The sequence below is a fragment of the Anabrus simplex genome, chromosome 5 (genome assembly GCF_040414725.1).
Source record: "Anabrus simplex isolate iqAnaSimp1 chromosome 5, ASM4041472v1, whole genome shotgun sequence".
Taxonomy (NCBI): domain Eukaryota; kingdom Metazoa; phylum Arthropoda; class Insecta; order Orthoptera; family Tettigoniidae; genus Anabrus; species Anabrus simplex.
Genome location: NC_090269.1, coordinates 329,637,209 through 329,781,387, shown reverse-complemented (window position 1 = coordinate 329,781,387; position 144,179 = coordinate 329,637,209). Strand labels below are relative to the sequence as shown.

At 42.0% G+C, this 144,179-nt stretch overlaps 1 protein-coding gene across 1 annotated transcript; it reads right to left on the bottom strand.

Annotated features, from left to right (window-relative positions):
* Nucleotides 1–69,668: 69,668 nt before the first annotated feature.
* eve (even skipped) lies at nt 69,669–140,866 on the bottom strand. The gene is made up of 3 exons (XM_068227824.1): nt 140,626–140,866; nt 82,609–82,784; nt 69,669–70,409 (listed from the first exon to the last, which is right to left on the bottom strand). Exons 1-3 carry the CDS (start codon nt 140,864–140,866, stop codon nt 69,669–69,671), a joined length of 1,158 nt encoding a protein of 385 aa, XP_068083925.1.
* Between the last annotated feature and the right edge of the window lie 3,313 nt (nt 140,867–144,179).

The window sequence follows — 144,179 nt, the reverse complement described above, 5'->3', positions numbered from 1 at the left end:
ATATTGGAAATTTGGAAATTCTGCATTTAAAACGGAAATTATGAAAATTAACATTCATTGAATAAAATACACAATCGTCGAACCCTGGACCCACACTTACTTCTTACCTGCTTACCTGCTTACTTACACATACGTTATTTGAAGGGCGCCAGCTACCACTCAGTGCAGCAATGATAGAATGAGAATCTTGACTATCTCTAGGGTGTGGGGTAATGAGCTTACTTTTGACAACATACCATATAAGTTCTGGGAAAAGGAGATTGGCGTTCGGTTTCCCCATTAAATTTGAGGTTATCTAATTCTGTCATTGAAATAATACTATGAATTCATTTGATAGAACAAAATATATTCTTTAAATAATATGTAAAAAATAGTGAGTTTTGTTGCGATAAAACAGATGAGAATATGAAATTATGACATTGCAACTGAAAGAATCTAGGCATGAATTTGAATTCTTCTTGACCGGACATTTAACAATTTATACAAAATATATCCCTCACTGTTTCACTTGACTGTACCTTCAACACTTTGAGTGTAATTACGACGTATTTCTTAAATCTGGTGTTTACTGTAGATGTGTCACGCCTAATTTGGTGATGTATCCATGTGACTGCTTCTTCTCCATATCATATGATTTATTGGTAAATCTGTATGGTATTCAACTACGTGACCGACCAACTTTGGCCTCACTCTCTCAATGACCAAAGACTAACGCCTCACTCAGTCTTCTCCATCTCGTTCCCTTAATGACCAACTGTGGCCTCTGCTTCTAGTAGAATAATGACTGTCCACTTATCCATTTGACTTCTTCACTGTTCAGCTTCCGTTTAACTAATGACTGACGCTACAATATGCAGCCACCTTTTATATACGTTGCATGGCACACCTACGTATTCTCCAGAAGTAACCATGACCTACTCCCACATACGCGACAAGTATTACTTGTAATGGTGAAATCCCCTGGGGCTCCCTAAGAAACTCAAAGGAACTGAGCTCAGTGCTAAGTGAGCACGATGACGTAGCCATGACGTGGCGATGACTTGACAGAAATGTCAGCAGTATTGCACAATATAGCAATGTCACACTCAACATCTGATATATACAACAATTCTCACTGTACATGTCTTGAATGTTATTCTACACATACGTATATATGCATACATTTAACTACAATTATGCAAGCGACAAGCGTTGCAGAATTGAATTGAATAATAATGATAATTACAATAATAGTAATAATATCACAGATAAAATAATAATAATAATACTGACATAATAATAATAGTAATAATAATAATAATACAGATAAAATAATAAAATAATAAAAATACAGATATCATCTTGTAACGGGATTTGAACCGTTACAGTATTTATCAGAGTCTGTCCCGTGGTCTAGCGGTAGCGTGCCTGCCTCTTACCCGAACGTCCTGGGTTCGATTCCCGGCCAGGACAGGGATTTTTACATGAATCTGAGGGCTGGCTCGAGTTTCACTCAGCTTACGTGATTACAATGAGGAGCTATATGCCGGTGAGTAGCGGCCCCGGTCTAGAAAGCCAAGAATAACGGCCGAGAAGATTCGTCGTGCCGACCACACGACACCACATGAGCAGCGGTCTCTCGCTTCGGGGCTGTTGCGCCTTTGAGTTTTGGTTTGGTTCATTTATTTGTTAGGATGTATCTATCTGGCTGAGTATCTCATTCTCTTTAACAATAATGCCTACCGTATAGAGAAGATGAAGGGTCATAAAAGAGCAAGAAACGAACATCGCCATTGAAAGGGGGAAAGAAATGACCTCAGGGATGTACACTAGAAACATGAAGGGGAGGAGCCTGACCATGACCACCGATATTTCAAGTAGCAATGCCAAGCTATCTATAGTGGGGACCACATCAAACTTCTTAACGGATTAAAGACAAATCATGACTTGCTAGATCACCACATTTGTCGCCGGCTAAAATTGTCTGGTATTTGATCAAACGACTAATGCAACATTAACACCGATTACCAGTGAATGTTGATGAATTTTGGAAAGTGATAAATGATACGAGAATGCTATTTCTCAGGACATGTTGTGCCGTTTCCATGTGGAACGAGGGCGACAGCACGAGTGCCGACGTAAAATTCAAGACCCGGAAACATGGCGCTAGAACAGTCAGGACCTGCATTCATCTATGTACGTCGCGAAAGCAAGAAAGTGGACGTGAAGACAGAGACTTTATAGGCCTACTCATTTTTGAACGCGAGGATGTATAAATTTGTGTATATAAGGGTAATGTTAAGGTGTATGTGTATTATAAAGTGTATTATACAAGACGAAACCAAAGGGAATGTAAATAGAGTAATGTCATATAAAGTAAGACATCGATAGTTTATAAATGTGACGGTGGCGATACCTATGTATCGATAGGTAATGGTATGCTCTTTGAGATGAAATAGTACATCTAAAGCCGGCTTTACATTTACGAGTAACTCTTATACGAGTAGGCTACTCGGACTGACTCGGATAAGAAATCGTAAATGTAAACGATGACTCGTACGTACTCGTAGCTCGTATACGAATAGCAATCAAAGTAGAGAGGCTTCCGACTTGCATCCGAGTTAGACTGTTTTAAAAATGGCGGAGACTAAATACTGCAGGATGTCTCGTGAAAATCTGGAGGAGTTCATTCATTTATACTACAGAGCGGAGTGCCTGTGGAATGTTAAGTGTTCTCAATATCGGGACATCAATGCGAGAAATAAGGCCTATGAAGTTAAACATAACTACGGATCTAGTTAAAAAGAAAATCAACAACTTTTGGAATGAACAAGGAAATAGTTGAGGCTGATATACGCGTCAAGAATTCTAATGATTTGAAGCTATCTCCAGTAGCTAAAAATCTGAGTCACTGGCAGTTGCAGCTGAGAATTGATACAACTTCTCATCTGAGTGTTTTCTTTGGGGATATGAGGGGCAACCTAGAAAAAATGAATTACTAATAATATGCCAGTATTTAGCATATCGGTACCGGTATTATAAAAGTCATTTCGTCCACTTACCATGAGGTACAACATTTCAAATGTACTAAAATCCATCCTTAAGAAGTCTCTATAACCATCTCCTCCCTCGTTTAATAAATCAACTAGTAAATGTTCCTGTATTCCAAAAACAGGTCTTTTCTTCAAGGATTCTTTAACCCAAAAGCTCCTGACTTTTTTCGCTTCATTCTGTTGTCTTGTTTAAAAACACAACAGCAAGATACCAGCCATAGCAAGATGTTTTCGTCTGCTTGGAGCCATATTGGAAACTGTACTCCTATACGAGTAAGCACCATAAACGTAAACGCGTTTCCTACTCGTATATGAGCGCTCGTATACGAGTTACTCGTAAATGTAAAGCCGGCTTAAGGTAATATACTTGTGTTCTATGTCTTTGTTATAATGAGAAAGGCGGAATACAGATCATTGTCATTGTTGTTGGCTTGTGGTTGACTTGTTGTCGGCGTATGTGAAGCTTAGATTGGTCGCTGTTAAATCAAGCAGATTTTAAGAGTATATTGGTGGAAACTGAGTGTATACAGTCATAGGCTTAAAAGGAGTCATGATACGCAACGGATGTTTTAAATCTGTGTTATTACTGGCAAATAGTGATAAAATATTAGTAGTTGTACAAAGCCAAGCCAGCATATGAAATTAACGGCGCAATTGAGAAGTTAATGTCGGTATCTTGTGAATAATTACTTACATCAAGGAGTAGCCTATATGTATTGTTGAATATAATAATGATTGTGTGTAAACTTGGTGAACTAATACTAGATTGTTTTAGGTGTGAGCTACGTGCGAATAATAAGATGGTTTGGAAAATGAATCCAGCTAATAATAATATGGAGAGCTAAAATGTGAAGGCGGGCTCCAGCCGAGACAATGGCGTGGTTACAAGGAGGATTTCCTAGACCATGCGCTGCCCAATACCCTGGTCTGCAAGTAAGTAAACATCCTAACATTCATAATGCTTTTTCATGGTAGATTTGTTGCATTTCTTAGCAGTAATGATGTAATATAGTAGTGTTAAGTCATGTCCTGGGGTAGTTCGCTGAAACGTGAGAATAAGTACACAATAAGCGATTGATATACTGAATTATTTGGCATATAGCGATTTATATACGCGTTTGGCGATATGATATTATAAATTTTCATAGTATTATGTGCGTGCGTGATTGATTATTGAAGGGAGTCGACTTCGGCGTTGTTTATATTAATACTTATCGTAACTGATGTGTGATTTACAAGCTTGTGCGGGCATATGTGACAAAGTTGGTATATAACCTAGGCATATCTATGTTGTGAAGTAAATGCTAGCTATGCACAGGTAATGGTTATGTGATTGCGTATAATAGGTGAGTGAACTTCGTGAATTCAATGGCGAATTATCTGTCGAGTATTAAGCACAGCATGTTGATTATCATTATTATGAGCAAGAGATGACGGCATACCGTGGTATTAAAAGAAGACTTTATGCAGGTAAGTAATACTATAGTGTGAAGCTACGAGTGATAATTATAAAATGAGACAACATTATATGAATAGATAAGTAATTATGTTTATGCCAAGCGAATATTAAGTGCCTGTGATGTTGATAGTTATTGTGGTCGATAGGAAGTCAGTGCTGTCTGATACTATGATATGCTAACGAAGCTTGTGGTGAGCTCATGTGTACTTAAATGGTTCTATATTGTAATGCGCTGTGTACTGAAAGTAATGGAATTCGTGTGAGATGTGTTGGTCATTCACTAGGTAATCCGCCACGAAGCATGTACCATTCAGGTGTGTTGTGTTTATTTTGAAGTCAAGTGGTATTAATGGATATGTATGTCACACATGTAAGTGTATATTGGAGTTATGATGGTGATGATTACTAACTGTGATCTGATTTGTTTAACACGACGTCACGATTACCGCATTCGAGATTCACGTTTCGTTCGTTATGCTGTTCGGCCGGTTCTGTAGCGATATGCTTGCGCCACACACATGACTACGAGGATGTGCACCATGATATCTGGTTTAGGTTAAGAGTAGTACTTCATGGACATAATAGTTAATTAATACGTAGTGTAGATATCATGTGATACTTTGATTTGATATTTGAATGTGAATATGTCCTGTTGAGAATATGTGTTGTCATTTCATCATCCATATCATCCATTATTGGCTAGGGTAGACTGATCCTCGAAGGTATGTGTGAGGGTAGTTGTGCAGTTATTGTTGCGTTGATGCGAGCGTCTTCAGGACAACGTAATTTACTTAGGATGTAGTAGTGATTATTTAATTTCAATTTATTTCAATCGATTCATGAAAAAGCATTATTGACTGGATCCAACCGACGAAAATTAATGTAAAAACTTCTCAAAATGTACGCCACGCATGGTATCAGATATGACGCAAAGGTATCAATGACAATGCAATTAGGCAAAGAGCTTTATAATATAGGTTGCTTCATTCAGGTAGAACATGCATAACGAGATCTCATAATGGTTGTCAATATTAAGGTTAATATTAATTAATTGTTACTGTGAACTGGTGTTCGTATTCACAACTAACTTTTGGGGGTTGAAAATGTGTAAACCCATATCACTGCATTACGTTGAGTTAGCGATAGATAAATGATTGGTTATGATGGCAATAATTACATGTGTTTGGAAGATTAAATGCACGCTTTGGTTTCATCTTAACTTAGATAGGGACATTTCATTGAATACATCAGATCCAATCCAGAATATTTCCATTCTTTCATTATTGATTAGTTGTAAGCAACCTTACTCATGAATTAATTCCAGCCTCATGATCACAATAGATTGTAAGACAATTCCAGCGTTAGAAACACGGTTAACTTCGCTGAAAGCATCACATGGATCATGATAGCAGGGAGTATAGATAGGATATTGACGGTTTTGAAACCATATTGCACAAGCATGTCACGTAATCGAACGGATGCTCCACAGTTAAGAGTTGAAAGCTTGGTCGCCCAATAGGATTCCCGACTTGACCTCTCGTAAACGACGCACTTCACCACCATTCAGGGACAGGAATGCGAACTACCCCAAATTAAGCACCAATTCAAACATACTAGGTAGCTGTGGCGTTGCGACTCTCTGAAATAGCCCCCACAGCGAGAAGAACCCGTTAAGACCCTGAGTGTGGAGGACTACGTGCGTGGGGTTGGTGCAATGTCAAGAACTATTTCCCGATTCCATCGTCAGGTAAGTACAGTAGGTTGTAAAAATCAAGGATGTGAACATAGCAGTTAATTATTTGTCCTGTACGTCTTTTAAGTATGATAGTGAAATGTTAATAATTTATTCTGTATTCCATCATCATCGTCATGAAAAAGTGTATTGAATCTTGTAATTGGTTTGTCCCTACGATAAGTGAATCTACATTGAGTTGTCCTTTTTAGTCTCTCAATAGTTCTTCTGGCTGGCAACAGTGAAGGGCGTTTTCAAAAGAGTAGTTCTAGGCTTTCCACGAGAGAGTTATCCTGGTATTTTACTCTTTAAACACATCAATCATTAGTCCACCATGCCCAGTCAAGACGATCTCCTCCTCTGTTTCTGGTTAGTCAGCTGTCGTTCCTCAGTAACTCAGCGTCTGAGCCCTGACGCTGCCCAGCGCCGACCACCAGCTACTCTCTGTCACTGCGGCCGTCGTCATGTAAGAGCGCATGCGCTGGATTGCTGACATTGCCGTTTTAGCCAACATTACAAACCATTTGAGTGATTTAAATGTTTCCTTGCAAGGCAAAAATGTGTTGATTGGGACAGATTTCACACTTCTTAGAAGGAGTTTTCACTGTTCTGAAGACAATTACAGGAGAAAGATTTTTAAGAATTCCCCACTTTGAAATCATGTGAGTTGTCCGAATTAACACTGATAATTACTGTAGTAAGGATTTAAAGGAGAGGACATATAAGTCTCTAGTAAGACCCCAACTAGAATATGGTTCCAGTGTATGGGACCCTCACCAGGATTACTTGATTCGAGAACTGGAAACAAATCCAAAGAACAGCAGCTCGATTTGTTCTGGGTGATTTCCGGTAAAAGAGTAGCGTTGCGAAAATGTTGCAAACATTGGACTGGGAGGACTTGGGAGTAAGGAGACGATCTGCTAGACTAAATGGTATGTTCCGAGCTGTCAGTGGCATGGAATGACATTTGTAGACGAATAAGTATGAGTCGTGTTTTCAAAAGTAGTAAAGGTCCCAATATGAAGATAAAATTGGAATTCAAGAGGACAAATTGGGGCAAATATTCGTTTATAGGAAGAGGAGTTAGGGATTGGATTAATTTACCGAAGAAGATGTACAATACATTTCCAAATTCTTTGCAATTATTTAAGAAATGACTAGATAAAAACAGGTAGGGCATCTGCCACCTGGTCGACTCCCCTAAATGCAGATAATTAGTGATTGATTGATTGATTGATTGATTGATTGATTGATTGATTGATTGATTGATTGATTGATTGATTGATTGATTGATTGATTGATTGATTGATTGATTGATTGATTGATTGATTGATTGATTGATTCCCTTAAACGAGTAAACAAATAATTTGGCAATGGTTTAGAAATATAGATTAATTGTCGACTGAATTAAACATTTCTATGACGCCCTTTGCTGTAAATTTTGAGCAGGCTCCAATCAAATCTCAAAGAAAACGGATAAGGCTTCAGTGTAACACACTTTTGAAAGATAGGTATTACAATATTCCAGACGACCTCCTAGCATTTTATAAGAAATTTGGAACAGAAAGAGTTTCCACGTATCCACGCACTGGAATAGAAATTATTTTTATGTTAAGCTCTACATAACTTTGAACACACATTCTCAGTCATGAAAATGTACAAGAGTAAAACGAGGTCATTTTTGTCTGATGATTCGTTAGAAGCGGGGTTACGTGGTCAAGCAATTTTCCTTGCGTCACTTTGTGAAATCAAACAAATGTTAATTGTCGTCTTAAATGCAGGGAAAAGCAGTACTTAATTCTCCAATCCTTTCTATGTCTCATAAAATGTGCCGTCCACACACGTCACTACCCGCACTCGCTCTCAGCACAGAGAGAGCCCGGAGCTGTCCTCTTGAACAACCTCATATACGAGGGCTGTGAATAAAGTAATGGCAATATTGACAGAACGCAATATGTAATGAGCTAACAAGTACATAGTGTTTCTTCACTGTAGTCATCCGCAAAGTCTATTGCCTTTTGCCAAATGTCGGGAAGCCGTTCTTTGTTGATGACAGTGACGAAGTGCCCCACTGCGCGGAGTACAGTTGCCACGTCAGGAAATCGGTGGCCTCAGAGGGGTTCCTTCAACTTCGGAAACAGGTTGAAGTTACAAGGACTCATGTCTGGTGAGTACGGAGGGTGTTCCAAGACCACCAAATGCCACCGTTACAATGTTTGCGACATGACAACGTGTGTTACCATGCAAAACGATAGAGCGATCGTCTCGCAAAAAACGTGGACGTTTGCACTGAACAGCCGGACGCTGATGTTGCTCCAGAAGTCGGCAATAGTAGTCACTGTTGACGGTTTGCCTCTCAGACACAGCATGCGTAAAATAACACCCTCGTAGTCGTATGCCATAATCACCATAAGTTTCACCCGACTGGGTTCCTGTCGAAATTTCTGTGGCCTTGGCGAACCTGGGTGACGCCATTTATTAGATTGACGCTGTAATTCAGGCTCGCAGGCTCGTGCTCACGTCTCCCCAATGGAGATAACAGGGCGCAGAAATGCGTTTCCTTTGGTGCGGTACTCGTATCTGTCCAGGTGGATGCCAGCCAGTGAATACCGGTGCCATTTCTGTACATCAGTGAGTTGGTGTAACCCACGGGACGCAATTTTCCTCCCGTTAAGACATTCTGTCAGTATGTGCCACACCGTTGACTGAGATCAATCTTTACAGATAATTCCCGGACAGTCCATCGATGGTCTACGGAAACAAGACCACTCATGATGTCAATCTGTTCTTGAGGAATGGACCGCCGACCTGTGCGATGCAAATCCTCAGTCTCATTCCGACCCGCACGAAACGTCTTGCCCACCGTGCAACCGTCCTATACGGTAATGCATTCTCTCCACAGGCTTCACGTAATGCTCGATAACATTCTCATGCATTTTTGCCAAGGGAAACCTCGATTTTAATCCACGAACGCTGATCACCTTTTGAAAACATGCTTTAGAGCGGTGAAATCGACACTCTTCACTTCAACGCCACACAGCAACAACACTCCCAACTGGGTGCGCGTCAAATGCACACTACACATCGATAGCAGTGCCACCTGACAACTACCATATCCTGTTTGCGCATGCCCGATCGCGTCACCACTGCTTTATTAACATCCCTCGTAGACCATCTCCGAGTGGCGCCAGTTCCATATCTGCTATTTGTTTTACGTCGCACCGACACACAAATGTCTTATGGCGACGATGAAACAGGAAAGGGCTAGGAGTGGGAAGGAAGCGTTCGTGGCCTTAATTAACGCACAGCCCCATAATTTGCTTGGTGTAGAAATGGGAAACCACGGAAAACCATCTTCAGGGCTGCCGACAGTGCGGTTCGAACCCACTATCTCCCGAATACTGGATAATGGCCGCACTTAAGCGACTGCAGCTATCGAGCTCGGTCATAACAGTTTGTAACCAACATGTATGTATGTATGTATGTATGTATGTATGTATGTATGTATGTATGTATGTATGTATGTATGTATGTATGTATGCATGCCTATGGTTTTAGTGTGTATGAGTTCACTTAACGAACGTGTGACAGTTTTACTCTTCAGTCTGGTAGGCCCAAGAAACAAACAGTAAGTTAATTGCACTCGCAATATGATACATAGACTATAGAATTAGAGGCTAAGGTGTTAAAATCCCAGTAGTGTTCCAAAGTTCCAACATTTAAGAATCATATAAAACAGATAACCTTCATCAATAGATGTGAGTACTAGAGTAGACTGTCCCTTGCACTGTGAGGACTCAGCAACTTCTGATTGTCACCTCTACGTTTCTTCCTTTCTATTTCCCTCTGAAATTCGCAGCAGTTCCCCACTTACTCGAAGTAGTTATTAGAATAGTATCTTATTAGACGTTCCGAGGCACAGAGATTTTTTTTTTTTTTTTTTTTTTTTGCTAGTTGCTTTACGTCGCACCGACACAGATAGGTCTTGTGGCGACGATGGGCCAGGGAAGGGCTAGGAGTGGGAAGGAAGCGACCGTGGCCTTAATTAAGGTACAGCCCCAGCATTTGCCTGGTGTGAAAATGGGAAACCACGGAAAACCATTTTCAGGACTGCCGACAGTGGGGTTCGAACCTACTATTTCCCGAATACTGGATACTGGCCGCACCTAAGCGACTGCAGCTATCGAGCTCGGTAGAGAAGATTCAAGCAGGGGTTTAAGCATATTTAAAGGTTTAGAAGACAAGGCTCGCAGGCATTACATAGACTAGGCTACATTAGGCTGAAACTATGGCGACCTTAGGCACCAGAATTAATACAGTAATTGGCGGGTGAGTAGCTTAAATGGCAGAATGCTACCTTCCTGAGCTGAAGTTGTCAAGTTCGACCCCAAGTCAGACCGAAATTATTTGAAAATGCTCGTCAGCCTCGTCTCGGTAGATTTAGCGGCGCCTTAAGGAGCTTCTTAAGGTCAAAATTCCGATACTTCGGCGTCGGCGAAAACCGTTAAATTAATTAATATCATAAAATCAATAGCATTATCAGCCATTATATTAGGATTGAAACGTAACCTATGTTACAATATTACACATCATGAGTGAATATCCAACGCATCGTTCATCATTACAACATGGTTGAGCCGGGAACTTTAAGAAGGGACAGAAGAAATGAAACAGTAAATACAATTAAGAATGATATTTGTGGAAATGAGTGTCGTAAAGCCTACTGCACGGAACATTTTATCGAGGTCGTATTACTCCTACCGTTGTTAGATGTCTACTTTACCAACCCCTGATTTAAACTTTGTGTCCCTCCCTCTCTTTCTCTGTTGAAAATGGCTGCCACATGAGATTGCGGGCAATCTTTCTGAGCGTATACAGTTTCCAGGGGGCTCTGACATTGCCAGTATTATCAGCGCCATAACAAGATGACTCTCTCCGCTTTCCAAAACCGTGGTGTGGGCATTATATCCTCTGCCCGATTTTATAGCTTAAATCTCTCTCTCTCTCTCTCATGCGCCCCCTTCCCCAGTACCCAGGCTGTCATTCTCTGCCTCCCGTTTCCATTAAATGGACGTTATGAAATGAATTGCCCGCAATAAATTCCGGGCAACCTTCTCTTCTCTCCCCAACTACCAACAAGCTACATTATATATCTCTCCATCTCACTCACACATCCACGTTATAACGTTAATCTTTCTCTCTTCTTCTTCTGTGTTCCATCTCTGTCGCTCTTTTAAATCATGGCGGCATGCGCGTTTCGTTACGCTTTTGTTATCATGTCCTTTCCTCCCTCCACTAACCAGTCGCATCCGAGCGCCTCCGCCTCCCAGGCCTTCGCGATTCGCTACTGTTTTCTAATATAATGGAGCGTGCATTCGCACAAGTTCGCTTGTGTTTATTTTTTTGTTTTCGTATTCAGATTCATAGATACTCTTTATATTTCTTTTTCATCTGACGCAACTTAAATCATGGTCGTCCTTCTGAATAACAACGTACGTATATGCAGTAAGGTAGTACGCCATCCATGCCGAACAAGCGGAGATATTATTCCGTAAACTTTGATTTGTACTGAGGTGCCGAAGAACAATTTATCTTCCTTTGAACTTTCAAGCTAAACTGAGCCAGAAAAGATGTATTTACCAGTTCTGTGTGATACACGTGGAAGCGTGTAAATAGTCATACAGTACTTTGAAGCTTCGTTCATTATTCATTTAGTAATTATTTTGGTATATTCCACTGTGAAATCATAAATGGAAATACGCTATTTTATCTTGAAGAGGAGGCCCAGTAGGAATTACTGAGCTCAATATGAATAGAATATAGCTGCACATGAAGCAATTTAAAGCACACTGGTGTGTATGATTTCAAGTAACTTATTTCTGTTTATAGTGCAATTAACTTCAAGAACTGCCCAGGCGTAGTAAACGTGGACTCACTTCATGTGGAGGAAAGTGGGTTGGATTCTCTGTCAGAAAATTCAGAAATGGGATTTCCATTTCTGGAGGGGCGCATGGTCCCAAGGTTCACTCAGCCTGCACCAAAAATGAGTACCTGATTAATATCTGGAGACAAAGGTAACCGGGTGTAAAGCCAATCACTGTACCCCACTTACAGGTAAGGTTACGGATAGAGGATGCCTTTCCCTTGTACTCCTCTAGAGCCTTCAATCAATCAAGTTATCAGTCACTTCTGATCTGCATTTAGGGCAATCGCCCAGGTGGCAAGTAGTATAATACAGGGATTCGGCGGCCTCCTCCTCCTCCGGCTCTCGGGAGAGGCCTCCTCCTCCTCCTCAGCCAGTGGCCTCCCAGTGGCCACCTCCTCCTCCTCCTCAGCCAGTGGCCTCCCAGTGGCCTCCTCCACCTCAGCCAGAGGCCTCTTCCAGTGCTGCCAACTTAACCTAACTAGCGCGAGATAAACAAAGCCACGTGCTTTTTGACAGACAACAACGCACCGCTAACCTCAGTACTGCCATCTTGACGGGCCTAAACCTCAGTAGTGCCAACTTAACCTCACAAGCGCGAGGTAAACAAAGCCACGTGCTTTTTGACAGCCACGTGCTTTTTGACAGATTTGTAAACAAAGCCACGTGCTTTTTGACAGCTGTCATCGACAACAACGCATCGCAAACCTCAGTACTACCATCTTGACGGGCCTAAACCCCAGTAGTGCCAACTTAACCTAACTAGCATGAGGTAAACAAAGCCACGTGTTTTTTGACAGCCACGTGCTTTTGACAGATTTGTAAACAAAGCCACGTGCTTTTTGACAGACAACAACGCATCGCAAACCTCAGTACTGCCATCTTGACGGGAATAAACCTTAGTGGTACCAACTTAACCTAACTAGCGAGAGGTAAACAAAGCCACGTGCTTTTTGACAGCCACGTGCTTTTTGACAGCTGCCATCCGCCATCTTTGAGCACCGTGCTGCCCTCTTTCGTCACCTGTCATCGGCAGTGCTGCCATCTTGACGGGTCTAAACCTTAGTGCTACCAACTTAACCTAACTAGCGCGAGGTAAACAAAGCCACGTGTTTTTTGACAGCCGTCATCCGCCATCTTTAATCCATAGAGCACAGTGCTGCCCTCTTTAGCTACTTACCTTTGAAATGTGGTGGCGGATAATTTGAAAAATGCTTTTTTGACAGCAGCCATATTGCATCGCAAACCTCAGTGCTGCCCTCTTTAGCTAGATACCTGTGGTAGCAGACAATTCCACGTGACAGCAGCCATCTTTGAGCACCGTGCTGCCCTCTATGTGGTGGCGGTAAATTCCACGTGCTCTTGTTTGGAAACAAACTCACGTGCTTTTTTGACAGCTACCATCCACCATCTTTAATCAACAGAGCACAGTGCTGTACTCTTTAGCTAGATACCTTTGAAATGTGGTGGCGGCAATTTGAAAAATTCTATGTGCTCTTGTTGGGAAACAAAGCTACGTGCTTTTTTTTGACAGCTGTCATCCGCCATCTTTAATCAATAGAGCACTGTGCTGCGGGCAATTTCGTTAGCTGTCATCCGCCATCTTTAATCCAGAGAGAACAGTGCTGCACTCTATGTGGTGGCAGCAAATTGAAAAATTCCACGTGCTCTTGTTTGAAAACATACTCACGTGCTTTTTTGACAGCTGTCATCCGCCATCTTTAATCCAGAGAGAACAGTGCTGCACTCTATGTGGTGGCGGTAAATTCCATGTGCTTTACAAACCTATGTGCTTTTCTGACAGCTGTCATCCGCCATCTTTAATCTAGAGAGAACAGTGCTGCCCTCTATGTGGTGGCGGCAAATTGAAAAATTCCACGTGCTCTTGTTTGAAAACATACTCACGTGCTTTTTTTTGACAGCTGTCATCCGCCATCTTTAATCCGGAGAGAACAGTGCTGCCCTCTATGTGGTGACGGCAAATTCCACGTGGAAACAAAGCTATGCGCTTTTTTTTGTCAGCTGTCATCCGCCATCTTTAATCACCGTGCTGCCCTGTGACGGCAAATTCCACGTAGAGACAAAGCCATGTGCTTTTTTGACAGCTGTCATCCGCCATCTTTAATCACCGTGCTACACTCTATGTGGTGGCGACAAATTCTAAATCCTTTACAAACCCATGTGCTTTTCTGACAGAGCTGTCATCCACCATCTTTAATCACCGTGCTGCCCCGGTGACGGCAAATTCCACGTGCTCTTGTTTAGAAACAAAGCTTTTAATCCAGAGAGAACAGTGCTGCCCCGGTGGCGGTAAATTCCACGTGCTCTTGTTAGTTCGTGATTTAAAATCTAAGCTAGCTGTAAATCCCCGATTCTCGACAGATTCTTAATCCGAGTTGTCAGGAAGGGCAACCAAGAGCTTAGATACTGCTAGTTTTGCATCAGGGAGGGCGACTAGTCTTAAAAACAAATTCTTGCGATTTAAAATCTTAGTCAGGAAGGGCATCCGGCCGTAAAACAATAGTTCGTGATTTAAAATCTAAGAAGTGGATCTAGCTGTAAATCCCCGATTCTCGACAGATTCTTAATCCGAGTTGTCAGGAAGGGCAACCGGTCGTAAAACTATGAGGTTAGATACTGCTAGTTTTGCATCAGGAAGGACAACTCAACACATTCATGTGATTTAAACACATTTTTATCCCCAAGAGAATCGAACCCGAGACTACCGGGTGAGAGGCATGCATACTGTAGGCTATAGATTTGTCCTACAGTCCTCGAAGTATCGGCACAGTCATTCTGAGCGAGTTGTGTGGAATGCATGTGTTAGCTGAAATTGTATACGTATCTTCCGGCTCGACCTTGAACGAAGACACTGATAAGCGGCTTGTAACTCGCGAACGTCTTCTTATGTGAGTACCATTCAAGCTCTTAAAACACAGTACTAATTAAGGTTGTAAAATATTCTGAAATAGTCCACCTCTGTAGTGCAGTAGTTAGCTGCTACCCTCGGAGGTCCGAGTTCGATTCCTGGCTCTGCCACGGAATGTGTAGCATTTAGCCTATGTAAGTTCCTAACGTAAACTATCATGATTGTAAGGAGAGGTTAAAACACACACACAGTGCCTACTCCTATCGAAAGAACCTGCACGGTACCGGCATGTAGGCTTCTCCTGGTGAAGGAGCTTGCACATGGTTTAACGCCTCCTATCAACAGCCCTTACTTAATGCTGGCTTTTTTGCACACCCCGCCTCACATCATACGACCGGCTGCCCTTCCTGACTAGGATTTTAAATCGCAGTATACGTGATAAATTTGTTGTAGCGGGTTTTATAACTAGATATCCCGGTACCGATACATAGCCTACTCCACTGAAGAAGCCTGCACAAGGCTTATTGCCTCCATCCGACAAATGAATCAGCATCAACACTCTTGTACTCAAAAAAAATCATTTTCGAAGGAGTCTGCACAAGGTTTAACGTCCCCATCAACAGCCCTTACTTATTGCTAGCTTTTTTGCACACCCCGCCTCACACCATACGACCGGCTGCCCTTCCTGACTAGGATTTTAAATCGCAGTATACGTGATAAATTTGTTGTAGCGGGTTTTATAACTAGATATCCCGGTACCGATACATAGCCTACTCCCGACTAGAAGAAGCCTGCACAAGGCTTATTGCCTCCATCCGACAAATGAATCACTGTCAAGTCTTGTACTCAAAAAATCATTTTCGAAGGAGTCGGCACAAGGTTTAACGTCCCCATCAACAGCCCTTACTTATTGCTAGCTTTTTTGCACACCCCGCCTCACACCATACGACCGGCTGCCCTTCCTGACTAGGATTTTAAATCGCAGTATACGCGATAAATTTGTTGTAGCGGGTTTTATAACTAGATATCCCAGTACCGACACATAGCCTACTCCTGACTAGAAGAAGCCTGCACAAGGCTTATTGCCTCCATCCGACAAATGAATCACCGTCAAGTCATGTACTCAAAAATCATTTTCGAAGGAGTCTGCACAAGGTTTAACGTCCCCATCAACAGCCCTTACTTATTGCTAGCTTTTACACACACCCCGCCTCACACCATAGTTTTATACGACCGGTTGCCCTTCCTGACTAGGATTTTAAATCGATATCCCGACATAGCCTACTCCTACCGAAGAAGTCAGCTTAACACCTCCATCCAACAAATGAATCACCCTCAAACACTCTTCAATCATTCTCGCTACTTCGGAAGATAGCGGGTTCGAACTGGAAGCCGTAAATGTTAGGCGAGGGACCTGCGTGATCGTCATTGCATGATCTAGCCGGATGCCCTTCCCGACGGTATAAGTTGCCAGGATTTGAATCGCGTACCCTGACTAGAAGAAGCCTGCACATAGCTTAACGCCTCCATCCGACGAATGAATCACCCTCAACACTCTCCAATCATTCTCACTACTTCGGGGGATAGCGGGTTCGAACTAGAAGCCGTAAATGCTAGGCGAGGGGGGCCTGCGCGATCGTCATTACATGATCTAGCTTTAGCTCAATACCTACAGGTAAGGAATACCGCGGATGTACCCTCGAGAAGTCGAGGATCACACGCTAACTTTCCAAGGATCGAACTCTTAAATTCTGACACCTCGGTATCAACAGGAGGTTTGAATACGTCAGCCTGCAGGTAGGAGCTCTTGTTTGCATTCGTTCCGACTGTACCGCAGTTGTCAGCTCAGCGATTATCATATCCGCTTGGTAACAAGCAGAATATTTAGCCGCAGCAGTCTGCGCGAAGTGCTCACAGTTCTCTGTATGCGTTTATCACGTACACATCTCCCGTCTGCAGTGAATATTATTCTTCAGCCTTTATCTTAAGGTAAGGTAGAACTGTTAATTACCTTTTTTTTTTATTTGCAAAGCAACTTCTACGCTAGACATCTACATTCATATATGTTTGTTCTTTTTTTTAGGTACCATTCGAAAGTACGCAACAATTTTATTCATCCCAGTAACAGCCTGCAGCACGTGCATTTTTTTTTTAAAGGTATGTTTTCGAACTTTGAGTTGTAAAGATAATTAGGTTAGATGATGTACCCTACACTACATTCATATATGTTTCTTCTTTTTTTAGGTACGACCAGAATATTATCATTCGAGTTTCAGGCTTGAACGCACGCATTTTATACATCCGAGTAACAGTTTGCAGCGCGAAGATTTTAAGGTATGTCTGACCTCTATTCGTTGAAACTTGGTTTCTTCTAAAACATCGTAACTTTAGTCTATTGATAAATAGTTGTTCTCTTTAATCCTCACGCTATAGACGAGGTGCGTACATAGCTATGTCTGCCCTCAACAGGCTGAAACTTGGTTTCTTCCGTAACTTTAAGCTAATCATAAATAGTTGTTCTCTTTAATCAACATACTATAGACGTGGTATAATTTCAAACACGTACACATAGCTATGTCTACCCTCAACGGGCTGAAACTTGGTTTCTTCCGAACATCGTAACTTTAGTCTATTGATAAATAGTTGTTCTCTTTAATCTACATACTATAGACGAGGTGCGTACATAGCTATGTCCGTCCTCAACAGGCTTAAACTTGGTTTCTTCCGAACAACGTAACTTCAGTCTATTGATAAATAGTTGTTCTCTTTAATCCTCACGCTATAGACGTGGTATAATTTCAAACACGCACACATAGCTATGTCTGACCTCAACGGGTTGAAACTTGGTTTCTTCCGAACATCGTAACTTTAGTCTATTGACAAATAGTTATTTTCTTTAATCTGCATGTCATAGAAGAGGTTAATCTTATAATTTCAAACACGCACGCATAGCTATGTCTGACCTCAGCAGGCTGAAACTTGGTTTCTTCCGAACATCGTAACTTTAAGCTAATCATAAATAGTTGTTCTCTTTAATCAACATACTATAGACGTGGTATAATTTCAAACACGTACACATAGCTATGTCTGCCCTCAACGGGCTGAAACTTGGTTTCTTCCGAACATCGTAACTTTAGTCTATTGATAAATAGTTGTTATCTTTAATCTACATACTATAGACGAGGTGCGTACATAGCTATGTCCGTCCTCAACAGGCTTAAACTTGGTTTCTTCCGAACATCGTAACTTTAGTCTATTGATAAATAGTTGTTCTCTTTAATCCTCACGCTATAGACGTGGTATAATTTCAAACACGCACACATAGCTATGTCTGACCTCAACGGGTTGAAACTTGGTTTCTTCCGAACATCGTAACTTTAGTCTATTGACAAATAGTTATTTTCTTTAATCTGCATGTCATAGAAGAGGTTAATCTTATAATTTCAAACACGCACGCATAGCTATGTCTGACCTCAGCAGGCTGAAACTTGGTTTCTTCCGAACATCGTAACTTTAAGCTAATCATAAATAGTTGTTCTCTTTAATCAACATACTATAGACGTGGTATAATTTCAAACACGTACACATAGCTATGTCTGCCCTCAACGGGCTGAAACTTGGTTTCTTCCGAACATCGTAACTTTAGTCTATTGATAAATAGTTGTTCTCTTTAATCTACATACTATAGACGAGGTGCGTACATAGCTATATCCGTCCTCAACAGGCTTAAACTTGGTTTCTTCCGAACATCGTAACTTTAGTCTATTGATAAATAGTTGTTCTCTTTAATCTACATACTATAGACGTAGTATAATTTCAAACACGCACACATAGCTATGTCTGCCCTCAACAGGTTGAAAGTTGGTTTCTTCCGAACATCGTAACTTTAAGCTAATCATAAATAGTTGTTCTCTTTAATCAACATACTATAGACGTGGTATAATTTCAAACACGCACACGTAGCTATGTCTGTCCTCAACAGGTTGAAACTTGGTTTCTTCCGAACATCGTAACTTTAGTCGTTCTCTTCAATCCTCATGCTATAGGCCTAACTCACAGCCATGTCCAACCTCTATAGGTTGAACATCGCAACTTTAGGCTAATCTCTATTGGTTGTTCTCTTTTCAGAACTTGTTGCATACGCTGTTCACCTAAACACTTTATTCGAAGAAAGAGAAGACACTATGTTCCCATGCGAGCTGTGTAAGGCAATGTTCACAAGACGTGACAACCTTGCACGCCATGTAAAAACAAAACATCATCAGCTATCTGCTTGCGACTATAACCCAACTATGTTCCCCTGCGAACAGTGTAAGGCAACGTTCGTAAGACAGGATAACCTCGCACGTCATATAAAAGCAAAACACCCTAGCATAACATCTGCTTTGTGTGATGTTTGCGGGCTGTACTTCGCTAATGTAGAGCAATACCAGGCTCACTTAGCAGAGGTACATCAAATATCTACTTGCCCTCAGGTAGTAGTAGGGAAAAAGCGTGCAGCTACTGATGTAGCTGTAGAAAGTACTAGTAGTAAAAAACCTAGGAAAAATGAACTTCAAACTATTCACTGCGAGCACTGTAACACTGATGTACCATCTTCGCATTTTCAGGGGCACTTACGGAGTAATGCGCATAAAAATAATGCGTGTAGAAGTGGTAGTAACGCAAACATCGAGGAAATTAATACAGCATTTAAAAGTAGGATTGCTAGTTACCGAATTCGCACCAGTCAAAAGTTTCAGAGCACTTCAAACTTTTTAAATTGCGTTCAACCGGATGTACAACAGCTTCTTGCTAAATCTTTGTCCAATCATAGTTTATTTAAAGTTAATTTTGAACTTTTCGCCTTGTACATTAAAAGCACGGATGAATCCGAAATAACGGACATTAAATCATTTAATACGAAGAATTTTGTCATAAGTGAGTCGACTAATTTTGGTGATGTACTTAGGGATGTCTCTAACATTATTTCAACTAAGAGCGAGGAATTTCAGGAAAAGGAATCAGGGTGGGCTTTAGTTGAGATAATGTATCTAGAAGTTAACATCAATAAGTACAATCCCATGCGAGGTTCATCGTACATCGAGCTGCCGGCATGGATTCAGCGAAAAGAAGCTGTTGTAAACATCCAAAACAATGACGAAGCATGTTTCGCATGGGCGGTGATGTCGGCTTTAAATCCTGCGAAATCAGACGTAGCTAAGAGAACATCATCCTATCTACACTATTCAACGCAGCTAAATTTCGATAGTATAGAATTTCCCGTACAGTTAAAGGATATTAAGCGCTTTGAGGAACTAAATAACATTAGTATCAATGTGTATGGTGTAGAGAAAAAGTCCGTAGTAGGTCCTCTGTATTATACATGTCATAAGAAGAGTACTCACGTTAATTTACTCTATATTGAAAACAGTGAGAATAGCCACTTTTGCTGGATTAAAAATCTGAGTAGACTTGTTGGCAGTCAGTTATCCAAAGAAAGGTGTAAAAAGTGGCTATGTGATGGATGCTTGCAGTATTTTAGAACTGAAGATCAGTTAACGAAGCATTCCAAGAATGACTGCAATCATGTACGTACAGAGATACCTACTACAGGTAATAATGTTTTAAAATTTACAAATTTTCACAAGCAGATGTGGGTACCGTTCGTGATTTATGCAGACTTTGAAGCCATCCTCACGCCATGCAACACATGCTCACCTAATCCTGACAACTCTTTCACTAATACTACGCACATGCATGTCCCGTATAGCTTCGCGTATTACATCAAGTGTAGTTACGATAGTACGCTTAACAAGTTAGAGCTGTATCGAGGACATGATGCTGCTAAAGTATTTTTAGAAAGACTTGAAAGTGATGCAGTTCGTCTCGGTCGTATTCTGAATAGTAATATTCCTATGAAGCCACTCACCGACATTCAGTTAAATGATCATGAACGTGCTACAAAGTGTAGCATTTGTGATGGGGAATTTTCCGAAAATGACCCTAAAGTTTTTGATCATGATCATTTAACTGGTTTCTACAGATGTGCCGCTCATTATAGCTGTAATCTTAAGTATAGAGTTCCTAAATTTATCCCTGTAATTTTTCATAACTTATCTGGTTACGACTCTCATTTCATCATTTCACAATTTGGAGCTTCGGATGAAAAAGTAGATATAATCCCTCAGAATAAAGAGCGGTACATTGCGTTTGCAAAGTCTGTAAAAGTAGATGCTGAGCATTCTATAAAACTGAGATTCCTTGACTCGTTCCGCTTTATGGCGAGTAGCCTCGATAAACTTTCTAGTCATTTACAGCCTGAACAATTTACAGAAATTCGACGCGTTTTCCCTGAAGAAGCGCAGTTTAATTTACTTCGGCGTAAGGGTGTTTTTTGTTACGAATATCTCGACTGCTTAGACCGCCTCGAAGAACATGCCTTACCATCGAAACAATCCTTTTACAGCTCGCTGAATTCAGCAGATATTAGTGATGATGACTATTTACATGCACAACATATCTGGGAGCAGTTCCACATTCAAACGCTGGGTGAATACTCCGATTTATATTTAAAGACAGATGTACTTTTGTTAGCTGATGTTTTTGAAAATTTTCGCTGTGTTTGCATGAACACCTACAGCCTTGACCCATGTCAGTATTTTACTGCACCTGGGTTAAGTTGGGACGCGATGTTGAAACACACGCGTGTGAATTTAGAACTGCTAACTGATATTGATATGGTGCACTTTATAAAAGCATCCATTCGAGGCGGTCTGAGTCAGTGCAGCGGCCGGTATTCGAGGGCTAATAATAAGTACATGCCGAGCTTCGATTCCAGTCAAGAATCTCGGTATATCGTTTACCTCGATGCTAATAATCAGTATGGGTGGGCGATGAGTCAGCATCTACCGGTGAGTGGTTTCCGCTGGCTGACGCAGTGCGAAATTGATGCTTTACAGCTACACGCCCTAGGTGATGAAGCTGATAAAGGTTATTTCCTCGAAGTTGACTTACAGTATCCTAAAGAGTTACACACTTCTCATAATGACCTACCGTTCTGCCCTGAAAATATGAAGTCCCCGTACATTGCATCAACGACGAAAATGCTCATTGCTAATTTATGCGATAAATCTAAGTATATCATTCATTACCGAAATTTAAAACAGTGTTTGCAGCATGGTTTGAAGTTATCCAAAATTCATCGCGTACTAGAATTTAATCAGTCACCGTGGCTAAAGCCATATATCGATCTGAACAATAATTTAAGAACGAATGCGGTTAACGAGTTTGAAAAAGATTTCTACAAGCTCATGAATAATAGTGTGTTTGGTAAGACTATGGAGAATGTTGACAAACGCGTTGATGTAAAATTGATTACAAACTGGGATAATATTAAGAAAAGGTATAGTGCTAACTATTTAATAAGTAAACCAAATTTCCACAGCTGCACCATCATACACGAGAATTTAGTTATTATACAGATGAATCGTGTCAAGGTTAAGTATGACAAACCTACCTACGTCGGCTTCACAGTACTTGAATTGGCTAAAACACTCATGTATGAATTCCATTACGATTATATGATGAAGAAGTACGCGCATAATGCGCAATTGCTCTACACAGATACCGATTCGTTTATTTATCAAATCAAAACTGATGACTATTACAATGATATAAAGCCTGACTTGGGTAGGTTTGATACGAGTAACTATCCTGCGGATAATCAATATCATCTACCGCTAGTGAACAAAAAGGTTCTAGGTAAAATGAAAGATGAATGTGCTGGGAATATTATCGATTCATTTGTAGGTACTAAATCCAAGTCATATTGCATAAAACTCTTAAATGAATTACAAATAAAGAGATTGAAGGGGGTTAAAAAGAATGTCGTTCAGAATCAGCTAAGTTTTGAAAACTATAACAATTGCATTAAAAGTAATCCACCTGTTTTGCATAAGCAAATGTCTGTCATTAGAAGCAAGAAGCATCAGTTGTACACTCATTTAATTAGTAAGGTAGCCCTTAATAGCGATGATTGTAAACGGTTTGTCATTCCAAATTCTACCAACACGCTAGCCTGGGGGCATAGTAGTATTGATAAGTACTACTTTACATAAACATTATGCTAGAGGTGTGTGTACTTACGTTACGCTGTCTTACATCACAATTCGGGGAGGAACGCTGGTACGGCAAGTCTAAACTTGTACATTCAAGAATTGCATCGAGAAGTACGCTAGGGTGAAATGATTCGAGATAAAACTTGTACATACAAGATGTAAATAAATAATGTAGAATTGGCATATTCTTTTATTTTAGGTTAGGTATCACCTTCCTCCCGCTCCTTATTTGCAGGATAGAGTTTTTGTTTATTACTCATAGAAGAAGAAAGAAGGTGATGAGCAGTTTCGTAAGTATAGTTCGGTAAGTATCTCGAGAGCAGAATTTTTTTTTTCTGTCAAAAAAGCACATAGCTTTGTAAAGCACGTAGAATTTGCCACTACCGGGGTAGCACTGTTCTCTCTGGATTAAAAGCTTTGTTTCTAAACAAGAGCACGTGGAATTTGCCGTCACCGGGGCAGCACGGTGATTAAAGATGGTGGATGACAGCTCTGTCAGAAAAGCACATGGGTTTGTAAAGCATTTAGAATTTGTCGCCACCACATAGAGTGTAGCACGGTGATTAAAGATGGCGGATGGCAGCTGCACATGGCTTTGTTTCTACGTGGAATTTGCCGTCACAGGGCAGCACGGTGATTAAAGATGGCGGATGACAGCTGACAAAAAAAAGCGCATAGCTTTGTTTCCACGTGGAATTTGCCGTCACCACATAGAGGGCAGCACTGTTCTCTCCGGATTAAAGATGGCGGATGACAGCTGTCAAAAAAAAGCACGTGAGTATGTTTTCAAACAAGAGCACGTGGAATTTTTCAATTTGCCGCCACCACATAGAGGGCAGCACTGTTCTCTCTAGATTAAAGATGGCGGATGACAGCTGTCAGAAAAGCACATAGGTTTGTAAAGCACATGGAATTTACCGCCACCACATAGAGTGCAGCACTGTTCTCTCTGGATTAAAGATGGCGGATGACAGCTGTCAAAAAAGCACGTGAGTATGTTTTCAAACAAGAGCACGTGGAATTTTTCAATTTGCTGCCACCACATAGAGTGCAGCACTGTTCTCTCTGGATTAAAGATGGCGGATGACAGCTAACGAAATTGCCCGCAGCACAGTGCTCTATTGATTAAAGATGGCGGATGACAGCTGTCAAAAAAAAGCACGTAGCTTTGTTTCCCAACAAGAGCACATAGAATTTTTCAAATTGCCGCCACCACATTTCAAAGGTATCTAGCTAAAGAGTACAGCACTGTGCTCTGTTGATTAAAGATGGTGGATGGTAGCTGTCAAAAAAGCACGTGAGTTTGTTTCCAAACAAGAGCACGTGGAATTTACCGCCACCACATAGAGGGCAGCACGGTGCTCAAAGATGGCTGCTGTCACGTGGAATTGTCTGCTACCACAGGTATCTAGCTAAAGAGGGCAGCACTGAGGTTTGCGATGCAATATGGCTGCTGTCAAAAAAGCATTTTTCAAATTATCCGCCACCACATTTCAAAGGTAAGTAGCTAAAGAGGGCAGCACTGTGCTCTATGGATTAAAGATGGCGGATGACGGCTGTCAAAAAACACGTGGCTTTGTTTACCTCGCGCTAGTTAGGTTAAGTTGGTAGCACTAAGGTTTAGACCCGTCAAGATGGCAGCACTGCCGATGACAGGTGACGAAAGAGGGCAGCACGGTGCTCAAAGATGGCGGATGGCAGCTGTCAAAAAGCACGTGGCTGTCAAAAAGCACGTGGCTTTGTTTACCTCTCGCTAGTTAGGTTAAGTTGGTACCACTAAGGTTTATTCCCGTCAAGATGGCAGTACTGAGGTTTGCGATGCGTTGTTGTCTGTCAAAAAGCACGTGGCTTTGTTTACAAATCTGTCAAAAGCACGTGGCTGTCAAAAAACACGTGGCTTTGTTTACCTCATGCTAGTTAGGTTAAGTTGGCACTACTGGGGTTTAGGCCCGTCAAGATGGTAGTACTGAGGTTTGCGATGCGTTGTTGTCGATGACAGCTGTCAAAAAGCACGTGGCTTTGTTTACAAATCTGTCAAAAAGCACGTGGCTGTCAAAAAGCACGTGGCTTTGTTTACCTCGCGCTTGTGAGGTTAAGTTGGCACTACTGAGGCTTAGGCCCGTCAAGATGGCAGTACTGAGGTTAGCGGTGCGTTGTTGTCTGTCAAAAAGCACGTGGCTTTGTTTATCTCGCGCTAGTTAGGTTAAGTTGGCAGCACTGGAAGAGGCCTCTGGCTGAGGTGGAGGAGGCCACTGGGAGGCCACTGGCTGAGGAGGAGGAGGAGGTGGCCACTGGGAGGCCACTGGCTGAGGAGGAGGAGGAGGCCACTGGCTGAGGAGGAGGCCTCTTCCGAGAGCCGGAGGAGGAGGAGGCGGCCGAACCATCCAATTATACTACTGTGGCAGATTCTCTAACTAGCCTTTTCTTGAATGATTGCTAAGAAATTGGAAAATTATTTAACATCTCTCTTGGTAAGTTATTCCAATCCCTAACTCCTCTACCTATAAACGAATATTTGCCCTAATTTGTCCTCTTGAATTCCAACTTTATCTTTATATTGTGATCTTCCCTACTTTTAAAGACACCACTCAAACTTATTCTTCTACTGATGTCATTCCACGCCATCCCTCCACTGACAGCCCGGGGTATGGGGCCTACCACTTAGTCGAGCAGCTCGTCTCCTTTCTCCCAAGTCTTCCCAGCCCAAAGTTTGCAACATTTTTGTAACGCTACTCTTTTGTCGGAAATCACTCAGAACAAATCGAGCTGCTTTTCTTTGGACTTTTTCCAGCTCTTGAATCAAGTAATCCTGGTGAGGGTCCCATACCTTGGAAACATACTCTAGTTGGAGTCTTACCAGACACTTATAAGCCCTCACCTTTACATCCTCACTACAACCCCTAACTACCCTCATAACCATCTGCAGAGATCTGTGCCCTTTATTTACAATCCCATTTATGTGATTACCCTTTCCTTATATTCACATCTGGGTACTTACAATGATCCCCATAAGGAACTTCATGGCATGTACGGAGATGGCTTTGCTTTTATGATTTATTTTCATCTAACTGGAAATTGTCACACATTATTACCTGGATTTTCATCAACTTGCAAACCTCTCTACTGATGTAAGGAGCATACGTAAAAACTAGCCAATGTGATTAAAAGAACTGTTATGGTGCCTGTAATCGTTTGTGCACATGTAATTATTTGGACACATATTACTGTATTACCCCGAGGGTCTCTTAACCCTACACTGCGCAGTGGGTCTCACGAGACCCATACTACTTTTTGCCTCCCTGAGTAACTGAATAACCGATCTTCCACATGAGGATGGTGTTCCTTGTGAGGCCTGGACTATTGAGACATTTTAGTTCAAAAATCATCCACCATAGACCAACAAAGGGATCACCTACAAAGAAATTTTATAGAGTTTCCATGACAACAGCCATTACTCCAAATACCCGTGTTTCTCTTGTTGATAGGAAGTGCAGAGAGTGACAAATTTCAGTTGTTAAAATATTTTCTGTGTAATTGAGGGCTTTTAGGATAATATACACATGTTTCTTGTGGAATTATGTTTCTTTACAGCAGAAAATTTAGTGAAAACTGTTTGTTCCTTGTGAGACCCACTGCGCAGTCATGAATATTTTTATGCAGACCATGTTAGAGGTTATATGATTTCGTTATTATTGACTTGGTTTTGTTCAGGGACCGAAATGGAGTGTTTTTAAATTGCTTGACAGTGTTTCAAAGTGTGTTTATGCCTTAATAATAGTTGTATTGTATTAAAAATATCATGTAATGACAAACAAACTGATAAACAATTGTTTGCTGCACTGGAAGAAATTCTTGCAGTAGCTGAAAATAGTGAAGATGGACTGGATTATTCAGATGATAGTGATGAGTTCAGGATGGAAAATATACCCTTTTCTGAGGACATAACCCCTAAGGCTTTCTCCAGACAACCACCAATTGGCCCTGAGCCTAACCAATCAACATTTGGTACCGAACAACAACCACCTACTGAGCCTTATTCCAATCAGCCACAAACATCTGTCAGTGTAGAGTCTGTCTCAGATGGTGCAAAACAGAGAGGTCCTAAGCGTATTTCTACCTTAGCAAATCAAACAACAGACAAAGTGAAAAATAGAAATGTTATATGCAAAAGACGATGTATGCAATGGGCTGACGAAGATCTCAAATTTTCTGGCACAACAGTGCTACCAGATGAAATATGTGAGCTGGATCTGTTAGTCATAAATGCTTGGCTTTTGTCTAAGAGATGCCTTACTGAAAAAGGGATACGGCCTATTATGACACTTGCTGAATTCCTTGCTGATCTTGGTGTAATACTCTGCAAGTTTGGAAAACCCATTACTCCCTCACGGGGAAGGCTTAGATTTGAAGTTGAAGTGCAGCTACAACTAAAGGAGAGGAAAGGCCCTACTACACCAGCACCACCACAAGATGTTCGGAGTGATTAACTTTCTCATTTGCCAGTATTTACCGAGAATCAGCAGCGCATTAAATTGCCTGGTTGTAGTGCCAAAACAAATTCTAAGTGCATAAAGTGTGCAGTATATTTGTGCCTACACAATAAGAAAAACTATTTTTACAGTTATCACACTAATTGAAATTGAGTAGACACGATATTTCCCACTGAAAGGAAAAAATTAAATTTATTTTCAAACTGATCCTTGCTGCAGATTGTTTTTTACTTCTTATAAAATGCTATTTGTTCGGGGCGTCGATCCATGTGGATCTTTTGCCCCTACTGGCACCATATTGAATGAACCTGCGTGTAATTGGAATGGCGGTAATGTGGAATGTTGTGTGTGAGTAAAAGAAAATTAAGGACATCACAAATAACCTGTCCCCAGGCCAGAGATATTAATCATTACAATTAAAAGCCCCTGACCTGGCCGGGAATCGAACCCGGGGCCGCCGGGTGACAGGCGGACGCGTTGCCCCCATACACCGCGCGGCCGGACATGTAATAACCTACTATCTGTGTGATAATTAGGCTTATAAAAGGAAGTCAAACATACATGCTAAATTTACCTGATTGTGCAATGCATTATTCATAATCAGCGTGAATGTTCATTTATCATATTAGTTTTTTTATTTTTCAAACAATGTGTTTTGTACCTGCTGTATATATGTGCCCTTTAGTTTCTCATGCTTTTTGCTTTGGAAGGTTAATTTTTTTATTACATCTTTAAAAAGACCCCTGCAATAAAGTATTTATGTGTTCTAAGAGTTCTCAAACATTATTTTACCCTCAGTGCGCAGTGTTCCTCCTGAGACCCAAACCCCTTTTTAAGCCATAATCTTCATATTTTGTAAATATAATTTTTTTTACTATTTTTCCACAAATTAGTACATTATAAGTATCAAAAAATATTTTTTTCATCAAAATTTGAAAAATTGCGTAGTGAAGGGTTAACTTGGGATCATTCGGGAGATAGTGGATTCGAACCCCACTGTCGGCAGCCCTGAAGATGGTTTTCCGTGGTTTCGCATTTTCACATCAGGCAAATGCTAGTGATGTACCTTAATTAAGGCCACGGCCGCTTCCTTCCCACTCCTATCGCATCGTCGCCATAACATCTATCCTTACTACAACCCCTAACTACCCTCATAATCATGTGCAGAGATCAGTGCCCTTTATTTACAATCCCATTTATGTGATTACCCTTTATACAATGATCCCCACAAGGAACTTCATGACATGTTTTGGTACGACGTAAACCAAATTGCAAAAAATAACTTGGGGTCGTAAATTGGTGACCAAGGGACCAAATGCTTCCACTTACTCGTGACATCCTCCTCATTTTCAAATGTTTAGCCTGACCTCCCTTAGTCGACTCTTGTTCGCTTCTCGTCCCGACGGGGTTAGGTTTGTAAGGCCGACAGAGTCTTCCATTTTCACAACATTAATGGCACTTCCCTGTCATTTGTTGATGCCCTCATTCTTCAAGGTGCCGAAACTCGCCCATTTTCTCTTCTGATTAGGGTTAAAGAGATTGTTTGATAGTATACATACCACGTGGTATTATTAGGTAGCTACGTAGATTACACTTACAGCATATAAATAATGAACCGTCACATTCTGTTTAAACTGCATGTTTTGATAGTGCGTATAATATTAATTAATATTCATTTGAGATGTCGGACGTCGAGGATGACACTGTGGTGACCCTCACTTTTTTTTGCTAGTGGCTTTACGTCGCACCGACACAGATAGGTCTTATGGCGACGATGGAATAGGGAAGGCCTAGGAGTGGGAAGGAAGCGGCCGTGGCCTTAATTAAGGTACATCCCCAGCATTTGCCTGGTGTAAAAATGGGAAACCACGGAAAACCGTCTTCAGGGCTGCCGACAGTGGGATTCGAACCCACTATCTTCCGGATGCAAGCTCACAACCGCACGCCCCTAACTGCACGGCCAACTCGCCCGGTATCTTTTTTTTTGGTGGGGGGGGAATTCACGTTTCCGGTGTAACCGATGGACGTCTAGTGTATAGCATGTCCGAGAAATCTCGGATTTTTATCTTTTTCATTACCATAATGTTTCTAAAATTCATTTCAGGCCATTCTTTCTCGGCGCAATTCCTAAATCATTTAAGTGTTAAAATTAGTTTATGATGTTATCCGGACACTTCCTCCTTTGTGCTTTCTTTGTGTGTTATTATTAGAGCTCGGAATTTCAGGCATTTAATTTTGCTAAAATGGGCAGTTAAATAAGCACTGAACATTTAGGAAATGGGCGGTAAAATAATTAAAATAGGCGTTTATAATGACAAAAATGGGCACTAAAACAATAAAGATGCTTTAGTGTAAGCTGCATCACATTTTAGTACTTAATTTTACAGCCCCCTTAACGTCAACGGCATCCCTTGTCTGTCGTAAGAGGAGGCGGCTAAAAGTGGGATAGGGCTTCTCAATTTGAGAGAGTGGGTTGGCGACCGCGGGTCCCCTAGATGAGTCTGGCTTTGCTTCCACTTACCTTTCTTGTCTGACCTCCCTTGGTCAACCCTTGTTCTCTTCCGGCCCCCATGGTATTACAGTATATTTGGGAGACCTAGCGAGTTCTTCATTTTCGCGGTCTTCGTCGTCCTTCCCTTTCTTTTGGCGATACCTTCATTTTTCGAAGTATCGGACTCTTCCATTTGCCTTACGATTAGTGTTATCAGAGGATGTTTACCAAGTTATTCTTCCTCTTAAAACAATAATCACTACCAGCGCTTATAGCAAGGACGGGACTTGGCAACCCTCTCGACCATTTGGCTTGTGGAGCTTTCAGTACAGTTTTGTGTAACATGAAAATATCGTTTATGTAAATGTTATTTTTGTCTCTTAAGTTAAAATAAATTTTTCTCTTTATTATTAATACAGTAAAGGCAAAGTCATCTCCGAACAAGCCATGAAGGCCCTTGGAGGGGTGGGATATAAAGGCTTCCACTATCCGTAACCTCGGCACTTGGTGGGGTAGAATGGTTAGCTCTACGCCCGGCCGCCTTTCTACACCAGTAATTAACCTGGTACTCAGTTTTGGTGTAGGCCGAGTGAACCTCAGGGCTATGTGCACCTCCGGAAGTGGAAATCTCGTTTCTTAAATTTTACGACTTCCTGACGGGGAATCGAACCCGCGTCCTTCCGGGAGAACCGAGCACGCCTTCACAGACTCGTCCAGGCAGCCCCTATTGTTAACACAGTACATTGAAATTATATTTTTTCTTTCCATGGATTAATTTTAATATATAAATAACAGCAGAAAATATCCACAACTTAAAAAAGGCGCTGAAAGAGGCAAAAAAAGGCAAAATAATAACTGGTCCTACCGTTCCTAAACGTTCGGAAACACGTTTGCCTCTATGTTGAACCATTCTGTTCATTGGGACAATTGTATTAATTTGAGTATTGGATATTGGAATCACACAAGGCCACCCACGAAGCCAATGTCTTACAGTATATGTCATAAAGGGGTCCAGAAGAAGCATTCTTATGTGAAGTGAGCGCGAGTGTCATTATGAGAAATCTCCAGAAACCCATTAAAAGGAGTTATGTCCCAAGCCAAACCTCTTGATGAAGATTGGGGACGCTTCCCAGATCCCGGCTAAACTTATTATAGGAGGGAAGAAAGAAATAAATTAATATCTTTGGTTACGGAAGAGTTGCATTGGATTTGAGACAAGAATTGCAACCTGTATTATTTCTGCTTTATTTTGATATGCATTAGGGCTGCATTCATTAATGCATTCGCTAATTAGAGCTCATGATATATTTAATGCGGGAAAAAACTTCGCGGGCGCGCGAAGAGTGCACGCAGTCAAGCGGCTTGATGACGCGATCCGGGATTATAAATTAAGGCCGCCGGGCATATCAGAGTCATTCTTGGACCAAAAGGCTGCTTGAACGAATCGTCATACTGCGTGTTGGTACTGAGAACAACGCTTTGTCTTCGAGCTACACCTACTACCCGTACTGCTATTTCTGCAAGGAAGTAAGTAATCAACTTGAATATTCAGCTGAATTTAAGATTTTACCTGTGAGAATATGCTATGGGGAGATGAGGTACCGCTTATAAGAGACTAATGAACTAGTAGCTTCATATTTCTATGAGGTCAAGGTATTACTGACGAAAGGCTAGAATTAATATTGGCTCAGGTTAGGAATTCTGAAACTATATGTTGTCCGTGTGATAGGGTGAAAGAACAGTGACTGAGAGGAGTGAAGAAACTATTGTGTACCAGGTTAAAACTCTGAACGAGACTTGGTTAATGTGACGTGTGAGACACGATAGTAGTGGAGACCGGCATCGAGTTTGGACAGTCTGTAATATATGAATTTATTTTCAGTTACCCCAGCATCAAGTCAGAACGAGTGTTTGACATCACCATTGCAAGGAAGCCACAACCAGGAGCTGAAGCCAACACGACAACGGGCATCGATCCAGGAACGTTGGGAGCACCTGATCAGCGCAACGTCGAAGGGGACACCTTCCAACTACAGAGGGAGCTGTACGAAGACGCAACACAAGAAAGAATGTCTCCAAGTGGTCAACAGTATCTGATGCCAGCCCCGCAGTCTATCATGTGGTGGTAGATTCAGTGGTCCACAGGGATGGCCGCTCCGTCATGTCATCGATAAGGTCAGAGCTTTCCAATTCTGTTTCAAGCATGTCATTTAAATTTAGATAGGAATATGGGGGCCGTCAGTCCACAGATTAGTTATGGTAGGAAAATTTTCCTTGTAATTTAGAGCTAGGCCTCAAACTCGAACCCCGTACATTAAGGTAGATGTTATTTGTAGAGTCCTTGTTAGCGTGTTCATATTTCATTTTGATTGTGTTATTTTAACGTACGTGTGTTTATAAGGGTCTGATCGAACTCCTTTTGTCATAAGAGATTAGTCTACAGATAGGTACGTTTATTAGATCGCATTTAGGCATTTGTTTCTGCAGATGTAGATGTGTATAGTTGTGACCAAGACGTGACCAGTAATTCACCCAGATCCACTAATAGAGCGAGCGAGTCCGAAGATTTAAGAGATATGAGCCCTTGATAGGCAGAATTAAGATTTGCAATTGATATGAGAGAGCCCAGCACAATTGAGAGTTTATTGAATATATTTGGAGATGTCTAGTATGGCAATGTGACTATTGCTTAATGATTAGTGTTTTTGTAGCACCAGGATTGAGCCCATGGGAGGCATAAGTAAGATTTGCGAGACTGCTGGAGTTATTAATACGAGGGCAGATAGCCCAGGTATATTTAAAAGAGGGCTGTGGCAGCAGATTACGTGAGATGTTTCTTTGAAAGGCAAGACTTTAGCCTGTCGCCCGTTTGAGCTCATAAATTAGGGGACTGCCGCAAGTGGAGTGGTGAGGGTGGAGGTCATAGAGCTTGACGTCACAGGCTGGTGAGTTGGTCGTCTGCAGTGTTTCAAGTATGCCGGGAGGGGAAGAAACGACCTTCATGTTTTGAAAGCAGGAAGATATTTTTTTAATGACCTATTTGTTGTACGTAAGATTTTAACACTGGCCCGTTTGATACTTACACACGTGTATATGTTGATTGTGTCCTTTTTATTTTGTTGGCATAGGTATCTTTGACGCCTTACTCGTCATGGGACTAGGGTTCGTGACCGAGTCAGGTCATTGTACATTTTGTGGTGATTTTTGTTTGCACCGGGGTTCGACGGCGCGAGGCATTGTAAATTGTTATGGGAATTACTGTTTATGAGTAATTAAGTGGATATCCATCTTTCTAAACTTCGTTACTTACACTATTGTAACATGCTTGTTGCAGCTCACTTGTTTTCGTCAAGGCAGTGAACTGGTTGTCATCGGCTCAGCGTTATTTTACCCTGTCATAATGAAAAGCTCTATCCTTTGTAAATAATTCAATTTTATGTAATAAATCCCTATTTGTTAAACTTTGAATGCAGCGGTCTTTTCTGTTAGATATTTTTATTTTATTTTTAATTTAGCCGAATCTTACCTGATTTGTCACATATCCTCTTGTTTATATTTTGTTGCCCCGTTATACCCATGTTATCCCTGAGAAGATTGCTGAGTCGGCTGAGTGAAGAGGAGTGTGTTCAGGTAAGACTATGTGCACCAGCTCACGTTTGTGAGAGTTCTTTCACTACCGTACTCTGGGTTCGAGACCGGCTTTCGCCTGGCCGGAACTTCAGAGTCCAGTAGGGCACATAGTGTCCCTTCGATATACTGTATACACCCAAGGTGTTTTGCTTAACTTTCGGGCTGTAGCTTATAATTATGCTATAGGATATCAACTTTTGTATACTGCATGTATCAAAAATAAGAAAAGATTACACCGCGTGGCATGTAACGTATTGACAAATAAAGAAACTACTTAATAACCTTTTGAAATTTTAGGCTTGGTCAAGCGGCAGAGATTCCTTTCCGGACGGTAAAGAAGAATCCAAGAAAGGGATGGGAAAAGAAAATTAACAGCGTTTGGGGTAAATCAGGTGAACTCATTAGAGAGATCCCGAGGAATCACTGGACAGTTGGAAGAAATATTTTGAAAATATTCTCAACGTAAACGGATTTCTTACTGTTGACGTCGCGAGCAACCGTGTTCATGGGGAGAAAGACAATGATTGAGAAAGTAGAAAGGATGGCAAATAAACTCCATTTTCATAAGTCAGGAGTAACAGGTGAAATTAGACCTGAAATGCTGAAATATAGGTGGAAGTCCTGGGATGAAATGACTTCTCAGAGTAATAAGATTTTTTTTTTTTGCTAGGGGCTTTACGTCGCACCAACACAGATAGGTCTTATAGCGACGATGGGATAGGAAAGGTCTAGGAGTTGGAAGGAAGCGGTCGTGGCCTTAATTAAGGTACAGCTCCGGCATTTGCCTGGTGTGAAAATGGGAAACCACGGAAAACCATTTTCAGGGCTGCCGATAGTGGGATTCGAACCTACTATCTACCGGATGCAAGTAATAAGATTAATATGCAATGTTAGGTACCTTCTGATTGTACGAAAGTAGTAATTGCTCTTATCTAGAAGCAAGGGAAAGGGAAGGATTGCAACAATAACGAGGTATTTCATTGATCAGTACACCAGAAAAGTGTTTACTGGCATCTGGGAAGGGAGAGTGTGATCAGTGGTTGAGAGTAAGTTGGATGGAAACCAGTGTGGTTTCAGACCATAGAGGGTCTGTCAGGATCAGTTGCTACGAGAAGAATAGGCAGTTACGTTTATGTTTCGTAGATATAGAGAAGGATTATGACAGAGTACCGAGGGAAAATAACTTAGCCGTACTGAGGGATTAAGGGTATAGTATTAAAAGCAATCAAAGGCATTTATGTTAACAATTAGGTTACGGTGAGAATTGATGGTAGAATGAGTTCTTGGTTCAAGGTACTTCAGCACTTAGACAAGGCTGCCATATTTCATCTTTGTCGTTCATAGTTTACGTGGGTTATCTACTGAAATGTGTAAAGTGCCAGGGAAGGATTCGATTAGGTGAAAATGTAGTAAGCAGTTGGTCTATGCCGACGACTTGGTCTTAATGCCAGATTGCGCTGAAAGCCTACGATTTTATATCTTGCAACTTGAAACTGCGTGCAATGAGTATAATATGAAAATTAGCATTTGAAGAAACTTAAGAGGACTAAATGTCAGATTGGGAATACAAAACTGGAACATGTAGATCATTTCAAGTATTTAGGATGTGTATTCTCCCAGGATGGTAGTATAGTGAGATTGCTGTTGCTATCAACAGTGTTCTGTAAGGAAAATAATCAGCTCCTGGATGAAACTATATTTACAGCGGTCTGTTTTCAGATCGACTTTGCTGTACGAAAGTGAAAGCTGGGTGGACTCAAGATATCTTATTCATAAGTAAGAAATTACAGGCAAAGAATTAGCGAGAATGATTGCTGGTACAAACAGGTGGGAACAAAGTCAGGAGTGTAGTCGGAATGAGAAGATAAGAGCTAAGTTAGGAATGAACTCGATGGATGAAGCTGTGCACATAAACAGGCTTCCATGGTCGGGTCATGTGAGGCGAATGGAGGTCGATAGATTACCTAGGAGGATAATGAACTCTGTTATGCAGGGTAAGAGAAGTAGGGAGAGAAACCAAGACAACGATGGTTAGACTCGGTTTCTAACGATTTAAAGTTAAGAGGTATAGAACTAAACGAGGCCACGCAGCTAGTTACAAATAGAAGATTGTGGCGGGGGTTATTAAATTCACAGAGGCTTGCAGACTGAACGCCGAAAGGCAGGGTGGTCGGAAACAACGTGAACCGGCTATGCGAGCTTTAGAGAGTTGGCCGTACTGAAATATAATTTGAAAAATGTAATTCGATATCTCGCGCAGTTGTCATTTTACCAGCAGCTGAAGTTAGCCAATCAGATCGCTTCGCGGGCCAATTCAAATGGACTTTGCGAGGCGGTGTTGGTACATCTGAACGTCGCTTAAGACCGGCTTGAGAGGCATGCTGAGAAATCAGCATCAAACACAAACACACCGTCGGTGTCACCATAGCGTACTGCTGTGGCGAGATCCTGTCACTCGGAGCGACTGGTGCTCTTATTTATCTTTGCTAGTGGACGTCGCACCGACACGGATAGGTCTTATGGCGACGATGGGATAGGAAAGGCCTAGGAATGGGAAGGAAGCGATCGTGGCCTTAATTAAGGCACAGCCCCAGCATTTGCCTGGTGTGAAAATGGGAAACCACGGAAAACCGTCTTCAGGGCTGCCAACAGTGGGATTCGAACCCACTATCTCCCGGACGCAAGCTCACAGACACGCGCCCCTAACCGCACGGCCAACTCGCCCGGTAAATCCAGTCTTAAGTCACTTACCCATTTAGCATCACCACCTCGCAAAGCTCATTTCAATTGGCAAACTTCAGCAGCTAATAAAAAATAACGGCACGAGATATAGCACTATTTTTTCGAATTATTTATCAGTATGACCTACTCTCTAATGCCCATATATCCGGTTCACATTATTTCCGATCATCCTGTATAATTAGGCTAAGATGCACGCATGTACATTTTATTAAACTTTAAACAAATTTACACACCTTCAAGACAAAGTCGATAAGTATCGACATCCATGAGTTCCAAATCACTTTTCACCACAGGGGCGTTAGATGTGCTCGCCATAAGACTTTCGACGCTCGGCATTAGTGATTTAGGATATTTTGCATTTCTTGCTAGCCGCTCTATCCTCTCAAATGCATTTTCGGTCATTTTGAGCTATTTATTGTTCACGTGTCACGATATTTTGCGAAAGAAAGGAATTTCTTACACCTCTTCGGATCACAGTTTTGTCAAATGTTCCCAGTGGGTTTTTAAAAATAGAAAAACGCTTGTGGAAGTCACTGAGGCGAATCAAGTGACACCTCACAGGCCATGCTGTCGCGCCAGAGTTCACAGCTATACTAACTGTTTGTTGCGTGGCATGGCCATTTCAGTACCTCAGAATAGTGGCTCCATCACATCACTATACTATATATCACTATATATTTTTCCTTCCCTTGGGTTTTCGCTTATAGTTGAGAACTCCATGACAGTGCTTTGCGCTAGGCCGCTGTAACAAACGACAAAGGCTGCGTGCAGGTTCATTGGTCGGCATTTGTGAAGTAGGCCCATATTAAATTATTCGAGTTCGATTATCGGCTGGGTCACGGGTTTTTAATTGTAAATGATTAATATCCCTGGCCTGGGGACTAGGTGTTTGTGTCCTCCTTAACATTCAACACTTCCGCAATTACACTTACACGCAGGTTCCTAACGTGTGGTGAAAGTAGTGCCAAGAGATCTGCAGAGGTAAACGCCAAGAACAATTATCTTCTTTTTTTAAAAAATACTCTTGTTCCTAGGTACAAAGGCCCTTCCTCTTTACATTGAGACACTGTCATCGCACGTGTTGTCTATAAATTATTTCGATTTTAAAAGTTTCATGTTTTTTTGCTAGTTTTTAACGTCGCACTAACACCGAGAAATGGATGGGGAACTGATAGAATTGGGATGGTAACGCCCATGGCCTTAATTAAGGAACAACCCCTGCATTTTTCTGGTGCGAAAATGTGAAACTACGGAAAATCATCTTCAGGGCTGCCAACGATGGAATTCGAACCCACCATCTCCCGAATCCAAGCTCAGAGCTACGCGACCCAAACCGCACGGCCAACTCGCTCCTTTTCGTGTGTTAGTAACACTCTCCGGCCCAAGTACGGTTCCGAAGCTGACGTAAGCTAAAAGAATTGACCTCACGACCCATCATGCAGCCAGTTTCTCTATTTACAAAGTACTTCTCATGTTAACGTTCACCTGCCTTCCCTTTCTTATTATGACGAACCTCCACTCAGATTTTTTTTTTAATCCAGTGCAAAGGTCGGGAACTTTTCTTTCTTTTTTTTCCGTCTACTGTTACACGATGTTCTCTGAACTGCTTTATGTATTTTATTTTTTTCTAAGAACGAAATTGTTCCCTCTGGGAAATTCGGATCAGTATGAAACTGTTCCATTTCTTGTTCATCTGCACAAGTGACCGTATATATAATGAGCGATTGATTACAGAATTTTTCGGTGCACGTGTTTCTAGGTGTCAGTATTTGCAAAAAATAATTAATCCGAATTTTCTATAGGAGTCAGTTCCCTTGTAAGAAACGTTTTATGGTAAGTCCCTCCGTCCTCATCTCCTCTTATGAAAAGGAACTACCAAAAATTCAGTCCCCAGAGGGAGCCACAACTTAATTTCAGCTATTGCGAATATTTTCTTTCAGGCCTTTCCATGGTGAAATTAAAACACTGAGTTAAAGACGGACATTTATACAAGTGGAGGTACAGTGCATACCTCCCCTAGTGCACTGTCTCTCCATTGTCAAAAAAAAAGTAGCTTACAGTGTTGTCTAAACGGCGCTCTAGTCGCCAGTATCTTGAAAGGTGTGACGAGCCCGCTGCCCCAGTGGAGCGAAACACTGGCAATTTCACGAATGAAAAGGCTTAAATAACTCTAATAATTTAATATGGACCTACTTCACAAATGCACGCAGCCTTTGTCGTCTGTTACAGTGGCCTAGCGCAAAGAACCGTCATGGAGTTCTCAGCTATAAGCCAATACCCAACGGAAGGAAAAATATATAGTCGGTGTTACTTAACGTTTATCCCTAAGAAAATAATCTTACCACTTCACCCCTATTACTGCTTTAACTACTGATTTGTGTGTACCGAGCGAGTTGGCCGTGCGGTTAAGGTTTCGCAGTTGTAAGCTTGCATTCGGGAGGTGGATTTCCATGGTTTCCTGTTTTCACACCAGGCAAATGCTGGGGCTGCACCGTAATTAGGCCCATGGCCACTTCCTTCCCACTCCTAGACCTTTCCTGCCCGATCGTCGCCATGAGACCTAGGCCTATCTGTGTCGGTGCGACGTAAAAGCCAATAGCGTATAACTCCTTCCATGTTGCTGAAGTTTGATCATCACTGTTATAAAACTGAAAGCTCCGTCCTCAACCTATGTTTCTTAAATGTTTTAAGACTGGGCAGCAGTAGGCCTATTATGTTTTTATTTTTTGTATTTATTTTAGAATTTCCTTTACGTCGCACTGACACAGATCTTATGGCGACAATGGGATATAAAAAAGCCTAGGAGTGGGAAGAAAGCGGCCGTGACCTGAATTAAGGTGCAGTCCCACCATTTGCCTGGTGTGAAAACCGCGGAAAGCCATCTTCAGGACTGCCGACAGTGGGGTTGGAACCCACTATCTCCCGGATGCAAGTTCACAGCTACGCGCCCCTCACCCTAACGGCCAAATCGCCCAATGCAGCATTAAGTTCTCTCTCAGGAAAATTAATACTCCTCAAATATGGAAGAATCCAATAGTTCTGCTGTCCTTATGAGGCATATTATTTTATTGAGCAGGGAGCAGTAAGCAACCCGGAACCTGTTGGCTGCGAGTCTACCCTACGCATGAGCACAGTGGATGTTTATGCACTTACGTGACGTCAAAAATTCTCTCCCGAAATTCAGCACGTGGTGACGCGGCTACTTCCTCGTGAGCCGAAACCAAGCCAGCACCTCACAGATGTGCGTCAGTTACTTTTTTATAAAACGCTGCACAGAACGAAGACCAGAAATGTTCTGTGCCGCCTTCCGGATTCTAAGATCGCGGGTTTAAACTCGCCTGAGGTAGCTGGATTTCTGAAGGGCGGAAGAAAGGCCACTTTGCACTCCATGTCGTACGTTGTCGGCATGTAAAAGACCTCTGGAGATACATTTAAAGTTCAGCCAACAAACGTTATTAAAGAAACTTAGGCATGGATCGCCCAACAGAGATCTGTTTCTCTGCCATGTGGTAGAGTTAAAACAAACGTCAATATTGACACGCAGGCAGCCTAGATGTCGCCAAATCAAAATACCTGCACACTGTAGCCGAGGTTCTGCAGCACATCAGCCGCCCCACCAATGAAGTCGGTTTATACGCACAGAGTTCATTCACGACTTAGCCTTTCTCTCCTCAATCCAAGTACTTTCCTGTCATTACTCTTACCTCTTTCTTTCTTTCTGTCTTTCTTAATCCGTTTACCGCCCAGAGTTGGATTTTCCCTCGGACTCAGAGAGGGATCCCACCTCTATCACCTCAAGGGCAGTGTCCTGGAGCGTGAGACTTTGTGTTGGAGGGATACAACTGAGGAGGAGGATCAGTACCTCACCCAGGCAGTCCCACCTGCTATGCTGAACAGAGGCCTTGTGCGTAAGGTAAGGTTTGAAGAGATAGACAAGGAAGACGGAAGGAAGCGGCCATTGCCTTCAGTTAGGTAAAAAAAGACCATGGTGCTACAGCACCGTAGCGCCATGGCCTACCAAGCGACCGCTGCTCAGCCCGAAGGCCTGCAGATTATGAGGTGTCGTGTGGTCAGCACGACGAATCCTCTCGGCCGTAATATTTGACTCTCTAGACCGGGTAAGTTAGGTACCATCCCGGCATTTGCCTGGAGGAGAAGTGGGGAAACTACAGAAAACCGTTTTGAGGATGGCTGAGGTGGGAATCGAACGCCCTCTACTCAGTTGACCTCCCAAGGCTGAGTAGATCCCGTTCCAGCCCTCGAACCACTTTTTCAATTTTCGTCCAGAGCCGGGAATCGATTCCGGGCCTCCGGAGATGGCAGCTTATCACACTAACCAATGCACAACAGAGACGGACCGTACCTGTTTTTAAAAGCAATTATTCTCTGTTGCTTCCAACTTATGGAAATGATATCCTGCGTCTATCCAGTTTTCACTCTCCTACAGCATAAAGGATAGTTGCCTAGTTGTACTTCCTCTTCAAATAATAACCACCACCACTCTCCTACAGCAATGTACAGAAAATTTTGTCCGAGAACATTTAGATATGGGCTGGTGAATTTTTAAAAATGCAAAGTCACGCCACTGTTATTCGGATTTTACGTTAAACTAGTCCCGTGGCTACGATCACAATATCAACAATCTGTGTGGAATTAGCATGTTGTAAGGCATGTTCCGAACTTCTGTTCACAATATTGAGATTATGAAGCGGATTATTGATGTCGGTCGCCCACCACGTTCAGGAGGCTCTGGCAGCTGCACAATCAAGAGGGCCGTGCAGCGATTTGTCTCCAACTTAACCCTTGACACGGCCCCTGTTCGCCTCATAAACTTGTTCCCCACCCTGCATAACCTATTGTCACGAGTGTGAATCCCTGTGTAATCCTTGCCAATTGAAAACAACCCCTCCTTTTCACTTGGGAGTTAGTTTGACTTGCATTATTAGATTTATATTTATCGAGTTGGGATTGTTTTGAGAATCGAGCCTGATTATCACAAGATTTGAAGATAGGGTGGCATAACAGAGTTTATAGCAACCTTGGGGACATACTCAAAAGTAGATTATCTCGTTCACTTTTTTCTCTTTAGCTCGTCCCCTTGCTTCTAGGGTTGAAATATTAAAGCAAGTCTTGTCCCAGAGAACATGATAAATGGTTAAGGGATTTCACCCCGGTGCACTGAGAAGAATGGGAAGCTGGTGGAGGGCACTTGACGTAACAGCGGAGAGAAAAGGGGAGTTACTGGCGACAAAAAGCAAACAGTCTTTATTGGAGAAGGGAAGTGAAACAGGTGTTGGTCAAGCTTAACTAGTGATTTGTGGATCAGCGGTAGAGTGTCGGCCTCAGGATCCCAAGATAGCGGGTTCAAACCCGGCAGAGGTAGTCGGATTTTTGAAGGGCGGAAAAAAGTCCATTCGACACTCCATGTCGTACGATATCGGCATGTAAAAGATCTCTGGTGACACATTTGATGTTTATCCGACAAAATTCATTAAATCTCAGCCATAGACGCCCAAGAGAGTTTCGGTTTACTCGGTCTGCCATCTAGTGGGGGCCTAGAGTAAAACGGAACGTCGAAATTGACGAGCAGACAACCAGATGGCGTCAAATTGAAATGTCTGCACACGGTTGCTGAGGCCATACGATTATTATTATTATTATTATTTTTAATGTATCTCTTGTTATAATAGAAAATTTTGAAAATAATAAACGAAGACCAGTTAAGCTTTTACATTGTGGTTGCATGGTCAGCATTGAGACCTTAGATTAAGAGTTTCCCGGGTTCGATTCCTAGCCGGGTCTGAGATTTGAGATATATTTAGTTAATTCCTCTCTCGCAGGGACTGAGTATTTGTGTTGGTCTTCTTATTACACTCTTCATTCAGACATACCATGTTACTAACCACTACAGAAGTACACAATAGTGAATGCATTCCTCCACGTAGGGTTGGTGTCAGGAAGGGCGTCCGGACGTAAAACTACACCTGAGATGTAGGAGGGAGAAGACGTTAGAGTTCATTTAGTTAGAGAGGGCATGACAGCTGAGAGACATCGTCACAGGTTTTCCACGAAGGCGACCGTAGTTCTCCTTCCAGCCAATCGGTGAGAAGTTTTTTAAAAAACTCGTCCCTGTAGTTCGAATTCCCCGTTAAACTGGATGTCCTACGGATGCTATCACGACATAAACAGTAAAATAAAATAAAATCGGAAAGGTATATAGATAGGTCTACCTGAAAATATCTTTTTTTCTTTTTTGCTAGGGTCTTTACGTCGCACCGACACAGATAGGTCTTATGGCGACGATGGGATAGGAAAGGCCTAGGAGTTGGTAGGAAGCGGCCGTGGCCTTAATTAAGGTACAGCCCCAGAATTTGCCTGGTGTGAAAATGGGAAACCACGGAAAACCATTTTCAGGGCTGCCGATAGTGGGAGTCGAACCTACTATCTCCCGGATGGAAGCTCACAGCCGCGCGCCTCTACACACACGGCCAACTCGCCCGGTCCTGAAAATCTCAACATATAGACTTAAGACGCTGGCATTCCATGGAAACTATCATAGAAGTTACATTATCTCAGTTGTAGGCCTATACCTGGCCCGGCCATAAATACGACTGCATTTTATTATCGCAATATATGGGGAGAGACACAAGTTAAGTTTTTTTTTATGTCGCGCCAACCTAGATATGCCGACGACGGAATAGGAAAGGGCTAGAAGTGGGTGAAAGTGACCGTAGCCTGAAATAAGGTACAGTCCTAGCATTTGCTTGGTGTTAAAATGGGCAATCACGGAAGATCATCTTCAGGGCTGACGATAGTGGGGTCCGAACCCACTACCTCCCGAATGCAAGCTCACAGCTGCGCGACCCTAACCGCATGACCAACTCGCTCGGTTTTTAGGTATGAAAGGCCATGTGAACATGTGGTATACTATTGAACATAGATATGTAGGGCCTAAACTACATACAGTACACTTTAAGGTTAAATCACTATTCCACTCACCTGTTGTGATCCACATTTTACTGACACGGAAAGTCCCTTCCTGCTCTTGTACGGATCCCCAGCATTCTTTAGTGCTTTATGTCTATTATCCTTCCATTAAAATATATTAATTCTACCTTTGTTTAAATGAGCCTCAGCACTGTTGCTAAGAACTTGCTCAAGTGTATCTGCCGTCTCTCTGAAGAGATCAGTATTCGTCGGGGTGTCAACATTGAAAATTAAACAACCCTACTTTGAACATTTATGTTGCTTTACGTTCACGAGACTGTGAGTGCATTCAGATAGATCGTGATTACACTGAAAGCTCAACTTTCGATTTCTTGTGGGTTAGATCTTTGTTCAGGTAACCATTCAATTATAAAACGATAATTAAATTTGTGTAGGCGTATGTGTGCAATTTAATTGCATAATACTTTCGCTAAAGGCAGCAAATGGAGTCCAATTGAACCAAAACCATGACGAGATTTACTCTTGTGAAAATAACTCAGCATAATAATTCCTCAAGAAAAACTTAGCACTCAAGAAAAGTTAAATTCAGGCCAAGCGGGAATGGAATCTGGGCTAAATTTAACAGACTAATTTGTTTAAGTAGGCTGTAATACACAATATTATTTTCATAAAAAAATACAAATGTATTTTATGTTGGCCTGTGCCTTTTCTTTGCTGTTTATTTTATGTCGCACCGACAGAGAGAGGTCTTATAGCTACGCTGGGATAGCAATGCAAAGGAAGCTACCGTGGCCTATTAAGGTACAGCCCCAGCATTTGTCTGGTGTGAAAATGGGAAACCACGGAAAACCATCTTCAGGGCTGCTGACAGTGCGATTCGAACCCACCATTTTCCGAATGCAAGCTCACAGCTACGTGACTCTAACTACCTCGATGAAAAAATAAATATGGGAGAGTAAGGAAAACAACCTTCGAGGCTGGGGCAGTGGAGTTCGAACCCAGTATCTCTCGAATGCAGGCTCACACGAACCGCGTAGCCAACTCCATCGGTTTATGAGAGCTTCAAAATGAGTGGAAAAAAACGTATAAAACAGAGGCCCTTCCTTTGTTAGTGTTTTCTAGGAGATAGCTACATTCTCCTCGGTTGGTTATGAAGATGGGAGTAGAGGCCATACATTCAAAGCCCCCTGTTAATAGTCTCGCCTGCCGGCTTATGAGCGGACATAATCTGATAGCAATAGATCTGATAACATAACATATCGACCCCCTCATGCTGTTGTTGTACTGTATTATAATAGCTGCCCATTTAACGGCTCATCCAGGCGCGATGAAGCTCGGTCATCCATTTCCCAGTTGTCATAGGGAGTGAGATTCCCTTGGGTCCCTCTCGTAGTGCTGACGGAGCAGACAGATATTCAAAGTTGGCACCATTTGTCTCGGCCTCTACTACATTAATATAACTCCCCGTCATCTGCCAGATCAGACAATCGATGTTCTGAATGAACTTCTAATTCTCTCAGTGTAGAAAACTGAAAGAATAGTCATCTGAGATTACTCGTGTACTGAGTATGTTGTAATAGCCTTGTGTTACAGAGTCACTCATTAATACCGATTAATATTAATATAGTCCCCCTATATGGTGTTGTGCTTGTGAATAGTTGCCACCGGTCCGGGTTGGATTCCTGGCTCTGCCACGAAATTTCAAAATTGGTACGAAGACTGGAACTGGGTCCACTCAGCCGCAGGAAGTCAATTTAGTAGAGGGGTTTCGATTCCCACCTCAGCCATCCTCGAAGTGGTTTTCCGTGGTTTCCCACTTCTTCTCCAGATAAATACTGGGATGGTACCTAACTTAAAGGTCTCGGCCTCTTCCTTTCCTCTTCCTTGCCTAACCCTTCCAATCTTCCCATTCCCCACAACGCTCCTATTCAGGATAGTAGCTCAGGCGATCTCAGAGATGTACTGGCCCTCCGCCCAGTTGTATCCCCCGAACATATGTCTCGCGCTCCAGGACACTGCCCTTGAGGCAGTAGAGTTGGGATCCCTCATTGAACCCGGGCGAGAAACCAAGCCTGGACGGTAAACTGAGTAAATAAAAAATATGAATATATCTGTATAATACATACCTACTATACGTAGGTGGTTTGAAAAGTTCTCGGAATGTACTAGAATTAAGTATCTTACCTCGGTGGAACTGCTTTCATTTTTCAACATAGTCTCCCTGTAGACTAATTCATTTGGTCCAGCGATGTTCCAATGCCTTGATCCCATCTCGAAAATGAGATTCCTCCAGGCCTGCAAAATACCTCTCCAATTCGGCTATCAGTTCTTCCCTTGTAGAAAATCTCCGTTCACCGAGGAAAATTTTCAGCTTGGGGAATAGATGAAAGTCTGATGGTGCCAAATCAGGTGAATAAGGTGGATGTGGCAACAATTTGTACCCCAGTTCATGAAGTTTTGCCATGGCAATAACAATTGTGTGCGGCGGAGCGTTGTCCTGATGAAAGATGACCTTTTTCCTTACCAAACCAGGCCTTGTTTCGCGTATCTTTTCCTGTAGTTGGTCTAGGAGGTTTGCATATTATTGTTCCGTAATTGTTTGGCAAGTAGGAAGATAATCTATCAGCAGAATGCCTTTTGCATCCCAGAAAACTGAGGCCATGACCTTTCCGGCCGAACGCACTGCCTTTGCTTTCTTTGGTGGTGGTGAATCAGCATGTTCCCACTGCTTTGACTGCTGTTTTGTCTCTGGGGTATAGTAATGGACCCAAGTTTCATCTGTAGTCACAAACCAGCACAAAAAATCTTGTTGGTTGCACTGAAAATGGGCCAGACTTTGTTCGGACATTTCCAATCTGGTGCGTTTATTGTCCAATGTCAAGAGCCGCGGCACCCATCTTGCGGATAATTTTTTCATACCCAATTCTTCGGTTAAAATATAATATACCCGTTCAGAAGACATCCCTACAGCTTCAGCAATGGACTGCCTAGCCGAGGCGGTGATGGCGTGATTGGTTTCCCGGAAGGACATGGGTTTGATTCCCCACCAGGAAGTCGAAAAATTTAGAATCGAGAGCTCCACTTCTGAAGGCACATGACGCTGTGATTCACTCAGTCTACACCAAAAACGAATACCACGTTCATTCCTGGGGAAACGACGGTCGAGCACAGAGCTAACCATCCTGTTCCACTTATTGGCAAGGTTACGGACGGTGAAAGCCTTCTATGACTGTACGAAGAAAGCTTTGTTTTGTAGCAGTTATCTATACTGATGAGCAACTGGATTAGAGATAGCTGCCATTTTGGAAAAATGGCGCTGTGGTCGGACTAGTGAATGTAATGGTACAAGGTACGAGGGATGCTAGTAATGCCATTCCTTGTGCAGCCAGTTCATCCTATGAATTATGTGAAAATGTTGCTCATAGTGTCGGTTAATGCATGCATTTCAGAGGACTTGACAGACTGATATATAATGGCGAATTCTGGCTCAGAGAGGAAAGCAACGGGAAACTACCTGACTCCTCATTTCCATAGTACGTCTCTTCAGTGATGCTTAGGTCATATATGACAGCTAATGGTGGAGCTGTTGAAGATCCAACCAGCCTGCGGGCTGAAGACTGAACATACATACATACATACATACATACATACATACATGAAGTTCTATGATGTTCCAGAAGATCCACTCCAATCGTCCCAGTAAACGATACTTGTAGTGACCTAGGTCGTGATTGCTCGGAGGTAGGTCGGTTCTTCAAGATCCATCTAGTCACACTTTCCTCATTTAAATTATTGTGACTGTGTCCGTCATGTTGTTATTATACCTTGGCGAGAAGCAAGAAGGGTCGGCTCCACCTTGGGAACCACCGACGTTTCTACCCAGATGTTATTACCGCGCAGCCAACCAATCAGAAACGAACCAGTCCCACAAGGCCATTCCCCTCTCTGCCACCACTCTGTCATCTCACTGAAGGCCTCCCGACGGTGTGAGAATGACTTGCTAAGTGAACCCAGAACATTCCGAATCGAAAAGACTAGAGACTTCCTTCGAGAAGAATCAATCAATCAATCAATCAATCAATCAATCAATCTATCTATCTATCTATCTATCTATCTATCTATCACCACTGATCTGCATTTAGGGCAGTCGCCAACGTGGCAGATTCCTTCTCTATTGTTTGCCTAATCCTTTCTTAAATAATTGCAAAGAATTTGGAAATTTATTGAACATCTCCTTTGGAAAATTATTCCAATCCCTAACTCCTTTCGAAGGGCCGGCCTCCCTATTTAAGGTGGGCCAGACGAGCTCAAGTGTGTTCTCAGTCAGATTTGAGAGTCAGTTGAGCAGTGCAGTGCAGTAAGTGTTCTGTCTGTGGAACTGAGCCTATCGTTATGTTCCGTCTGTCGTCGAGGAGTTGAATCTCTCGTGTCCAACTGCTATGAAGTGAACGTTGTGTCTCTAGCGCAGTGTGGGAGAGTTCGATAAAGTATAGGCAAGGGACAGTGAACGAACACTGTTGTGAGTGTACGGACAGTGTACGACGTACAGAAATCTGAGACTGAGTCGTGCCCAAGCCGTAAAGTGTACAGTGAGTATACTAGAATTGTGCCTTAGAGAATGGAGTATAAGTATGGAGTATAATTATTGACAGTAGTGGAACTGTGTAAAGTGCACTGAGTAGCTAGCGTACGTAGGTTAAGTTTGTAAGGGGTACAGTGAACAACCAGTGTGACTGAGTTAGCGAAAATAGAGAGGGCGTAAACTGGTGTATTTGTGTGTTTCTGTAGTACGTGACTCCTCATTTTCCTAGTACGTGTTATATTAAGAACGGTGATGCAATTGGAGTGGCGGAGAAAATTTTTCTTTTCGATTAAATGAGGTTGCTTTGTTACTTCCGGGTGGTAAATAAATCTCAGTCGTAGAACATAACGCTGCTAGTTGTGTATTTGTTTTATCTCCTACGTCACGTTACATTATATTACCAAGCTACGATGTGCAGTCTGTGGTTTAATAAAAGTGTACACTGTGATAGGTATTAACGCGATGTTAATTTTATTCTTCTTACTTGCTTGGATTGACAAGTAAAATTATTAAAATTAAAATTAAAGAAAAATCACGAACTGTTTACACTGCCAGTTCCACTCGTCTCACCTGGTTGAGTCCACAAGTGAATTTTTACAGAGTTATTTGAATACTTTAACGAAGTATGAATGTTTTCGTGTTCACAGAAAATGACAAATTCGTATAACTCACGACGATTACTTACACTGTCAGAAATTATTTAACATCTTATGATTTTACATACAGAGTGTATCAGAATTATACCGCCAAAAAAATCAGAGATGCTCTTCGTGTTATGTTAAGAACGATGGTGCATAGAATTGGCGGAGCAAATTTTTCTTTTCGAGAAAAGGAGGTTACTATCTTACTTCCGGACGCGCGATGCAGATTGACGAACTCGCCGTGTTTGCTATGCCAGAGCACAAGCCGCTGCCCTGCTTCAGGGAATCTTCAGGGATTTTAACCTTAAATGGTTAATTCCCTTGGCTTGTTTCGTTCGAACGGAGGATGATAAACAGAATGTAGACATATTCACGCTACAATAAATAAAGCCAAACTACAAAATAATTTCTATTAACGATGAACTTGACACACATGTGAGATTCCTCAGATAGCTCCAGACAGCTGTTAACGTTACCTGGTACATTTATATCATGGCAGCCGTAGTGTTGCTTGCCTCCACTCGGAGCGCTAATTCAGCTGCTGTAGCCACTCTATGTATTATATTCTAGCTCGTTGAAACAATACGCCCCCTTCCCACTTCAGTGCAAAGTTCACATCGGTGTAGTAATGATTTGGACTTTGTTCAAGACGTGTGGTGTGACGTGAACGTCCTGGAAATCTGCCTGTATTCCTGATACAAGTTTATCCTTTCTTTCTGCGAGGTTCGCATGGCAGTGAATTTGTGCAGAACAAACTGTACACAGCCTACTGGGATTGAGAAGAGACTATGCGAAGCAAACGAGAAATTTGTGCATTTGCACCGATCGTTACCCCTGTCTCCCTCTTCCCACTTCCCCTCCCTTCCCTTCCCTTCCCTTCCCTCCTCTGACCCACAGTGGCTGGCTCTCTGGCACAGCAAATACGGCAAGTTCGTCAACATGAATCGCGCGCCCGGAAGTAACAAATAACTTCATTTTCTAGAAAGGAAACACTTTCTCCGCCAATCCGATTGCACCATCGTTTCTTAACATAACACGAAGAGCATCCCTGTTTTTTTCATCGGTATACTTCTGATACACTCTGTACTTCAAATAAAATTTACAGGTGGGGAGAAGTTTCAACACTATCCCTGGGAATTGTTCTAACACTTGACACAGTTCAGAGAGAATCACAAGTTCATAGAAGTTTAAACAATATCCCTGGGACTTCTCTAACACTTAGCTCACAAATAATTACAAGTTCGTATGAGTTTGCATCCGAGAGATAGTGCGTTCGAACCCCATTGTCGGCAGCTCTGAAGATGGTTTCCGTGGTTTCCCATTTTCACACCAGGCAAATGGGATAGGAAAGGCCTAGGAATGTACCTTGATTAAGGCCACCCCAAGTTCACTTGCCGATCACTTCGTTATCCACGAAATCGTATTACAGCCGTAGTACTCACCCAGCGGTTCGGCTGAAAGGTGGAGTAGGGCCTACTAATGTTTTCACTCCGTACGGCGGGTCTCCTAGAGTTTTACGCCCTCTCTCAGGCGAAGGAGATTTGAAGCAGTGATTTGAGGTGCAGAGAAGGTGAGGGGTTGGCGCCCGGGGCCTATAAAATGATCTTGTAAGTATTCGACTTAGTGCAGGAGAATGGAAAACCACGGCGGGGGCAGCCGACCGTCACCCAAATGCAGAGCGGTAGTAGAGCTACGGTAAAGCCGTGGCCACTGTCATCCGAATGCAGAGCGGTAGTAGAGCTACGGTAAAGCCGTGGCCACCGTTAAGCCGTAACCTACTCCGCTCGGAGAAGTGGATGTTGAATGTGCTTTGCTAGCTCTAGACTCGCTCGTATGTTCAGAAACTACGTTGTATTTAATCCATTATACGCGAAAATGCCTTGTAATTGGATTGGTGTGTGATTATTCGTAGTCTACTGCATTAATACATTAAGTACCTAATGCATTAATACGCTTGTTATTAAGATTTTGTTCCATTATTAGACCTATTATTATTATTATTATTATTATTATTATTATTATTATTATTATTATTATTATTATTTAATCCGTTTTTCTTCCTCGGACTCAGCGAGGGATCCCACCTCTACCGCCTCAAGGGTAGTGTCCTGGAGCGCGAAATATTGGTCGGGGATACAACTGGGGAGGAGGACGAGTAACTCGTCCAGGCGGCCTCACCTGCTATGCTGAACAGGGCCTTATGGGGGATGAGAGGATTCGAAGGGATAGGCAAGGAAGAGGAAAGGAAGCGGCCGTCGTCTTAAGTTAGGTACCATCCCGGTATTTGCCAGGAGAAGAGGTGGGAAACCACGGAAAACTACTTCGAGGATAGCTGAGGAGGAAATCGAAACCCCTCTCTACTCCGTTGACCTCCCGAGGCTGAGTGAACCCCCTTCCAGTGCTCGTATCACTTTTCAAGTTTCGTGGCAGAGCCGGTAATCGAACCCACGCCTCCGGCAGCTAATCCCACTAACCACTACACAGCAGAGGCGGACTTACATTTCTCCTTACGTAACAAATATCAAATATGTGTGTTTTCTTATTCATTTTGGGGAGAATTTCAAGTGGATCAGTGCAAATGAAATAATAAAAAAGTAGAGGTCATTACAATGGATTGTGTTACGTCCATTTACGTTAGGAAACAGTTCCTACGGAAAGACCTAAAAGTACGACAAGGTGGGAGAACGCCAAATCTACAGTGCGTCTATGGTCTTCATGTTCATTATCTTTTGGGAAGAGCTACACGTAGCACAGGTAGAACGTTTCTGATCAGTGTTGAGGAATAGGTTATCGAGTCTTAAGTAGATGTGGGAGTTTAGCGTTCGTAAATTATTTCAAATTCCTGTGTACAACGAACTGAGCAATGTAGATGTATGGAGAATATTACAAGCATATTAGTGCTTTGCATTCAGTCGTTGTGGGCAAGATTTTTATTAGGAAGTGCTCTTAGATTGTGAAGCATGTTTTTCATGTGCTTTCTTCCATTCCGGTGTAACGGCCAGTGAAATGAAATTATGATGTTTGATGCCACTCATAACAGGATATACTGCACCCTGGTGGGGGTGTGATCAGCGTCATGCAATTGTAATTATGATGAATTATTGAGGAATATATATTTCATGTTCAGAATAAATAGTATCTTACTGTACATACAGTAAGAACAGGCCAGGCCGAGATGGCAGGTTTCACCATACCACAGAATGTTGTCTCCAGTGAGATTAACAAACACAATGAGGGACAGAATTAGGTTTCTCAGAACTTGTGACATTGAAGAAAGAGAGAGGATAACTTGTTGCCAAAGTTTTCCTAGCCCCGAGCAGTCTTGGTAGTAGCAACAGCGCAGGGAGCCGGGTGCAAATTTCTGAGAAATGATGGCGAGGCATCTCCATGTAACTAGCGGGAGTGGAACACGGGGTTGGCACTGGAAGAAAAAAATATGAGCCTTCCCGGTCACGTGGGTAAGGTGGACCAATGGAAAAATTCACTTGACCAAAGCAAGGCGACAACTTCGTATTGTAAGAGGCACTAGCGAGGCTAACTCCGTGGATTAAACTGATAGAAAAAAGTGAAATATCGATTCAGAATAAAGTGGAATTTAGGAGCCTTACTATACCATAAAACTTATATAAAGTTAATAATTGCGGGAGATTGCATGGTGTAATTCTAAGAATTCATGGACGCTATTCGTTGATTGGCTAAAGGCAAAGGACGCCACAAAAGAGCGCGAAATCCCGAGCCGGGATACGGCAGCTAAATTCGCGAATATATCCATTACCAGCGAACGATAATAGTTGAGAATTGGTATAGAGCATTTGAGAACATAATTACATCATTGGATCATATATTAAAGCCACGGGCCAAACCGCAAACTGTCGTATGAAGATATCGGGACTGTGCGCCCCAAGATGACCTCCGTTGAACTCGGAAGAGAGGGGATACAAGTATAAATATGAGGTCGTAGACAAGGACTCGAAAGTACTTCTGATATTGTGTTCGAGCGGTCACCACGCCAGTGGTGCGTAACTACTTTTGACAAAGCGTTCGAGCCGTGACTACGCCAGGGGGCGAGTGTGTACTTACTCGTGGAGTAGAGTTCGAAGTATTATATTGTTACATAGTACAGTGATTCATGACGTGATGTAGCTCATATTACAGTCTTGAGCAGTCTACTAGTATGAAGTGTTTCAAATAGATGGGACTCAGTCAAGCATAACTTACGGAGTGTGAGATTCTACCAACAGATTCGGAAGTGCGTTACATGAGAACGGTCACGAGTGTTTATGTCACCTGATAAACAGTCGATTCTAAACTGATACCTGGTCAGCTACACGAACGTGAGACGGGAAATTCAAGTGCGCGCACGGGCCGTTGTAAAGGGAAACCCGAGGTATCCCATGTTCCTAGTGTCCGGGAAAGGAATGAAGAATGTAAATCTACATTAAGTGGGCTAGATACAAGGCCGAGAGTGTAAAATTTGTGAATAGAACTTAGGGTGGAAATTATTCCAAAGTGCAACAGTTAATTTATTTGTTTTTATTCAAAATGTGTAAAGTTGAAAAGGGTCAAGGATTAATTCTTCAAGCTGGCATGAATACCAGTGGAATGCATTGCTAAAAACCGGAGGGGCTATGGCTTCTCGTCCGGTTTTAGCAGACTACAATGGCAGAGTTGAGTACCTTTTAACATATTTATAGATTGCTATCGTTAGGGGGAGGAAATCATATTAATTTATCATGGTAACTTGATTGTGAAACGAGCCGTCAACGGCTCGTATAAATTCAAGGATAGATAGACAAAGGGACAAATTAATATGTACAGTAGATCGAGCACTCATCATAATTTTGATTATTAAATAGAGTATAGCAGGGTTGAGTTGTTCATTCAAGTGCTTGAGTTGTTTGCTATGATATGGAGCGCGTTTCACGTAAAGATAATGTAAATATTCATTTAGGAGTGCTTCCAAAGTGTTTTTCCGTTATCGGAATTTTTATAGATATTAAGGCATGTTGTTAAGATAATCCAGAGGTAGGATTGCCAAGTGATTTAAATTGTTGTGGGACGGAATGAAGTCCATTGATTTGTTTGTGTGTCCCGTTCAACCCTGTAGTACTGATTGGATGGCGTCCTTACATTTAGTTTGAGATCTTATATCTCAAAATATTTTTTATTGAGTATTAGTTGCGATGGATTCGGACCGTAACACTCCCTGAGATAAATGCTGGTTGGGACTCAGGCTTTGAGCGGGTACAATACATGAGGTTGTAATACAGAAGAGGACGCCGAGACGAAAGGACGCACGTCAACACCAGTTCCAGGCGTATAGCCAGCCGAACGATAAGTCCGATTTTTTTCTATTATTCATAATTAAAATTCTCTTTCAAGATGTAGTTTGTAATATTCTGATATTTTCCGTACAGTATACGTGGAACATAATGCAATTTAGAAACGTGAAGGAGACGCTAGAGTTCATTAGAATATAGTCCTAACAATTGTGAGATGTTGATACTTGACGTGAAAAAGGGTGGAATAGATCATAAAAATATACCGGTTAGAAATTGCTATTCTGGAAGACATGTCTTTGAAAGGCGACCATATTTCAGGTGTTATCGCTGATTATTGTGAGAATATGAACCTTGATTTCGGAGTATTTTTCTGTTAAATTGCACTAATTATATTATCTGTAATGGCATGTGAACGGGACGTTATGTTAAAGTTAAGAGATCTTTTAAAACTAAGGGGAGTAGAGTGATATCTTAACTTGGTGATAATATGTAAAGGAAGTGCTGTAATTTATTTTGGACAGATATTGGTACGCGGAAAGAATATTATCTTCGAAATTATTACAGTTCATAAAGGATAGTCGAGTGGAGTGATGTAAATAGTTCAAGGGATAGTCTTCGGTGATACATGGTTAGATATGATACAGAGTTGTTAGAACGCGGATATATGAGATAATATTATGAATGCTAGGAAATGTAACCTTGCTTCGCTACGGTATTCTACCTTGTATGCGGATTTCTACGTAAATTACTGTACACGCAGTGATTAACATTACATTAAATTGCATGACTCTCAGCGCTATCCGAGAAACAAAACAGGGAGGACGTCATGCATTGTTTCCGATGTAAGGTGCACATTGGGGAGTTTTTATTATAATGGCAGGCCACATTTCCTACTGCCATTCACAATCGATTTCAAAACTTTCTACTATAACGGCCGGCTCACTTGCCAACTGCCGCTCACAATAGAGATGGAGAGTTTTCGTCATAAGGACAGGCCTCTTTACCTAATGCCAGTCACAATCAAGTTGGAGAGATTTGATAATCGAAAAATGCAGCGCTATAACGTATAAAGAATCGAGATATGACAATAAGTCATAGGACCAAAGTTAAAGATCTCTCAAAATTCAGCGGCGATTGTGTAATCAGTTTTGTTATATGACTTACCGTTAACCATCAATTACCCCGAAACGAAGGTCTGCACCGCCATTAAAATTGCCTCCATATTTAGATATTTTCCGGGGCCAAAAAGTTATATATTTGAACAGCTTGGCATTATTCTTCAAAGGAAAGAGTGTCCAGGTTTCGGGATTAGCACTCGTAAACATACGGACTAATTAAGGAATACAGTTAAGAAAGATGAAATGAATAGAAATAGGATTATAACTGAGGACAGGTGGACAGGACAAATATATAAATACCATGTGGATGTACTGGAAAATGAAGTGACCCTCACTAAACTGTGATGATATGAGTTACGGATACGAGAAGGCGGTAACAGAGGAGAAATTTGGGCGAAGGGATTCTTAGGTAAACAGATAAGAAGATGACTTATGGTGTTATTACTTAAACCTAAACAGGCAAGGCAGATGTAAGAAATTAAAGCGGAAAACTGAAGTAGAATAAAACAGAGTAAAAATTATAGCAAATACCAGAAAACACCTTACGGTGTGAAATAATGGTCTACATTCCATGGTACTGTTCAAATATTAACAGGCCCCCTTAGTCCTACTCGAGGACAATAGTAACCTCCAGTGAAACTCCGCAAAATATCCCGCAGAATGGCAGCTTGACGTCTCTCTCGCTTTCTACCCAAGGAACAACCACGAGTTTACAGGAATGGTGACGAAAGTGGCAATATGTTACTTCCCTGCTGGCAAGCAGCCTCAGACATTGCCATGGCCATGTCGGTCACTCAATGGATAGAATGGAACTCGCAGAAAATAGCAATTCCCTCCGTCGTTTGAAGAGTAAGCAAAATTATGTACATAAGAAATATTGTTTAAAATGAAGCGGCGTTTCACATAACTTATAGTCCACGGATTTTACAGAAAATCAATAGTATCAATAGTATAAGAGAAAATGGAAGAAAACTGTTCTGGTTTTCCTATAAACCCAAAGTTTGTTCAGGGTTTTTAAACCTTATGCATATCAAAACCTTTCCCTGGATGAGTATTATATAAATATGATGTTTGGTCGAGATCTATCCAGGCGTTTTGCCATGATGCCGTAACAAACAGATACAGACACGAAAGCTAAAAACCACTGATAAGGTCTTGAGTTGACCTAACACGGATAAATATCTGAAAAATGGAGAAAACAAACGAAATTACAGACAGCGGACCCCCCTATAAATTTATTTATGTAGATAAGCATGGGTAAGTTTTTAAGAGCAAACCTTCATTTAGAGATTTACTGCTTTTAAACGGTACGTCATATCGAAGGACAGATTCCACCATCAGACGCCTCCATTAGTGCTCTACTGTACATGGTTGGTCCTATGACATTTTCTCGTACCTGCTATATTCCTGGGTTAGATTGAGTTATAAGCGTTAAATAGGGGGAAATTTGGGTAAAGTTTTCACACATTACTTTATTTCTTGGTCACATCCTAGTTCGTGAACCATGGGCAACGGCTGAGTGGCATAGTAAGTGGTCCTGAGAGTCGGGATACCAGTTGCTATGGAATGGAAGTGGGCATCTCGGACAAATTCTGAGTCATGGCCCTCCTTGTGCTCAGGCGGCTAGGACTATACAATTCACCGGTGGTCCATAACCCGTTAGAGGAGAGATCCTCACTTGGACTATGTGTAAGTAGGGTAGCATCCTGCTTCATGAATTTACCGAGCTCAGAACATTTTAAGCAAGCCTCGGACCTATGGGAGTAACGGAGTCCCACTCCCATTTGACAGGCGAGGGACTCCTTGGAAACAACTTGGCGAACGAAATGGAATTCGATGGGGAGCTATCAATATTAATGGGGCTTATGGAAGAAAGAAAGTAGAACTGGCTGAGTCAGCAAAGAGGATGCATTTGGATGTGCTAGGAGTAAGTGATATTCGGGTAAGGGGAGATAACGAGGAAGAGATAGGAGATTATAAAGTTTACTTGACGGGTGTTAGAAAGGGAAGGGCAGAGTCTGGGGTAGGGCTCTTTATCAGGAATACCATTGCACGCAACATAGTTTCTGTTAGGCACGTAAATGAGCGAATGGTGTGGGTAGATTTGTCAGTTGGAGGAATTAGGACTAGAATTGTGTCCGTGTATTCATCATGTGAAGGTGCAGATGAGGATGAAGTTGACAAGTTTTATGAAGCATTGAGTGACATCGTGGTCAGGGTCAACAGCAAGGATAGAATAGTACTAATGGGCGATTTCAATGCGAGAGTTGGGAATAGAACTGAAGGATACGAAAGGGTGATTGGTAAATGTGGGGAAGATATGGAAGCTAATGGGAATGGGAAGCGTTTGCTGGACTTCTGTGCTAGTATGGGTTTAGCTGTTACGAATACATTCTTCAAGCATAAGGCTATTCACCGCTACACATGGGAGGCTAGGGGTACCAGATCCATAATAGACTATATCTTAACAGACTTCGAATTCAGGAAATCTGTCAGAAATGTACAAGTTATCCGCGGATTTTTCGATGATACAGACCACTATCTGATCCGTAGTGAACTATGTATCTCTAGGCCTAGGGCAGAGAAAGTGAAATCTGTCTGTAAACGAATAAGGGTAGAAAATCTCCAGGATGAGGAAATTAGACAAAAGTACATGGATATGATTAGTGAGAAGTCTGAAACAGTAGACATTAAGCAGGTTCAGGATATAGAAAGTGAATGGGTGGCATACAGGCATGCTGTAGTAGAAACAGCAAGGGAATGTCTAGGAACAACTGTGTGTAAAGATGGGAAAATGCGAACATCTTGGTGGAATGATGAAGTGAGAGCAGCTTGTAAACGTAAAAAAAAGGCTTATCAGAAATGGCTCCAAACAAGGGTCGAGGCGGACAGGAATTTGTATGTAGTTGAAAGAAACAGAGAGAAACAAATTGTTGTTGAATCCAAAAAGAAGTCATGGGAAGATTTTGGTAACAACCTGGAAAGGCTAGGTCAAGCAGCAGGGAAACCTTTCTGGACAGTAATAAAGAATCTTAGGAAGGGATGGAAAAAGGAAATGAACAGTGTTTTCAGTAATTCAGGTGAACTCATAATAGATCCCAGGGAATCACTGAAGAGGTGGAGGGAATATTTTGAACATCTTCTCAATGTAAAAGGAAATCATCCTAGTGGTGGTGCGAACAGCCAAGCTCATGGGGAGGAGGAAAATGATGTTGGTGAAATTATGCTTGAGGAAGTAGAAAGGATGGTAAATAAACTCCATTGTCATAAAGCAGCAGGAATAGATGAAATTAGACCTGAAATGGTGAAGTATAGTGGGAAGGCAGGGATGAAATGGCTTCACAGAGTAGTAAAATTAGCATGGAGTGTTGGTAAGGTACCTTCAGATTGGACAAAAGCAGTAATTGCACCTATCTATAAGCAAGGAAACAGGAAGGATTGCAACAACTATCGAGGTATCTCATTGATTAGTATACCAGGCAAAGTATTCACTGGCATCTTGGAAGGGAGGGTGCGATCAGTCGTTGAGAGGAAGTTGGATGAAACCCAGTGTGGTTTCAGACCACAGAGAGGCTGTCAGGATCAGATCTTCAGTATGCGCCAGGTAATTGAAAAATGCTACGAGAGGAATAGGCAGTTGTATTTATGTTTCGTAGATCTAGAGAAAGCATATGGCAGGGTACCGAGGGAAAAGATGTTCGCCAAACAGGGGGACTATGGAATTAAAGGTAGATTATTAAAATCAATCAGAGGTATTTATGTTGACAATTGGGCTTTAGTGAGAATTGATGGTAGAATGAGTTCTTGGTTCAGGGTACTTACAGGGGTTAGACAAGGCTGTAATCTTTCACCTTTTTCTGTTCGTAGTTTACATGGATCATCTGCTGAAAGGTATAAAATGGCAGGGAGGGATTCAATTAGGTGGAAATTTAATAAGCACTCTGGCCTATGCTGACGACTTGGTCTTAATGGCAGATTGTGCCGAAGGCCTGCAGTCTAATATCTTGGAACTTGAAAATAGGTGCAATGAGTATGGTATGAAAATTAGCCTCTCGAAAACTAAATTGATGTCAGTAGGTAAGAAATTCAACAGAATTGAATGTCAGATTGGTGATACAAAGCTAGAACAGGTCGATAATTTCAAGTATTTAGGTTGTGTATTCTCCCAGGATGGTAATATAGTAAGTGAGATTGAATCAAGGTGTCGTAAAGCTAATGCAGTGAGCTCGCAATTGCGATCAACAGTATTCTGTAAGAAGGAAGTCAGCTCCCAGACGAACTATCTTTACATCGGTCTGTTTTCAGATCAACTTTGCTTTACGGGAGCGAAAGCTGGGTGGACTCAGGATATCTTATTCATAAGTTAGAAGTAACAGACATGAAAGTAGCAAGAATGATTGCTGGTAGAAACAGGTGGGAACAATGGCAGGAGGGTACTCGGAATGAGGAGATAAAGGCTATTTTAGGAATGAACTCGATGGATGAAGCTGTACGCATAAACCGGCTTCGGTAGTGGGGTCATGTGAGGCGAATGGAGGAGGATAGGTTACCTAGGAGAATAATGGATTCTGCTATGGAGGGTAAGAGAAGTAGAGGTAGACCAAGACGACGATGGTTAGACTCGGTTTCTAACGATTTAAGGATAAGAGGTATAGAACTAAATGAGGCCACAACACTAGTTGCAAATTGAGGATTGTGGCGACGTTTAGTAAATTCCCAGAGGCTTGCAGACTGAACGCTGAAAGGCACAACAGTCTATAATGATAATATATGTATGTAATGTACTTATGTGGCAGCTGGAATCATAAAATTTGGCTAACATGTGGCCACTTGTCGTGCCGAATTTGATTATTCTCTCTCCTATAAGTGTGTCAAACGATAATATATATGCGTAAAAAGTACAAAATAAATTCTAAAACGAGAAATGCAGCTCTATGTACCGTATAAGGGACTGATATAATACGACAAAAGGTCATGGGACCAAAATTGTAGATCTCTCCAAATTGAAACGCGATTGTGCTATCTGTTTTTTGATGCGACTTATCGTTTAGCCACCCCGAAAACTCCATGGCACTAAAGCCCTGGAAGGGCCTTGGCCTACCAAGCGACCGCTTTCAGCCCGAAGGCCTGCAGATTACGAGGTGTCGTGTGGTCAGCATGACGAATCCTCTCGGCCGTTATTCTTGGATTTCTAGACCGCCATCTTACCGTCAGATAGCTCCTCAATTCTAATCACGCAGGCTGATTGGACCTCGAACCAGCCCTCAGGTCCCGGTAAAAATCGCTGACCTCTGGTCGGGAGTCGAACCCGGTTCCTCCGGGTAAGAGGCAGGCACGCTACCCGTACACCACGGACGTTTAGCCACCAATCACCCCGAAACGAATGTCTGCACCGTCATTAAAAGTCTCCATATTTCGATGTTTTCCGGGGCCAAAAAGTTATACATTTGCACAGCTTGGAATTTTCCTCAAATGAAAGATTGTCCAGGTTTAGAGTTTAGCATTCGCATACATACGAAATAAGGAAGAAAGTAATAAGAATTTTAAAATAAATAGAAAATAGGATTATAACTGAGGGCAGCCGGATAAGACAAATATGTAATTACCAAGTGGATGTACTGGAAAACGAAATGTCCCTCACTAAACTGTGATGATATGAGTTACGGATATAAGAAGGCGGTAACAGAAGAGAAATTTAGGCGAAGATATTCTTAGGTAAACAGATAAGAAGATGACTTACGGTGCTATTACTTAAGCCTAAAGATGCAAGGCATACGTAGGAAGTTAAAGCAGAAAACGGAAGTAGAATAGACATACAGTAAAACTTACAGCAAATGCCAGAAAACACCCTAGGTGTGAAATAAGGAGCTACACTCCGAGGTACTGTTAAAATATTAAGAGCACCCCTTAGTGCTATTCGAGGACGATTGAAACCTCCAGCGGTATTCCGCCATTATTCCGCAGAATGACAGCTTGACGGCTCTCTCTCGCTTTCTACGCAAGGCAACCACAACTTTACAGGAATTATAACGAAAATGGCATTACGCTACTTCACTGCTGGCAAGCAGGCAGAGACGTTGCCATGGTGACCAGTAGGTTCGTTGTCGGTCTGTCGGTCACTCAATGTAGAGCATGACACCCGCAGAAAATACATTTGAAGAGTAAGCGAAATTATATACATAAGTTGTTTAAAATTAAGCGACGTTTCACATATAGTCCACGGATTTTACAGAAAAAGAGTAGTTTAAGAGGAAATGGAAGAAAACTCTCCTGGTTTTCCTAAACCCCCAGTCTATTCATATGCATATCAAAACTTTCCCCTGGATGAGTGTAGGCCTACTTTAAATATGAATTTTGGTCGAGATGTATCCAGCCGTTTCGCCGTGATGGTGAAACAAACAAACAAACACGAAAGCTAGAAACCACTGATACGGTCTTGAGTTGGCGTAAGACGGATAAATATCTAAAAAATGGGGAAAGCAAACTAAATTACAGACAGCGGCCCCCTACAACGTTATTTATATAGAATTAGAGTATTTGTGCATAAATCATATTGTTATAGAATTGTTATAATTGTTATAATTGAATGATGAATAGACGATTGAGGAATATTATGCTGAATCTTCACAATATACCATGTAGGCCTATAATGATCTGTGTTAAATGAGGAAATCCGCGAGGTAATTATAGCTATGTTCTGCAAAGACATGTCCAGTTTATATTGCTATGTGTGGATATTGCATTCTACACCACCCAGAGCTGTTCTGTTCGACAGCCAGCAAGATCCTTGGAACTGCAATACGTATTTACATATATATTTGTGACGCATGGTAGTGTAGTCATTTACAGGATATTCCAGAAGCTGAGTCCAGGTACAACCAGGTCATCTCGAATATGGTTATTGATGAATTATTGGTTAAATTGGGATATATTTATTGTCATATTGTAGGAGGAGAATCTCATATCAACCTCTGATTGTATTACATTCTGCAGGCAGGTTTCGATGCATGCTGTTGTATTTTTCTTTCAGTGTGGCATGCTGTGAGGGTTTCTTTACTACTACTACTTCTTTTTGGTGGTGTGTACTGTACATATATTTCATTGAGTACATTTTGAGTTACGAGACCAGGTTATTATGTCGGCATCTGTGATGGCTAGTTCATAACTGCGGCGACGTTGCTTTCTAGTGGTGACCGCACATTGTTAGCAATGAATTAATCTTGAAATAATAGTTTGAAATCCCGTTATCTGCGATCGTATTTTCCGCCCACGATTTGATAAATTCAGCCATCAATATTTTAAGTCTATCGTATATTATTAAATTACTTATATGTAATTATGCCATTGCACGACACGATTCTCTATGTCAGGCCGTCATACAAGCTTATATAAAGGTAAAGTCGTCATTGGCTGCCTGTCGTAAGAGGCGACTGAAAGGGGGCTCTTAACTAGGGAGCGTGGGTTGGCGACCCTGAGTCCTGATTTTGCTTCCACCTGGTTCTACCAAGCTGCTCACTTTCAACTTTCCTATCCGACCTCCCTTGGTCAACACTTGTTCTTTTCCGACCCTGACGATATTAGGTTGTGAGGCGTAGGGAGCCTTTCATTTCCACACCCTTCGTGACCCTTGTCTTTATTTAGCCGATGCCTTCATTTGTCGAAGTGTAGAATCCCTTCCACTTTTTCCCTCTGATTAGTGTTATAAAGAGGATGGTTGCCTAGTTGTACTTTCTCTTAAAACAATAATCAGAACCACCACCACCACCGCTCGTCGTTGGAACTCGCTAATCCCTGCAGACTAGAGTCACCTGAGGAAAGCCGGGGGCGCCGAATCATGGGAACCAGGATATTCCACGATAACCCAATTCATGTCTGCCATTTACTCTCATGTACTTCGACGTTGAGGTTTTACCTTCCTCTGGTTATATGTGTGACATCACCCCCCCCCCCCATATATTTGAATCCCATTCGTGGGGTTATTCCCATTGTTCACACTGTTGCATTATTATTATTATTATTATTATTATTAGTATTATTATTTAAACTTAGGGGCGCACAGCTGTTAGCTTTCATCCGGGAGAGAGTGGGTTCTATCCCCACTGTCGGCAGCCCTGAAGATGGTTTTCCGTGGTTTCCCATTTTCACACCAGCAAATGCTGGGGCTGTACCTTAAATAAGGCCACGGTCACTTCCTTTCCACTCCTAGGTCTTTCCTATCCCGTCGTCGCCATAAGACCTATCTGTGTCGCTGCGACGTAAAACCAAATCTTCTATTATTTAGACTTAATTTCATTCGCATTAAAGTGCAGACAAAAAAACTCCTGGACTAGACAATCGATGCAGCATATTTAATACCACTGCCAAAACCGTATATCCTTCTGTTCGGACACAACCGCATTATTCTGAAAATTTACTGATTTGTCATCAATTACAGGAGCTACTTCGTAAACAATTGGTTATTTCAATAGGCAGTCCATGATAGTAAGATCATCTGACATTGTTGCAACTGTGCAGTATGGAACGATTGAATATGTCTTCATATGTATTCACAACCCAGAACTTCTTCGTCGTCCTTCAAGTTTAGTTGAGGTTGTAAGATATAAAAATACATTATTTCATATATTCTAATCACTACGTTCACCGGGCGAGTTGGCCGTACGGTTAGGGGCGCGCAGCTGCGAGCTTGCATCCGGGAGATAGTGGTTTCGAACCCCACTGTCGACAGCCCTGATAATTATTTTCCGTGGTTTCCCATTTTCACACCAGGCAAATGCTGGGACTTTACCTTAATTAAGGCCACGGCCGTTTCCTTCCCACTCCTAGGCCTTTCCTATCCCATCGTCGCTATAAAAACCTATCTGTGACGGAGCGACGTAAAGCAAATTGTAAAAACGTCACTATGTTCCGTCATTTCGAAATTCCGCTATTACGTCCGGAGTCCAAATACATAGAAACTGTTAGCTAAATTCATTCCAGCAGGTAAACGTAGCCCAAGAGGCATAGAACTGCACAACGCAGTTACAGCCGATTTGAGTCGTAATATTTTATTCTACTTTATATTCCTCAAGTGAGTGCGATAGGCTTCGACAGCCGGCACATTACCTATCCTCGCCGCTAGATGGGGCTTCATTCACTCCATTCCTGACCCGGTCGAATGACTGGAAACAGGCTGTGGATTTCCCTTTCCATTTTCATTCCTGAAGTGAGTGATAAGAATATACATTATAATTTTCCGAAAATGTAGGTAAATGTGTGCCAAATGTCACCAAAGGATGCTTCAAATTTAGATAATAATGACAATAATAGCAGAAGAGGGTTGAACGTTTAACTCAGGTCGCTGCTGTGCCAAAACCGTGAATGAGACAATGTTCTTCCTGCCCACTATTTCCCTTAAAGACTGGTCACGTTCCCCAGTCACATACTGATATACAGTCCATTAGAACTTTTGAGTTAATTTTCCTTTGCGCGTGTATAAAGGGGAATGAACCTTAGACACATCATACTCTAGGAGTGGGTAAATAAGTCATGCAAACAAACATGCGGTACAATAACGTTCATTTTCCTTTACACACGCGCATAGGAAAATGAACCACAACGAAAATAGTTCTGGTGGACTGCATATCAATATGTGGCTGGGAGGCGTGACCGGTCTTAAGGGAAATAATGGATAGGAAGAGCATTGTCACATTCGCGGTTTTGGCACACCACCGACGACATGCTTTATGTGTTCGGTTGACTGGGTCTTACGTATTACCCCGTGAAAATGATTTTAAAAAATATTGATAGCATGCATTTGGGCTGCTAGAAAATAATTTAACTAATTGGTTAGGCCTAAAATGTTTGTATTCAAATAAGATGTCAACTAAAAATCATCCGTACAGCTGTTCTAAAATATTTCTTCATTGTATTTAACCCTTTCGTTCCCCTCGTCCGTATATAGTCTACGGACGTCGGCGGTATGTGCAAGAAATCCCAACGGGCGTTTCGTAAATCATTTTTTGAAAATATATTACGCCCTCAAATATACGCGTAACATATACCAAATTAATCGGGAAGAAATGTTCTACTCATATCAACCGCTTAAACAAACTTTAGTATAGTATACAGTGCCGAAAGAAGCGAGCGAAATCTAGGAGGCATTGACCTTGTGCGCCAGCTGACTACGTTGCTGGAGGAAAGTGAACGGTGCTGTTTGTAGTTCTGAAATTTAGTGACTTTGTTCATTTTTAAATGTTCTTTTAAGTGATATGGATGGTTGGAGGCCAGCTCCCTATTTTTTTGAAATTTTGAAGAAATGCGAAAAAAACAAAACACTTTTTGATTTGGTCAGTAGATTTTGAAAAATTATATATAATTTTTGCATGAATATTTATGTTTTGCATTTAGTATATTTTCTAATATGAATTTACAAATAAAACAAAAAATTATTCAATTTCAACAATATATAAGTGAAATCTACATATTTTAGTAAAATACTACAATAAAGCAAGAAAAGGGCCTGGGATTTCTTGAATTTACCCTGCCAAAATGTCTGGGAGCAAAAGGGTTAAAATTGCCATTTCGCATAACATTAGTTAATCAGAACTAATGGTCGGATTTCTTACATCGCCCTCCTTGAATCTGGTTTAGCACAAGGTCCTCATGTGCCAATGTCCAACTTTGTGCACACACACACCGTTGATTTTCATATTAATCTCTTCCTCATTTCCAGATTTTGGGGATCATCTCTGGGTAATGTACATGATGGGGTATTGTCAAATAAACAATATATTACGATAACAATAATTGTTTATTATATATTTAAATCAAATATTTGATGACGCTTTCTATAATACATTTTATGGCACATAACCTCAAATATTTGAACACATTATACTCTTATTAGCAATAAGGAAACATCAAATACTTCGATATCTATTTGCACTACATGAGAAACAATTATGTACAATCAACAGAAATCTCTTAAAAGAAGTTATCGTTGTTACTGATACATTAATCTAAATATATCACAGGAGATATTTCTTCCATTCTAACCATTTTGCTCTTAAGGATCTTCAGAAACTTCTTGGACATCGTCATAAATACCAGAAACAATAGTTTCCTAAAATTTCCATTTATTTTTAAAATGTAAACTATTTGCTGTTAAATTTATAATTTAACAGAATGGTTTGAATGGCATCATCTCTAACTAGGTAAATCATTTTGGCACATCGAACTTGGTACAAATCACATGTTTTATATTTTTACAGCTAGCTTTATATGTCATTGCACACACAGCGTAAAACGCTATTTCTTCATATATTACTTTGTTCAAGGAAAATAAAGTGTTGTATAAAATATAAAGAAATACACATCAGTAAAGGAAACAACTAAAAAGGGACATTAATTACTCAGGATCCAATTAGTATTTTATACAGGCTTCTAATATAATTGTGGGTGAATAACAATCAGCTTGCATCCTGAAATATGTATCAGAATACTGAATTTTGCACGTTTCTGATCATTTGAAGTAAGAGGAATATTCTAAAAGATAGAAGGTGGAAGAGAGAGAAATGTATGATTAATACGAGTAACGAAATAGGCCTACATACAAAAGCATTCCGTGACGCATAAATTGCCTTGCTGTCCGTAAAATTTGAATTTTTGTTCCTCACTTTGTTCTTTATCTTGGATTATGCAAATAACATTCGAAAAACGATTCAGTTGCATTTTTCTATGTATTGATTCGCCTATAATACGAGTGTACATACAATTATAAAAGGAGGTAGGATTATTGAGCGAGAAAAAAGAAAGATTGTAGCTATAAATTATTTGATTATTGTAGGCTGCAACAGTAGGTTAGAGGGAAGTCGAAAAATGAATTCTTGAATATTTTCGTTAATGTTTTTCTCATTACTACTTGCTTACAAAGGAAACAGAAAAATAAATTTCTAATGTTTTTATTTGACGAATGATAATGGAAGTATTTACCATTTTAAACTGTACTTGTTTCAAGAGGATTTTCGGCTGTAAAGTCGAGCAGTTAACTTTGAATAGGGCCTAACCTATAAAAGTTCACCTCTGTGGTGTAGTACTTAGTGTGATTAGCTGCCACCTCCTGAGGCCCGGGTTCGATTCCCAGCTCCGCCACGATATTTACGAGGACTGGAACGGGGCTCACTTAGCCTCGCGAGGTCAACTGAGTAAAGGGGGTCCAATTCCCACCCCAGCCATCCTCGAAGTGTTTTTGCGTGGTTTTCCCACTTCTTCTCCAGACAAATGCCGGTATGGTATCACTTCATTCCTTCTTTCTTTGCCTATCCCTTGCAATCTTCCCATCCCCTAAAGGCCCCTGATCAGCATAGCAGGTGAGGCCACCTGGGTCCTCCTCTCCAGTTGTATCCCCGACTAAATGTCTCGCGCACCAGGACACTGCCCTCGAAGTGGTAGAGGTACGATTCCTCACTGAGTTCGGGTCGGGGGGTGGAACCAAACCTGGACAGTAAACTGACTTTTATAAAACCTATAAATATAAGATAATACGGGTAACGTACCGAGAGTAGCGTAGAATAGGATCATAATCTATCCTGGATGTGCGACTATTGTAAATAGAAGGATTTTAACTTGAGTCGAACAGAAGGACCAGCAAACACATTCTCTTTACTAAACTCCCTCGACAACCATCAATCAGAACTTCAGGTGAATGAGTGAAGCTTCCACAGAAATAAGGCTAGCGATTTTGTCTGGAGAAGCATCGAAGAGGTCACTGTCTGCACCTTCAACGAATTTCGTGTGAACGTCTATTGTCGGCTTTCGTTGGGCCTGTGCATCAGCGGTAAACTGTCGCTCTCTGGATCTCAAGACCATTGGTTCAAACCCGGCAGAGTTAGACGGATTTTTGGAGGGCGCAAAATGGTCCCTTCGTTACTCCAAAGTGATGTCGAAGATCCCTGATGTCATTTTTTATATTTATCCCACAACACAAATTAAAAATAATGGCGTGTGGTCCCCTGAGAGGTCCGGAACAATTCATTCAAGTTGACGCTTTATAGGCGACCTGCGCGTTTATGAGGATGGGACCCTATCTATGATGAATTCTAATGCTGAAAACAGCACACACACGCAGCCCTCTAGCCATCGGAATTAACCAAGTAAGGCTGGGAATCGAACACGAAATCCCTGGACCAAAGGCCAGCATGCTAACCATTTAGCCATGGACACTGACAAATTAGTGTTCTTGTACCGAGATAGTGCAGCTCTTTGCAGGTGATTCTCCAATGGAGGAAGCTGCATGTAGGCCTACCATTTTGACCACATAACCAGCCTCCTGCCTTTCTTAAAACTCTGGTAGTACCGGGAATCGAACCTGAGCCTCCAAGGACGGCACCTAGTAGCGCTAATCGTTACGCTTGGAGGCGACACGAAACTAATTAAAACTCACGTCACAGATCGCCCAGTAGGTATCCGTTCCTCTACCGTCAGATAAAGGAAATCGGAACGTCGAAATTGTCATGCAGGTTGCCTAATGGCGTCATATAATACGGCATTCATACAGTAGCTGAGGGTACACGTTTTTTATTATTATTATTATTATTATTATTATTATTATTATTATTATTATTATTATTATTATTATTATTATTATTATTATTATTGGTGTCCTCTGGAATAAATTAGCTGCAGTAGGCCTATATACTGATAAGTTAACATTATTAAATGAGGAAAGGCTTTCGTGACATAAACAGTAAAGAATTTGAACAGGTAGTGGATTACATTGTCAGTAATAAGAAACAAAATGCAACCGATAAAAGATTTATTTTAAATGAATGTTGCCATTTATGGGAGGGATAAACAGATTGCGAGTACTTTAACATTGCTTAAGTGTCTTGTATAAACAAATCTGCGGCATATAAATGCGTGTACATACACAACAATGTTACATTTATTTGTATTCCAAGAATCAGAAGGAAATGTCACGCTAATCTATATTACACAGATTGTCTGGGAAGTGTGTGTAGTGTTTTGTCAACCTAAAGTGATTGACTTGCGATATATGGGGCATGGAAATCTGCTTCAAACAAGTCTGCAAGCTGATAATTCAAACACAAACATTCACCCATATGACAAACAGTGGGTAGGTTACGTGAGGATTACTATTATCATTTGTACATCATATGGTTGGTGAAGGAAGTGCCGTACACTTGCTAGCAGTCAACAACAATCAGTACGACGAGCAATTACTGTAGGTACATTTCTTTGAACAATATCCGTTCTTTGCACTTTGACCTTTGAGGAGAGTGATTGACACGCAGTGAGAGCCCACTGGTGTTACGACAACCGAGCCATGAACTACAGTGCGTTCACGGAATCTGTGAAGTAGCCTTGGGCCATAGCTGGATGGTTAGCGTGAAAGAAATAGAGCGGAAGAGGGGGTATTACGTTGACGTTGCCTGGCTGGGAGAGAGTAAACGGAACATGCGCAGTCAGGCCCGCTCTCTTCTGAATGACGTCATGTGCGACCTTGCTTCACAGATTCCGTGAACAGAGTTTACTTGTACCAGCTCCGCGCGCAAACCAGACCTTTCACCTCACTTCTTTCAGGCTTCACTCTACACTAAACAAACAAGGGTTCATGTCTATAACACCTCACTTTATGCTCTCTCTGTGAGATCGGACTTGTATGGTTGAAAGAGCTTGGGGGGCTCTGACGAGTGTATGGTGAGCCCAGAGTTATGACTAGTGGTCCCTGATGTCTGGTTGGTGCTGCCCCGCAGGAGGGACGCCGCTGCCGCCGTAGTGGTCATCAGCAGGGAGGATACCGCCGAACTGTAGAGTGAGGATGTGACGGGAGGCGGCGTGGAGCCCAGGAAGAGCGGCGAGGTGGTGGGAGTGTTCGCCCCACTGACACCCGTCACACAGTTGACTATCCCACAGCGACAGCTAGGAGAACCATCACAGTTGTCGTCATTGTTGTTCTGAGGGGACAGGGACGGGTTGTCCGAGTTGTTGGAGTGTGCCGGGCTCAAGTCGCTAGGTCTGCCCACCGAGAAGGTGCTAGCTGGGTGTGGGAGTGTTGGAGGAGGCGGTGGAGGGAACGTGGAGGGCTGGGGGCGGTGCAGTGGTGATGGTGGAGGCGGCACTCCCAGTGAGGGGTACGGGGAGTACCGCGTGAGAGCAGGGTGTTGAGGATGAGCATGAGGATGGTGGTAGAAGCTGTAGGGACTACTGTAGGCTGCAGCTGCCGCGGCTGCTATCCCTGGAAGACCACCAGCGCTCGCCGCAGCAGCCTGAAGGATACTGGCGGCGAAGGCAGGATCAGTGTACACGGCGTACGGCCAAGCCATGGCCATGCGCTGTCGCTTATCCTTCATCCGACGGTTCTGGAACCATACCTGTAACAAGCAGACCAGGAGTCAAAGTTTAGCCCATCATTCTGGAAAATTAACAACACTTTTAAATACGTGCGTAATTATTAGTCTAGTCTGTTTAATTATTTTATCAGCTGAGCATCCGCTCAGCACTCAGAATTCTTCTGAAAGATCCCACCATGGTGTTAAGAAGAAGAAGAAGAAGAAGAAGAAGAAGAAGAAGAAGAAGAAGAAGATAGGGAAATGCCGTAATTTCTATAAACACTTTAAAAACATATATTTGAAATGTAACACTCATTTTATATCATTTATTTATTTATTTATTTATTTATTTATTTATTTATTTATTTATTTATTTGTGCCATTTTTACAGTAGCGAAGTTAGGGCTCGAGGCCCTCTCTTACACTTAATCACATTCTACTCAAAATATTAAATAAAATACTAAGAACTTAAAATAGTTTAAACTACAAACATTAATAGAAATGAAAACGAATTTAAGTAAATTACTAACAAAATCAACATTAAAACTAATTAATATTAAATACTCTTCAAAATGACTAATCCTCAGGCCACACACATTCATACTTCAAGCATTCAGTCAGCTGTCCTCAGCAGGTAGTCTCGGCAGGCGACTTTAAATCTTGACAAAGAGCTAGTTTCTCTGACCTGAGCTGGCAGGGAATTCCATAGTCTGGCACCGGTCACCACAAATGATCTATTAATTTTATTTATGCGGTGCACTTTTGACCGTTGAAATTTCACTTTTTTTTTTTGCCTTCGGCAAACGAAATTTAGCTCTCAATGAATATTTTTGCCCTGTTAGAATGGTCATAATCAGAAGAAAAGTTTCAGAAATTAGTTTGAGAAGTCTGTAATAACGTATCAAATTGGCCAAAGAAATAGAAAGTCTTTATTGAAAAGCAGAAACTAAAATTTGTAGGCCATATCAGTTCGCTCTGGTCGACTCTGCTGAAGCCTGTTGCTGCTCATGACAGTTTGATACTGCTGTATATCGATCGTTTCTATAGGGCCATTGTGGGTTAACCGAACGACATGAATATGCTCGCCATGGCTTGTTAACGCTAGTGAAACCTACAGAGTAATTAGAACTGCAAGGCTTATACAGACGGCGGCACAGCACTTTACAAATAATTATTTCAGGGTGGTATAGTGATATGAAAATATAGCTTCTTCCTGGCCCGCCTTTCCCTACTTAACATTACATTACATGTGGATTGTTCTTCCTTTCTTAATCCGTTTACCCTCCAGGGTTGGTTTTTCCCTCGGACTCACCAAGGGACCCCACCTCGAGGGTAGTGTCCTGGAGTGTAAGACTTTGGGTCAGGGGATACAACTGGGGAGGAGGGTCAGTACCTCGCCCAGACTGCCTCACCTGCTATACTGAACAGGGGGCCTTGTGGGGCGATGGTAAGATTGGAAGGAATAGAGAAGGCAGAGGGAAGGACGCGGCCGTGACCTTAAGTTAGGTACCATCTCGGTATTTGCCTAGTGGAGAAGTGGGAAACCACGGAAAACCACTTCGAGGATGGCTGGGGTGGGAATCGAACCTCCCTCTACTCAGTTGACCTCCCGAAGCTGAGTGGTCCCCGTTCCAGCCCTCGTACCACTTTTCAAATTTCGTGGCAGAGCCGGAAATCGAATCTGGGCCTCTGGGGATAGCGGCTAATCACACTAACCACTACACCACAGAGGCGGACTTATGTAGATTATGCCTAGGTTTTATGGCCAGATGACTTTCCTGACGAATTAAGGTCACGGGCGCTTGCTTCCCACTCCTAACCCGCTCCTATTCCATCGTTGCCATAAGACCTATCTGTGTCAGTGCCATGTAAAGACAATTGACAAAAAACTTCCCTGTGTGGTATGATATATTTACCACTGTGTTTGTCTGTGGTTGTTGGTGATGTGACGTGTTGTAACTTATGTAAAGTAAGATGTGTATTCCGATTAAAAAACGACCATTCACCGAGGTAGAGAAATTAATGTGGCTAAAATCCCTGACCCCGTTGAGAATCGAACCCTGGGCCCTCTTAGCCGAAGCCGACTAAGCTGAGCATTCAAGCCACGACGTCAGCCAAGTCTCAAAATACAGTGAGCACAGATCACATAATTGATACAGAAAGGAAGTCTAAAGGTGTAGGTTTGTTTCGCGTTATGCCTACGGGAAGCTAAACTGCAGCATATTAACGTTTGAAATAAATAAACACAGGCAACTAGGAACTTGAAGCAAGAATTTCTGACTTGTTTGCAAGATCTAGGCGTAGATATGAATGATCAAGTTATGTTCAAAAGTAACAGTTTCCCCAATGTCGGAAAAGTCTGGCAGATACTATGAGACAGAGAAGTTCAGTTATGGATGAAGCTGCCGCACAAAGGAAAGGGCGTTAGGCTCTTCCAGGAATATACGTCAGGAAACAAATGGATAAGAGGTCACCGAGGCTTATCCTGTGCGGAATGGAGAGAGGCCGTTTGCTTCGTACCAGGAAGGTCCCAGGACAGTATACTCTGCCGGCATTGCCACAGAAAGCACAAAGCCCATGCCCATGTCCTGGGGGCCTGTCCTGACTGGGAGGTATGGAGAAATTCCTGACATCATTCGATACGGCACACGATCGCGAACTCGCCGAGATATCACGGTTTCACAGTGCACGAAGAGGTTTCTGGCCTGGCTGCCGATAGGAGAGACATGATAGCCTTTCAACCAATTAGCAAGCAGGGACTGATCTTAGTTCCCTCAGTATGCCTACTCTTCAAGTTGCACATTGACCAGCCTGAATAGGTGGACACTGAGAAGAAGTCGATTTACCAGCCAACCGTAAACTACTGTATTATAAATGCAAATATCACCTAGACAACATCACCGTCCATGGCCTTACGATCGTGATCGAGACAAAATCCCTCGTACCGTGCAATTCGCTTTGATTCAGCCGACTTCATGACATCGCTATCGCTGCAAGACGAGGATCAACAATCATACTCCGCTGTCATTTGTATAGCATTTGACGAACTGTAGGCCTACATCATACGATATAATTGAAATATAGGATTTTTATCCACCTTATTCAATGCACAATGTTGTTAACTCTAGAATTGTTTAAACATTGTGTACTGAATAAGGTGGATACAAATCCTATATTTTAATTGTAATTTGTCAATACCGACCAAAGATTATTTTTATCATATGCAATTATACCATGTTTCCTAATTTACTTTTGAGCCTTGTATCTTTTTCTATCTTTTCGATTTGAGACATTATATCAATTTCACCAATGAAAATGAAATGGCGTATGGCTTTTAGTGCCGGGAGTGTCCGAAGACATGTTCGGCTCGCCAGGTGCAGGTCTTTCGAGTTGACTCCCGTAGGCGACCTGCGCGTCATGATGAGGATGAAATGATGATGAAGACAACACATACACCCAGCCCCCGTGCCATTGGAATTAACCAATTAAGGTTAAAATTCCCGACCCGGCCGGTAATCGAACCCGGGACCCTCTGAACAGAAGGCCAGTACGCTGACCATTCAGCCAACGAGTAAAATTTCACCAATAATTTTCAAAGACACACAATATTTTGTAATCGATATACTTTGTCCTTCTGGCAGTCTCCTCATGGGGGAAGTTATATTAATAATACATCTCTAATGAGCGAGTTGGCTACACGATATGAGTGTACGTGTAACTTCCCTGTGTGGTTTGATATATTTACCACTGTGTCTATCTGTGGTTGTTGGTGATGTGATGCGTTGTAACTTATGTAAGTAAGATGTGTCTTCAGATAAAAAAACGCCCATTCACCGAGGTACAGAAATTAATGTGTCATGGGTGCTACATTTTCAGCCTAGTTTTATTTCTACTCCCCTGCTACCAAAAATCTATTTGAGTGCGACTTTAAACCATTAGAAAATATGAAATAAGATGCATAAAACAACACCTTCTGCCATATAATGTTATCCTTAATGTTAGCTTATAGACAGAGGTGTGCGGAATTAACTCTGAGAAATTTGTTTATGAACACCTGACAGACCTAATACAAAAGGAAGTTTACTGAATTATTAAAAATACAAGGATCATGACTAAGCGGATATCTTAAGTGATGAAGGAGTGACCTCGGTGGATCAGTGATAGAGTCAAGTTCGAGGTTTAGATCCCGGCCTTGGCAAAGTTCGGTTAATCACTGGATCACCAGTTCGTTTCAAAGGAATCGGCATTTATTTCGGACAAGTGCTTCCTGTCCTGTTGTTCAAGACGAGGGAATGTGCAATGTTGCACGTTCTCCCCGGCATGTCTATTTATTTTTACTACTAGCATTTCTACCCGTTCTTCGCACGCGAATTTGCAGTGGATTACATGTTTCCGTCAGGAACATTCACACGTTTAATGCGACATGTTTTCCTACGACAGTGCGGGACAGTAACGAAAATATGATGAAGCTGAACAAATTCGAGAAAGAATGAGGGCGAATTCCAAATTTAATGTACGTTTGAGTTCCCGGTCCGAAGTTGTGCGAAATTCTCCGTGGTTCTCAGATTGCATATTGTATCTCTGACCGCTTGCGTGGCGCTCTGACGTAGATGATACCTCCCTTAATATCTGCCCTATCAAAAAGAGTGACATGCCCCACGGGACTTGGACTAAAAATACATTTTTTCGTAATCATCTGCGTTATTATCCGTCGTGCGATAAATACGTACATGGCATAAAGGAACGGAAGTAACATATTCCTAAACATTTGTTATATACAGCCTTTTGATAGTCCTAATGTCAACGAAAATATTTGAGACAATTCCATATGATTACCATGATATCATATGTACCTGATAACACAATCCGGAGTGAGTAGATTCCAAACAAATAGTTTGGGTGAAATAATTCCAAACGTTTTACAGACACCAAAATGGAAAGTTCTATCTCATGTTTCCCCGGTGCTCAGTTACATTAGGTGGGGTTAATTTTCAAGGATCCATGATCCTTAAATAACTGTGCGAGAGTGTCCGTCACTGGCTGCAGAGCATGAAGCCCGTACAAAAAAGTATTTTTCTCTTTCATTTGTAGAGTAGGCGAAATTACGTACATAACAAAAAATATTTAAATTGAAGGGGCGTTTCACATATAGTATACAGATTTTAAATTATGATCAATAGTGTAAGAGGTAATTGAAAAAAAGAACCTCTTCTGGTCTTCCTATAAACTCCCAGTTTAGTAAGCGACTTTTAAATGAAATGCAGATCAAAACGTGCTCCTGGACGATTAGACTCTAAATATGAAGTTTGGTCGAGATATAATCAATAGTGTACAAAAAATGAAAACTATTCTTTATTCCTACAAACTCCCAGACTATTCAGTGATTTTTAAATGATATGCATATTGAAATCTGCTCCTGGATGAGTAGACTCTGAATATGAAGTTTGCTAGAGATACAGCCAATAGTGTAAGATAAAAATGAAAAAAAACCTTCCTCTCGTCTTTCTATAAACCCCCAGTCTGTTCAGTGATTTGTAAATGACATGCACATCAAAACCGGGTCCTGACTGACTGGACTAAATATGCATTTTGGTCGACATATAACCAATAGTGTAAGAGAAAACTGAAAATAATTCTTCTATTTTTCCTATGAACCCCTCCCGTCCCCCCGCCCCCCCCCCCCAGGTTGTGATTTTCATCCGAAAGTTCACATGGAGTCAGGAGGGCATCCGGCCTTAAACCCCCGGTTAAAACCAAAATGAGCCTGGGTGGTTTCAGCGAAACTAGAAATAACTGGAATAAACCGAAGATAGATTAAAGGTTATTATCATTATTATAATTCTTATTATTATTATTATTATTATTATTATTGATGAAAGAGAGTGTAATTTAGGTGTGAGTTGACTGTGTGGCATAGGTATACGGTATAATATAGTGGATTGGAACCCCACCGTCGACAGCCCTGAACATGGTTTTCCACGGTTTCTCATTTCCATCATCATCATCCAAGCAAGTATTAGGCCAAGGGCCTCTTACGGTCTCGATTCATCTTTTCTTTTTTTCGTGTTTACAACTTTCTTTACGTCGCACCGACACGGGTAGGATTTATGGCAACGATGGGAAAGGAAAGGACTAGGAGTGGGAAGGAAGCGATCGTGTCTTTAACTAGGGTACAGCCCCAGCATTTGCCTCGTGTGAAAATGGGAAACCACGGAAACCCTCTTCAGGGCTGCTGACAGTGAGGTACGAACCCACTATCTCCCGAATGCAAGTTGACAGCTACGTGACCAAACCACAAAGCCATTCGCTCGGTCATCCATCTTTTAGCTGAGCGTACAATAGAACGACTTCCTCTGGGCTGGTATCGTAAGTTCTGCTTTAGGATTCTTTCCCTTCCCATTTTGTTCATGTAGTCCTTCCCGTTTCTTCGGTATCCTCCTAGGAATTTTAGCATGAATTCTACCTTCAGTTCTTTCATCACTTTCTCGTTCCTCTTGTGGTTCTATCGCGTGCATGCTGTTGAACGTCTCATGAATCACATCTTAGCAGCGATTATTCGGGATTCGTCTGTTTTCCTGAGGATTTATGCTTCACTTACTACAAGAGAACTTGTCTGGCTAGTTTTCTGTAAATGATATTCTTTTGTTTCTCTGGACTGTAGACGGTTTCATGACTGAACTGATACTACCCATGGATTTATTAAATTTCTGCAATGCTGTTATCTACTAGTAGGCCTATATCGGATTGGTGTCCAAATCGGGTAAATATCGATTGTGTACCTTAATTATGGCTGTTTCCTTCACAGTCACAGCATTTCCCTGCCCCAGTATGTCGCAAAACCATTCTGTGCTAGTGTGATGCCACCTCAGTGCGAAGACTTTTGAACCTAGTACCATTTAGGCGACCATTTTTGATAATTATCCTTGGCATAAAACATCATTAATTTAGTTCTAGTTGCCAAATTAGCGTTCTATGCGCTCTCGGTGTTATGATACTATGTTTTTAGGAAGCCGGATACCGCAACACTTCAGTCGACTGGCCGGCGCTGCGCCCTGCGTTGACATTCTTCAGCCAAGTGAGCTCCGAGAGTAATGAAAAGATCGAAATAAAATGGACAGGAACCATTTTAACGCAACTTGGCTGTTTATGGATCAATCAATATGATAATGATGATCGTAATCATCATGATTAATAGGAGAAAACTGGCGGTCTTACAGGTTTCATTCCATACCGGTACCAGTTAAAATAGCACTTCCAGATATTTCTTGTAATAATATTGAATTTAAATCTCATGAACTACTTTTATTGTTTACGGATATACCAAGGTGTCAGAATTTTGTCGTTCAGGAGTTCTTTTTTTTTAAGTGCCGCCATTTCAGCACCGTAATGAGCGAGTGCAATACCGACCGAGCTACTTAGCTCGGCATCTTGCGTGTAATTAAAGGTGTTTCTCTCAAGAAAATAAAATCACCACTGAACATTTGCTACAATGCACTGATGTTTAAAAAAAATTTGTACGCACGTTTCTTTCATCTCTTAAATTCACGTACAGTAGAACATTTTGTGGAAGTAATTCCGATGAAGCTGTCTCCGCAACTGCAGCAATTTCTGGCGAAGTACACGGATTCATTGCTTTCATTCTCATTTCCACAATCAATTATTTTTCAGGTAAATAATTCACTCTGTAAGTAGAAAAACAAGCGTTCTATTTCTACTAATATAAACAATATCCTACTGAAACCACGACAACAAACCTTAGATAACACCGCCTTCTAGAAATGTGTACAGGTACTTATCGGTGTCCCGGGAAAAAGATGATGACTATCTTCTGGCCTGTATAAAATTTTGCTTTATCTATTAAATTAGACCACTTTCGTGAGGGGGAGGGGGAGTTTGTAACACAGTTGAGGAAATAATTGCAAAATTCGCATGACTGAAACACGAGCGCAAATTTGCACAACTAGAACACGGGCGAAGCTATTTCTCTAACGTTTATACTCATTGTGCAATATTTTCCGCACTTACATTACAATATATTCTTCTGTGTTCTGTGCTGTAACACTACTATAAGAAGAGCACATACTAAATTCTAACATATCTTGCAAATGGAAGTAGAGACCGGCTGAAGTTCTTTCTTTCGTCAAGACTTGCATGTATGATATTAGATTACGCGGAATATAAATGAGCTCTATATTTCAAGCGAAGAGATCTTTCAAGGAAAGTTTTTCGCCTGACCTTCAGCGAGCAGAAGTATGTTGTTAGGTCGGGGTTCGTGAAATAGGGCAATAAAATTTTACTCGTGCTGTCAGAAAGATATTTCCAACTTTTGACAAATCTGTCAGAAAGTAGTGTCTCTTATTCCATTGTCTCGGAGACTCTAGGAATGTCAGCCCACTACCTGGTTGCATGTTACCAGCCCATAAACTTTCTAGGCAATTGAACATTGCAATAAATTGAGTTTCTTTACTATCTTACTTTCTAGCCACCTGCACTTATCACCTGAGGACGGGTATTTGTCCCCCTTTTAACAGAATAGCATTCCTTATCTTTCTAACCTGACTATACCCTTAAAAGCCCACCCAACACTCGACCACTCATCACAACACATCATCTACGCTGTTACAACTCCGGCAATAACGCAATTATCACATTGGCTTCCGCGTACACCATAAAACGTGTTCCACCAGAGAAAGAATCTTACGAAAGAGCTGTTCCTCAAATTCTTAGACCAATCTTTTATTTTCAACGCTGGGATGACTTGACGACCAAGACTGGAGGCTTTGGTTTCTTAATAACTATTGTTATGAATACAGGTAACATGTAACACTCATGATAGCAGGCTATAGTTTTCGACGTAAAATGACCACCAAGTTAGATTTTATCGTAGTGCTGCTAATTGTTGATGTAATGTTCGCACCTATAAAACCTTAACAGTTGGAGCTATTAAATACACTTAACTCTTTAACACAGCCAGGCGGCGAGCTTTGTGACTTTCTTTTACTTCTTTTTGGGTTCCTCCTCAGCTATAAGAACGGTTTTGTTGTATTTTATTGTCATGTTAAATTAAAAGGTCAAACTTTCGACAACGACACTCGGTGTGTAAGGAAAGCCATACCCTTCTCAGAAAGAGAGTGGGGAATTTCAGGAGAGAAAACTTGCTCCTGTATTTAGTTGTATAACTTTCTTCCCTGTTTTGGAAATCTCTTTGCATCCAGTGGATATAGCATACAGGAGAGCTCACCGGGATGAGGACCAAGGGATCGATGTTCAGCCCAAACACCTGCAGTTTACGAGGTGTCGTGTGGTCAGCACGACGAATTCTGTCTGAAATTGTTCTTGCCTTTCTAGATCAGGCCATCTCGCCGTCAGATAGATCCTCAACTGTAATCATGTAGACTGAGTGGACCTCGAACCAGATCTCAGATCAAATCCCTGATCTGGCCGGGAATCGAACTTGGGGCCTCCCGGTAAGAGGCAGGCACGCAACCCCTACACTTATAGAAACATTTTCAAATTTTTATCAAGTTTAAGGCAGTTAGAAATAGTCCATCTCTGGTGCTAAGAGCACGATGCTGAAATATATTTCTGTGTTTCTACCAACAATGACTTCATTGAAGTTCCTATGTAGCCATGTTATCTTAATATGGAACTGAACTTACTGAAATTAAATCCATATCACAGGTGGCATATGAATGATAAATTATTTTTGTCCTCCGTCCGATTCCTTTGCTGCCAAACATAACACGAGTGTTGTTAATTAGACGCGGCATCCCAAATCACACGAATGGGATTCCAGTCGCCTCCTAAAAGGGAATATTGTAGTCATCTCCACCTACCCGATACATCTATCATATAATGATGCTTATTGAGAGTTCAGTCAGCTACAGGTTTTGATTCGATCTGTTCAGTTTAGTAGTCAATTCAAACGGAGTAACCGGGCGAGTTGGCCGTGCGGTTAGGGGCGCGCAGCTGTGAGCTTGCATCCGGGAGATAGTGGGTTCGAGCCCCACTATCGGTAGCCCTGAAGATGGTTTTCCGTGGTTTCCCATTTTCACAACAGGCAAATGCCGGGGCTGTACCTTAATTAAGGCCAGGGTCGATTCCTTCCCACGCCTAGGCCTTTCCCATCCCATCGTCGCCATAAGACGTATTGACTATACTGCCCCACTGTCGGCAGCCCTGAAAATGGTTTTCCGTGGTTTCCAATTTTCACACCAGGCAAATGCTGGGGCTGTACCTTAATTATGGCCACGGCCGCTTCCTTCCACTCCTAGCCCTTCCCTGTCCCATCGTCGCCACAAGACCTATCTGTGTCGGTGCGACGTAAAGCAACTAGCTAACAAGCACTGAATGTTTTACACCGAAGACTTCGTCTCATCCATGGCTGTGACAGGAAGCTGCTGAGGTATGGGTTGTGCCGAATAATGGCATTCGAGTGTTATGAGCAGTTAATCGTGGCGAACTGCCTAGAACGCTTCATTTTGGTGGTGCCTTTGGTTTTTGTGGTTTCCCTAAAACCGCATAAATTCGGGTGGTGCTATTTTGACCCCTCCAGGCTGATGACCGAACAGACAGATGTCAGCTCTACCCGGCAAACTTGAGCACATGAAGCGAGCGCGTAATTAACTGCGCTACTCTAAATATCAGGGCTCTATTTCGATTGGCACTGTCTCTAGCCTATCTAAGACAGGAGAGATTTTGAAGGAGATGCAGCAGGAAGTGGGAGACTTGACGTATCGAAAAATTCCGGCAAAGAGAAAGATCTAATTGTCCACTACTTGACCGAATACGTTGTCCATGGTGCTGATATATGAGTTGATGTGTGCCTTAATAATTAATAAAGTATTATTTACTTATGACGCAGTTTATTAGGAACGACAGCCATATCTTTTTTTTTTAATGATCATTCTTATAATTCCATTGCTAGAGAAGGAATTAAGAGAAGTGTATATTTCAAGTTGCACTGAATCTCAGCACAATCCCGGCGACTCTCTGCTTCATACCCAGTTTTATCAAGAACTCCGTAAGATATTTTTTAGTTACTTAAATTCCTTAAGACAAAGTATATTTTAGCCAAGTCCGCCTCTGTGGTGTAGTGGTTAGCGTGATTAGCTGCCACCCCCGGAGGCCCGGGTTCGATTCCCGGCTCTGCCACGAAATTTGAAAAGTGGTACGAGGGCTGGAACGGGGTCCACTCAGCCTCGGGAGGTCAACTGAGTAGAGGTGGGTTCGATTCCTACCTCAGCCATCTTGGAAGTGGTTTTCCGTGGTTTCCCACTTCTCCTCCAGGAATGCCGGGATGGTACCTATCTTAAGGCCACGGCCGCTTCCTTCCCTCTTCCTTGCCTATCCCTTCCAATCTTCCCATCCCTCCACAAGGCCCCTGTTCAGCATAGCAGGTGAGGCCGCCTGGGCGAGGTACTGGTCATTCTCCCCGGTTGTATCCCCCGACCAAGAGTCTGAAGCTCCAGGACACTGCCCTTGAGGCGGTAGAGGTGGGATTCCTCGCTGAGTTCGAGGGAAAAACCAACCCTGAAGGGTAAACAGATGATGATGATGATGATGATGATGATGATGATGATGATGATGATATTTTAGCCAACCGTTTCGTAATAATGGAATAGATGTGATTACTTTCTCAAAAACTATTGCTGATAAAAGAAACTAAGCCTACGTCTATACTTTTTCCAAGATAAATAGATCTTCAGTCACCTCCTAAAGGATCCGAACTTATTTCAAAGTCACTCAATAATATGAATAAAAATTCTAAGATGAACTTTCATTTTCTTGATGATGAATAATTTAAAATAATTGCTACAACGATTCATGTAAATGCAAGCATTTGTATCCATAAATAAGACTGAAACTTCAGTAGAAGCCAAAGCCAAAAGAGAGATCCAAAAATATTACAACGACAAGGAAAGAGCACTGGCAGTTCCAGAGGTTATAAAAGGAGAAAATTCGTCGAGGTTTGAACTCTGTTGTTACTGAAATTTGGAAGGTGTTAGGTAATGACTTTCATATTACCACCAGTACGTCTCGACCCTATGAAAGATGTGTCTCAAAGGATCAGTTGTACTGTGAGAGCACTTTCTAGGTCAACGAGGAAAAAGCAATGGCAAACTAACCCCACTCTTCAGTTCGTCATAGGGTTCTGCGGACTCGCGTACGAACTGGAGGCGTGCCGTTAGAGGATCCAGCCAGCCTCCTAACAAATGTCTAGAAGAGTGAGGACACTCACCTTGATGGTGGACTCGGGCAGGTTGAGCTGCGCGGCCAGTTCACATCGCCTGGGTCTCGACACGTAGTTCTCCTTGAAGAACTCCTTCTCAAGCCGTGCCAGCTGCTCTCGAGTGAAGGCAGTTCGGTAGCGGCGGATGTTCTGCTCTGCACTGCCGGCGCCAACTGACCCACCCTCTGGAACATGGAGATAGTGCTTTAGCTTGTATCTCACAATAATCGGACGAGTGTAGAGATCTTCAAAGCACAAATCACCTGAAGTGAGATAAAAATAGCAACTGTCACAGAATATCTTCGGTACTTCGATCGATCGATTAATCAATCAATCAATCAATCAATCAATCAATCAATCAATCAATCAATCAATCAATCAATCTGATCTGCTCGGCTCCTTGGCTGAATTGTCAACGTAGTGCTGTTCGGTTCAGAGGGCCCCGGGTCGATCCCTGACAGGGTCGGAGAATTTAACCTTAAATGGTTAATTCCCCTGGCTCGGAGACTGGGTGTTTATTCTGTCCCCAACATCCTTGCAACTCACACACCACACACAACGTTATTCTTCATCACAATAACACACATTCTTATAAAAGGAAGGTGCCACCCACTCTCACCGGAGGGTCTGTCTTACAAGGGCTGTACCCGGCTAGAAATAGCCACACGAAAGTATTATTATTATTATTATTATTATTATTATTATTATTATTATTATTATTATTATTATTACTGATCTGCATCTAGGGCAGTCGCCAAAATGGCAGATTCCCTGTCAGTTATTTTACCTTTATCAAACCTTTATAAATGAATATTTGCCCCAATTTATCCTCTTGAATTCCAACTTTATCTTCAAATTGTGATATTTCCTATTTTTTAAAACACCTCTCATACTTACTCGTCTACTAATGTCATTCCACGCCATCTCTCCGCTGACAGCTCGGAACATACCACTTAGTCGAGCAGCTCTTCTTCTTTCTCTCAATTCTTCCCAACCCAAATTTAGCAACATTTTTGTAACGCTACTCTTTTGTCGGAAATCACCCAGAACAAATCGAGCTGCTTTTCTTTGGATTTTTTCCAGTTTTTGAATCAGGTAATCCTGGTGAGGGTCCCATACACTGGAACCATACTCTAGTTGGGGTCTTACCAGAGACTTATATGCATTCTCCTTTACATCCTTACTACAACCCCTAAAAACCCTCATAACCATGTGCAGAGATCTGTACCCTTTATTTACAATCCCATTTATGTGATTACCCCAATGAAGATCTTTCCTTATATTAACACCTAGATACTTACAATGATCCCCAAAAGGAACTTTCACCCCATCAACGCAGTAATTAAAACTCAGAGGACTTTTCCTATTTATGAAACTCACAACCTGACTTTTAACCCCGTTTATCAACATACCATTGCCTTCTGTCCATCTCACAACATTTTCGAGGTCACGTTGCAGTTGCTCACAATCTTGTAACTTATTTATCACTCTATAGGCACCGTGCAGATAGATCGAAATGCTACTACTAGCGCTACATAGTGGCCCGTTCTGAAACAAGAGGTGAGGCGTAGTGCAAGAGTCTCAGTACAACATGTCTGACATTCGAAGAAGTTGCGGGTTTAAAGCGATTCAGTTCGGGGATCTAAGTGAATCATCATGCAATAAAGGAAGATCCTTGTTGTCATTGGCCACGTGAACGGCGTTGAAGAGTTAATTTTGAATGGTTTCGGATACATCACAGGAAAAGTCACCCGACAAACGTCTGTCACTTTGCCGCCTTATATCGTGAAACTTGAGGTAGGCAAGGTGTAGTTAGGTAACAGTTTATAAAGTTATTTAGTAAGGATCGCTTAATGCATGTTTGCTAAGTTTTACGCATTTTTATTTTGTATTCAGGTTGACCAAAATCGTAATGTCTCTACCAGCAAATGTTCCTGTCCTGCCGGCGCCAGAGGAACTTGTAAACACCTAGCTGCGGTAGTGTATTATATAAATAATGAAAGTGTTGCCTAGTGATGGGCTAGCGACGGAATCGAGTAGAATCGAGTAATGTGCTCTTAGAATCGGTATTACTCGACTCCAGACTCGAGTCCAAGCATACTGGTGTCGCTATCTGTGGACATGCCTTAGAACTAAAATCTACTGTACTGGAGTGCACGGCATTCAGGGTCACCCACAGAATATTTTTGTGGTGTGGAGTGCAGTATGTTTGCTGCTGATGATTGATGTTGTTCAGTCATCGGTCGTCAATAATTCGATTGTTATGATTATTATTATCATCATCATAGGCACTTAAGGTTGTGACTTACTAACAAACTGTCAGCTGTTTAGCTAGAACAGAATGACGTTCTGTCCGCTGATTTGCTGCGTGAACGTACGTCACATTCTGGACGCCTCATCTTAACACCCGACATTATATCTGCCGAAAGTAAGATGTACATATAAACTGCTGTAATTCACCTGTTCCCCCGGACGATTGTAGGCTTTGGCACGGTTAGCAATAGGCTATGGTTACAATAAATCTGCCATACTACCGATCATATTAGCACATCTACGCCCGTGTATATGCATAATGGCTACATGAGATATAATTTACCAGTAGCGAAGCAATACAATGTGTGCAGAAATACCGTCTATAGTCTACAAATAGCACATGTTACCGGGCGAGTTGGCCGTGCGCGTAGAGGCGCGCGGCTGTGAGCTTGCATCCGGGAGATAGTAGGTTCGAATCCCACTATCGGCAGCCCTGAAGATGGTTTTCCGTGGTTTCCCATTTTCACACCAGGCAAATGCTGGGGCTGTACCTTAATTAAGGCCACGGCCGCTTCCTTCCAACTCCTAGGCCTTTCCTATCCCATCGTCGCCATAAGACCTATCTGCGACGTAAACCCCTAGCAAAAAAAAAAAAAAATAGCACATGTTTAAAATACACTAATTACAACATACATACCGTGACAGGGATTTGAAATAATAATAATAATAATGTTATAACTTTTACGTCCAAGTACGTACATTTGTATGGTTTCCGGGGATGCCGAGGTACCGCATTTAGTCCCCCGGGAGATTTTTTACGTCCCAATAATTCTACCGACACTAGGTTGACGTATTTGAGCACCTTCAAATACTACCGGAATAAACCAGTATCGAACCGGCCAAGTTGGGCTATGAAGGCCAGATAAGCTATATTATCAATATTAGAATAGATGGCATATTCAGTGAAGTGTGTGCGAGACGCCGTAAACGGATATTTTCATATCTTATTATGCGTATTAAGTGGCATTATTATCGTTCTCAAGTAATTATCAAATTTAGGTTATTCCTTTTCCGCATTCATTCAGTTTTTTCATATCGTACCGCGCTGTCGCAATCCCATAAACCCTCAGCGACCGCTTGTACGCATGCTTCATCCATCTACGAGCCGGCGAGTGAGCGAACGTGTGACGTCATGCTATCATCGAGCCTTCGCAAGCGAAGCGAGTCCGAGCCTGGACTCGAAAGAATCGAGTACCGCGATTCCAGGCATCACTCGCGCACATCACTAGTGTTGCCTCCAAAACAGACTGTCCGCAACAATGGGGGGAAAATGAGCCCAAAAAGAATGTCAACAGAAAAATGTAGAAAAGGCAAATCCGTAGAACTGTTCGGTAAAAAGACTTTAGTAGTATAATTGGACAGTTCTGCGGCACCTCCGCCGCCGCACGCCTCCGCCCGCCTCCTCCTCCGCCGCCGCCTCCGCCGCCGCCGCCCGCGGGAAATTTGAATTTTGGCGGGAAATTTGAATTTTGGCGCGAGATTTGAATTTGTAAACAAAGCCACGTGCTTTTTGACAGCTGTCATCGACAACAACGCATCGCTAACCTCACTGCTGCCATCTTGACGGGCCTAAACCTCACTAGTGCCAACTTAACCTAACTAGCGCGAGGTAAACAAAGCCACGTGTTTTTTGACAGCCACGTGCTTTTTGACAGACAACAACGCATCGCTAACCTCAGTACTGCCATCTTGACGGACCTAAACCTCAGTAGTGCCAACTTAACCTAACTAGCGCGAGGTAAACAAAGCCACGTGCTTTTTGACAGCCACGTGCTTTTTGACAGATTTGTAAACAAAGCCACGTGCTTTTTGACAGACAACAACGCATCGCTAACCTCAGTACTGCCATCTTGACGGGCCTAAACCTCAGTAGTACCAACTTAACCTAACTAGCGCGAGATAAACAAAGCCACGTGTTTTTTGACAGCTACGTGCTTTTTTGACAGCTGTCATCCGCCATCTTTGAGCACTGTGCTGCCCTCTATATCGCAGTAGCTGCAAAATTCATCACCTGTCATCGGCAGTGCTGCCATCTTGACGGGTCTAAACCTTAGTGCTACCAACTTAACCTAACTAGCGCGAGGTAAACAAAGCCACGTGTTTTTTTGACAGCTGTCATCCACCATCTTTAATCTATAGAGCACAGTGCTACCCTCTTTAGCTACTTACCTTTGAAATGTGGTGGCGGATAATTTGAAAAATGCTTTTTTGACAGCAGCCATCTTGCATCGCAAACCTCAGTGCTGCCCTCTTTAGCTAGATACCTGTGGTGGCAGACAATTCCACGTGACAGCAGCCATCTTTAATCAAGAGAGCACCGTGCTGCCCTCTATGTGGTGGTGGTAAATTCCACGTGGTCTTGTTTGGAAACAAACTCACGTGCTTTTTTGACAGCCGTCATCCACCATCTTTAATCAACAGAGCACAGTGCTGCACTCTATGTGGTGGCGGCAATTTGAAAAAATCTATGTGCTCTTGTTGGGAAACAAAGCCACGTGCTTTTTTGACAGCTGTCATTCGCCATCTTTGAGCACTGTGCTGCGGGCAATTTCGTCAGCTGTCATCCGCCATCTTTGAGAACAGTGCTGCACTCTATGTGGTGGTGGCAAATTCCAAGTGCTTTACAAACCTATGCGCTTTTCTGACAGCCGTCATCCGCCATCTTAGAGAACAGTGCTGCCCTCTATGTAGCGGTGGCAAATTCCAAGTGCTTTACAAACCTATGCGCTTTTCTGACAGCCGTCATCCGCCATCTTTGAGAACAGTGCTGCCCTCTATGTGGTGGTGGTAAATTCCACCGCGGCCAGATAAGTTAGGAATCCTTCATCAGCCATGACCTCGTCGCCAGGTGGAAGGAAAGTTAATAAACCACTGTCGGTTGTTATGAATGGGTCGCTAGCTGTTCCACCGTAACATTTAGGTTTAAAGACGATCAGACCTCTAGGCGTGATTGCAATTAAAACTTCTGCAGAGTGGCAACCCTTGTATTGAGAATGAGAATAGAAATACACTCTCTGATCTACTTGGGGGGCTGTTTAAACGTAATTCCGTGCAGTCAATAATGACTCGACAGTTACCGTAATTTCTCTTAAATACTGGAGGCATTGTTTCTCGAACACTTTCCTTTCTAGGCCAGAACATGAAATTTTTCGTACGCAGTGCCAGTTGCATTAGCACGGTCGTAAAAATACGTGAAATTGTTGTCCTGTGAACTCCGAATAGCACTCCCAAAGCAGAATAGGACAGTACGGTTTTCATTTTCACTAGGAAAATCGATAACCTGGTTTCTTTACATAATTTCGAAACGTTACAGTTTGTTAATAACGCAAGCAGCAAGGCAAAGACGTTGAAGTTCACACCTGTTCAATCACGCATTTGTGTATTGTTCCTTATGGACCTGTTGCCTTGGAAACCTGGACCCTTGATGCCTGCATGATCGTCTTCCGTTCTACACATTTGTCATGTTTCGTAATGTCCCCTCCCAGACCGAAATTAAGTGGAATATACGCTTGTGTATTTACGTCGTTTTCATTTATTGAACAAGAATACATGAAGTCTGAACAATGAAAATCAGATGCATCTGTTCCCACGGATGCATCCTTAGTTATGTTACTTGGGCAAACTGTACTTGAAAATTTTCCGACTGATTCTTCCTTTTTTAATCGCTTGAGTTGTCTGCGAAAGCGCTGTAAGCTGGGTCCCGGCGGCACATTCCTTGTATTCATCCGGAAATATTGTCGGAACATTGACTGGACTTAGTGGGTGTCCAGATCTTCTGTTTCCGATGAAATGTGCACTACATATTCTTGAGTAAGTCGTAGGTTGCCAAAGTGATCCATCAGTGCTAAAAATTAAAACCGAAATTAAATTAAATCGGATCAATTGAACTTAAATTGCAAACATGTGCAGTACGTATGTGTAGACCTACTTACTTCGTTCGGTTAACTGCTTTTATCCATCGCCTCCTTCGGTCCACTTCTATCGCTCGTTTTGGAAAACAATAAAACTGTACTTCACTTCCCGTATTTGCGTAAGTATTGGAACATCCGACAACACAACAATTGCGTTTACTTGATCTCCTTTTCTCTGCCATTATCATCGCAGTAGCTTCACGCCCAGTCATAATGTCATAAAGGATCAGCTACTGCGAGTCTGGAGTCTGTCTCACGTGTTGTTCTCCGCCCGGCCACTAGAGCGACACGCACGGTGCCTATAGAGAATAACATCATCCGCAAAAAGCCTTACCTCTGATTCCACTTGTTTACTCATATCATTTTTATATATATATAAGAAAACATAAAGGTCCGATAATACTGCCTTGAGGAATTCCCCTCTTAATTATTATAGGGTCAGATAAAGCTTCACCTACTCTAATTCTCTGAGATCTATTTTCTAGAAATATAGCAACCCATTCAGTTACTCTTTCGTCTAGTCCAACTGCACTCATTTTTGCCAGTAGTCTCCCATGATCTACCCTATCAAATGCTTTAGACAGGTCAATCTTGATACAGTCCATTTGACCTCCAGAATCCAAGATATCTGCTATATCTTTCTGGAATCCTACAAGTTGAGCTTCAGTGGAATAACCTTTCCCAAAACCGAACTGCCTTCTATCGAACCAGTTATTAATTTCACAAACATGTCTAATATAATCAGGTGACCTACCTACAATGGTCGAGGCTGTGTCAGAAGCACGGCGGCCGCAGGTGTTTTGAGCGAAGGAAACGTCGCGAGGGTGTTAGAAACACATGAATGCGCAGCATTTAGGTATAGAAAGATTTTTCTTGCCTGGGCTCTCCTTTTGCGATTGTAGTCAAGTATTTCCAATCTTCATTGATTCGATTACATATCATTGACGGTCATCAGGCGTATCTACTGTATATCCGTAGGCTAGACGAGAAGAGTAGACGTACTCGGTTGCGACTTGCGGCGCTCGGCCGCCTCTCTTACACTCAGCTTCGGATTTTTTTGTGCTCGTTCGATTCCTTTTTACTAATTGTTTTGTCTTGTATCCGTTTGCGGTAGGCTTGAAATTTCTTTAAATTAAGATTTTGGAAATGTGGGAAATTTACACAATGTTCAAAAATGTCATATTATATCGCGTACCATCAGGTTTTCTCACAAATGTTATTAAAGTCATTAATAGATCTCACATAGATGAAACGAATGACATCTCGCAGTAGGCCTACGTACAATCAGGTCACAGTCCTAAGTTATATTAATCTGATTTCACCACAATATGGCGGATGCGCGCACCACTCACTATTGCGCCATCTGACCTTGAGAGCCATTTGCGTATATTCTTTGAATCTTACACGTTTCAAGGCGGTTACTCATCTTTTTATTAACTTTCGAACAGAAGACTCCCATCCCCTAATTACGGATCGCCTGGAACTGGGGAGAGAGAGCATTCATTTGTTGCAATATTCATTTCTTCGATAGGCCTACATTATTAAATTAGGCTAACCTTATTACAATCATTTGGTTATTACTACATTCAATATTAAACTTAAAGCTAATAATGTTCATATTGCCATTGATGCTTTCACTGCCCGTGCTTATATACAGGATATAGGCTTTTGGGCTTATGCCGTGTCAAGAAAATAAGGTGAAATTATTTACGTTTCGCAGAGAACTGTGCTCTGCGTCATCAGAATAAATCTCAACTGTCCAAGGCTTCTTAAACAAAGAAGCCTTTCTTCTTAAACAAAAAATTAAAAAATTAACAATGTCATTGTACTGTAGATTTGTAACTTGTGATGCTAGTGTTCTGTGGAGAGTTATGCTGAATAATACAGGTATTTCGATGAAGAAATTAAGAAAATGGCCCTTGAAGACATCACAATGGTATGTCACGACACATTAAAGCCGTTATCAAAGTCAGAGGCAGTGATATACTAATAATGTTATTGGTTTTACGTCCCACTAACTACATTGTTATGCTTTTCTGAGACGTCGAGATGCCGGAATGTTGTCCCTCGGGAGTTGTTGTACGTATCAGCAAATCTATCGATATGAGGCTGACGTATTTGAGCACCTTAAAATTCCACCGGACTGAGCCGGGATGTCTTTTCGGACTCCAGCTCTATCAGGAAGGACTTTCCAGTATTGCATGCTTCTGTGGTGGTTGATAATGTAGTGTGGGGTGAAAATATATATTAATACAAGCATAATCACTCGGTCCTCGAGTCGGCGGAATTAATCTCACTCGGCTAAAATCCCACCACCCAGCCGAGAATCGAATTCAGGACCTTCCGAACCGAAGACTGCAATGCAGAATGCTGACCATTCAATCAACGAGCTGCCTGGATTAAACATACGTTTATTATTATTACTTGGAAATAAGACAATTTAGTCCTTCGTAAATTCCCGGAGGCCCCGGGTTCGATTACCAGCCAGGTCAGGAATTTTTATCTGGTTCTGAGGGTTGGTTCGAGGTCAACTCAGCCCACGTGATTACAATTCAGGAGCTATCTGACTGTGAGATGATGGCCCCGGTCTAGAAAGCCAAGAATAACAGCCGAGAGGATTCGTCATGCTGACCACACGACACCTCGTAATCCGCAGGACTTGGTAGACCAAGCCCCTCAGGGCTATTGCACCATGGGATTTGTCTTTTTTTTTAGTACATCATAAAGTACTTGGAGGCGTTTGTTTACTTTCTTCTGTGCCCATACTTTATTTTTTCCCCCTTTCTCTTCTCTCGTTGATCCAAGGTGTTCCGATGGTTTTCGTCCGTTTGCGCTCTTGCTCAACGCGCCATTTATGAATTCTGAATCGAAATATCTCCATATCTAGACCTATTAATTTATTCCTGAACTTTTTCCCAATTTATTAGGGTCGGAACCAGTTTGCCCACTTTCATGGCCGAATGCCCTTCCGGAATCCAACCTTATGTGAAGGAGTGTATTCGTTATTACGTATTTCTAGTGTGAGGTGGTATATGTAGCTGAAGGGAAGTGTATTAAGACAAACACAAATACCCAGTCCCCAAGCCAAAGGAATTAACCGTACCCAATTAAAATCCTTCCGGTCGGGAATTGAACCTGGGGCCCTCGGAACCAAAGGACAATACGCTGACCATTCAGCCATAGAGCCGGAAATTATTATTATTATTATTATTATTATTATTATTATTATTATTATTATCATCATCATCACGGAGCAAGTGGCCGTGCGACTAGGGTCACGTAGCTATCAGCTTTCATTCGGAAGATAGTGAGTTCGAACCCCACTGCCGGCAGCCCTGAAAGTGGTTTTCCGTGGTTTCCCATTTTCACCTTAATTGAGGCCACTGTCGCTTCCTTGCCACTCATAGCACTTTCTTATCCCATCGACGAAAGAGAAAGACTGAGGGTACATTGGATGTCTTCCTACCACTGCACGGAATTCAGAAAGTAAATTATCTTGATGATGTGGGACCTCGCTCCATCCTGTCATATAAGATATTAGCGTTATATTTTCTTTTAAAACGAGGAATAGAAATAGAGTCGTATAGCGTTATAGTGTGCAGTCGTGGCGCGGCGGACGGCTGAGTGCAGTGGCTCCAGGGCGCTCCCTGGATCTACCCCTGCCCTGCTAATGGTTATTAGGGACAGCGCGATCAATTAGCGACTAAGTGATGGCATGGACCCGCCCACACTACCTGCACTAGTAGTAGATCGCTGTCTCAAGGAAGGTACAGATCACTGACATAGATTTCACATCATCTTTTCGTGCCATATCCGTTTTGTCAACGTCGACCATCATTTAAAATTCAGGTTAAATGCTTAGCCCTAATTCTATTATACGAAGACGCGGGATATCACTTCAAGAAAAGTATGGTCCTGGATATCTCAGTCCATGAATGAACTGGGAGTACAATCGAGTTCGAATCCAGCATCGACCATCACGATTTTCGATATATTATAACAAGAATAATAATAATAATAATAATAATAATAATAATAATAATAATAATAATAATAATAATAATAATAATAATAATAATAATAATAATAATATTGTTGTTACGTCCTACTAACTACTGTACTTGTGACAGTTTTCGTAGACACCGAAGTGTCGAAATTATGCCCCACAGGAGTACTTTTACGTGCCAGTAAATCTGCCGACAAGAGACTGACGTATAGCAATACCACCGGACTGAGCTAGGATTGAACCTGCCAAGTTGGGGTCAGAAGGCCAGCGTCTCAACCGTCTGAGCCACTCAGCCCTGCAATCTGTTCCGAGACCTCCAGTTATTTTTGCAGCAATGACTTATTAAACTAGCGTTGATTTTAACCGAGCGAAGTGGCCAAGCGTCTTAACGCGCTGCAAATACGAGGCCAAGCTCTGCATTTGGGAGATGAGTGGGTTCGAACCCGACCGTCGGCTGTCATGAGAATGGTTTTCTGTGGTTTCCGATTTTCACTAGCAGGGACAACCCTTATTGACAGGCTACTGCCGGTTCCTTCCACCTGTTACCTAATTTCATCCACCATCATTCATTTTATCATCCTTAGCTCCTCAACTGATGTTGGTGATAGGAAGGAAAACCAGCCGTAGAAAGAAAACATGGCGTATAATTTAACTTCATCTAATCCCCGACCCCGTATCAGGAAAACAGGACTAAAGGGTAGCTGATTTTACGGCGACGACGACCTCGCCTCGCACCAATACTCTCCAGCGGCCGCCCGGAATCTATTGGCGGCTAATAGTATTTACTGCGTCTACTGTACCCGGAGTTGCCAAATCGTCTACTACACTCGATACAAAGAAATGGCAAAGACTGAAGAGAGTGTGGACGAATGTGTCTTGGCAAACTATCCACACCAAACAAGGATCACGTTGAACTCGTTGACTGAACAGGGTGCAGGGTAAGATTGACTGCTGGCTTCCAGCTCGCTTCCAGGTACTGAGGCCGTCTTGTTTTGTCCCAAAGTATATCGATTGATCTTACACCGAAGTTTCATTGAAACCTGTCTTGTAAGATGACTGTAGTGTATCTGTCATAAGTATAACTGGCACAAAAGGACGGAGAAAGAATGTGCAAGACTGAAACGATTGGGCGGTTATCATTGGGGACGCTCTATGAGGATCGTAATGCCGAAGAATATGGAAACTAGACAGGTTTCACTAACAATAAGTAAGTAGAAGGCACTGTGAGGATGTTTCAGGAGAAGTCGCGAAAATATAAAGATGGAGCTCGAAGTTTAGACCAGCAGATGTCATTCCAAGTCCAAGAAAACACGGGTTGGTACACTGTTGCTGGAGAATGAATTCTGGACGGTTTCCTGATTTCCCTTGTAATATGCACGGTATCAAGCCCGAAATCAACCTCAAATCAGGGTCGCGTGATCGTCATCTTCGTGTCCAGCCTTGCGAGCCCCTAGGGCGAAGAAGAGTCTACGTAAGTGATTTCTTGTACCAGATAACATTCCATTTACGACTCTCCTTACCTTAAAAGCCGGTTTATATTTGCAATATTTTAACAGCAATCCATTATCTTCATTACCGTGCTAATGCACACTCAAAACAAACAAAGCTGATCATTGAAAGTAATAAGTGCAATAACCTCTAGTTGGCTGCTGTTTTGTGACAAGGCGTGGCTCGCCGTTCCGGATAGACGGTACGGTGACAGGTATTACGTTCCTTCAACTCCTGCCGGTTTTAAAAGACGCCAGAGTGCCAAAATTCTGCCCGTAAATCTGCTGATACAGTACTCTCGTTTTTGAGAACTATTAGCCGATAACTGACTACGTCAAAATTCCCCTAGCCTCGAGCATAAGAAACTAGCACTTACCCACTGACGCTAACACGTCACTCACCGTATCACCCAGATTATTCACATTTTCATATTCACTCTTGTATGCAAACACAGTCCCCGATTCGAAGCTCGTTACTGTGTTGTAAATTATCTGTAACCGGTGGTAGGATGAACACTAAAGGCTGCGTCAATGAACCGACTGCTAACATGGATGTATCAAGTCATTCCGCCGTGTCGGGAAATCATGTGAAGCAGTAACTCTTGAAAAATCCAAGAAAGCAGCCTATGAGCTTAACCATAAGAGTCAAAAGAATGTCATTTTAATAATAATAATAATAATAATAATAATAATAATAATAATAATAATAATAATAATAATCGTATGAACTCAGTTACCGTGTGCAAGCATTTTAATTTGATGCCATCTGTTCGTCAATTTCGACGTTCCGTTTTACTCCAGGCCTACTAGACGATAGAAGAAACCGACTCTCTCTTGGTCGTCTATGACTGAGTTCTTAATGAATTTTGTCGGGTAAACATCAAATGTGTTACCAGTAATCTTTTACTTGCCGACATCTTACGACATGGAGTGTCGAGTGGCCTTTTTTCTCCCTTCAAAAATCCGACTTCCTCTTTCGGGTTTGAACCCGGAGTCCGACACTCTACCACTGATCCACAGAAGGAGCTAATTTAGGATAGAAAATAATTAAGTTATTTGTTTAAATTGTTTTACTATGGAAGAGTATGTAGCTGTAAATATATCTAGACTGTAGCCTACTCATTGCTATATTTATTAAATATTTTCATTGACTTTAACGCTGTCCCACTCGTTGGCTGAATGGTCAGCGTACTGGCCTTCAGTTCAGAGGGTCCCGGGTTCGATTCGCGGCCGGGTCGGGGATTTTAACCTTCATTGATTAATTCCAATGGCTCGGGAGTTGGGTGTTTGTGCTATCCCCAATACCCCTGCAACTCACACACACACCACACATAACACTATCCTCCACCATAACAACACGCAGTTACCTGTACATGGCAGATGCCGCCCACCCTCATCGGAGGGTCTGCCTTACAAGGGCTGCACACGGTAACTGAGTTCAAACGATTATTATTATTATTATTATTATTATTATTATTATTATTATTATTATTATTATTATTATTATTATTATTATTATTATTATTATTATTGACTAACGCTGATGATAAGTAATTACTAGGCTATGTTGCTGGGTTCTTGATTCTTAGCAGTAGAAGGTAATATATTTTGAGCGTGTAGATGGATTAGGGACAGACAAGTTGAACAGAGAGAGACACCAAGCGACGGCTATTAATAAGATTGTTAAGTAATTTATAGATAAGTAGAAGAACTGCGATTACTCGTCTTTTTTTTTTTTTGCAAAGAACTTACAGCCAAGCTGTTTCATCAAGTCATCATAAAAATAAAACTTAGGGTAGGCTAATTATTAGTTGTTTTGTACGTAAGGTTTCTAAGAAATGTGTATTCCAGCATTTCAACGTTGTAATAATAATGTTATTGCTTTTGCGTCCCACTAACTACTTTGACCGTTTTCGGAGACGCCGAATGCCGGGATTTTGTCCCGCAGGAGTTCTTTTACGTGCCAGTAAATCTACCAACACGAGGATGACGTATTTGAGCACCTTCACTACCACCGATTTCAACGTTGTTGTCAACCAGTTTATAGCTGAGAAACCAAATGAGTGATCCATATTCTAGCCGACTTCTTACAAAGGAGTTGTAAAACAAGTTTATTGCCCCGGGATGAGTGAAGTCACGCGTGCATCTCTTAATAAAGCCTAAAAGTATGTACGTATCTGTAACTACTTCGTTTATGTGTACAGAGAACTTGCACCAAGATCCCTGATAGAATTTTCTAATGGCAAGTTAGTATTCAGAATATTATATCGGTGACTAATGTTATTAGAAATGACAAATACAGTCTGATACAACTGATCACAAAAGGGAAACTAGGACGTGGCCGTGGCACTGAACCTCTGACATCACGATACGACAACTCTGAAGCGGGAAATTAAAAATATTACTCCTTGATGATCGCCAGTCCTCTTTGAGGAGAAGAACTGACTGCAGTCCCTGTGTATCTATTGTAACAACCGGCACGTTTTGAACAGCGGCAAGGAGGTGTTAAAATGTGCATTAGAGGCAATGAACGTTTATATAAGCACGCAGTTGGGAAATGTCAGAGAGTAAGAAAGGAGAAACTTGTCTAATTTACATCGTGATCAGTCCCACTTGAAGGAGTTGATGACGTGCTGATTCTGTTTTAGTAGCTTTCTCTTTAATGCGGCCCAACTTCTGTGTTTTAATGCACACAGAGTGGGCCTGTCATCCTCCGTCTCAGAGAGCTTGGGACTCAACATAACCACGTACGTGCAGCGCTATTGACTTCGTACCTCATCCTGCACTACACATCATTAAACTATATTTTACAAGATTACTTTAAAAAATAGAACATATTAGTAGTAGTAGTAATAGAAGTATGTTTATTTCTTGCCTTTCGATACTGAAAATTTCAAAGTACAATATTAACAGAGCATATTTATTTATTTATTTATTTATTTATTTATTTATTTATTTATTTATTTATTCATTTAATCTGTCTACCCTCCAGAGATGTGCTTCCCCGGATTCCGCGATGGATCCTATCTCAACCGCTTCAAGAGCAGACTCCTGGAGCGCAAGACATTTGGTCGGGGATACAATTTGGGAGGAGAACCGGTACCTAGCCCAAACGGCCTCACCTGCCGTGCTGAACAGGGGCCTTGTGGGGGTGGGAAGATTGGAAGGTATAGGCAAGAAAGTGAGAAGGAAGGCGGCCGTGGCGTTTCCGGCATTTGCCTGGAGAAGAAGTGGAGAAACCACGGAAAACCACTTCGAGGATGTCTGAGGTGGGAATCGAACCCCCTCTACTCAGTTGAGCTCCCAAGGCTGAGTAGACCCCGTTCCAGTCCTCGTACCACTTTTCAAATTCCATGACGGAGCCAAGAATCAAACCCGGGCCTTGGGGGGTGGCAGCTAATCACACTAACCACTACACCACAGAGGCGGACTAATAGACCATAGGTCTACATTGAATAAAATCTGGCACTTACAATTTTTTACTAAGATTGTAGGATAGAAAGAAATGATGAATCTGAGGAGAAAGTGAAGAAACCTGTTATACGATTGTACACGGGCAAAAGAAGAAGGAGGAATTCGTCAAGAGGACGTATTGAACGAAAGACGTGGTGGAGAAATGAGGACAAAAGAAATCGTAAATCATCGGGGGGAGAACATCGCATAAAATAGAATATAATTATTACTTACCACTAGTTGATCTGAGTTGCATGGAGACTCTAATACGTTAACGCACTTGCACACGAATTGAGCCGCTCGCTGTGTGTTTAGATTTATTCACGGCACAGATGTGAATGGTAAATAAATACTGTATTGTTGGCTATAAGAAACATCCTATGTTACAACCAGGGGTCAGTGAATGAATGAAAGTGAGTTTGGAGGTTTCCCTCCTCTAGAAGCAGCCCTTGACGTCTGGGATGGAACAAACGCCTTGGCACGCTCTGAACTTGTTTCAGGTGACAGGGGGCAGAGCCGGTCGCTAATGGCATTACAGGTCCAGACACGCTTAGACGATAAACTCTCGAGTGAGAAGCTCAAACATTATTTAATGACATCTTCCAGAATATGAAACGGCATAGCTTTAAATGATCATGCAAATATAAGGTGCATGGCTCTCGGTTCCTATCCAATTCCAGCACATTCGGTCGACGCAGTAGGCCTACGAATGCTGAAATGTCAGTATTTGGGCCAATATCATGTTACTCTCAAGGTAGTCAGTAGTTAAATAAATAAACGATTCAACTTGTTACAGTCGAACCTCCATATCTCGAATCACATCCGAAGTTCGAGCTATCGACATTTCCAGATATAGAGAATGCCGTTTTTGAGCATGTCTACCACATAATTGAATCATAAGTATATACGGACTTTAACAGTAACTCTATTTTACGGAATCACTTTAATTATAACCCTTATTATAGTAACTTTTTACAAGACAGGATACAGTAGGCCTTCATACAGTAGAGAAGCAAGAAACATACTTCGGTTAACACTTTTGGGAAAATTCCGTTAGTCTCTTCTGTTTGTAACAGTTAACCTTTCCTCCCTTCACGTCGAAACTTCTCGTTAATACCACGCAGCCGAGATTCGTAAATGGAGCTTGTCATCCGCGACTTCGGGGGTTGCTTTCGTACGTGACCGGTAATTAATTCTCGCCCGAGAAACAACGAAGCCTCGCCTATTTTCTGATCACTGGAAGTTTTAGTTTTCCGGTTCCCGTCATATTAGCTCCCAGCATCACTGTAAACCTTTTTCTACTTGTTAACTGTTCCTCACAAACCACAAATGCCGTACTGTACAGTTAATATTGCACAAAATTCGACTTACAAAGTATTTCTTGCTTTAAAGGAGCAAATGTTTGCTTCGAGAAATCGAGAAATTCGTGTAACCGAATTCCGAGTAATAGAGAAATAAATACACGTGAAGAATAGGACAAATGACCGGGAAATATAAGTTACTTCGAGATAATGGAAATTCGAGTAACGGAGGTTCGATATATCGAGGTTCGACTGTATTAGTCTACTCTTCGATCAGGAGTAGACAAACTTTAAATATGACGAGCTATTTTCTAAAATAATCTCTGAAGCTACAAGCAAAATGGCTGTTTTTGTATTTAAATTTTCATCTTTTACTTATATATTTATGAGTGAAAAGTTGATAACGAATACCTTTTAAGTATAATAAACAAACACAAACTATAATATTTATATCATTCTACACATTCAAATTTTGAGGCATTGTTAACCTATTGTTAGCAAAGCAAAGTTACCTTCGTGGAAGGTAAAGGCTTCCACCATTGTTAACCTCGGCACGTGATGGGGTAGAGTGGTTAGCTCTACGCCCGGCCGCCTTTGCCCCCAGGAATTAACCTGGTACTAATTTTTGGTGTAGGCTGAGTGAACCTCCGGAAGTGGAAATCTCATTTCTTAAATTTTAAGACTTCCTGACGGGGATTCGAACCCACGTCCTTCCGGGCGAACCGACCACGCCTTTACCGCCTCGCCCAGGCAGCCCCTTACCTATTGTTAGATACTATTAAATAAGATATTAATCGAATGCGTAAAAAAGTCCACTTAGCATAAATATACGAACTGTTTACTTTATGAGCTGTACATAAACAATTATAAAGAACTGCAGTAGAATTAAGTTTCAAATGCTTGGCTAACGAGCCGTACATTACTGAGAAGAGTACTTTCAGATAATTAATATACTACACGACAACCATCCTTTTATTTATCAAACAAAACTATTTAAATTGAAATGTACAAAATAGCCCGGTTCCTTAGGTGATTATTCAGAGTCATAGCGTTCGGTTCAGAAGGCCACAGGTTCTATTCCTATCCTGGCCGAGGATTTTAACTACGTATGACTAGGTTAAATCCTCTAATCGATGAAAATGAATTATGGTTCCCTTCTGAGAACTTAATTTTTGAAAAATAATAATAATACATCCACATTGACTATTTTTGCGGCTTTCGGGGACACCCGGAGGAGGGGGGGGGGGAGAACTTTCGCAGGAATTCTTTACGTACCAGTAAATCGAACGACAGGAAGCTGGCGTATTTGAGCATCTTCAAGTACCACCGGACCAAGCCAGAATCGAACTCGCTAACTTGGGCTCAGAGAGCCAGTGCTCTACTGTCTCAGCTCGGCTAGACATTAAGAAGGTATGCCATCACCTTTATTGGTGCTCTAAAATTCATAGAAGATGGAGGTAGGTAGTCGATAGTGCACCCACTGGTCGATTTCCGGGCCGGGAATTTGGCGAGCTGTCTCCAGACGCATTAGCAACAGCTGTAAAGGGAGCATGGCCACCCACGAACAGCCCCACCTCGCGGCAGGCCGCCAGACTCGGCCGTGACGGCCATCACACTGGTCAATGTGAATGCAAGGAAACCTTATTGTAACATGGATATGTTTTAGGATTAGAGGCCTATCTTAAATTTTAGCATCAACTATTTAGTGTAGACAATTTTGCGTGAACAGAAAACCGACAGTGTGGTAAGAAGTGTTCGTCATTTTCTCGATCATGTTATTACCGTGTGCCAGATCTCTGCCTTCTAAATACAGTACAGTACAGTAAGTACAGTAATCAACTCATTCGGTACGCAGGCAGAAAATGTGGGCATGATATACAAAATAATAATTCAGCATCAAGATGTTCAAACACAATTAAGAAAGTAGATTTTTCATTCCTGGAGGGGTGCAATAGTGTAGCTGCTACCTTCTCTTCTCATGATCAGTGTTCGAACAGTAACAGTATGGCATCAGAAAGAGCATTCAGCCTTAAACCCCCGTCCAAAACCAAAAGTGGATGCGAGTCTCTCCAATAACCTTAGAGATAAATGGGATAAACTGAAAACCAGCGAAATTTAAAAAGAAAACGGCCGTGGTCTAAATGTCAGGTACCATGCCAGCATTGCCTTGGGGTCTAAATAGGATGGATTGACCATTAAAATTACCTCTAGCATAGCCAAGATTGATTTTAAACATCCCAAGTTTGACTGCATTATATTCTAGATCCTCAATCTAATGTTAAATTCGTAACAGAGTCGGGAATCGAACACGCATCAACCAGGTGTGAAGTTAATATTCTGAATATTTAAATATTGTATGTTCTGTTTCAGTCTCGGAGTAGAAAAGGGAACCTTAAACTACCATTTCCTAAATGCAAGATCTTGGAGCTAACACTTTTCATTCAAGACGACCAGCCTACCGATACAACAGAACAGAAGGCTTATGAGGAAGAGAATCGCTATGGATTGAGCACGAAAATGGGCAAAAGTAGGCACTGTCTATAGAGGGCTTCCACTGTTCGTAAACTCGGTTCCAAGTGGGAAAGAGTGATTAGACAAATGCCTTTGGCCTCACAAATAACATAATCAATTGGACTTATTTACATTGTGCAGACATTCTCATTTGACGCCTGCGTGTCAGATTTGACGTTCCATTTTACTGTACTACACAGCAGAGAAAATGAACTCTATTGGGCGACCTATGAGTGAGTTTAAAACACAGTGTGCGGTTCGAGATTTTGGCATGTCGACATCGTATGAATTGGAGAACCGAATGGACTTTTTGTACCTTTCAAAAACCGTAAAGCTCTATGAGTAAGAACCCTAAGGCTACCATGTGTCCTCGCCCATCCCGGATTGTTACACGATTTTACATCGTGTCCGATGGTCCGGACGCAGATGAAAATATTCGTCATGTGTCCTCGAATTTTCTCGTAAAACTGTGCTTAAAAACCGTGTTGGTAGCAGTTCAACTGGATTACATTACAAAACAAGGGTGTACTGTGGTCGGAGGTAAAAACTTCAGCCAGTAAGATCTATTCAAAGAGTTCATTTTAATTTAAGCACCCTTGTTGTTGTTTAATGAGTGACCAGAGGGTAAATAAGGTTCTTAACTTAAAGTATAATAAAATTGATGAAATAATACTCCTGGGATTGTCATAGAAATGGGGTCAGAATTTACGGTTTCCTTAAAGACTGTGCTGTCCATATTCCAGGTCTCCTCAAGATTGTGGAATACATGTTGTGTTTCACTGGAACATCAGTATGATGACGAAAGGATGAAATCTTTGCTGAAAATTGAATTTGACTCTGACTACAGCTGGAGAGACTTTTAAGAACTAATAGCAAGTGATGAAGATATCGCACAAAAAGCTACATCGTCAGAAAATTACACATGCTACATAAAGAAGCTCGACCATATTTATCTACCGCCGAGCGAGTCACACTTCAAAGTCAAGGTTATGCTTAAAACTTCAAAGCTGTTCTAGTTTTTTCCTTTCATATATATGGTAATCTAAAGAATCCGCTATCTTGGGAATCGGAGGCTGAGAATCGACCGCAAAACTACAGAGGGAGCCTGTCCTTAGCAATTAACTCGGTATCATTCTCGTCGTAGGCTGAGTGAACCTCATGCATTCAAGTTAAACACTCGTTTCTCGAACCCATATCCTTTCCGAACAACTAGACTACTTCCTTATATGTTTTGTACCATCCTATAAATTACCTGAAGCGGGCGAGTTGACCGTGCGGTTAGGGGCGCGCAGCTTTGAGCTTGCATCCGGGAGATAGTGGGTTCGAATCCCACTGTCGGCAGCCCTGAAGATGGTTTTCCGTGGTTTCCCATTTTCACACCAGGCAAATGCTGGGGCTGTACCTTAATTAAGGTCACGGCCGTTTCCTTCCCATTCCTAGGCCTTTCCTGTCCCATCGTCGCCATAAGACCTATCTGTGTCGGTGCGACGTGAAAAAAATAGCAAAAAAAAAAAAAACTGATATGTAAATCGGGGAGTATTTCAAAGGTGGGTAACATTCTTCTGTCTAGCATCACCGCGTTGACCTCTCGAGTACCGTGTGAGAAATACGGCAAAGAGAAAGTGGGCGTGGTATAGTCGGCCTGTTAACAAGGCGACCAAGGTTTGAATACCAGTCAGTGCCTTTGGGATTTTAGAAATGAAAGTCACGTCCCTGTGGTTTGGATTCCATGTAAAACTGCAGGTCGCGTGGCTATGAACATGATATCAACAGTTACCGGTACTTGGTTGCTTTGATAGTAAACTCGTGTCCTAGTACCGATGTGGCGCAGCTCTTTTCAGGCACACCCCCAATAGAGGAGAGCTGCTTGCACCACCTAGCCTACCAGCCCTCAGGCTATTCTTAAATCTCTGCAGTACCGGGAACCGAACTCGGGCCTTCCAGGACGGCAGCTAATAACTACAGAAACATTGCGCTACGGAGGCGGACTTTGCTTTGATAAAAAGCAATAAAACACCAAAATCGGAAAAATAATTTTTCTTCTTTTCAAATCTCGTTCGAAATAAAGCTCTTACAAATCAATCAATTATTACTCAATGCAGTTTGTTTTACGTCCCTACTAAATACTTTTAAGGTTTTGGAGACGCCGTGGTGCCGAAATATTATCCCGCAGGAGTTCTCTTACCTGGCAATAAATCTAACGACACGAGGCTGGAGCAATTCTACCGGATTGTGCCGGGATCGAACCCCTACCAACTTGAGATCAGAAGGCCAGCACTCTTCCATCTGAGCGCTTTCATGAGCCATATCGCATGACATACAGGAACACCAGACGAGGATCAATAGAAGGGCTCCTCGAGCCGGCAGGTTGGTTGATAAAGCACACTTGTCATACCACTAATTGCCTGCACTTAACTCCGCCATATCCATCACGCTGCACTGTGCGTGCACTCAACTGCTCAAAGATGTCCGGCTGCTGGACTGATCTACTTTAGAAACCCTTCACTCTCTAATGTTAATCACATGGACCGAACAAATGAAGTACTTGTAGCTTTAATATCTGCTAATGTTCGTGTAGACATAACCCAGTTCGTTTGTCGGCAACTGCAAGGAGGAACTGATAACAGAAAACGCAGCTCGAAATTCGTACCACGATCATTGTGACGGTTTATGACTGGTCTCCAGACGTCTCTGTTGAAGTGAAGTACCTCTGTTTCAGGTTGCACATAAAACTGACCGTCTTTTAAGACTTCAGCCTAGATGTTGGTTAGATTCTCAACCAGCACTACCAAAGTTTACATCGTTGTAGGTAAATCCCAAAAGCAGATAACAGATAGCAGATAGATATACAAGAGTTATTTGCCTTTGCTTTCCTCACTGAACCTGAAAAGTTATTTTGCTGCACAACCGGCCCTAACAGTAACAACTTTCATAACATCCAGATACACTAGTGATCCTCAGAAAGTCATTACTCAGCACTCTCCAAACCTCAGCAGCTTCCACACTGTCACAGCCATTAGTGAGATTGGGACTTCATCATCATTGATCTGCATTTAGGACCGTCGCCCAGGTGGCAGATTCCCTATCAGTCGTTTACATACTCCTTTCTTAACTGAAAGAAACTGTTTCCTCGATAAATTACAGTATACCAATCCCTAATTCCTCTTCCTATAAGTGAATATTTATCCCAATCTGTCCTCTTAAATTCGAACTTTATCTCCATATGATGATCTTCCCTACCCTAGAAAGCTCCACTCAAGCTTTTTCGTCTACTAACGTTACTCCACGCCATCTGTCCACGTACTGCTCGGGACTACTCTCTTAGTCGAGCAGCTCGTCTCCTTACTTGTAAGTCTTCCCAGCCCAAAGATTGCAACATTTTCGTTAACACTACTCTTTCATTGGAAATCACTCAGAACAAATCGTGCTGTTTTCCTTTATAATTTTCCCAGTTCTCGTATCAAGTAATCCTGCTGTAGATCCCATGCACTGAACCATACCCTAATTGGAGTCTTACCACAGACTTCCACGTCCTCTCCTTTACATCCTTTTTTACAAGTTGTTTTACGTCGCACCGGCACAGATAGGTCTTGTGGCGACGATGGGATAGGAAAGGCCTAGGAGTGGGAAGGAAGCAACCGTGGCCTTAATTAATGTAGAGTCCCAGCATTTTCCTGGTGTGAAAATGAGAAACCACGGAAAACCATCTTCAGGGCTGCCGACAGTGGGGTTGGAACCCACTATCTTACGAATACTGGATACTGGCGGCACTTAAGCGACTGCAGCTATAGAGGTTGATCTTTACATCCTTACTACAACCCCCAAATGCTCTCATAACCATACGAAGAGATCTGTAACCTTTATTTAAAGTCCCGTTTATGTGAATTCTCCGATGAATATCTTTCCTTACATTAATTAGAGTATTTAGGAGTTGTAGTAAGGGGGAAGACTTACAAGTAAGGAGACGAGCTGCTCGACTACGCGGGATCCGCGTGCGGTTCAACACAGTAATTAAAAGAGAGGACTTTTTCTCTTGATGAAACTCACAACCTGACATTTCATCCATTGTTTGCTGGCCATCTCACAACACTGTGGCAAAGAGTTCCGCTTTCTCCACTAGATGACAGTGCAATCGCGTCGTCGAAATTAGTGCGCAGCTCGCTGCAATGGCAGCACTTCAGAAGGTGTTTATAATCCGCTAGCAATGTCAATTAGCATTTAAGGGTGTATACGTTTGAGAGATCCATGTGTTCTACACTTCCTTATGGGATACAGAACCTTTACAGATTGAAGTTGGTAGTTAAAGGAAGATCTACGCCAATATTTATTGACATGGTCACTAGCTTATCATCGAGACGGCTGCAGTTCGAATCCCAGTTAATACACGTGAGATTTTAAAATAGAAAATCACTTCCCTGTGGTTCGACACCCACATAAAACTGGAGATCCCGTAGATGTGATCACAACATCTACTGTTGCAAGAAACTTCAGGCATGCTTAATAATAATAATAATAATAATAATAATAATAATAATAATAATAATAATAATGATAATAATAATAATGGGTTTTACGTACCATTAACTACTTTTATGGTTTTCGGAGACGCCGAGGTGTCGGAATTTAGTCCCGCGGGAGCTGTTTTGCGTGCCAATAAATCTACCGACGCGAGGTTGGCGTACCTAAGCATCTTCAAATACCACCAGACTAAGCCAGGATCGAACCTGCCAACCTGGGCTCAGAAGGCCAGCACTCTACAGTCTGAGCTACTCAGACCATCTAGAATAATAATGACGTATGGCCTCCGTAGAGATTTGGTGCAGGCCTTTTCCTAGTTGACAGCCTGTAGGCAACCTGTGTGTCAGTGAGAATGGGCCCTACCTAATATGAATTCTTATGAATGGAAACGATGCAAACAGCCAGCTATCGAGCCAGAGGAGTTAACCAATTAAGGTTAAACTCCCCAAACCGGCCGGAAATCGAACCTGAAACCCCTTGGACCATAGGTCAGCATGCTAACCATTTAGCCTTAAAGCCAGTATTGTTATTATTAAAATCTATGATTCTCTCCTAATCTTTTCCCAATTTCTGCATACAGATCAAGCGCAGTTTTACGGATGATTGTCCTTCCTAATACCAGCCCAGTGCGGAGGGATGTGTTCACTATTGCGTGTTCCTGTAGTGGTTGTTAAGTTTAATATGTGCTGTGTACTTGAACAGGCGTGTGTTAAGATGAGCACTGACACCCAGTTCCGCCACAGGTATTAACTAGACACGGTCAAATCTCGGCCGGGAATCAACCTGGGATCCTTTGAACCTGACCAACCAGCCAACGAGAAGAACAAGTTATATTATTATTATTATTATTATTATTATTATTATTATTATTATTATTATTATTATTATTATTATTATTATTATTATTATTATGCGTGAATGGTCCCTTTCGGAACACACGAAGCTTTATTTATGATTTCGTTTGCGGAGGATCCAGGATGCTTTCATCTGTTGACTAAAGATCCTTTTCCTTTCTTCCGTCCACTTGGTACCTGCTCTTTTTGGTACTTCATTCTCTGGAGTAACTTCCCAATTGTCAATTTTCTTTCTATATATATTTCGATTCAAAATGTCTTCACAGATAATTTGTGCGTTCTTCATGTCTGCTTTTGTTTGTTGTATCCAAGGAAAATTCTTCAGTTTGTCAACTCTTTCAAGAACTTGGTGGGTTAGTCTAGTTTCTGGAAGCCTCTTAACATGTCCATAAAATTTTAGCCTTTTTTTCCTGAGGTCTGCCGCAATATTAGATAATTTTTCTGTGGATTTCCGGGTTTGGAGGCGGTACCCTTCTCCCGTGTGTCTTGGTCCTAAAATTTTCCTCATGATTTTTCGCTCTTCTTTTAGGATATTTTCCAGTTCGCCCTTTCTATGAAGCGTTAGAGTTTCCCCTGCATATAAAGCCTCCGGTTTGATTACAGTATTGTAATGTTTAATCTTAACGTGGAGAGACATACATTTTTTGTTGTAGATTTCTCTTGTTCTCCCATAAGCTCTTCTGAGTTTTTGGACACGGTTGTTTTGGGCTATTTTCTCTTGTCCGGTTGGTTCGAGGATTTCGCCCAGGTATTTGAAGTGAAGGACTCTGTTGATTTGTCCGTATTTTGTATTGAGACTATGGATGTCTAGTTTTGCACAGAAAAATTCAGTTTTCTGGAAGGAGATATGAAGTCCGACCTTTCTGGCACATTCTTGGAGAATTTCAACTTGCTTTATTGCTGTGACTTCATCGCTGGACAAAAGGGCCAGGTCATCCGCGAAGGCTAAGCATGGAATTTCAAGCTTGATTTTTTGTGTCCCGATGTTTACTGGGTTCCAGCTATTTTGTGCTTTCAGTTCGTTTTCCCATTCTCTCATCACCTTATCTAGTACGAGGTTGAAGAGGAGGGGTGATAGTCCATCTCCTTGCCGGACACCAGTTTTTATCAGGAATTCGTCTGAGATTTCTCCCATGAATTTCACTCTTGACTTCGTGTCAGTGAGGGTCTGTTTGGTCAAGTTTAGCGTTTTGGAGTCTAGTCCCTGTTCTTTCAGGATGCTGAACAGAGATTGACGATCGACTGAATCATAAGCCTTCTTGAAATCTACAAAGGTACAGATGATTGGAAGGTTTCTGAGGGCCCTGAATTTTAGAGCGGTTTTGAGGTTGAAGATCTGTTCAGTGCATGATCTGTGAGGGCGGAACCCAGCTTGATATTCACCAATGTTATGCTCTAGTTGTTCTTGTATTCTTTTCAACAGGCATGCAGAGAAAATTTTGTAGCCGACTTCTTCTTCTTCTTCTTCTTCTTCTTCTTCTTCTTCTTCTTCTTCTTCTTCTTCTTCTTATTATTATTATTATTATTATTATTATTATTATTATTATTATTATTATTATTTAGTTTTCGTGGTACTGGGTAAAGAGAAATAATTCGTGGAAATCTAGTTTCACTTGGCATAAACGCTACGCACATCTAGTCGGCCTACTTTGTAACGTGAAAACATAAATAAAAGAATGTCTGTTATTATTTATAAAGCATCCAAAGGGCTGCTCGCAGCTAGTTCCAGAGGATAGTTCTCTGCGTCATTAATTCCCTGGTATCATCGATAGCTGGAGGCTGGAGTAGAATGGAGTGGGGGACTCATATCCGGCGGTGCGGTGGTGGAACATAATGCACGCTCTCATTGAGCAGTGACGTACCTTCTCACTTGATAACCTAAAAGCTATTAAGGACCATTTTTCTATATGGAACTCTTTAACCACTCAACCTTATCGGCCACAGTTTGCTACTTAAGTGGCACGCCAAAGGCGGCACCGCACACTTTCATAAGAAATGAATGCGGTTTTTGTGTTAATTTGGACTGAATTATATTTTCTAAACATGGCTGCATCGTGTTGCGCTCTGCTTCCAGCGAGATGACAGATGGCGCGGACGCGCCTGGAAACAAGACTTCTGGTCAAACCGACAAGGATTAGGTAGTGAGGAATGATGGTGCCGCAACGTATCAGCGTGTCTAGAGTTTTACTAAGAGTGATCGGGAGACGCGTGGGTTCGAACCCACCGTCGGCTGCCCTGAGAATGGTTTCCTGTGGTTTCCCATTTTCACTTCCAGACGAATGCCGGAAAGGCCACAGCTGATTCCTTCCACCCCCTTACCCAGGTTTCATTCACCATCATTCATTTAACCTTCATAAGCTCCTCAACTGAGGTTGGCGCCGGGAAGGGCATCCAGTCGTAAAACAGGGCCAAATACCCATGTGCTACACAGGTGTGGGGAAAAACTGTAGAAGAAGGAGAAAAGAAGAAGAAACGGAGCTGTCGAGATATGAATTGAATAATAATAATAATTTCGTGTGGCTTATAGCAGAGTGCAGCCCTTGTAAGGCAGACTCTCCGATTAGGGTGGGCGGCATCTGCCATGTGTAGGTAACTGCGTGTTAATGTAGTGGAGGATAGTGTTATGTGTGGTGTGTGAGTTGCAGGGATGTTGGGGACAGCACAAACACCCAGCACCCGAGCGAGTGGAATCAACCCATGAGGGTTAAAATCCCGCTACCCAGCCGGGAATCGAACCCGGGACCCTCTGAACCGAAGGCCGGTACGCTGACCATTCAGCCAACGAGTCGGACATGAATTGAATGATACATGTGTTGTCAGACTGTACTATCTAGACTGCGGAAATCAGTCTTTCAATAATACTAGTACGTAAGTCTGTCTTCGACAGTCAATAATACTATGTATTAAGTAATTGGAAATATGAAATGAACATGTTAATTTATCTTAAGAATAAAATAGAAGATCGACTGTCGTAATTATAATAAGAAAAATTGGACAATTCAAATAGACAGTTTATTAATCTTATGAATAAAAGTTACACTTTCCTTACTACATATATTCTACGTATTTGAATGGAATCAAAATAGGTATTATAATATTTTCTTATAAACCATGCCGTGTGTAGTTGTAGATGGAAGTTATACTTTAACGTTTATAGATCTGTGTACTCTTGAGAAAGCTACATACAGCTGTCTATGACTAAACACCGGAGTGGAGAGATTTATCACAAATTTCTATAAAGTTTGTCTTGTGACTTATTCATTGCGACAGAGAAGGCTAAATCTAGAGGAAAATGAACGAATTAAATATGGGGATTATCAGGTGCTTAGAATAAAACACTTTCTTCGTGAAGCTGAACCCGTTAGAATTTCTGCTTCACTACAGTCAATCTTGTTCCGTTGCAAAACCCAGCTTTATTAACTTAATAATTCGCATCAACGCACTTTATGGACCCAGTGCTAATGTATAGTATTTGGTCATCTATCAAACCATTCAGAGCCTGTTGGCATTAACTTGTTCGTTTGTTGAGCACAAACTTGCTACTTTTGAAAAATATTGCTCTATCTCTTGGATGAAGTCTCGTACAATATTTTCTGAAATCTAGTTTTATGGACCTCATAATAACCGCTGTAGCCTATTGGCATAAAGTCATGTGGACTAAATTACATGCATGTCTTGTGCATTGCGAATGTATTCTACCATTACAAAAATCTTCATGAATACTGAATTTAAAATCTATTTGTCATTATGAGGTTCCCTCTTGATTGTATATACCACCTTGAACTCCATTTCCGAATGAACAGCATTGGTCGTTGAAGTTTTCAGCCGAACTCTCTTAGTACAGACAACAATAAACACGTTGCCAACTATAAAATCAATAATAATAATAATAATAATAATAATAATAATAATAATAATAATAATAATAATAATAATAATAATAATAACAATAATAATAATAATAATAAGCAATATGTTAATAATATAAATCAGCATCATCATTATCATCGTTCGGCTAAGGCTGAATTTAAACACCACAGGTGTGTCCACAGATCAATTACTTGCCGACATCATATGACATGAAGTGTCGAATGGATCTTATTTTTCACTCTTCAAAAACCCGACTATTTCTGCAAGGCTTCAACACGCGATCTTGGGCTTCGGAGATCGACACTCTACCATAGATCCACAGAAAAAGCTATGAAATTATCTAACACGCAATACTTGTGATTGACGATGAACAGGTAATTTGAACCACGCAGCCTGTGCTAGAGTAGGAACCTCACACGCAGGGTAACGGATGAAGTGACCAATCAAAACACGTGTTTTCTGTGCGTATAAATTCCTTTGTCCTTCAGTCACTATAATTAAAATTAACTTCTTTTGTTTTGGTGGCCTGACTTATAACACTCGAAACTGGCCGTCGCAGGAGATGACTATTTTCAAAATCCTCTTGTTTTAAATAGGAAGAACACATTGTGTAGGTGGTAGGATTGCACGTTTCATCTCCTCGGCTACCGGCTACCCACAGTTTGCAAATACCCTCAGGTTTCGCAAATGCATAAAATTAAATATTTCTATGCTGGACAAACCGGGAAAAAACATTGGAAGTCAAATTACCGCACGTGCAACCCGGCACCCAACTGAAGTGCACCCGTAGTATCTTATTTCTGACCGAGCTAGTATAAACGTGGATAAAGGAATGGGACTTTCCCTCCCCTGCACGTCTAACAACCTTCCGGCCCGTGTTGACCAACGCCAGTTACTTTTCCGGTTATCTTAGATTTCCAAAACTCGGAAAATATAATTATCTCGGATAACGCTCACTTCTGTATTCACCGCAGAAATCATTATCTAGGTTCACAAAAAAAAAAAAAAAAAAAAAAAAAAAAAAAAAAAAAAAAAAGCTAACGAGGGAACACATAGGCCTACGTGTGTTACACTCGGATTCGGTTGAAATTTAGTAGGAATATTCGTGGGAGGCAGTAGAATGCTAAGGTGAAAGCTGCATGTGCCCAGCGCAAGTTTAAACGCCAAAATTGAACAAATAAATAGTCGTAAAATAAGAAGTGCCGCGGGAGTATCGGGGTGTGGTGGAGAGGTAGGGAGGAGCGAAGCAGCGGACGTGAACCAACCAGGTTGTAACGAGCTGCGCCAGCAGCCAGGCAGCGTATAGTTAGCGCGTTCCTCTTAACTTCCCGATCAGATGTGCACGTGTTTCATGTGCTGTTTTCATATTTACGTTTTGCACATCTGATCGGGAAGTTAAGGGGAACGCGCTAACTATAAGCTGCCTGGCTGCTGGCGCAGCTCGTTACAACCTGGTTGGTTCACGTCCGCTGCTTCGCTCCTCCCTACCTCTCCACCACACCCCGATACTCCCGCGGCACTTCTAATTTTACGACTATTTATTTGTTCGATTTTGGCGTTTAAACTTGCTCTGGGCACATGCAGTTTTCATCTTAGCATTCTACTGCCTCCCACGAATATTCCTACCAAATTTCAACCGAATCCGAGTGTAACACATGTATGTGTTCCCTCGTAAGTTTTCGTTTTATACTGAATATGAACCTTCAATTTTTCATACTGACGCACTGAAAACAAATGACTACGAGCTGCCGTTATTATCAAAATGTAAACAAGTTTTTAATTATATTCGGTGTATACAAATAATTTATCATAAATTATGTCCGCTATTGACCAGAAACTGTGTTGAACCTCAGATGGATCTCTGTAACTACTTAGGGATTAATATACGGAAAGATATCCATTGGGGAATTAACATAAACGAGGATGCACATGAAGGTTACAGATCTCTTGGTATGGTTATGAGAGTATTCAGGGGTTGTAGTGTAACGGTTCAAATCCCGTTACAAGATGATATCTGTATTTTTATTATTGTATGATTTTATCTGTATTTTATTATTATTATTATTATTATTATTATTATTATTATTATTATTATTATTATTATTATTATTATTATGCCAGTATTATTATTATGTTATCTGTGATATTGTACTATTATTGTAATTATCCGTTTTATTCAATTTTGCAATTGCCTGTTGCTTGCAAGATTGCACTTAGATGTATACATATATACGTATGTGTAGTATAACACTCAATACCTGTACAGTGAGAATTGTTGTATATATCAGAGATTGGAAGTGACGTTGTTATATTGCTAGACCACTGGCGATTCTGCCAAGTCATCGCCACTCCATGGCTACGTCATTGTATTTATTTAGATATGAGCGCACGACTCAGTCGCCGCGGGGCTATTTCACCACTGTATGTAATATTTGTCGCGTAGGTGGGAGTATGTCATTGTTATTTCTGGAGATTACGTAGTTGTGTCAAGCAACGTCTATATAAGGTGGATGCATATTGTAGCGTCAGTCATTACTTATACGGATGCAGTACAGTGAAGAAGTCTACTAGATCAAGAAGCCTCAGTCGGTCGGCCAACAAGTGTGAAAGAGAGATGGAGAAGACTCAGTGAGCCATTAATTATTGGTCATTGAGAGAGTGAGGACAAGGTTGGTCGCTCACTCAGTTGAAGACACGGACGCAAGGGCTTACCATGGAGTCAGAGAGGGCAACCCTGGACCTGCCAAGAGGTCATACCATATTGACTTACAAAGAAGTCAGATGATATGGAGAAGAAGCAGCCACAAGGATGTATCACCAAGTTAGGCGTGACACATCTACAGTAAGCACCAGATCAAAGGAATACGTCGTAATTACACTAAAAGTGTTGAAGGTACAGTCAAGTGAATCAGTGAGGGAAATATTTCGTATAAATTGTTAAATGTCCGGTCAAGAAGAATTCAAATTCATGCCTAGTTTCTTTCAGTTGCAATGTCATAATTTCACATTCTCATCTGTTTTATCGCAACAAGACTCACTATTTTTTTGGATATATTATTTAAAGAATATATATTGTTCTATCAAACGAATTCATAGTTTCATTTCTTTGACAGTAAAATATCTTAACCTCAAAATTAATGGGGAAACCGAACGCCAATCTCCTTTTCCCAGAACTTATATGGTATGTTGTCAAAAGTAAGCTTATTACCCCACACCCTAGAGATGGTCAAGAGTCTCATTCTAGTATTGCTGTACTGAGTGACAGCTGGCGCCCTTCAAATAACGTATGTGTAAGTAAGCAGGTAACAAGTAAGTGTGAGTACAAGGTTCGACAAGTGTGTAATTTATTTAATGAATGTTAATTTTCAGATTTTCCATTTTAAATGCAGATATTCAGATTTTTCAAGTTTAAATGCAGTTTTATTATAATACTAGCAAATGTACCCGTGCTTCGCTACGGTATTCTACATTGTATACGGATATCGACGTAAATACTGTGCGTGCAGCAAATGAGATTGTTTTAAAATTGCATGTCTCTTAGCCTTATCCGAGAAATAGCATGGGGAGGTCCACATACGTTGTTTCCAATGTAAAGTGAGGGTTGCGGAGTTGTGATGATAACGCCAGGCTCACTTGCCTACTGCCATTCACAATCGAGTTGGCAAGTTTACATTATAATTGCAGGCCCCAATGCCTACTGCGCGGTCACAATCGATTTGGGGAGTTTTAGTTACAATGGCAGACCCATTTCCTACTTTCAGACAGGTTACAGTTGAGGAGTTTTTATTATAATACCAGGCAACTTCCCTACCACCAGTCAAAATTGAGTTGTGCAGTTATCATTATAATGACAGTCCCTTTTTACTGCTGCTAGCCAGCTTACTGCCAGTCACACAGAATTAGTGAGTTTCCATGAAAATAGCAGGCCACAATGCCTAATGCTAGTCAAATTTTAGATTGAAACATTTGTTTATAATGGCGGGCACCCTGGCCTAGAGCCAAACACAATAGAGTAGGGGACTTTCGAACAAAACTGCATGATCCCTTGCCTTCTGCAAGACAAATCGAAAAGTGAATTATTCATTAAAATGGTAGGCCCTCCTTACTAATGCCAGTTACACAGGAGTTGGAGAAGGACCCCATTCCTACTGCCAGCAGTCAAAGTCGGTGTAGGGAGTACTGATTACAATAGCAGACGCATCCTTTCTCGATCTCTACAAATCGACATCAATGAATATATATACAGATGGACATACGAAAGTATATGAATGTTTACAATATTGCAGACCTTCATTTACAGATTAACTGCTGCTAAACGGTACGTCATATCGACAAAGGATTGTACCGTAAGGCGCAGTATTTAGCGATCTAAATGGCTGGTCCTATGATATTTTCTCGCATCTAATCTATTCATGGGTCAGATTGAATTAAAAACGTTGAATAGGTTGAAATTTGTGTAAGAATATCTTACATTTCCATTACTTTTCGGATAATTATGTGGCATAGCATTTGGCTCACATATGGGTACTGGGTGGGCCAATGTTCGTGTAGAGTTTGATCATACTATCTTTCCTGTAAGTGATTGAAATTATGCACATGAGAAGAAAAGGTTTAGAAATTAATTTCCATTAAGGCAGGTAGATTTCCATAAAGTTTGGTTGTGTGTATTTAGAGGGAGTGCAAAATCACGGTTTCGGTTTCGTATAAACCCCCAATTAGTTCAGGGATTTAGAAACAATATTTGCCCTAAAACCTCCCCAAAGGACAGGTGGATTCTAAATATGAAGTTTGGTGGAAATATATCCAGTAGTTTTCAAGTTAGAGAAAGACAAACAGACCAACAAACAAAGAAACAAACAAACAAACTAACTAACTAACTGACACCAAGGAAACCTACCCCTGGACAGATGGATGCTATATATAAAATTTGGTTCAAATATCTTGTTAGTTTTCAAGTTGTAAGAAGTACGCTTTACACGCACCCGCTGGGTTTTGTACCGAAAAACGGTCCGTTAATGATATATCCCTTACTAAATCCTGTTATCGAAATGATGCACATGAGAAAAAAAGGTTTAGAAATTCATTTTCATTAAGGCAGGTTGATTTCCATTAAGTTCGGTTGTGTATACTTTGAGGGAGTGCAAAATCACGGTTTCGGTTTCGTAAAAATCCCCACTCAGTTCAGGGATTTAGAAACGATATTTGAGCTAAAACCTACCCAAGGAGAGGTGGATTCTAAATATGAAGTTTGGTGGAAACATATCCAGTAGTTTTCAAGTTATAGAAGGACAGACAAACAGACAAACAGACACCAAAGATAAAAATGATGCAGATGGTCATTATTACACCTGAAACGGATAACTGTACGGAAATTTCGCCAAAATCAATGTACAGACACACGGTCGTTACGCTTTTATTTTTTGCGCTAAAACCTACCCAAGGACAGGTGGATTCTAAATATGAAGTTTGGTGGAAATATATCCAGTAGTTTTCAAGTTATAGAAGGACAGACAAACAGACAAACAAACAGACAAACGGACACCAAAGCTAAAAATGATGCAGATGGTCATAATTACAGGTGAAACGGATAACTGTACGGAAATTTCGCCAAAATAATCAATGTACAGACACACGGTCGTTACGATTTAATTTATATAGATGACGGATAAGCATGAGCACGTTGAAAAGTGCAGACTTCCACTTCGAGATTCATATCTCCTAAACGGTTTATGATATTAAGAAACGGTTTGCGCCATCAGACACCTCATTTATCGCTCTACATGTTTGTTTCTAAACCATTTCCTCGTATCTCCCATATTAAGGGGGTAAATTGAGATCAAATTTTGAATAGGGTGAAATTTGGGTGCATTTTTAACATTTTACATTACTTTTTGATTACTTATGTATAAGCTAGAATCATGAAATTTCGTACACATATGTCCCTTAATTGTGCCAATGTGCGCACACAACGTGATGATCCTATCATTCTTATAAGTGTGTCAAACAATGAAATATACTTGTAAAAATCACCAAATTTACGAACAATCCAGAAATACGGCCAAATTTAACGTATAAGGGAGAGAGATACGACAAAATGTCACAGGACCAAAGTTGTAGATCACTCCGAATTGAAGGGACATTGTGCCATCCGTTTTGTGATACGACTTACCGTTTAGCCAAAAAATAGCTCAAAAGGAATGTCTGCACAGTCATTAAAATTGCCTCCATATTTCGATATCTTTGGGGGGTAAAAAGTGAAAAATTTGAACATCTTGGAATTTTCCCATCGGTTAGGGACCAAAAGCTATAATTTCACCAAATTTCAATTGTCTACTTCGTCTGGCAGGTTGTGCCGCCATTTTGATTTGGGGGGATAGGGGATAAAAATGAGGAAATTCTCGAAAATTTTTAAGCCCACGAAACCTATAGGTTATCGTTTTGGATATACTATACGACTGTGTTCTTATGCTGAGCCCAAAATTTGAGCCCCCCCAGCGTGCCCCCTTCAGGGAATTTTGAGAATTTCCGATTTTTCTAGGGATCCTGGGGTCATCAGTTTCCTCCGTACAAAGTTTCAAATTTCTGAGATTTCTGGAAGTGCCTCATTAATTCACGTCTATTTTCATTTTTAAATATTTATATATACATCGCTCCAGCCCGACTTGCTTTTATATATATAGATGACGGATAAGCATGAGCACGTTGAAAAGTGCAGACTTCCACTTCGAGATTCATATCTCCTAAACGGTTTATGATATTAAGAAACGGTTTGCGCCATCAGACGCCTCATTTATTGCTCTACATATGTGTTTCTAAACCTTTTCCTCGTATCTCCCATATTAAGGGGGTAAATTGAAATCAAATTTTGAATAGGGTGAAATTTGGGTGCATTTTTAACATTTTACATTACTTTTTGCCTACTTATGTATAAGCTAGAATCATGAAATTTGGTACACACATGTCCCTTAATCGTGCCAATGTGCGCACACAACGTGATGATCCTATCATTCTTATAAGTGTGTCAAACAATGAAATATACTTGTAAAAATCACAAAATTTACGAACAATCCAGAAATACGGCCAAATTTAACGTATAAGAGAGAGAGATACGACAAAATGTCACAGGACCAAAGTTGTAGATCACTCCGAATTGAAGGGACATTGTGCCATCCGTTTTGTGATACGACTTACCGTTTAGCCAAAAAATAGCTCAAAAGGAATGTCTACACAGTCATTAAAATTGCCTATATATTTCGATATCTTAGGGGGGTAAAAAGTGAAAAATTTGAACATCTTGGAATTTTCCCCTCGGTTAGGGACCAAAAGCTATAATTTCACCAAATTTCAATTGTCTACTTCGTCTGGCAGGTTGTGCCGCCATTTTGATTTGGGGGGATAGGGGATAAAAATGAGGAAATTCTCGAAAATTTTTAAGCCCACGAAACCTATAGGTTATCGTTTTGGATATACTATACGACTGTGTTCTTATGCTGAGCCCAAAATTTGAGCCCCCCCAGCGTGCCCCCTTCAGGGAATTTTGAGAATTTCCGATTTTTCTAGGGATCCTGGGGTCATCAGTTTCCTCCGTACCAAGTTTCAAATTTCTGAGATTTATGGAAGTGCCTCATTAATTCACGTCTTTTTTCATTTTTAAATATTTATATATACATCGCTCCAGCCCGACTTGCTTTTATATATATAGATTTGTAAAGTTAGTCAGCAATTCAGGAAAGTTTCAGTAGTAAGGATGTAAAGGAGAGGACGTTTAAGTCTTTGGTAAAATTCCAATTAGAGTATGATTCCAGTGCATGGGATCTACACCAGGATTATTTGATACGAGAAGTGGGAAAATGACAAAGGAAAACAGCACGAGTTGTTTTGAGTGATTTCCAACAAAAGAGTAGTGTTAACGAAAATGTTGCAATCTTTGCGCTGGGAAGACTTACAAGTAGCCTAAGGAGAAGAGCTGCTCGACTAAGCGACTAGTCCCGAGCAGTACGTGGAGATATGGCGTGGAGTGACGTTAGTAGACGAATGAGCTTGAGTGGAGCTTTCCAGGGTAGGGAAGATCACCATATGGAGATAAAGTTGGAATTTAAGAGGACAGATGGGGATAAATATTCACTTATAGGAAGAGGAATTAGGGATTGGTATAGTTTATCGAGGAAAAGGTTTCTCTCAGTTGAGAAAGGAGTATGTAAACGACTGATAGGGAATCTGCCACCTAAATGCAGATCAATGATGATGAAGTCAAGAAACGAAGAAAGAAGCCTAATATGACGTTCCAAGAAAAGAAAGTATTATTGAATTGTAGGACATAAAGCATTAGAGAATAAGAAAACAAATTATAGCCAACACATTCTATATTTCACTCAAAAAATAAGACAATGTTTCTTAGTTCTTCATTAAAAATATACGGTACCCAATAGTGTACCATATAAGATATAAGCTATAATCAAAAATTCATCTTAGGCCTACCTATGTGTTGGAGCTTCGATGTTATCTTTGATGATGGATAACACTGACAGTGTAAATGCTTAGAATGTGTTTAAAAATCAGTGTCTTCGTAGTTCTCAAAATTGTAGCGCATTTCTTTTTATCCACCTAGGACGTTTTATAGCAAAATCTTGTTCATCCTTATTCCTCATCGCTGTGATGTTTCACTTTCAGTTAAATATCCCAGTCGCCTGCGAGCTGCCACATTGAAAGGCATCTTACATTTCCTATTTTTCCAGCCAACGTTACTTCGGTCAAATTTCTTCTTCTACCGCTCTTCCCACAGCTGTGGGGTCGCGGGTGTGATCTCTGTCGCATATGTGGATAAGGGCCTGCTTTACGGTCGGATACCCCTCCTGACTCTAACCCTGTCTGAAGGGATGAGAGATAGTACCAATTATCCGAGATGCTGTTGTTGGTGAACATGTTTGCGTGCTGGCCTTTGGTCACAGGAGTCCCGGGTTCGATTCCCGGCAGGGTCGGGAATTTTAACCATCATTGGTTAATTTCGCTGGCTCGAGGGCTTGATGTATCTGTCGTCTTCATCATCACTTCAACCTCATCACGACGCGCAGGTCGCCTATGAGTGTCAAATCAAAAGACCTGCCCCTGGCGAGCCGAACATGTCCTCGGACACTCCCGTCACTAAAAGCCAAACGCTACTTCATTTTTACAAATTTAACTGTTATCTCGGTTTTTCTTAGCTTTAAACCAAGAATACGGTGAATACGGACCTCTCAGAGAGAGTAGAAAATTTACCAATAGTTGCTTCTTGGAAACCGGAGTGCAGGAATCTGTACGTTAAAGCGGATGTAGGTAGTAATCCCCTCTGTTCACAGATGAATAGTCTCTTCCTGAGAATTAGACACTCGGTCTGTCGCGCAGTTCCTCCAGGCTTAAAATAATAAACTGTACGACTAGCCAGTGACCGACATCGTAATAGTGTCACGAGAAGCTGGTCTCACCATAAAGAAATCCTCTAATCAACTAGTTTTTCACCTCCGTTTTTGCTCGTAACAGACTCCCATCCTAATCGATTAGCTGTAGAAACTAAGCAGGAGGGTGGATGTTTTATCAGCGAACTGTTTCTCCTTCCTACTTATGTACTGAGAGAGCAGGCTACTACTTTTTGTAAAGCATCACACACAGCACAGATGGGGCCCTAGCTACAATCACTCAAAGCTAAATACCCATGCCTTTAATAATACATACACTTATTAACAGAATGCCTGTAATGCAATTTAATGGTTATTGGATCTACGAGTTATTCATCTTAGTGGTGAACGCAACATTTGGTCGGGTGGGGGTAGGAGTATTTAAATGCCATTTACCGGTATTTGAATATTATGTTTCCTCTTATTATTATTAAACGGCCGAGAGGATTCGTCGTGCTGACCGCACGACACCTCGTAATCTGCAGGCCTTACGGGCTGAGCAGCGGTCGCTTGGTATGCCAAGGCCCTTCAAGGGCTGTAGTACCATGGGGTTTGGTTTGGTTTTTATTATTATTCCTGGCTTTTTCTAATTTATTGGGGTTGACACTAGGCATTAATTTGGTCCAATTTTACGACGGGATGCCCGTCCTGACACCAACCCCATGTGGAGGGATGTATTCGGTATTGCGTGATTCTGTGATAGATAGTGCGATATTTTGCATGTGTATTAAAAGAAATGTTTTAAGACAAACACAAACACCCAATCCCCAAGCAAAAGGAATTAACCACACGAAATTAAAATCTTCTACCCGGTCGGGAATCGAACTCATGACTCTTTGAACGGAAGGCCAGTACGCTGGACATTCAGTCAAAGAGCCAAACATTTTCTTCTTCTTCTTCTTCTTCTTCTTATTATTATTATTATTATTATTATTCCAACTCCGTAGTTTGTGTGATTAGCTGCCAACCCCGGAGACCCAGATTTGATTCCCGGCTCTGCCACGAAATTTGAAAAGTGGTACGAGGGCTAGAACAGGGTCCACTCAATCTCGGGTGGTCAAGTGATTGGAGGGGGTTTCGATTCCTACCTCAGCCATCTTCGAAGTGGTTTTCAGTGATTTCCCATTTCCTCTCCAGACATGCCGGGGTGGTACCTAACTTAAGGCAATGGCCACTTCCTTCGCTCTTCCTTGGCTACCCCTTCTAAGCTTCTCATCCCTCACAGGGCCCCCGTTCAACATAGCAGGTGAGGCCGTCTGGGCGAGGTAGGACTACTGGTCCTGCTTCCCAGTTGTTTCCTCGCGACCGAAAAGTCTGACGCTCCAGAACATTGCCCTTGAGGCGGTATAGGTGGGATCCCTCGCTAAGTCCGAGGGAAAACCAACCCTGGAGGGTAAGCGCATTAAGAAAGAATTATTATTATTATTATTATTATTATTATTATTATTATTATTATTATTATTATTATTATTATTATTATTATTATTATTGCTACCAGGCGCGGTTCTACCATAGGTCACACGGTAACGTGCCCTACTGTCCCATGGAGGATGATTGCCCAGATGTACTTCCACTTAATACAATAACCATTACCACCACCTATCGTCCATGAAGCATTTAAAAGAACACGTATTCATGACGTTATTTTTATTTGAAGTATCTTTTTATAATAACTTTTATGTGTTACGTTCCTTTCCCGTGTTGGAAGAAACTTGGCAACATGGCAACATATCTCACAGCTGCGAGAGGATTAAGGGCAATGAAATCCATTGACTAAGGCAGGGCCTCTCAGGGTGCATGCGCCCCACTTGCGCCGTAGCGCTCCAAACCCGGGCTGAGTTGAGCCGAGTATAGCCGAGTAGAGCCGAGCATAGCCGAGTAGCCCAGAGACGAAGCGTTGATCCGAGCCATACCGAGCGGCACCGAGCGGCACCGATGCACAGTGCACGGAGCTCTTGCGCCTCGCTCTACACGCGTGAGATTCTGGGCGTTTGAGAGGCCCTGGACTAAGGCCACAACAAATCTGAGACCGAACATTTCGGTGCTATAATAGATCTTTCTCATAGCTTATATTCTGTACATTGGATGGTGTTAGGAACAGTTTTGTTGACTTTCCATATAGCATCTCGTAGGCCGAGCGAAATTTTCTTTCTTTTTCTAGAGAACTCGAACCCTCCTTTCTCCAATGAAGGAAAGCTTTCTCACATAAACTGTATGAAACTAGAAATAAGAATAACGTTGGGGGGAGGCGGAATATTATCCGTAAAAAAGAAATGTTTCTGCAGTATTTTATTTCACTGTTTCAGAGTGAACCAAACCAGTGGTGCCAATGCAGTAATTTCTCCCCTAGACCTACAGGATTCGAGATGTTTCTAGGAAGGAGAAAATTTTTGAAAAATGCTATATTCATGTAGCGGTTGAGGGGTTATTTTAACACAAAACTGACGACTGTCAGCCAAGTAGCACCCACAAGGCCAGCAATTCTAGCGTCTGAGCCGTTCAGCGCGGCATCAAAACCGCCTGGTGGCCATGAGCGTTAAGGCGTGATGTCAATATGCTATGACATCTGACATCGTGGTTAGCCACTGCGTGTCCCATCGGTCGAAAACATTTTCACCATCAGAATGTTGGCCTGCTGGGTAGAATAGATTTGTGGTATACTATTTTTAATCACTAGACTGCGTGTCAAAAGCCTGGATCCAATTCCAGACCTCTCCGAAGTGCTCATATGGAGTGAGGTCATATGATGCTGTTGATGGTGATTCGTCTATCGGATGGGCACGTGAAGCTTTGAGCAGACCCCTTGATGTTATTGGACAGGAGTAGGCAACGTACCGACACCGGGTTTCACCCTCTCGTCATCATCTCACATCCATACGCGCAGGTCGCCCATGGGAATCAAATAGAAAGACCTGCACCAGGCGAGCCGAACATGTTCTCGGATATTCCCGATACTAAAAAGGCATACGATAAGTAAGCCCGGCATCGAACAAAATAATCCCATATATTATGTTAAATTGTCTGACTCGTTGGCTGAATTGTCAGCATACTGCCCTTCGGTTCAGAGGGCCCCGGGTTCGATTCCCGGCCAGGTCAGGGATTTTTACTTGGACCTGAGGGCTGGTTCGAGGTCCACTCAGCCTACGTGACTAGAATTGAGGAGCTATCTGACGGTGAGATAGCGGCCCCGGTCTAGGAAGCCAAGAATAACGGTCGAGAGGATTCGTCGTGCTGACCACACGACACCTCGTAATCTGCAAGCCTTCGGGCTGAGCAGCGGTCGCTTGGTAGGCCAAGGCCCTTCAAGGGCTGTAGTGCCATAGTTTTTCTTTGCACGCAATCTAGTGATTAGAAATTGTATACCACCACGTCACCTACCCTGCCGGCCCACATTCTGATGGTGAAAATCTTTTCGAACAACGGGACTCGAACCGGCTAACCTCGGTGTCAGACCGTTTAGACTTCAACGCCTTAACAATCATGGCCACCAGGAGGGCTAGAAGTAGGATGTAGTAGTTATGTAAAAATGAAAAAGTTAGCTCGGGATAGGGTGGCATGGAGAGCTGCATCAAACCAATGTATGGAATAACGAAACAAACCTATAGGTCAGTAGCAATAGTGGAAAAGCATTGTTAGTCAGCTTTATGTTTTCCCCCAAAAGCTTCATTCTTCATTAGAATGGTTAAGGCAGAGTAAAATAGAGACACAACTCAATGATGCCAGTTAATTCAGTTGTACCACTTCTTGGTCGGATGGACAGTAAGTGTTGAATTCACAGATTCCCCAGTTCGTCCTCCGGCCGGGAATTTTTGTCACGTCTGGTTAATTCGAGCTGGTCCTCACCAGGTGTTTTTATCTTAATGCCTCTTCATCTCAACACAGCATGTACAATGGTAACTTAAGTATCACAGAGAAAAGTAAAACTAAAATGCATTCTTCCACATAGGGTTGGTGTCATGAAGAACGTCGGTCGTAATACCGGGCCAAGTTACGTAAGTTATGTGGCACGGATCGCACCAGGTTTGAGGAATATCGGCAAAGGAATAATTACAAGATGTCAGTTATTTCACTTCAAGCGGAGGAGATCGCAGCTCGAGCATGGAGCCGGGCGCACTCTCCGAGGTACGGAGTTTTCGAATTGGTGAAGAGGTCCCCGGTCGATCATGAGCGCAGTCGGCAAGGCAACAGCGAGCGCCTGGAGGAATATGACCGAGATTTGTAGGCATTACTTTCCGGTCGAGCACAGGAGATCTCGTGGTAAGAGAGATGTGTGGTTCGCTGTATGCGGAGTGATAGGTGTCACCTGACGTTGGACCTTTAAGAAGAAGAAGAAGTGAATACAATTTCTCCCCAGTAGTCTACTGCTCAATAATAATAATAATAATAATAATAATAATAATAATAATAATAATGAAAATCCATAGCCCGTCTCCAGTCATTTGACCGGGTCAGGAATGGATTGCATGAAGCTCCATCTAGCGGCGAGGATAGGAAATGTTATTTTGCTTTACGTCGCACCGACACAGGTAGGTCTTATGGCGACGATAGGGCAGGAAAGGCCTAGGAATGGGAAGGAAGCGGCCGTGGTCTTAATTAAGGTACAGCCCCAGAAGGGTGCCAGGTGTGAAAATGGGAAACCACGGAAAGCCATCTTCAGGACTGCCGACAGTGGCGTTCAAACCCGCTATCTCCCGGATGTGAGCTCACAGCTGCGCGCTCCTAACCGCACAACCAACTCGCCCGGTAGAATAGATAGGAAATGTGCCGGTTGCCAAACCCTGTCGCATTCCTCTGGAGCAATGGTAAATGACTGATAGATGAAATAAAATGTTAATGAAGAATGTTACTGGAATGAAAGAAGACAGGGAAAACCGGAGTACCCAGAGAAAAATTTGTCCTGCCTCCGCTTTGTCCAGCACAAATGTCACATGGAGTGAACGGGATTTGTGAAGATTGGAAGAGATAGACAAGGGAGGGACAAGAAAGAGGGAAGGAAGCGGCCGTCGCCATAAGTTAGGTACTATCCCGGCGTTTGCCTAGAGGAGAAATGGGAAACCTCGGGAAACCACTTTGAGGACGGCTAAGGTGGGAATCGAACCTTCCTCTATTCAATTGACCTCCTGAGGCCGAGTGGACCCCGTTCCAGCCCTCGTACCACTTTTCAAATTTCGTATCAGAGTGGGGAATCGAAGCCGGGCCTCTGGTGGCTAACCACTACACCACAGAGACGGACCAAAGATAATATTACTATTATAGATGTTATTTTGGCCCATTAAAGGTGGCTTACATGAATGTGTAAAATAGGTCATGTATCTGTGTCGGACTAGTCTACTAAACTTATAAGTGCGTGCTCTGTTGTATGTCAGATTTATTAAACTACATTAATTTAAATTAAATGATAGCTTCTTACAAATATTTCCCTTTCATTCGACTCCAGCAGGCACATCCTCATTAGTCATATTTACCGTCCATGGTATTCTTTCCATTCGTCTCCAACATCACAGCACGGATGTCACTAATCTTTATTTGCCAATTCGTAAGGAGCAACACTCCAGATATAACGTTGCATTTATTTTGTTTTCGCTTTTTAGGGTAGGTTTCTGGAGGTTAGAATAATTGTCATTTCCTTGTTGGAAAGACACAGGATATGTTATAATTTTGGACATTCCGGACCAAAAAGAGGAAAATATATTCGGTAAATGCAGATAAGAACGAAGTGCGAGGTTGGGACGTTCATTACCTGTTGAATAGGGCTAATCAAGAGCAGTGACCGAGCAGGGTGCGCTAACAGGACCTAATCATATTCTCGAACCACATAATCGTATCGACACCCTCCCAACAAACATGATCACTGTCCAGGCGAATCATGTGCAATCCATTGGATACAGAGGGATTGGTGTTCTCTAGCTGAACAATAATTTCTAACGCCCTCTCAATAATTGTCCGTCCCCTGTTTGTTTATTGGCCATTATTTCGTCACGCCGATGTGCATATGTTTCCCCGCCGGCAGTAAGCGTGTGTCCTCGTTTTATGAGTGATGTCATCGTGCAATTCGCTCCTGCACTGTTTTGTCAGATTAACACGAGGGGTGGGAATAGCCTGTATTAATTATTGTGCCCAGTAATTATGTTTATGGTTTGTGCACAGTGCAGCATAATTTGCAACTCTAAATCTGGGTATCGAGTTTGTTTTATTGTGAGTGTCTGTGCCAGAACTCTAGCAGCCTGTGAAAAGAATCATGGTAACCGGCAAACAGAAAATCACCAACGCTGTTATCAACCTGGGTGGAAACACTATTCAGAGGGTATCGCACTTCAAGTAGACCTACCTAGGATGATGGCTACCACAAGAACGGGATCTGGATTTGGAAATCAGTACCAGAATCGCCATTGCAAGAAGTCTGTTTCAGAAATTTCAGGATGTGATCCACTGTGCGTTGGTGTGCCGTGAAGTGTTATGTGCAGGGCCCCGATTTTCATGAAAGGTCATTTAACTGTCCGACTCTATGGCTAAATGGTTAGCGTTCTGGTCCTTGGTTCTCCAGCTCCCAGGTTCGATTCCCGGCTGGGTCGGTGATTTCAACCTTAATTGGTTAGTTCGTCTGGCTCAGGGGCGCGGTGCGTATGCCATTTTCATAATGTCATCGTTGCGCGAGCAATACCCGCTATCTAACAATGTTCTTCCGTAAGAATGGTCACGCCTCCAGCCACATGCAGTCAATCAGAACAATTTTCGTTGTATTCATTTTCGTATGCTGATGTGTAACGGAAAATGAACCCTATCATACCGCAGGTGTAGGAGTGTATATACGTTTGCATGACGTATTTACGCACTCCTACAGTAGCCTATAAGATATTTAAGGTTCATTTACCTTTACACATTAATATACGAAAATGAACACGACGAAAGATGTCCTAATGGACTGCATGTGGCTGGAAGGCGTGACCATTCTTAAGGAAAATAATGGATAGAAAGAGTATTGTCAGATACGCGGTATTGCTCACGTAGCGACGATATGTAGCAAGAGTGCCCATGCCCGGGGGCAAAGGAGGGGGCGGTCGCGGTTCCCACCTAGCTCTCAGGGAAAGGCAAAAATTATTATTATTATTATTATTATTATTATTATTATTATTATTATTATTATTATTATTATTAAAGCAAAGTGTTAAAAAACGATAATGCACATATTTACGAGTTTGGATAAATCTTTTCTTTTATTTCTGGGAAATTTCATAGCTCTTTTAAAGCATTTTAAACTAATTTTTAGGACATTTTATTGGTCTTTCTCGGCATTTATTAGGTTATGTGGACGTACTAATTTACGGTGTCAAAAGATGGACACAAGGTTTCTTCAATGAAGCGACTGCAGGCCTCTGAAATGTGCACGGATTTTAGAGTCCAACAGACAGACCACATCATCAACGAGGAGAGACTTGGCAGCGCCGAGAAATCATATGAAATATTAACCCTCGCAAAAAAACAAAGAAAAGGTTTAAAATATCTCAGTTAATACTGGATTTTAAGAAGAAATGTCGGAACTATCGCAATTGCTTAGATTACAGCTTTTTATCTGCGCCTGGGAAAATAGAACTAAGACAGCTGTAAATCGGGAGGCACTGAAATATTTTTTTCAAACACTAAAATGATACTGGAGATCGTTTCCTCGAAGAGAAGCGCTGTAACTTGCGACATAAATGACATCGTAAACTTCCATTATGTACCGAGTGCTGACAATGGGAAACCACACGCAAAATTATTTGTAGAATAGCGGACAGTGTAATTAAAATCCACCTGTTTCATGGACACAAGCGTCACAGTTAGCGGCTCCGTGCCGTCAGGCAACCTGGATCCATCTTGTTCATTTAGCTTTGAATCTTCAATCTTCAAGCTAGAAACTCAATTGGACCACGGTCTACGAGCCCGGAAAAAATTCTTCTATATCCATCGAGACGCCAGCCATAAAAGTCTTAGCAGCTATGTTAACTTAATTTTCAGAATCCATTCTTCTCAGGAAACACCCACTGAGATTGAAATTTCGGCAGAACGAAAAACTGCACAGCTGGACGCCCAAGACTCGAATTTACACCCAGCTATTCTGAATTTCTCTACTCATTCCAAAGAAGTTTTCCTTTCATTTTGAATTCTAATATTTGCAACAGTAATATAAGCTAATTTAATGTGCAATTTTATTTATTTACAAATTTTACCCTGTATTTAAGTGAACTAAGCCAATCCCTCAATTAGCTTAGTCAGCGTTAATATATTCTAGTGTCAGACTCCTCGGCTGAATGGTCAGCGTTGAGGCTTTCGGTTCAGAGGGTCCCGGGTTCGATTCCCGACCAGGTTGGGCTTTTAATAATGTGCGATTAACTCTTCTGGCTCGGAGACTGGGTGTTTGTGTTTGGCCCAACGCTTCCCTCTTCATATTCAGACAACAGATCACACTACCAACCACTACAGATACACGCAAGAGTGTTTACGTCCCTCCACTTAAGGTTGGCGTCAGGAAGGACATCGAACCGTAAAACAGGGCTAAGTCCACATGTGCTACACAGTTCGCACCCGCGACCCGACAGCTATGGGAAAAGCGGTAGAAGCAGAAGAACGTTAATAGATTTCGATAGCGTATACAAAGCATTCTTCTGGTCTGGATGCCTACTGTTACTGAGAAGTAACGTCCTCCATAATTTGCAGCTGAGAATGCATGATCAGCTTGATACTACAAACCGCATGTCGTAAACATGTCGAAGTATTTGTAAAGAAGATCCCCTACTAATATTTCTGTGTGCCTTAAACCGATGTCACTAATTAGCAAAGCTCAAGGGGCCGCAGCGGCTGGACACAGAGGGCAGGAAACTGGTAATGAATGGAACTCGTTGCTCAAACAACAACCTGCTACACAAAGGCTTGAGGTAAGAAATAACTTGCTGGGGAAAACAATGCTGCCAGTATGGATTCTAGGAAACCAGCCGAGCAAACTGACTCCAGCTGTTCTACCGAAATAGAAATTTTTGCATCTGAAGAACACTAATACAGTTATAGCTGGAGGTTCCAGGAACACGCAGAAATGTTGTTAGCTTGCTGATACGAAAGTGCTCTCTGCAAAATCTCCGGTGTTCCAATATCTAACCACCCATTCCGTAGGTCTGTTCCAAGACAACACAGAGATACTGTCATCAAGGTGCTAACTACCGACAGACTATATGTGATCTCAGTGTCGTATGCAGGGCGGGGAGGACGGGTTAGGGTCTACTGGGTTTGAACTGCACTATAAAAAAAAAAAGTAAAAATGAAACTCCAGCGGAATTCAATACACTGTCTGATCAGAAGCAAGATAGCGTGAGCCCTGGCTGTGAACTATGGTCGTAATATTGAAAGATGCGTTCTGACAGTTCTTAGAGAGGCGTTCGTTTACTGCCCGCTTGGGCGGAGAGAAGGGAGTACGGTAGGAGATAAGGTTGCTATGGAAACGTGGGCGGACCCACTGCGGTTGCGATGGAGATAAGCCTGCTGGCCGACTCGTGTTGCTTGGAGTTGTCAAACCTCTCACATCTGAGTTAAGCACAACAGAACACAGCGGTCTGAACGAACGAACAAGTGAGCCGTAAGCGAAGGGAAAGAGAAAGGACACCGAACAATGCTCCTCCCTTGAACCCGCTTTGTCAAAACGCCTCTTTTAATATTACAGGCATACATGGTGTACGAGGAAGCCCACTGGGTCGCAGAAAATCGAAGTAGCCTATACGCAGAATTGACATCATAGCGATCGACAGGAAAACTAGGAATCTATTATTGATTCCACCGTATGCTTTGAATCTGACAAAGATCAACCAATGACAGTCGATCGAGAAAAGAAAGAGATTTACGTACGAGCCAATAGCAAACTATTTTAAGACCTTCTACGACCTCAACAATGTCATGGTTACAAGGCTGATGGTAGGGTGTTCTCCAACTTTTGCACAGGTTTCGGTCTGAAGAAACAGTTAAGTTGCCGTATTGGATCTGAAAGGCTCCTGTCACATTTTGTGAAGACACCCCCCTTTTACTTACATCATAAGTGGATCAATATTTATGTGACTGTTCATTTTCCAAATAGCTAAATAAATTTATGTAGGCCTACAGTACTACGAACGCAAAGACTTGATAGTATGCTTTATCATAACAACCCACAAATTAGGAAGCAGGTTAAAGTAAATTAAATATGACAAATTTAATCTCTTTAATACTTTCTCACATTAAAAGTAACACCTGCGACCAGAAATAATAATAATAATAATAATAATAATAATAATAATAATAATAATAATAGAAAAGCATTAAAATAATGGTTAGCTTGCTGGCCTTTGGTCACAGAGGTCCTGGGTTCGATTCCCGCCAGGGTGCGGAATTTTAACCATCATTGGTTAATTTCACTGGCACGGGGGCTGGGTGTAGGCTGTGTCGTCTTCATCATCATTTCATCCTCATCTCGACACGCAAGTGGGCTACGAGCGTCAAATCAAAAGACCTGCACCTGGTAAGCCGGACATGTCCTCGGACACTCCCGGCACTAAAAGCCATAGGCTACGCCAGTCTTAAGAAATGAATCCTACTTCACGAAATTCTACATACTGCTACTGTGTGATCTTGGTACGGAAGTGATCAATATGACACTATGGCATATTATAGTTCAATGTGTAATATCACGGTGTCCCAAGGAATGAAAGTAATGTTGTCGCAAACACTTATGGAATAATTCGTTATCGTTAACGAAATCTGAATAATGATACGCAGTCCGAAAAGAACCAGGAACGAAAGTACAATTCGGTAAATGAGGAGGAAAGCGTTGTTCTCAGCATGGCCAAAGTTTACATTCTGCTTCTACGAAGGAAGTTTATTTGGTATAAGTTGAAACGGAACTGATTCAATCTAAAAATTAAACTAAACCTATGGCATTTTTAAAAGACACCCCTCTCTCTTTTCTAACCATAAAATTCCACTCTCTTGAAGACAAAATTGGGTACCGAAAGAGTTGGCTACGTGGTTTGCATCATGTGTAGCTGTTAGGCCTACTGTAGGTTGGGGGTGGGGGGTGGGAGGGCTCAAACCCCGCTAACGGCAGTCCTGAATATAGTTTTCCATGGTTTTCTTATTTTCACATCAAGCAAATGCTGGGGCTGTAACTTCATTCAGGCCGCTGTTGGTTCTTTCCTATCCTATAGCCGCAAAAAAAAAAGTTGGTGCGACATCAAACCACAAGCAAAATAAGAAAATAAATAAATAAAATAAATAAATAGGTGCCATTGCCGCCACATCTCATCGAGATGGGTGGGCAGGATCACTCATACGCATCTTCAAACCGATGTCAAATTGCCGGTAGGGCCGAGACCGGGCAAATGGACAAACAGTCTGCAATTTTTATTTCTATAAAAGCAGAAAGATGATCATTTTATCCTGCCCTGTAAGGAATTTGGGAAGTTCCTTGATCCGGGAAGTAGTGAAACCCCCATACAAACAGGGAATGCTGTGTTATCTTATTATCATGCCATAATATAGACCCCCTCCCCGGGCGCTACAGTCCTTGAAGGGCCTTGGCCCACCAAGCGACCGCTGCTCAGGCCGAAGGCCTGCAGATTGCCAGGTGTCGTGTGGTCAGCACGACGAATCCTCTCGGACGTTATTCTTGGCTTTCTAGACCGGGTCCACTATCTCACCCTCAGAAAGCTCCTCAATTCTAATCACGTAGGCTAAGTGGACCTCGAACTAGCCCTCAGGTCCAGGTAAAAATCCCTGACCTGGTCGGGAATCGAACCGGAGGCCTCCGGGTAAGAGGCAGGCACGCTACCCCTACACCACGGGGCCGGCACTTGATACAGACACAAACTCTAAAATTTATGTAATGTGTTATAAAATTGTATTGCCGGGCTGAGTGGCTCAGGCGGTTAAAGCGCTGACTTTCTCAGCTCAAGTTGGCAGGCTCAATCCTGACTCAGTCCGATATTTGAAGGTGCTCAAATACGTTAGTCTTGTGTCGGTACATTTTCTGGCACTTAAAAGAACTCTTGCGTACCAAATTCCCGCATCTCGGCTTCTCCTAAAACCTTAAAGTTGCACGCACTCTTCACTGTGATTTTTTTTTGCTCTTATGGCGACGATGAGATAGGGAAGGCCTAGAAATGGGAAGGAAGCGGCCGTGGCCTTAATTAAGGTAGGCCTACAGCCCCAGCACTTGCCTGGTGTGAAAATGGGAAACCACAGAAACCCATCCATCTTCAGGGCTGCCGACAGTGGGGTTCGAACCCACTATCTCCCGGATGCAAACTCACAACTGCGCGCCTTTAACCGCACGGCCAACTCGTCCGGTACTTGACTATTATACTGCAATGAAGAAATAAAATTAAAACGATGAAACTGGGAAGGGGCACAGAGAGCCTGGAAGAGAGTAGTCTACATTACGATGAGCCGCTGACAGTCGCATGTCCACCGTGCCCCAGAATCTAAGGAGTCCACAACAATGTAATCATGTAAATGGTAAACTATCACCCCGTCAAAAACAGCTAGTTGTGGACATCACAAGAAGTGCCATGTTTCCGATTAGCTGCAATGCAACTGCAGTAACAAAGCAAAGCATTCTCCCTACAGGCCATGCAGGCCCTGGGAGTGGTGGAAGGTAAAGGCTTCCACTATTCGTAACCTCGGCACTTGATGGGGTAGAGTGGTTAGCTCGACGCCCGGCCGCGTTAGCCCCCAGACATAAACCTGGTACTCATTTTTAGTGGAGGCCATATGCACCTTCGGAAGTGGAAATCTCATTTCTTAAATTGTACGACTTCCTGACGGGGATTCGAACCCACGTCCTTCAGGGCGAACCGAGTACGCCTTTACCGCCTCAGCCAGACAGCCCCTGTAATGCACCTGCAGTAAAAAAGCGAAGCATTTTACTACAAATAACCTCGACCAGTATATCTCTCATAGTCGAAAAAAATGAATAACAAATTTACTTTCAATCAACATTCCAACTACCACTCAACATACAGTGCAATTTATCATCCCAGCAAACGGAGGTGTATAATGAAATTGCTATATTCTTAAAAGACCGATTTAAGACATTAAGACTATAAAGTTTGACGTGCTACGACATCGGAAAAAAATAACTAAACATAGCCTACTACACTTGCGGTGTTTAAGTTTCTTCTTTTCTCCTCTCTCTCTCTCTCTCTCTGTATATTCGTATGCGCGTGCGAGTATTCTGAAAGATGTGTATATGTATTCTAAGCGCATATTTACGGTTTATATTTTCTATTCCAATGTAAGTTATTTGTAGCTGGCTGTTTGGTCTGGTAGGCTACTTAAAGCCAATAAAGGGAAAATAATCTCTCGTAGTGGGCGAAGCCACAACACTAAGCTTGATAGAGTAGTTAAGTTAGTTCTACGCCCAGGAATTAACCTGTTATTTACTTCCATTGATATCATATTGATAAGTTAGAAGTAACAAACATGAAAGTAGTGAGAGTGTTCGGCGGTACAACAACGCGAGAACAATGGCAGGAGGGTAATAGGAATGAGCAGAAAAGGCTAAGTTAGGAATGGACTCGATTGAAGAAGCTGTACGCATTAACTGGCTTCGGTATAATAATATAATTTCGTGTGGCTATATCTAGCCGAGTGCAGCCCTTGTAAGGCAGACCCTCCGATGAGGGTGGGCGGTATCTGCCATGTGTAGGTAACTGTGTGTTATTGTAGTGGAGGATAGTGTTATGTGTGGTGTGTGAGTTGCAAGGATGTTGGGGACAGCACAAACACCCAGCCCCCGAGACATTGGAATAAACCAATGAAGGTTAAAATCCCCGACCCGGCCGGGAATCGAACCCGGGACCCTCTGAACCGAAGGCCAAGACGCTGACCATTCAGCCAACGAGTCGGACACTGGCTTCGGTGATGGGGTCATATGAGGCGAATGGAGTACGGTATGTTACCTAGGAGAACAATGTACACTGACTGACAGAGCAAATGCAACACCAAGAAGGAGTGGTCAGAACTTTATGCCAATTGCAGGGTAGACTGACGTCACTGAGGTATGCTCATGATGTGAAATGCGCCGCTGTGCTGCGCACGTAGCGAACGATAGATGGGACACGGCGTTGGCGAATGGCCCACTTCGTACCGTGATTTCTCAGCCGACAGTCATTGTAGAACGTGTTGTCGTGTGCCACAGGACACGTGTATAGATAAGAATGCCAAGCCGCCGTCAACGGAGGCATTTCCAGCAGACAGACGACTTTACGAGGGGTATGGTGATCGGGCTGAGAAGGGCAGGTTGGTCGCTTCGTCAAATCGCCGCCGATACCCATAGGGATGTGTCCACGGTGCAGCGCCTGTGGCGAAGATGGTTGGCGAAGGAACATGTGGCACGTGCGAGGGGTCCAGGCGCAGCCCGAGTGACGTCAGCACGCGAGGATCGGCGCATCCGCCGCCAAGCGGTGGCAGCCCCACACGCCACGTCAAACGCCATTCTTCAGCATGTGCAAGACACCCTGGCTGTTCCAATATCGACCAGAACAATTTCCCGTCGATTGGTTGAAGGAGGCCTGCACTCCCGGCGTCCGCTCGGAAGACTACCATTGACTCCACAGCATAGACGTGCACGCCTGGCATGGTGCCGGGCTAGAGCGACTTGGATGAGGGAATGGCGGAACGTCGTGTTCTCCGATGAGTCACGCTTCTGTTCTGTCAGTGATAGTCACCGCAGACGAGTGTGGCGTCGGCGTGGAGAAAGGTCAAATCCGGCAGTAACTGTGGAACGCCTTACCGCTAGACAACGCGGCATCATGGTTTGGGGCGCTATTGCGTATGATTCCACGTCACCTCTAGTGCGTATTCAAGGCACGTTAAATGCCCACCGCTACGTGCAGCATGTGCTGCGGCCGGTGGCACTCCCGTACCTTCAGGGGCTGCCCAATGCTCTGTTTCAGCAGGATAATGCCCGCCCACACACTGCTCGCATATCCCAACAGGCTCTACGAGGTGTACAGATGCTTCCGTGGCCAGCGTACTCTCCGGATCTCTCACCAATCGAACACGTGTGGGATCTCATTGGACGCCGTTTGCAAACTCTGCCCCAGCCTCGTACGGACGACCAACTGTGGCAAATGGTTGACAGAGAATGGAGAACCATCCCTCAGGACACCATCCGCACTCTTATTGACTCTGTACCTCGACGTGTTTCTGCGTGCATCGCCGCTCGCGGTGGTCCTACATCCTACTGAGTCGATGCCGTGCGCATTGTGTAACCTGAATATCGGTTTGAAATAAACATCAATTATTCGTCCGTGCCGTCTCTGTTTTTTCCCCAACTTTCATCCCTTTCGAACCACTTCTTCTTGGTGTTGCATTTGCTCTGTCAGTCAGTGTACTTTGTCGTAGAGGGTAAGAGAAGTTGGGGAATCCAAAACGACGATGATTAAACTCAATTTCTAAAGATTTAAAAACAAAAGGTCAACGAGCTAGTTACAAATAGCCTAGAGGATTGTGAAGGCGGTTAGAACATTTACAAAGGCTTGCAGACTGAACGCGGAAAGTCATAACAGTCTATAATGAAGATGTAGGCCTATGTCCGGCTCCATGGCTAAATGGTTAGCGTGCTGGCCTCTAGTCACAGGGGTCCCGGGTTCGATTTCCGGCAGAGTCGGGAATTTTAACCATAATTGGTTAATTCCGCTGGCACAGGAGCTGGGTGTGTGTGTCGTCTTCATCATCATTTCATCCTCATCACGACGCGCAGGTTGCCTACGGGAGTCAAATCAAAAGACCTGCATCTGGCGAGCTGAACTTGCCCTCGGACACTCCCGGCTCAAAAAGCCATACGCCATTTCATTTCATGAAAATGTACGTAGTAGCCTATATGTACTCTCCAGAAGTGGAAGTTTCATTTCTACATTTATTTTCTGATATTCCGACTGGATATCGAACAGACGTCCTTCTGGATATATCAAGCATGCCTCTTATGGAGAGACTCTGCGTTTAAAGAAATAATTCGTTATGAATTTGCTATAACCATTAAGTTAAACAGCAGGGCTGCGTGGCTCAGACGATAGAAGCACGGACCTTCTGAGACCAAGTTGGCGGTTCGATCCCGACTCAGATCGGTGGTATTTGAAGGTGCTCGAATATGTCACCTTCATGTCGGTAGACATGTTGGCACGTAAATGACAAAATTCTAGCACCTCGGTGCCTGGGAAAACGGTAAAAGTGTGTAGTGGAACGTGACTCAAATATTATTGTGACTTTCACCAACGGAATGTTGAGAGATTGTGTACGAGAGGTGGTGGTATACAACTTCTAGATTGCGTGCTAAAAGCCTGGGTTCAATTCCAAACCTCTCCCCAGCGTTCACGGAGTGAGGGCATATGAGGGTGTTGATGGTGATTCGTTCATCGGATGGAAACGTTAAGCCTTGAGGACATCCCTTCGTGCTATTCGACAGGAGTAGGCTATGTGCCGACACCGGGTCTCACCTCTTCCTTTTTACATTAGCCTACATAGGCTACTGCAGGTCGTCTCCGGGCGTTACCTAGAAAGACCTGCACCCAGGCCTCTCTGGAGGTCATACGAAATCGAAATCGATTATTATTATTATTATTATTATTATTATTATTATTATTATTATTATTATTATTAGAGCCTCCGTGGCTCTGGCGCCAATGTGGCCTCTCACCGCAGGGTTTCGTGATCCAAATCCCGGTCACTCCATGTGAGATTTATGCTGGACAAAGCGGAGGCGGAGGAGGTTTTTCTCCGGGCACTCCGGTTTCCCTGTCATGTTTCATTCCAGCAACACTCTAATATCATTTAATTTCACCTGACAGTCATTAATCATTGCCCCAGGAGTGCGTCAAGCTTCGGCAGCTGGCACAATTCCTATCCTCGCCGCTAGATGGGGGCTTCATTCATTCTATTCCTGACTCGGTCGAATAACGGGAAACAGGCTGAGGAATTTCATTTTCATTATTATTAGTAGTTCTATGCACTTATGGAGAGACACTGCGTTGTAAGAAATAATCTATAAATAAGTAGGCCCTAAGGTTAGAACAAACGGAAGAGTTCTGAGACTTTTGCTCCGAGTCCCTTCATGAACCACCGCGCATGGCGACGGAGATCCCTTATTACATCTGACATCTCTGATATAATAATAATAATAATAATAATAATAATAATAATAATAATAATAATAATAATAATATTGTCCGGCTCCATGGCTGAATTGTCAGCGTAGAGTCCTTCGGTTCAGAGGAGCCCTGGTTCTATTTCCGGTAGCGCCGGGGATTTCAATCGCATTTGGTTAATTCCTTTATCTCGCGGCTTAATAAACCACTTAATTTACATAAAACATATCGCACTATAATCCACCACATAAACACGCAATAGTGGGCCTAATAACTTACATCCTTCCACCAAGGTTGGCGCCAGGAAAGGCATCCGGTCTAAAACTGCCCTATATCCATATAACGTGCCGTTCCTACGTACATGGGAAAAGTCCAGGAAGAAGAAGAAGGTAATAATAAAGTTACTTAGCATCCATTTTGATTGCTACCGTCTTAACAGACACTGAGTTCTCGGAATTTTAACCCGGAACCTAACGACGCAGAGTTAACCTAAAATGCACCGACATCATCAGAAGAACAATGACTAAATGACTGACTCATTAAGGATGGCCAGCGTTTCTAACGACCGAGCGAAAAGGCGGTTCATCGTAAAGTTATAAAAGTCAACACATAGTAGACTAATGCCCTACAATAATGATAATAGGCTATGATACGTCGATCGAGTTAGATACGCGATACGAGCTTACATTCGAGAGATATTGTTCGAACCTTGAAGATAGCTTTCCGTGGTTTTTCCTTTTCACACCAGGTAAATGCACCAACTGTGCCTTAATTAGCCTAAGGCTACAACTGCTTCCCTCTGAGCTATCGTAGTGCGACGTTGAAGCATTAAAGGAAAATAATAATAATAATAATAATAATAATAATAATAATAATAATAATAATAATAATAATAATAGCTCAGGCCTGTACCAGCATCGTGGGTGTTTTAATTAAGGTTATTTATATTTACAACTTATTTTTTAAATGATAACAATATCAAGTAATTATTAACAGTTGGATCGTGTGTTACGGTGCGCTTTCTCTACTGCATATTCTGGAAAATAGCGGGTAGTATCTTTCTTCACGGCCCGATGAACTTAACACAATTCTAGCCCTAAATGTTTATTAATACATCTACTCGCAAACATCAACAAAAGCCTAAAAAAGTGAACCAAGAAACATCATAATTATAGGAAAAGAGAAAATGCAAAAATTCAGAAATGAAATATTATCCTTCTCTTTTATTATAAAAATTGTTTTCTGATTCTTGAGTAATGCTACCGGAAGTTTTCAATATAGACTAAACTAGGAGCCATTTTTCAGCAGATATTTTCGAGTGAAAATGATGGTGTTACTTTCCACTAGCAGATTCGGTATTAAACAAAACTTATTACTTCTCTCAAGCAACTGAAGATTATAGAGAAGTCACTTCAAGAGGTATTGATTATAAACTTGAAGATTAATTAATAGCAAAAAATAACATGATAAATAATAATTATGACAAGTGTAAATAAAATTTTCAAGGAAGGTCTGTTAAAGGCAAGACGAAATACCACAGCACACAGCAGAACACAACCAAAATCAACCAATTACATTGCTGTCAAGGAATCCTGAAGTTGACACATTGAACAAAGAAGTAAATAAATAAATAAATAAATAAATAAATAAATAAATAAATAAATAAATAAATAAATAAAGTGTCATTATTCTTGAAACGTCTTAAGTAGCAGGACTGATCAATTAAGATCAAGAGTGGTAGAAAGATGGCCCAATAATGTTCAATTTATGGACATGTCGCAAATCCGTAATACAAACTATCAAATAATATTAGGTGGATGTTTTATGGTTACAGATTTCCTCGAAACGTCTGCTCTTCCTCAACGTTCCTACAGCGACTTATTTGGTGAACAAACAAACAAACAAACAAACAAATGATCGTTGAGCCAGCATAAACCACTATGTGAAATATTTTAGCTTAGATCTTTGGCCGGTAAAATTTTGTCTTCTAAGGTTCTATATTTTGCGAATATTGTCAAGGAATTCTCGCTCTTCATAACATGTAAGTTATGCTGTGGGTCAGTATTTCTCCAAAAATATTATCACATAAGACAGCGGTTTTCGCAGACGCAACGGCGAAATGTCTTTAATAGGCCTAAAGAATGCAAGAATTAGGTTTTGTCTACGTAAAGATTTGCGGCCGTAATAGAACCGCCCAATACAAGAAGCTTTCGTGTCAGCAGAATGGTAACGTCAGAGTGGACAAACGTTTCGACAGAAGTAAGCAGATAAAAGTGGTGGTGATTATTGTTTCAAGAAGAAGTAAATCTGAGCAACCATCCTCAAGTAAGCAGGAATAGCTGAAAAAATCGTTGTAACTGTCTATCTTTCCACCGCTGATCGGATTTCAAAGTAAGAAAGTCTTGGATATTTGTGGAAAACCAGTCTCTTACCACAGCATAATAATTCATGAACACTGCGATCCATTTCAGGACTTTGTCCACAGTAAGTAGCACCACCCTCGTGAAACCTTATCTCGAGATCGGTTCAAACTGTCATTTCCTGCTGCTTGTAGCCAGACTTCGTGACGTTAGTTTCCCCTCATTTCCCGACGTTTGAAAGAAATTAATCACTCAAAAAAAAAAAAAAAAAAAAAAAAAAAAGGTGAACGCATGGTCTTGTGAAAGTTTCTAGCAGGTAAACTTTTCTTAGAAACAACTGAACCTATAGGCATAATGTTTGTTGCTGGTATCCAAAGGGTTTGTATCTCAATATGGGAAATGAATTACATTTTGATAATAAAACAATTAATTCTGATAAAATATTCATTGCGAGGAACTTTCCAAACTACGGAGCGACTATTTAAATGCTTTTCCCTGACTTTAAATAATTTAGCCTACTAGACAGGCAATATGGCCTAATTTGAATTGAATCAACAGAAATATGACTAATCTGAACGAATTACTTGAAAATCTTATTGACTTTGTGTTAATTAATAGTCACTTTACTGGTAAAGATGCCATTTACCAATCAAGTCAAATAAAGTCTGAAAAATCCGATCTTTCGAACGTATCTCAAGCCCTTTCTTAAGCCTACAAAACTAAACTGATAGTTACTTGAAGAGATTACCTACACCACCGATTAATTAATTCTCTTACATCCTGGGGTTTTCTGCCGGTGAACATGTTACCAATAAAGTCAGTTATTTCAAGATAATCTTCTTCATTATTATAAATGTGAATTAACAATACCTTTTGTTGTCTCGTTCTTGATCTGACTCGGGGGCGGAGACGACTGGTGATGAATTCCTGCGGAGGCGGCACTGGTATAAGCGGGGGGCAGCAGGTCGACTACCACCGTGTTGTTCTTGCTGACTGTATGGTGAGCCAAACTGTGGGACTTGCTGAAGTCTTCAGGGGCGGCTGACACCACTGTCTGGTGGTCCAGCACTCCGCCGGCAGTCTGGTGCAAAACACGGAAACTCTGCTGCATGCTTGGTTTTGGTCTTCAACACTTCACACATCAACAGTCCAACCTTTCTTCAATCCTCGGAATTATTTTAAGTTTAAAACTTATTTTTATTAACACTTCAAATTGTATGTTATATTACATGTACACAGTCACTAATGGTTAGTCCACGGTAATGCCACTCCAGTTTCTTCTATCGATGGGTCGCGGACTGTCTGTCAACTCCAGTAGCGGTAGTAGGACCTGCTCGGATCGCTTTCCAGCCAGCACTGATAACTACCTACTGAGTACCTTTGGGAAAAGTCCATTAACTCATTTAGCGATGCTTACCACTAGTAAGACAGCTTCTGGTTGGAGCAGAGGGCCCAGATGTTTTACGTGCGCTGCCATTGGCTGAAGGGGGCGTGTCTAGGGGAGCGGCGTGGCTAGGGATGTAGTTGTGCGGGGAACGATAATAGGAACAAGGCTCCGCCTTTTCACGTTATACAGAAGGGGGGAGTTTGACAACTTTCTCCTACAAGGGACAAAGAGGCTGAGCAGTTTTCGGAGTCCTTTTATCTCTTTGTCGGTTGATATCATGAGCCATCCAATATACTTGAGCTTTCACCTTCATACTTCGTCCGCTTAAATCAGGGACTGCGTTCGAGATTACAAAGGTCTCACGAAGACATGCTAATGAGAAAAACAGATGCAATATGCTCATATGGCGGCGCTCAAAGACATCAGTCTCTGAAAAACTTGGTCTCTTCCTTGCATGTACCGCACGCAAAATATTTTACTTCTGTCGCAACACATGAGCTTATATGGAAAGATATGAGGTTAAAAAGGTAGCCTATACAGAGGCGTAGCCAAAGTGATACAGCCCGCCTGCCAAAAATAAAATTTTGGGCCCCCTCAAATAAAATTTTAAATTTAATTAAGTAGGCTTATAAGTAAAAATGTAATTACAGTAGGTAAAAGTAATTCATTATATTCTCAAGTTATATGAACTTCTTCTTCTTCCTTTTCTACGGCTTTTTCCACACCTGAGGGGTTGCGGGTGCGAACTGTGTAGCACATGTGAATTTGGCCCTGTTTTACAGCCGGATGCCCTTCCTGACGCCAACCCTATATGGAGGGATGTAATCACTATTGCGTATTTCTGTTGTGATTGGTAGTGTAGTGCGTTGTCTGAATATAAAGAGGAAAGTGTTGGGACAAACACAAACACCCAGTCTCCAGGCCAGAAAAATTAACCAAAGGTAATTAAAATCCCCGACCTGGACGGGAATCGAACCCGGGACCCTGACCATTCAGCCAATGGGTCGGACACGCAAGTTATATGAACAAAAGATTATTATTAGGACCTACATAGGGCCTAATGGTTAATAAGTTTAATTTGACTGCCTCCGTGGTTGAACTGCTAATCATGCACCACTTAGATGTTCATACTTAACTTTAATTGGTTTCATTTATCAGTAATTATAGAACTATACTCTGTAAACGATACAGAAGTCTCGATTATAATAATTTATACCCTTACAGCACAGAAAATTATAGGAAAAAAATTAAATAACAAAACTTGAAAAATGTTTGAAAAATATCAAACCGCACAACTGATAAACCTAGTCTATTACAATAATTTCACGCAAAGAGAGCTCGTTTGAAACTGAGTTGAAATGAAATAGCGTATTGCTTTTAGTGCCAGGAGTGTTCAAGGACAAGTTCGGCTCACCAGATGCTGGTTTTTTGATTTAACGCCCGTAGGCGACCGGCGCGTCTTGATGAGGATGAAATGATGATGACGACACATACATCCAGCGAAATTAACCAATTATGGTTAAAATTCCCGACCCTGCCAGAAATCGGACCCGGATCCCCTGTGACCAAACACCAGCACGCTAACCATTTAGCCATGGAGCCGGACGAAGCTGAGTTGACTGATTGTTACTACACCAACTTCTTATTGGCATTACACATTTTTGTGGAATAAATCTGAGACAATAGGTAGGCCAACATGTTCTGCAAAACTGTGCATAATACGATCTCAGGTGCACTAAACAACAAAAAGGTATCGTTTTCTAATTCAATTTTCTCATCATTTCCTAAATTTGGGGCAGGTCTTCTCTGAGGAGCGTATCGCGGTGTTACGAGAGACGGCAAAGCTGTGCTGTGTTGTACTCAACACTTATTCTTCTTCTTCTTCTTCTTTATCTGTTTAACCTCCAGGGTCGGTTTTTCCCTCAGACTCAGCGAGGGATCTCACCTCTACCGCCTCAAGGGCAGTGTCCTGGAGCATGAGACATTATGTCGTGGGATACAACTGGGGAGGATGACCAGTACCTCGCCCAGGCGGCCTCACCTGCTATGCTGAACAGACTTTTTGTGGGGGGATGGGAAGATTGGAAGGGATAGACAAGGAAGAGGGAAGGAAGCGGCCGTGGCCTTAAGTTAGGTACTATCCCGGCATTTGTCTGGAGGAGAAGTGGGAAACCACGGAAAACTACTTCCAGGATGGCTAAGGTGGGAATCGAACCCACCTCTACTCAGTTGACCTCCCGAGGCTGAGTGGACCCCGTTCCAGCCCTCATACCACTTTTCAAATTTCGTGGCAGAGCCGGGAATCGAACCCGGGCCTCCGGGGGTGGCAGCTAATCACACTAACCACTACACCACAGAGGCGGACACACTCAACACAATTGCAATAACTGCTACAAGATTCAATCACGTGGCATTTCGTCTACGTACAAATTATAAAAAAGAAAAAGGAAACTTCGAGTGCTTCGACAAAATCGCCCTGATCATTTCCGTGCAGAATGACATTAGATTAGATACAGTGGAAAGTCGATATCTCGAACCCCCATTACTCGAATTTTCAGTATCTCGAAGTAACTTAAATGTCCCGGCCGTTTGTTCTATTCTTCATGTGTATTTATTTCTCCACTACTCGAAATTCAGTTACCAGAAATTCTCGATTTCTCGAAGCAAACATTTCCTCTCTTGAAGCAAAAAGTACTCTGTAACTGGAATTTTGTGCAATATTAATTGTGCGATATGGCAGTTGTGGTTTGTGAGGAACATTTAACAAGTAAAGAAAGCGTTACAGTGATGCTGGGAGCTAATATGACGTGAACCGGAAAACTAAAACTTCCAGTGATAGGAAAATCGGCGAAGCCTCGCTGTTTCTCGGGTGTGAATTAATTACCGGTCACGTACAAAAGCAACCCCGAAGTCGCGTATGAGACGCTCCATTTACGAATCTCGGCTGCGTGATATTGACAAGAAGTTTCAACGTGAAGGGAGGAATATTTAACCATAACAAACAGAACAGACTAACGGATTTTTTTCCCAAAGGTAT

What these genes read in the sequence shown, in the direction of transcription:
- eve (XM_068227824.1), bottom strand. Translation starts at nt 140,866, where the DNA reads ATGCAGCAGAGTTTCCGTGTTTTGCACCAGACTGCCGGCGGAGTGCTG. An exon ending in CAAGAACGAGACAACAAAAG is followed by an intron (nt 82,785 to 140,625) that starts GTATTGTTAATT and finishes TCCATGTTCCAG; the next exon opens with AGGGTGGGTCAGTTGGCGCC. An exon ending in TGCCCGAGTCCACCATCAAG is followed by an intron (nt 70,410 to 82,608) that starts GTGAGTGTCCTC and finishes TGCTTGTTACAG; the next exon opens with GTATGGTTCCAGAACCGTCG.